The 117,052-nt window shown below is 45.9% G+C and overlaps 3 protein-coding genes and 1 pseudogene across 3 annotated transcripts; 2 read left to right on the top strand and 2 right to left on the bottom strand.

The window, feature by feature from the left end:
* Positions 1-12,319: 12,319 nt before the first annotated feature.
* LOC146194619 (chymotrypsinogen B-like) lies at positions 12,320-30,719 on the top strand. Its single transcript, XM_084596599.1, has 6 exons — positions 12,320-12,413; positions 14,845-15,034; positions 19,063-19,183; positions 22,945-23,083; positions 25,099-25,241; positions 30,382-30,719. The coding sequence occupies exons 1-6, from the start codon at positions 12,320-12,322 to the stop codon at positions 30,583-30,585; spliced, it is 891 nt and encodes a 296-aa protein (XP_084452725.1). The 3' UTR covers positions 30,586-30,719.
* A 1,039-nt stretch (positions 30,720-31,758) lies between these two features.
* LOC146194618 (chymotrypsinogen A-like) lies at positions 31,759-84,323 on the top strand. The gene is made up of 6 exons (XM_084597470.1): positions 31,759-31,895; positions 42,076-42,277; positions 50,153-50,279; positions 79,708-79,843; positions 80,704-80,843; positions 84,071-84,323. Exons 1-6 carry the CDS (start codon positions 31,835-31,837, stop codon positions 84,272-84,274), a joined length of 870 nt encoding a protein of 289 aa, XP_084453596.1. The 5' UTR covers positions 31,759-31,834; the 3' UTR covers positions 84,275-84,323.
* Positions 84,324-95,993: 11,670 nt separating this feature from the next.
* LOC146194617 (uncharacterized) lies at positions 95,994-97,214 on the bottom strand. Its single transcript, XM_084596087.1, has one exon. The coding sequence runs from the start codon at positions 97,212-97,214 to the stop codon at positions 95,994-95,996; it is 1,221 nt and encodes a 406-aa protein (XP_084452213.1).
* Positions 97,215-100,671: 3,457 nt separating this feature from the next.
* LOC146194616 (uncharacterized) lies at positions 100,672-101,387 on the bottom strand (annotated as a pseudogene).
* Positions 101,388-117,052: the final 15,665 nt, after the last annotated feature.

Raw genomic sequence — 117,052 nt, 5'->3', positions numbered from 1 at the left:
GCAGTTTCTAGATTTGCCATACACTACGCATGCGTAATACATTCACCGTTAAAGTTGTGCTTGCAGCGGCCCGCTCTAAGCACTCCGACCTTTCTTTATTTCTTTCTTTCTTTTTCTTTTTTTCTTGCTTTCTTTCGTTTTTATTTATTTATTTTATTGTTCCTTTATTAAAGCTATTTATTTCTATGTTAGTGAGTTCTGCAAAGTTATCCAGTTCTTTTTCTTCATTGTGAGTCGATGCTATTTCTGTACAAGAATTATATACCTGGGACACGGGGATGTTGTTTTTAGTGCTGCCGAGTAAGCTGCACCGTGGATAAGACAGTTTCTTCAAGACTCCGTCTGCTTACTGCGAATGCAACACTGCCCACCTGTTATGGTTCATTTTCCAGAGGCGTCCGTTCTTCACACAGTATTTTCCTCTGAGCTCGCCACGCTTCGAAAGATGCCGAGCCCACATCTCTCCGTACCGCTTCGTTTGTGGCTTTGCCGTGGACGCCTATCGCTAATCCTACAACACCTTTGATTTGTTTCTAATCACAACTGCACCTTTGTACATCGAACCTTACTCACAAGACCACGTTCTCGAAAGTAAACAATGGTACTAACATTCGTTTCCAAATATCTCTGTTTATTATGCCATTTGTACCTCACAAATTTACCTATGCTGCATTATATCGACAGCTCTCTACTTTTGTCCCAATAGACTGTTCGTGCTTTTCTGTGTATGTCTGTTCGTTGCTCATACCCCGATTTATTTATATTCGAAAATTCCTGGCACATCATGGTTTTTGTATTATAGTCCCCGTATCAGCTGAATTGCTGGAAATCTTCATATATCAAATAACTATGCCAAACCGAACGTTCTTAGAACGTTAGCTAAACCTCAAGGCTTGACCTTATTTTTTATCTGCACAAGAACTACCTAGAGTTTCCAACTTTTCCTGGCTGTCTGCTAACCGTACAACACCATCAGCATACGTTGAAGTAGGTAGCCGCAGTTCCTATGGCCTTAATAACAATTGTATGCAACATATTACAACCTAGATAACTTGTTGGTATCTTTCTATATTTATCATACAAAGCTATAACAGTAAGGTGATAGACAACCTTTGCTTAACCCTTTGCCCAATGCGAAATATATGGCATTTCTAATCCCTTCATATGTGATTGTAAGCTCGTTATCCCGCTATACTTTTCATATGATATCAATTATCTCCTCCCGATTGCTTCATCTTTGATAATGTTTCACAGTTGTTCCCTCTACACACTACGGTATGCGCAGCTTGTGCTAAAGGGCCAATCAAAACCTATTCACCGAGAGTTATAAAATGCAAGCGGGTAATAGGTATCCTATCAACCCTCTCTGCAACGAAAAAAATCTTTAAGGTAGCTTCATTGGCATCGAACGTATTAGCGATCGAAAATGATGCGCCTCCTGTCCCCCCTTAACTCAACCCATGCGGACGCGCAAGAAATAAAGAAGAAAACAAGTCGCGACGGCGCCTCACCATGCCCCGTCCCGCTCGCCTAACATGGGAGCGTTCAATGAGCGGGCGCGCCCAGCCGCCCCACTGACGTCAGTGGGGAGGCTTGCGCGCAGCAGTGCGTCGTCGAAATCGGCTGCAAGCGGTCTCCAGAGCAAATTTTTAAACTTCATTTGCACATTATCGACTCCATGTAATGCTTTCAAATCTGACTCGAATACTCACAAAGGCCCCGTTTGTGAACTGCTTGAATTTCACCCGAAATAGCATTTTAGGGCCTTTAAGTAAGGCTAAATACAGAGGTCTGTTCTGCAGCGTAACTTCTAGACAGTAGATAAGCCCAAATAGGTTATCATTAAACGCCAACCACATCCAAAGCCCGTTCTGAAGTTCTCCGAGTATATTATCACTTTATATACGTAACTGACCTTTTAACTTATTTGACTGCAATTCCAACCTGTATAAAATTGATGTTCTAGTATTCAGTCTGAATGGTTTTAAGAGCATCCCAGTACATTTCCTTCTATGCATCTAACTTACGCTTCTCTGTCGCCAGCTCTTCATTAAAGTATTTTCACATTTCGCTTGATTAGACCAAGTTCATCAGTTGGACGGGAATTATACTTCATTCCAAACGATGTGTATTTAAGAATATTTTCTTCCGTTTCTCATTCCTTGAGGATGGCCTATACTATGCTGCCTATTTAAGAATATTTTCTTCCGCTTCTCATTCATTCAGAATGGCCTATGCTAAGCTGCCTTTTCTTTTCCGTCCCCTTCTGCTATCTCAGTAGAGATGACCTTATCTTCGCTCCTAATAACACAGCTTTAACTGATGAAATGTAGCTTACAGCGTTGCTTCCCTTTAAATATTTTGCCTCTGCTTCTTAATCCGTTCCTGTTTTTTTTTTTTCAGTTTGTAGTGCGCAGCCATGCTATGTCGTTAAAGAGGTTTCTTGCCCCACTTGTAGTCGCATCGCCACTTTCAGAGATCTACGATCAGTTGTAAGCTTTATGTTACCCTAGGCGTGGACGTGTACCTTCAATTTCTTTTTATATAAATTCTCCTCTTTGGTCTGTTTCGTATGCAGATAACTGCGTTTTCAATGCCTCTCTGTGTTCCCTTCTAAGCAACCGTCCCTCTAAGCAACGCCCTTCCTAATCTCCTTATTCCATCACCTTCTTGGCTTCCTCTTTGCCTTTCAATCGATCAGCCACTGTGTTTCAATTTCGTGCAGGTAACAGCTTTAGATGATCATAAAGCAATTTTTCTATGTGGAGTTTCTCTATTTCTTACTCACAGCCTGTTCCTACTAGCGCTCTTTTTAGTATCCCTACTTCTCAAATGCTGCCTTTCTGCATTTATCTTTGATAAAAGCTCTAATCTGAAGACTAACAAGCCAAGGGGTATTTAAGACCCCTTAAGAGCGATAAGGCGAAAGTTTTTGCGGCTAGTTCTTCTCTAGCGTTTATTTGAAAGACATATTCCTTTTTAGTTTTTTTTTTGTTTTTGTTTTTGTGACGCACTACTGCGTAAAGCACTTAGCACACATCGCGCGCACACTAGCTGGCAGCACACTGCCTCTCACATCCTCCGCCAAGGCAGAGTGGCGCCCGCTACGTTGCCATGGAAATAGCAGGCTAGAGAAGAATTAGAATCTATTTATCACTAGCTCGGTGTTGTGTAGTCGTTTCACGCTCGGCTGTACGGGGGAATAGTGGTTAAAACCCCGCTAGAGTCGCCAGATTCTTAAGTGCTAGTTCGATGGACGTTTTATGTTCACATTTCCCTGTCACTCTTTCTGTTTACGTCACGTTCAAGCCAAGAAAGGCTTTCGTATTAAAGCTGAGAACTCGCTATTCTGAACACGCAAAAGGAGCAGTTAGTTGTTTACCTCCCAACATTTAGGCAACACGTTCCGATTAAACAGAAGCACTTTTAAACAGAAGCATGCAAACTGGCAACCATGGAAACACACACAATGCTTATAAACAATGATCAAAGTGCAGTTCGTCAGCAGCAATACGTCAAGTGCCGCTCACGTATAAATCCAAGTACCCCGTCTACACTTAAGGCTCAAATGCAGCGCATGAGTTGATAATCCTCATCTTAATCTTTTTTGCTCTGGCATCCTCATCAATGAAAATTTCGTTTTTCGTGCAGCCGCACAAGACGTCTTAAGAAATGGAGTGTGGAGATCCAAGGTGTCGTGGGAAGGGGCCATTTTATACTATCCATTGCCGTGGAAAGCTTCCATAGGAATCTTCAGATCAAGTACAGAATGGTATGCTGGCACTCCATCGTGCTTTTACAAAGCTTCCCAGAGCCCTTTAAGAGGCAGTGCTTCAATGAAGTCGTGCATTTTCTCCAATTTATTTTTCAGTGCACCTACTCCCCATTAGTGGCTCTTCATAAAGCTAGGGATCGTTGATTTGATCGTTTAAAACGCTGCACCAAACGTTTACTGCCCAGCTCTTTTGGTGGTCGTGCTCTCGATGCGTCGGTTCACATCTGCCCAGTTAAGCGCCCAGTCTTCAGCTTGTGCAAGCTAACCCAGGAATCTTTGTCCAATTGAATATGGGCGAATAAAGAAAATGTGCTTTCCTTCAAAGTCGGGTTTACATAGCTGTGTATCATGCAGTGCTTGAAAAGGACTTTCACATATACCTATTGCTTCTGGCGCCTCCCCGGGGTACTTGTGGAATACTCATTTCCGTACTTATTCGCTTTTAGTAACACAAGTACGCCTATTTAAATTCAGGTATCTTAAGCATAAATTTCACCCCGCAGAGCCACAGAACAGCAGATTTGTTGTCAACCATCAGGAACAATGTTCTCACTGGAAGGTGTTCCCGTGTCTTGGAAGCGTCGACCTACACCTTGAGACGCTCATTCTCATCCATGGATGCATTAATTTGAACCTCTTTATTCACATAATGCGCTTTAGACTTCCTTAGAATTCTTCGTATATGTCACACAACCAGAAGAAAGAAATTTGTTGAAAGGCATCGCAATGTCCTGACTGGAAGGCGGCATCCCGGCTGCTTGCAAGCCTAGAGATGAGCCGGGGCAGACAATTGTTCTTTATGCTTGCGTATATTTCAACGTCTTCGACCAGAACATACGCTTTAAACTTCGCCGATGACGCCATAGAATCGGTACAAGCAAATTTGCTGAGAACCTTCAAGAACAACGTCCCCACTGGAAGGCGGCCGCCCAGCTGCTTGCAAGCGTAAACCTATGCCGACAGCTTTTGGTTTCCTCTTTGAATGCATGCATTTCAATCTCTTCTTCCAGACCATACGCTTTAGACTCTCGTGTTGACTCCAGAGAACCAGTATAAGAAAATTCTACTCGACTACTGTTCCCAAGGATGCGGGATCGAATCCCGGTCTCGGCGGCCGCTTTTCGATGGAGGCGAAAAGTAAGGCGCCCGTGTGCTCTGCGATGTCAGCGCACCTTAGAGAACCCCAGGAAGTCGAAAATCCTGGAGTCCTCCACTCCGGCGTCTCTTATATCCTGATTCGCTTTGGGACGTTAAACCCCACCCCAAACCAAACCAAACCAGAAAAGTCTAAGGGCTCTTTGGACCACTAAAATTCTATGAGGCGAAAGCGACTGTGGCGAAGTGGTCCAAGGCCTTCCACTATCGGCACCTCTTTCTCTCTTTTTTACTGCCACCTTCCTCCTTTTCTTTACAGCTCGGTTAAGGTGGCCTCGGAGAATTGTGAGATACAGTTCTTTGCTCTCAAACAATTTGAAACGCCGGTAATGAAAGGCGCCGCATGGGCGCCTGGATCGAGCGCTTGGCGGGGTCAGCTTCGTACATAGGTGAATCTCCTGGTGACGTCATCACCGGTTCTGACGTCACGACCGGATGTGACGTCATTGTCACTTCCTTTATTTAGATATGGCCGCACGTGACGTCATAACGTCACATGCAGTCATGACGTCATGGACGATCACTTCATGTCATGGCGTCATAGTGAGTCATCTGTCATTACTCTTGACTATTTAGTAATGACTAATCAGAGCTAGTTAGTGACTAGTTAGTCATTAGTTAGTACTGGTCAGTAAATAGCTAGCCATTAGTCATTATAATTGACTCTTAAGTCAATTAGTTGAATAGGGAATTAATTTAAATCAGTAAGTTGGGTGAGTATTTGGTTATTAGGTCAATTAGTAGTTTAGTAAATATTTTAAATTGTTATGTAAATATTTCTCCTTTATTTAATTGGACAATTCGGTAAATTTTTTAACTGGTCATTTATTATACTGATAGCCTAATTAGTAAACTATTTATTTGCCTAACTACCATATAAATCATTACTACTCGATGAATTAACCCGTTAACTACCTTTCAATTAGTTACTGTTTACCGATTCCCATATATGATGCCCTCTCAAAGTGTGACACCCTCTGCCGACAGCCTCTGTCGATAGGAAGAAGTCAGGGAGCTGTCAGGCTGCCTGCTCGTCTCTGCGAAATCTGTTTGATTTTCCATTTAATACTCGATATATATATCCCAAATAGCCTATATTGCAAGATCCTGACATGTTATCAGCGGCGGGTGCGGCTCCACCGATGCCGCACCCTGGATCATCACCTGAGTGTTCTTCTGGCATCGCGTCAGACCTACCTCAGCAGACTGTGCCAGCTCTGCAATCATCACCCGTCATCCCAACCTGTGTATCATGCGGTCACCTGTCATCACCAGGTACTTCAGGACTCTCACCCTCTGATGCTCATCTACAACACGCATCTGGTCCTTCCACCGCAAGCTGGGATCGGCTGATGCCTACAGGTCAGGATGATTTTCCTGATAGCTCAGATACTCGTCTGCCATTACCTGTATAGATGCTGCGGCGAAGTCTGCTCAAGAGCCAGACAAATTTATTCAAGTGCCATCGAAGCGTCGCCGCAGCTCGAGGCGGTCGAATTTCAGTGTCGACGCAACTAATGCTTCTAAAGCGCCCAAGTGCAACCTCACAGTAATCATAAAACCAGTAGATACCGGATATCGTATTACTCGCTTTAATCCGCTGGCAATGAGGCAAGCATTTGAATCTCTGGGTCCAGATGCCGTCCTTCAAGTTCGCCCCAACGAGCGGCTTAATCTTCTGGCAGTTGACACCCGAACCGCGGTCGCTACTGAACGCCTTTTACAAATACGATCAATAGCAGGAATTGCAGTGCAAGCATACGAGCCCCGACCAAACAACTGTGGCGTAGGAGTAATCAAGGGTGTGCCCCTGGATCTTTCTCAAGAAGATATCTACTCGGCACTATTACAGAGAGTTCCAATAAAATCGGTGCGCCGTCTGGGAAATTCCGAAAATATCCGCATTGTATTTGTGACAGAATCTGCGCCAGAATACGTTATTCTTGGATATACAAGATACCGTGTGCATGAATACATCCAAAAACCACGACAATGTGGTAGATGTCAGCGCTTCGGCCATGTGACTACAGCTTGCCGACTAGCCTTGCGCTGCCCACGCTGTGGGGGAAATCATGACCGTACCACGTGCCCAAGTGACATCCCCATTTGTCCCAACTGCGGAAAGCAGCATGAGGCAACGTTTTCAAGCTGCACTGCCTACCAAAAGGAGAAACTAATCTATAAGTACAAGATATCCAACAATACCGACTACAAGTCAGCAAAAGCTGCTTTAATTGACCAAAATCAAATCAGGAGTAGTCATCACAGAAAAAAACCATTGACGGGAAAGAAATCACAGGGACAGTCACAGAAAGATGATGCTCGTCATCCGAGAATTGATGACGTGGTTGAATTTCCTCCTCTTCCACAACAATCAGAGGTTCAACAACCATCTGTACCAAGCCCACAAAAAATTACTGTACAGCAGCCTCATTCGAGGAGTGCATCCCGGAACCGCTCATGCGAAACCTCTATTCGCAGAAACTCTGACATTTCTAGTTCCCAACTGTGCTCACTTGTTGAGGCTGTTCGTGCTTTTCTTATACCACTCTCCTCGCCGGTGGCGAAAGCCATCCTTACAATTCTTGATTTCATATCTCCTCTCCTGGCACAATGGCGGTAACAGACAATCAGTCGTCTGCTCCACCCAGCGTGCAAGCCATCCGAAATAAGGCCACCATCTTTCAATGGAATGCCTGCAGCCTCCGCCCCCGTCTCTCTGACTTTCGACACTTCGTCTTTAAGCATCGTTTCCCTATAATTGCTATATCAGAATCTCGGCTTAATACTACAATCCGTCTCTCAGGCTACACAGTACTGCAATCAACAACTGGTACAGACCTCAGTAAAGTTCTTCTGGCTATCCGGAAAGACGTCAACTTCATCCAGCATCCCATACCAACTGATCCACATAATGAGTACGTTGCAGCCACTTTAAAGTGCATGAACATGCAGTTTACAGTAATTGCTGCCTACATACCACCTCGTGCTAATTTCAATATTGAACGCCTACAAGATATCATGCGAAGTACCCCTGTGCCACACATTATAACGGGAGATTTCAACGCACATCATCCTGCTTGGGGAGGCGTCAGATCGACATCCAGAGGCCGGCAGCTATTCGACTTCGCACTTTCCAACAATTTATTATTTCTCAACGACGGCCAAGCAACTTACTATCAAGGAGCACGGTCCAGTGCTCTTGACATCTCCATGATCTCTGCTGATCTGTCAGCTTCAACAACCTGGTCTGTGGACATCGAGACTCATGGCAGCGATCACCTACCTACATATATTGAGGTTTGTGGCTTTTCTCTCGCCTCTCAGCGGCATAAAGTTCGCTACACGAACTGGGAAGCTTTCGCTGATGCCGTAGAAAAGCAGGATCTGTCGAACTTAAGTTATGACTCCTTCATTGCTGCAGTAGCACAAGCTCAAACATTGCACACGAGAGTCCTCCACCTGCCAAAGGTGTACTCAGCTGTTGACGCCGAATATGAAAAACTTCGAGCAATACGTCGCAGAGCAGAAAGACGAGCGCGCAAGACACTTTCTAGAGACGATATCCGGACTTCTAGGCGAGCACAAAAACACGTTCAACGCCATTTGGACAAGCTAGAAAGAAGGAAATGGACATCTTTTTGTGCAAATTTAGATCCTAGAAAGCCACTATCTAAAGTGTGGAGTATTGTGCGAAGCTTAATAAGTCAGCCTTCACAACTACATCCTTTCGAGTGCGTGGCTCTAAATGCCAATACTACTTGTCTTCATGTAGCAGAGACTTTCTGTTCAAAGATGATTGCTCCATTAGCAGCTCCTTCACTGCAAAATGTGCTCCCCACCTTTGTCCCGTCGCCCAACACTTCTTTCCTAGACGAACTGTTCACTATGGAAGAACTTCAAGCTGCGCTAGCAGTTACCAACAAAAGATCTTGCCCAGGGCCTGACCATGTTAGCTACACTTCGCTGTCGCGTCTTGGAAGAAAAGCCAAAACTCAGCTGCTTACCATCTATAACAACTCTTGGATAGCTGGCAGCCTTGTAGAGAGCTGGAAGACTGCGCGCGTAATACCCGTTCTTAAACCTGGTAAGCCATCAATTGATCTAAACGCTTATCGTCCTATTGCACTGCTAAGCTGTGTTGAGATATAACAAGCGAGGTCTTGTTATATCTCCAGAAAAGTGCGCAGCAATTTCATTTTCACGACGTGATCTCTCCCGTTATGTACTGAAAGTTGCTGGCACTCCTATACCGTATGTCAACCATCAAAAATTTCTAGGTGTGACTTTTGATAGGTCCCTTTCATGGTCACCACACGTTCAACAACTTAAGACCAAACTCTCTTCATACGTATCTATATTCCGTATGCTCTCAACGACCAGAAGAGGCTGCTCTACCGATTCCTTATTACGGCTTTATGGAGCACTTTGTGAAGGTCTTCTGCGTTATAGCCTCCCTGTTCTTCAAGGCCTCTCGCAGTCAAGCATTAAACTACTTGAAGCCATGCAGGCCAAAGCTTTGAGAGTGTGCCTTGGTCTTCCAAAAAACACTTCCACAGTGGGCACTCTGGCGGAGAGCAGACGTCTATCTGTAACCGTGCTGATACCGCAGGAGCTGCTTCGCGCCCAGCTGCGCTTTGCACGTGAACCTACCCACCCGTTTTCAGAGCAAAGCATGACATCACTCTCCAATCTACTGCCTGCGCAATATCAACGTGCAGTACTGTCATCTTTCCCACCATGGAGGTTTGCTTCATGGCAAATTTCGACAACTATACCTGGCATCAAAAGAAAAGCCCACACCCCAGGACCCGCACTTAAATACTTCGCCCTTGAGCACATCTGTGCACGCTACAGTCATCATTGCCACATCTATACTGATGGCTCTGTCACAGCTATTTCTTCATCCATCGGCGTGTGGATACCATCAATGCACACCACAATCTCGGCAACACTCAGTCATCGCACTTCAGCTGTGGCTACTGAGTTAACAGCTCTGAGAGAAGCAATTATATATATTCTACAACAACGCCCTGCAGCATGGGTTATCTTCAGCGACTGTCGCGCTGCACTACAATTGCTTAAATCATCAAGAATTCAGGAAGAGCTCGTCATTGACATAAATAAGCTACACACAGAGGCCTATGACCTGAGTCACAGCATTGTGCTACAGTGGTTACCTGCTCACTGCGGCATCGCGGGCAACGACCTCGCAGACGCCGCTGCAAAAGAACTAAAAGATTCCACAAGGACAATTTCAATACCATTCTCACGAAGAGATGCAGCAAGACTTGTAGCAACTGAATCGTGGCGATTGCAACGCTCTCTGTGGTGTGACCCGAACCATCAATATCGACCTCTACACCGAATAGATCCCACTTGCGTCTTTCGAATTCCTCACAATTTGAACAGGTGGCATCGAAACTGTCTACACAGAATCCGCTTAAATGTGTCATACACAAACTACTTCCTACATAAAATAGGCATAGCGAGCAGGCCTCTGTGCTCTACATGTGATGTGTGTGAAAATTTTGAACATTTGGTAACCTCCTGTCAACGGTTTACTGCACATCGCAGGACACTGGGCAATAATTTAAGCTTACCTAAAGAAACAACCTTGCGCCTTGAACATGTCCTGGGTCCTTGGTGCGACGGATCGTCTGCTGCGAGGGCTACCAAGGCCTTACTAACTTTTCTGAAGGACACAGGGTTGATTAATACCCTTTAAAACTCATCTGTGTGTGATTATGTGCGTGTGAAAGTTAACTTTTCTTAAGGACACAGGGTTGATCAATACCCTTTAAAACTCATCTGTGTGTGCTTATGTGCGTGTGAAAGTGTGCGACACCGATTCTCTTTTTTTTCTCATTTATTTCCCCTTCCCCTCCCACAATCTGTCACCCTCATCCCTCAACCCTCATCAGGAGTAGCATGCTAGGCTTACCACCAGGCAGACATCTCCTGTTGCCATTAAAATATATCTCTCTCTCTCTCTCTGTCGATAGCTCCTGCTGGCAACGATGAGGCATTAAAAGCTTTCGCCTTATTATGTTCATAATCACTTCTTATTTTGACCTGCCCTCTTTGTCCACCCCCATTTTGTGAGCTTGCTACACATGCAGATAAATATTCATTGCTCGCCTGCTTCAAAATAACCGGGGTCTAGTAACTCAGACAGGAAAAGCAGAACCTAGACAGGAAAAGCAGAAAGGTAGGCTTGAAAATCAGTATGCAGAAGATTAAGGTAAGGTTCAATAGCTCTCGGATGTAACAGCTAGTTACAATAGGTAACGAAGCAACGGAAGTGGTAACCGCTCATCCGCACCATGAAAGGGAAATAACCAGGACAATAGGATTGAGATGGAGCGCATTTGACAAGTACTCGCAGATTATGTCGACCTGCTTACCCGTATGGCTCAAGAGGAATGTAAAAAACAGCTGCATCTAACCTGTACTCACCTATGGGGCTGAAACGTGGAAGATAACGAAAATGAATTTTATTTAAGTAGTGGAGAACGCACAGGACAGTTAACGAAAACTGGTAGACGCAACGTTAAGAGATAGGAAACGCGAAAGGTGGATCAGAGAAATAACGCGTTAATGACACTCTAGAGGAAATTAAGAAGAATAAAATGGCGTGGACAGGGCACGTAGTGCAAAAAAAAGATAACCGATAGTCGCATAGGGTAAAAAAATTGGATTCGAACGGAAGGAAAGCGTAGAAGAGGACTATAGATAGTTAGGTGGGCGGATGAGGTTAAGCACTACGCATGGGTCAAGTGGATGCAGCTAGCACAGAATCGGGTTAATTAGAGGAAAATGGAAAATATCTTCGCTCTGCGTTCGGTATAGTCCGGCTGATGATGGTGGTGATGGTTTCTTGGCAAAAAAAAATTACTTTCTCAGAACGCTGGTTATTGTAAACGTGCATAACAGTTTGTGAAAGGAGGCTACATTTAAATTTTTGTGGTGGAATATTGTCAATACGCAAGTATCACTGATGATTGGAGCGCTATCTGCAGAGGGTACTTTGAATTCATTGTCTGGGTTCAGGGATGTGCAGCTAAACTGTGGCTGGTTCTCGAAGGATCGTTCATAACGGAAGCAGCAAGTGCTGCAGGAAGGACTGCAGAATTGCTTTTGGTTTTATTTCGATTCCTTCCCCTCAATGCACTCACAGGGTTGCTATTCAGTGAGGACACACTAAGGTGGTGTGTACTTGGTGCGAGCTACGACATTCCACCGCCCTGAAGGATACCTACTTCCTTAGTTATATCTGCGACCTAACGTAGCTCCTTGAATCAGCAGGTGTCTTTAGCACTAAGGCTGTCGATCCGACTATTCCTCGGATTCGCAGAAGCGGTTGATCAGCCTCTGAGCAAGGACAACATGTATGAGGGCAGCCGCACCGTCAACCTGGCCCTCGTCAAGGGGCTTATTAGGGTGGCGGATACAACTCAGCGGGGCCTGCAGGCCGGACGTCGTGCATGCCTTACTATACTCAAATTCTCCTGTGAACATCAAAGAGCGTTGCCCGCACTGCGGAGAGATCTGCGAAATCTATCATAGGGTGTGGGTATCTGCCCAGAATTCCCATATTTCCCATACCCCTAACCGAGAGGCATGAAAGACTATTCTCAACTGCTTCACACTGAATGTCAAAAGGGCTCTATTAAAGAGGCCGCGAGAAAGGACCTCGTCGTGCTCTGTCGCGGACTGAGGATACCGACCATACAGGGAGTCTTCAGGCTCCCAAAATCTTTTTCTGAGCCTTAAAAAGTTTTCATCACCACCCTCTCTGACTGTATTAGCCGTTCAGATTCGTATTATTCGTTTGTAGCGTGTTTGAAGCCTCCAAGCACGTGCAGCAGCGATGCTTACGGTTCGTTATGGCAGTGTGTAGGACGTCATGGGATTGCATGTCGGCCGAATTGGCAACGGCTGTCAGCCTGGGCAGAACGTTCGGATGGGAAGCGAACTTACGAGAGTCCTTGTATATCGAGACTCCTAGGCCAGCAGGCACATTCGTGCAGCTTGGTTTAAGGGGCATCAGAAAATTAAAAACCGCATCAGACATGAACAGAGGGAGGCGACGATACAGTGTGGTTTTTCTGTGTTTTTGTTGTCTGTACTGTGTCTGCTGCTGTTTTTAATTTTCCAATGTCTCACCAGCTGGTCAGCCTATTTACGCTCCTAAAGTTGGTTAAAGGGGCTTCATGTTCATGCCAGTTGTCATTTTACGTAATGTGGTGGATTACAAATGTGTGACCCCGTAATTGAAGAACCAAAGTGCTATCATATCTACTTCACATTTGCCATGGGCGCGCGAAGTTTCCCAATTTCATTCCCTGCACCTTGGACATTGCAAAGACCAACGGCATTTGTATTGCACCGAATGAAAGGTTTCAGCCACTTGGCCTCGCTTATCAAGGGGCACATCTACATAAGAATGAGTGATACTCTTATACAAGCAGGTCAGTACCGGCGAAGGCCTCTCGGTGCAGTGCTCGTGTTCGATGTGCCGCGTATCGTAATCAATAAGGCTCAACTTTCAAATAATATTTGTTTTTAATCAAAATATATTAAATATGTCAACTGCTCTGGTGAAAAGGTATCCAAAGGACAAGGTGTCATTCAGAGTAACTACGAAGGAAAGCAAGCAATTATGCAGCGGTGTGACTGAGAGAGTTTTTACTGGCGACCATTTCATGGTGCAAACAAACTTCAGACAGGCTCCATTAGCCGCAATGGACTCAGGCCACATTCGCGACACTCTGGCAGAAATGCACCATGTTATGCTACGAAGAAGCAATGTGAAAATTTTGTAAATTTGAAACCCTCTATTTTATGAAAAAATGAGCGGCTGTCAAACTGGCAATTGACGTACGTCGGACACTTACACGATCGCAGAATTACAGCCCTGTTATAACGATATGTTCTTTAATTTTAAGTTCTTTCTGTAACTAAATTTGAGTTACCATGTCATTTTCTAAATTCTGCCTATTGTGAGAAGTAACCGTTAATTAACTAAAAAGCTTACTGTAACAATTCGTGGCGTCTCTCTCTCTTTAACTAAAAAGCTTACTGTAACAATTCGTGGCGTCTCTCTCTCTCGCGTTTCTCAAAAGCGATCGGATTTTTCAGGCATCCAATTTCTATAACTTCGACATCAAAAATTCAATATGTAGTAGGAATTGCTGGCTTTCAGAAAACGTATCTTCGCGACTCTAAAGAGTTCTTAAGTTGCGCTCACAACCGTAGACACTACTGCTCTTAAAGGGCTAATTGCCCTGTGAGAAACAAACTAATGATAAATGCAAAAGCGGAGGTGGCAGACACTTAAATCAGTTTGCTCGACCTTATACCAAGCCCGTAAAAAGTATTCTCGCCTGAAACAGTCAGACCCAAACATTTAACCAAAGCCCGATTTCTATTCGGCAAAACAAATATATTTGGCAAGTCCTTCTCAAAGACATCAGAACGCCCTGATTGGGAGCATGTGTTTGGAGTCATTATGAGACAAAAAAAGGAGATTGTGTATCATGAATTCAAGCTCCACCAAGTAAACCATGTACAATTGGTGTGCCACACACGAAGTGTGAAAATTATAGAGCCAGGCAGTAAGCAGAGCAGAAAATTGTGCGCGATGTTTGAACTTCCCTGTCGCGGCCCTCGATATAAGAGAGACATTGTTTCCGTGAAAGTGCTTCGTAATGGTCGTAATCCAAACGTTCCTTGGAGCTAAGGGTAAACGATGGAAGTGGCCATACGCGCTTGAAGCACCTCTATCTGTGCTGACGTAAGCTATATCATGTGGTAGTGCTGCAAGTTGCAGCCAGCCCAAGCGTTGTCCCCCATAGCGTCATGAGACAGTCCCGCTCTAATATCGTCATTTCATCCAACACCATTTGCAGACCAACTCTGCGGCATCACGTCAGTGCGGAAGAACGACTACTACCTATTTTCTGCATCCGAGGAGGTGGCGCCTGTCCGGTGGCCTTGGAACGCAGCCATGCACACCAGCTCAAGGTTCCGGCCGGTGCAGTACTGCGGCGGAGCTCTCATCACAAACCAGCACGTCATCACAGCAGCGCATTGCGTCGAGTAAGTGCCCATCTGTGTACTGGGCACGAGGCGTAAAATTGTAATGCCGAGGCAACACACGCTTTCCGAGAGCCATGAAAGAATGAAATAGAGTCTGTATGGACAATTACATATCTTGGCCACACAAATGTGTTTGCATCCATGTCAAGCAAAAATGTGGTAGGCTTTGTAAGAGTTGATATCTTAAAAGCACGTAGACACAAAATACATGAAGAGGTAGAGCTATAGCCTATGAATCGCGCCTAGACGTCTGACTGCCGCTATCCATGAAGCGGTATGCATGGTTATCACTGGGCATCTAGTGGGCATGAACTATGGCATGCGGTGCGTCGGAGATAGTTCTGTAGTAGAAAGGAAAACGCTCTGTTGTTACTCGATGAAACAATAGCCAGCACATATTCAGATATTCTGAGACGTACGTGCAAAAGCCTGGTACGTTTCAATGTGGATGACATTCGTTAACCCTGGTGATTGACAAATGAGGGTTCAACGGGATTACAGGAAAATCTCGAAGGACGACAGTACTCGAGGAAAGGTACCAAGTGCTAAACAGCAAAGTAGTGCTCCACAAGACGAATATAATCACAGCGACCATCTGTAGACGTAGTATACTTACGTAACAACCTGGATACGGCCCTCTTCTGCATACGATTTTTCGAGTTAGACTTACCTGAATTTTTGGTGCCCTCCAGCAACTTTAAACACAAAAGACTAAGTGCGTTTTTGCGCAAGATTGTGGCTTCCTTTACCAGTCGAAAAGTGAGATACCTAAGCGCTGTAAACCAAAAGCAACTATATAAGGACCTGCTTGATGTAATTATGCCAGTGCTTTTCTCTCAATCATTACACTGTGAAGGGGGAGGTGCGGATGTCTTAAAGAGTTACGAAGATGCCAGTACGATCGTCAAAAAGTTTTTTCTTCCTATTTCACAGTGGTACATTATCTGTTAAACCATAGTTGAGTGAAAAAGGTGTCTTTTTCCAGTGGTCGGTGGACTGCTTGATTTGCCATACGCCGGAAAACATAGACCATAATTTTCTTGACTGCTGGGATGCAGTCTTTTTGTGGGATATCCTGCAGAGAACTTACACACTATGTTACCCACTTAGCCAATTACACACTATGGTATACGGGTCCTACCGGTCCATAATAAGGGGGTGTGCCCTACGACCTATTCATGTTGCTTTGCATCAACAGCGTAGGGAAAACGAGAATGGCTGTGAGACACGCGGACGTGGTTGCTCACTCCACGAGGGAGTAATTCATTGAGTGTCAAAAACCTGATTGACATCTATAATGCCCAAAATGAGAAACCTAAGTAGATGCCAGTTTTGAGCGAGCTGGCTAGTCTAAAGTGTTTTTGGAACTTTGTGAACCCTGACTTTTGCTAGAGCTCTTTGTGGTATTATAATTTGACTTTGCCGCACTGTAATTTTCATTGTTAACAGGAAATAAAGAAAAAAAAAGCCATAGTATAGTGGTTAGCGAACTAGGCTGATGTGCGCTCAGATACGCAATATCATCGCTCGATTTCTGGCAAGGCCAGTGTTCCTTTTTCTTTCTTATTTAATTTACCTACAAATTTTATATATCAGAATCTTTTTTTACCTTGGATCCGCATTTTTCCAGAACAGCGGTCGCTAACCACATTCTACAACCCCCATAACCTGCAACTCCTACTACTCCCAAAACTCCCAAGTCCAATAACGCGACATAAATAGGTCCTATATAAAAAGTGTTTCAATACAGATTTTTATATTCTAGAACACTATAGCATTTTAACTGGAAGGGGGTTGCCAGAAAGAAGGAGTGTCGAATAATGCGCGACCACGTTGGGGGGGTACGAGTAGAAGAAAATGGTGAGCTGAACATTATGGCAAGAGTGGATAAATGCGCAACATCAGGACAATGGTGAACGCCTTCGGTTGTAGAAAGCGCATAGGCAGAAGAAAGGTGGAACTGTAAGGCGAAAAGTGGAAGGTGTGAGATCGACCGAGTGATGCGTAGCGTGCTGTGATGAAGTATGAGCGCTCAGAATGTAAACCTTCGGACTCTGCCTACCGTGAGGAGTCGGCGAATAGACTCCCCTCACTACTGTTACTAATTCACGGAATTGATAAGCCCGGCGTTGATACGGTACCTCAAAAATATCTACCAAATCCCAGATCACAGACCTCTTTGGTAACAATAAATAATTGGGCAGGGAATGTCAGCTGAACTTCTGTTTTGTGCGGACCATTAAGTGTGCATATACATGAATGTCTTTCAGAATTTTTTTTCTTCAAATGGCAAACCCAGAGTACCTGAAGACTGCGGTGCAATTTCGCGTTATCGAGTATCACAATCGTTTGTAAATTTTTAATGCGTCCGGTTTAGGACACAGGACATTAGAAGGCCACGAAAGTCAAAGACCTCCACGCATATCTTGTCGAGACATTTACCAGGCAAACATTTTGCCTATAGTAAGCTCAAGGATGATAGTTGCGGCAATTGTCTCCGTGGCTACGAAAAACTTAAAAGTTTCGAAACTAAATAATTGGCTTCTGCATTCAATAGGTTTCTTGCCACTTCCTATCCTAACTGGTGCCAGCAATTGGGCGTATAGCACTGTTAACAATGCTGCAGATGTGCACCAGTCATTTGTTCTGACTCAAAGGCCTGCCGTTGTGTTTCCTGGCCCAAAAAATAAAACCTTTCGCATTGCTCAGTGCCTTGTTGAGCGCGTTGGTTGAAGATCTCATTGCTCGCCGCCAGGTTTGGCCAGTGAACTCTGCAATTGAGGTTTACCCGTTACGCTGGCTAGCTCCTTACTACGCAATGCGCATGCTATTCAGTATATTACTGTGATGTTACAACTGAGCGAATGTATAAATTATGGTTATATCCTGGGTTGTGCTGGGGCGGATTGTAATTATGGTGCTTGGCACGTGCAACTATGCTACAGGCAGTTAAAATATATGTTTCATATAACAAGACGACCATGGTGATACACGCGAAATTGAAAAATTCCCCCAAGCTCACGCTTGCTGTAATTCTTGTTTTTTAGTTCGCTTGATCGACTGAGGCTCTTGACATTTCTTACAAGGCCGTATGCAGAGTATTTTTACTTCATTGCTATTCTCTTTTCTTATTTATGTAAACTGATAGCTTGCGTTATTTACACTATTTTCTACGTTTCAGTTTCATATTGGTCTTCAATGCCTGCGACTGATAAAAACAAGTTGAACAGTGGAGCGCCTTTCGTTCGCGTAAACGTTTTTGTCAGTTGCTTAAAACAACCCACTGAATTTTGTTGAAAGTAGAGAAATACGTAACTCGCCAGTAAACATGACTTTTACCAGCTGGTGCCAAACGTTTGTCGACCGTACACCAGTAAGAATTGTCGGACTCAAATTAGTTCAGTTAAATGTTTTTAAATATTCCATAATATTGATACCTTAAAGCTTGGCACTGCGCAATTTTGTTTCATGCTGCATGCTGATGTGTTGCTGAGAGCAAGCGAGCCCAAATGCACACGTAAAGATGGAAATGGAGTCTACTCAGAGTGCACTACCTATATCTCACCCGTTCGTATTTTCATTCTACTGTGCAAGTATGTCTACTTTAGGGTAGCATTGCTGCCTAAAAGTTTTTACACACAGGCTTTGTGACATATGCTGAGTGTACAGACCAAATGGATTTCTTTTGATCCGCATAGCGAAGCGATAAGTGCGTAACTGATGATCGAATGAACTTGATGTGATGTCAGATGGATTTATGTCGCAGTAGATAAGCACGCTTGTTCACATGTGGTTCGTTTGTTCTGCTGCGCCTAGCTTTCAAAGGGCATTTTAGTCAACCACAATTAAACGAAGTTGCCCGAAGACCTATTATGGGGGTTATATCTTGTTCTCCATTGTAAACCACTCATAAATACACCTGCAGGCATAAAATACTAAAAGAACTACTTAACATTTTACACGAACCACCACTGTGCAACCATAGCACAGAAATCTTGCCAGTTTTCAACTTCTTTCTTGGTTTGCAGTGAAGTGGACCTTGATGCGATGCGTGTTCACTTGGGATCGTGGCGGAGAAGCCTGCTGGATGACGGAGAAATCGCGGCACCAGTAAAGGAGATATGCGTCCACCGAAACTACTCTGGAACCGTAAGTTGTAAAAACCGCAATTCTAATCATTTACCTATTCGCCGGTTACCACACTTTGTAGTACAGTTACCAGTTTCAATCATAGATCTGTTACGACCCATTAAAAGGCAACCCCGTTGCGTTTTTCAGCATTCTCAGCTACTGATTGCATTACACTCCTCGGTGTGTCCTGACTGCGACGCAACAAACCGTTTTCCAATATTCCGAATAGAACTGTTTCTAAGAAGTAACAACAGGCAACCGAAACTGACACTGGCTTCATGGCCAGAAAAGGCTTTATATTTGATTAGTCGGTGACGTCCAATGCAGTATTGAAAAAATACGCCGGCGCGCTGGTTGGTGGAAATAAAAATTGGAAATTACGACGCGTTATATAAATTCTTTATATGGCTTAATGCGGACCTCAAAACTTCTTGTTCACGTAGGCAGCTGACAGCAAAGTGGGTATAATGTTTTGTGATGTCACAAATGCATTGTTGCCGGCCGAAATCGTCCGAACTGAGGCCACAAAAACTGCAGATTTTAAAATCGAGTTGCGCATGAATGAAATATCGCATAGCTTCCATATTTGGCATAACATGTCTGGAAGGATAAAAACACCTACCGTAAAAGGTTTACCAGAATCTATTATGGTTGCAAAACCTCCAGATTTGCCCTTTAAGGTACCGGGCATTCGCAAAAATCACCTTGTAGTTAAAAAGCGTAATTTGCCTATATAGGAACATATACTAAGGCAATAATACACCAAGCGCCGTCTGTCATATATGGATGCGTTCATCCTGAAATCGCGGGGTATTCTCTCGTGACTAAAGCATTCAAAAGGCCAATTGAGTTGATTATTAAATACGATTTTGTATCAACCTCACCGGCGTGCTCTGTTGTGTGGTAGTTAGGGGCTGTCATGACCCGGTAGTGCCTCGTCTTAGAGCTGCTTAGCATTGTACGACCACACGACATGGCCAGTTTTACCGAAGCTTCCAATCATGACTCTCCGTTCAGACAACAGCTGAAGAACCAGAATCTGCCTTCCACCGTGCACCTTTGCGCTCTGAGTAAATCATACTACCCCTAGATCACGCAGGCACGTTCATACGGCTTGGTTACGGGACGTTATATCTTCGTCGGGTGGCACTCAAATGCGCCTGTATGCATATAGTGTTGAGCAAACTTATCTGAGCCGCTTTAAAAAAAAATTATATTTCCGCAAAAGGACGATGAAACCATCGTTTTCGAGGAAACTACGCACAATACTTGCGTTGTTAACCCTTTTGTTGGGTAGCAAGTGAAGAGCACGGAAGAGGTTTCTGCGGCAAGCAGGAAAAGATGGTGGCCTTTTTTGATACTGGGTAGACGCGCAGGATATGTTTTACGGCGCTGGTAAAACGTCTGTGCGCGAAATAGCATCGATCCTATGGTGACCAAATGAGTGGTATTTGAATCGTAGTAGTGAACATCAGAAACACCAATGAAGCAATGTGCGATAGGAACCCACCTGTGGCCCGAAGTGCCGTAAGTGTAGCAGCGCAGTGTTGCATCTTGAAACCGAAAGACGGAGCTGACGTTGGAAGCGACTGTTTGGTGTCCCTGACTGGCTGCAAATACGAACGGTGTTTGTGCAGCCGCAAAGATGCAACAGCGAAACGGCACGAGGCCAGAGTACAAGAAGGGACTAGACACAGCGCTGGTGCAGAGAAGATTGCTGGTGGATCCACAATAGAAAAAGGCAACCGCCAGAAAGAAAGGGCGTTAGCGTGCAGGTGTTTTTTCTACGGCTTTGCTGGTCATGGTGAAGATAATTATGGAAACGTAGCAGCCGAGGACCCAGCTGACCGACACGTTCTTTCACAACAGCAGCCAGAACCGGACGCGGTAATAGGTGATTATAGAGCAGTGGCAGTGCACCCTATGCAGTCGGCGTTTTTTGACAGACCAAATAGCAGCAACAAAGTTCTGTTTCGCATTTGTACAGTTACCTTCAGGTGCACTGAGGTAACGGTTGTCGTATAGCACAACCTGATTTTGAGGCGTAGTGTTGTATTGCAACAAAACTGCACCGATGTCATGTCCACTGGCGTCAATGTGAAAAAATGCAGGTGCAGCTTGATCAAAATGGATTGGTGGTTTGGCTTGCAGGGAGATTCTTTCTCGCTGAGGGCGGATGCGTGGGCTCAGTGATCAGTCATATTCACATCAGAAACATAATGAAATGCAGACTGACTCACTAGTTGTCACGCAAGAAGGCAGTACATTGCCATGAACAAGAACGCCTGCGTTGCGGAAACAAAATGTGCGCGTTAGCCAGGTTGATTCAAAGGGTGCTTCCTTGTCCACTTCACTTAAAGTGCACCTAAAAAGTGTATATCAATACTTCTAATTAAATAATCTGTAAATAAGATATGAAATTCAAGCAAGGACCAAGCGCATATTTTTGTAAAATATCCTCTTTCCTTGACATAAGAGTTACTATATAGGCTTTGCCAGAAATGCGCGAAGGTACCGAATAAGCAACCAAATCGTGTCTCAAAGCCATAATTCGTATTTGAAGGAGCCGATCGGCCAGACTGGAAAGTAATCGAGAAAGAATTACTTTGGCTGTCCTAAGTCACCGTAGCTATAGTTCGCACACAGCTGGGCACGCCATACCCGCCACGACGGATGATGCAGTGCAGCCGAAGTACCCGTCGGGTTGGCTTCACCGTTTTTACGGCTGCTTAGCGGGGAAAAAAAACGCGGAACTCAAGTGGCATGACATAGGCATGACATTTCAGTGGTACCGCTATGCGGCTGCCACTTAAATACGATCCGATCTGAAGTGCGTCGCTGGCGAAACAGATGGTGCGTGAGAAGAATACTTATTATTCCACGTGATTTGAGCTCGGGTCGAACGCTGCCTTGTGGCCTCAGCGGTCTCATTGTGGAAGCGGCTCTCATGGTATACACTTTGACTCTTCCTTGGAATTCCGGGCGAACACAGGCCACACAGTGTCATACACTTAAAGGAAAAAAGCGTACCGATAAATTTGTGCAACACCTATGCGTTCTGAAATTTATTCTCTGAGTCTGCAAGTTGTATCAAAATGGCTTTTTTTAAAATACATTATTACTGGTCATTCTTGCAATATTTTCTTGTGACCTGTGCTACGGTGCTTGTAAATCAAGGTTAAGAAACGTCAAAGGCAAAGCATTTCTAACGCAAAAAAAAAAACAAAAAGTCTCAATCACGTTTTACGGTTGGGAAATCCACTTTTTCTCAAGTTTAAACGCTTTGGGCCTCCTGCCAGAGTACTGCGCTATAGCAAACAAAATATCGCAAACTCTCCAGCTCTCAAGTTAAAAGTGATCACGCCACCAGTGCCCTAAATGTGTGCACATCTATGCGTATGCACTGCCTGTCCACGTCTACCTCTCCCAATGCATTATGCGATCCACGTGACAGTCTCTGTGGGCGGTAGAAATCTGTGCAGGTGTGCAATTCCCTGAGTTTGCGCATGTTTGCTTTTTGGAAGTTACTCGTTTATTCCGGAGAACTGAGACGTTTTTTAGACACCATGATCGTCACACCTCAATTTTTTCTTTTCGCACAGTCAGGTACCTGGGTGCCGAGGCTCATGCATTTTGCACATTTCCACAGTAAGCTCAGCCCACATTCACAAGCTGTAGGCTAGCTCCTTTTTGCTGTGACGGGAGATATTGCACTTTCAGATCAAAAATCTCTTGGTAGCATTATAACAATGTTGTATGCTTCATGTTCATTAATGCAGGGCAATGATATTGCGATAGTAAAGATGGCCTATCCTACGAACTTCACGCGAACCATAAGACCTGTGTGCCTTCCTGAAAAAAAGGAGCAGTCCCCGAGAGACTCCGAAGCCTTCGCCACAGGCTGGACTGTAACGAACCGTAAGTACAATTGTATGGCTGTTAGTGGCCACGATGGCCTCACACTGCCGAAGGACGCAATACAATTATCTTCTCCTAAATTACACCAGCGTAAATTCTGAATTGATTTGTAAATATTGGCGGCTGCAACCTGAATCAGGTAACCATGTTCCTTGCTTTTGCAGATACCCTTTCTACATTACTTTAGACAAGTAAGCCAAACCTCCCTGCAACAGGGGGCATTTACGTGTAGGGCAATATTTCTATTATTTCATTACTGTGTGCATAGTTGTGAAATTTGCGGTGGGATCATTTCAGGATGAAAAGATAATTGATTAGAAAGTAGAAAGAAGCAAACTAGAGGGTTTTATTGCTACTGAACCAAATGTCGTGAAGTTGTTGTAGTGACTGTGGAAAGGGGGAAAAGAAAATTCAGTGGCCTGCTGAGTCTATCTGAACCGCTACCGCTGTCTCGTGCGGACCGAGTTGAATTGAGAGATGAGAATTAAAAGGAAGGAAGAAAAAGACGTGCATTGCAACTGCCGTAGCTCACTACCGATTAGCCGTCGAATGCAATGACGCAGATACAGATTCACTATTCGCAAAGAAGCCTCCGCTGCAAAGGCCGAAAGCCTCTTAGTTCCCAGCCCCGGAACACCGGAAACAAACACCCTAACCCCTATGTCGAGAGATAGCTCTGTGTACATAAGACACAAAGGTGGCTTCAATGGTTACTTTATCGATTTCTTTCACGCTGTAACGATTATGCCCAGAGCCATGTGATCACTTTAGTAAACTTCCGAGGTTACTCTATTTATTAATAAACTTGTGAATTTGTCTAGAGGGAAAATTCGCAGTATCTGTCACACTTCTGAAGGAACACCTGGACAGAGCTGCAAGGTAAGGGAAGACGGAGGGACCTGCCAGAGGGCTCCTGAAAATGGAGCTAACTCATTGTCCACATATAGCATATATGTTAGTCCTATTTAGTTGGAACCACTCTACGAAAGGCGTTCGCATAGAGATTCCCTAGATCTAACGCGGGTGCTGGTGATGTGATGTCAGTAGAGGTTAAATATCCGAGTGGCTCGAAATTATTCCGACCTCCTCTATGGCAGCTCTCTCTTTCTTATTTCATTCCCTCATTCACCTTTTATTAGTTGGCGCGGTTCATGTGTACACAAGGGAACGTGACAGATAGTGCTCTTTTCCATCACAGTACTCTAAAAACGGTGTTCGATGAAGGCTAGTTAGACTACCCTCTCCCCACCTCTTCTCTCCGGTCGCTGGCGCGCGCCATATGGGGTCACCCTCTCCTCTCTTCCTCTCCTTGGCAGCTGGCACGAGGCGCAGCTCACGTGCCTAAACATACCTCTATTTCTAGGTCGAATTGCACCATGAAATGACCATGACGAGTGTGACTAGTAAAGCTAATGCTATACAAAAAAACTTGTGCAGCAAGCTGCATCCGCACCCACAAAGTTTGCGTGCTATACATGACAGGACTGCATTCTCCTCAGAGGTATACCATGAAGCATTTGCACATTTATGTTGAGAAGGAAATTTCTAGGAATACAAAACCGAAACTCATGATTGGGCTGACCATATCTCGAATTATATGTTACGTCTCCGTCTTGTTTCGGTCCATCCTCTGCAACGCTATCTTGGGGCTAGATGGCGCAGTGCCCCACTGCGAAAAAGAAAGCACATCTCATTTTTTATTATATAATTAAATACGAATGCTTAAAGAGTTCTCCTAATTCACAAAATCATAAATACATCAATGATTATGCCGATGCAAATATATCTCTATCGCAGTAGCACTACTTAAAAAGAACATTGCCTCACGAGATCTTTAGAACGAGCTGGAAAAAATATACACTACATTATACATTGCCGTTCCTTTTCATTCGTTCATACACCATAAAATTTTAATGATCCTGGGGTCATATACTTAGAGATAATTGAGACCTTACTATTTCATAAGTATTCATTACTTCAACCTAACATGCTCTTTTATGCCGCTTTTTTTCCAGCAAAGCAAGCCGAGCGCTCCAAAAGAATTCTGCGGGAGCTCAAGATGAAGCTCATGAACGAGCACCGTTGCGCCAAATACTTCGATGTGAGCCTTCCGGAAGATGTTCTGTGCGCAGGGCACGACTACGGCTCTCTCTGCGAGGTACTAAATCGCACACTTCCTTTTACCTCTGCTCAGTGCTCAGTATCTACTCATGCACGATATTGAGCAACAACTACGTATGAATTGCGTAACGAGGGTGAGGTGTTCATTTTACTCACTGCTGCGATTTGGCTTTGAAGATTTTACATATGCTGGAAGTATCCAGGACTACCGGTTAGCCAGTGGCCATCCATACTCCACCGTACACCAGCATAGAGGCGATAGGAAACGTAGCATTAGTAGTACAATATTCCTCCAAATGCGTATGAACCAGCTCAATCATAGAACACGGCATATATAACTACCCAAAGTACACAGTCATAACCCGCCCGACATTTTTTGTTTGTCTAAAATGCGACATGCCTGTTCTCCGTTACTATACTGTAAATGCCGAGAACCCGAAGTTCCTTACCGGTACGAATAAACCAAGGTGTCTGATATAGAAGAGACCAGAGTTTCTTTGGTTTCACTCTTACCAAACAGACAAACCATACCAAACCATCCGTCGGTTGCTGTTGTCTTTGCTGGCTCGGCAATCTGAAGCGTCGTCTATGTAGGAACTGTATTCAGAATGAATCAACAGATCTTTGTTTCGTTGAACATAAAATGCGAGGCAAACCAAGGCAACAGGCTTTTATCTAGCGATTTGCCATCGGCGAAAAAAGCATTTATCAAGCTGCATGTATCCGCAGCGTTTGCATGCTCACGCGGACGAGGTGGGTCTATTATTATAAATAGAAACCTAAAGCAGCACGAGAACAAGTTTTCGTTTTTCGACAGGGTGCTTGTGCTGCGACAGTAATGAAACAGTCTTCCCCAACAAAACGTCTTTCTAAGGTAAAAGACTAAAAAAACTAAAGACAATATAAACATCGTCTTCACCGGCAAAATATACCGGCAGGCTAGTTGGTGAAGCATCGTCGGAACAACTTCGCCAACAATGATTATGAGCCTAAACAAGAAAAGACATAGTGTTGACTAGCAACTGACAGTTCGTTATTCTCCTTCTGAATGAGGAAGTAAAGTAACCGGCAGTTGCTAGTCAGAGCTATGTTCGTCGCCTTTCTTGTCTATTCGTCGCGAGATCGACCTAGAGGTTGCGCCACCGTCGCTCCGATAGTGTGGATCGGCAGCTGACGGCGCTAGCGGAAACGCGCGCTGCGTAGGTCTGCTTCCGAGTTTACGATGGGCTTGTTGGCGATGAAAACGTGCCTTATGCAAAGCATTAGCGATTTACTGTTTAGAGTTCCAACATTGCAGAAAAAAGTCCGTGGAGTTCGCCAATGCAGCAAAAAAAAAAAATGAAAGATGCGCGAACTTTAGCAAACCAAGGCACGCAACCACCCGTCTTTTAGATTTACTGGCATCGCTTTGTACATTTTTTTTTTTTTGCGAGATACGAAACTCACAGGCGTGATACTTGGGCCTGAAAATGACACCGCCTTTTCAACAGCGTGCCCGTGTCTTATACGAGTGAGACAGCAAATTTAATGTCAGGCCCACGGAGAAGCAAGGTTCGTGCTCTGACCTGCAGTATAGTTTAGAATGAATCGAGGCAGCCTAGTTCATATCGTTCTTGACGCGAGGGTTAAGCAGGTTAAATGTAGCCCTGACAGCGTACTGCCCGGCGGGTAGCCGTAGACTGAGTGGACATCAACTCTTGCTAGACAATCAGGCACAATTGTATTCCCCAAAAAATTAGATTACGCCGACACTGTACAGGAAACATGGCTGCACAGGAAAGCGGACTGCTTCCGTGTAGAGCGGTGAGAGGATGGAGTTTTCCGGGCTCACAAAAAGGCGAATGCTTCTTGCGGCAGATAATCATGATGTTGCACTGTGAAATGACTCTAAATGATTTCCTGAAACCGAGGGAAGTATAAGGAATTTCTAATGTGTGTGAGGTTTGTAAACGGTAAACCAGTAGAGTAATTTTTTTTTTCAATGGCAATGAATTTCACGATGTGACGGAACTTTTACACAATCGTCAAAATTTAGGACTAACAGCGATTAATTTTCAGTAACGTTAAGTACAAGCTACGAATCAGTAGCTGCGAAGACATCGTAAAAACTGCGCTTGGTCGCTGTCATGTTCTGGCAAAGAAATTTGAAGGCTGAAGATTTCTCTATCAGTGTAATTATTTTTGAGCAATGACTGGGGAGGGGGGGAGGGGTTCTGCCATTTACTTTCAAAATAGGCGGCGGATATAAAACTGCGCCTGAAAGAAATGAAGTTCATCTTATCGTGTGACTATAAATATGTATTTATTCTCAGACTAAACACCGATGGTTAAGCCCGTATGAAGCTATTTTACTCCCCTTGTCAGAAGCAACCAGTTTGCTCGAAATACAGCACAGTCGAAAACGGGTTCTAATGATTCTAATGGGCTACCAGTGTACATTATGTGTATTATGTAATATTTAGTGTAATAGGTACTACGAAGATTTGTTTCTCAAAAGTTGAAGCCTTTTTCTAAAGCGAAATGTGCTCATTACCACTGTTACGGATGCGCAAAGTCCTTCAACAGAAAAAAAAAAACGAAATGGAATGCATTTGTGGGTTTAAAGCGCCACGTGACATCGACTATATGACGGATGATGTAGGGGTGGGCCTCGGTGTCGTTTACCACGTGGGATTGCTTAATGTGCAGTAAAATCCCGCAGCCGATGAGGGGCGTTCGAAACGGCCTGGATCGAACCCCCCGTTCTCGAAATCAGCAGTTGAGCGCCCTACCACTGAGACACCGCGAAAAAGGTTTAACAGCAAAAAAAAAAATTAATAATAATAATAATAAACTCAGAGAACTCTATCATGGCTGTATAGAAACACAGAGTGACTTGTTCAAAGCGGATTTTGCTATGCAGCAGTGTGCGCTCGCATGTTTCAGTAATTGCGGTATTCCAAACAGAAACGAGTGTATACGACTTTTGAGCGTTTGCATTAAGTTGCATTGACGGCAGCAACCTTTTTTGCTTTGAGACGGCGCCTAACTACAGCACCGCTTGTCAAAGAATCTCAAGCGCCGAAGACTGCGACTGATGATATGTCCTTTCCAGCGTGACATACTCGATATGGACAAGTACATATATATTTTTTATAGAGCGTGGGGTAATAGCCTGCTCATATTTCTTTTGCAATAGGCAGATATATAAGCAAAAGTGCACAAGAACTGTCAAACAAACAAAAAGCACTCTTGTGCACGCCGCACGCACGCACGTAAGTCACTGCAGGCTGGCACGCGACGCAAACAAGCGTCCACACTAGGCAAGTTTCGCCGCTATTCCGCTAGGTGGCGACTCTGCTCGATCTCGAGGCCAATAGTGTGTTTGTGTTTGCGCTGCTCTTCACACGATGTCTTCACCGGCCGGCGCAACATAGGAGAATTATGCAAGTGTCAACAGTGTTCTTTCTCTAACCCTAGAGAATATGTGCCCGCAGGTGTCATTTGCTAAAGCAGGAATTTGATTGGCTGTACGACAACACCGGACCCCGAGCACCTACGTTTAGCTGTGCGTGGCATCGCTATGTGTGGGAAAAACAAATCCTGGTGGTTGAGCAGATGACGAGTGTTTGGAGCTTTAAGCCCCATCTCATGTACTAATACCCACATTCCATTGACTTCGGGCTCACCCTACAGCGGGAAATCGGCAGTCGCTTCTTCCTATCCTGCCCTTCATCTTTTACTTTCCTATCCTGTTTCTCATAACTGTCATTTCTCGTCCTCTTTTCTTAGAGTTTTCCTTCTTCCATGGAGCGAGTGTTAACCAAGAGGGGTATAACCACTCTGAGTTAATCTGTTTTCTAAGATTTTATGTGCATACCTTCCGGGAAACGATGGAGCTACCCAGTTCATACCTATAGCTTACGAACTAGGTTAATGTGCAAGATTTCTTCCAGCATGACGAGTTCGAATTTGTCGAAACTTCCATCTACCCCTTATTAGTAAGTAATCATCGTTTAAACGACCGGGTATAGAATCCTTTCATTTCTGACTGGCTGAGAATAAACAATGTGAATAAAACATTTGGGATTTTCTTATCGAAGGAATTCTGCTCATTGGAGCGAGACTACGAGTAGTAATATGCCCCGTAAGCATCAATGCAAAAAATAGAGACGCAAACATTGTTTTCTCATACAGGCTCACCCTGCGCAATCACAAACAGAATTTTGTGCGTTATAAACACCAAAGACGGAGGGCAGACGCCCACATAATCAAGTTTAACCTGTTTCCTTTGGGTGAATTTGTCTAACCTCGCTCTATGTCGCGCCTTCTACGATAGCGTACACTGCCCACAAAACTAGGTGTCATTCGAACGCCATTGCTGCTGCTGGAAACTGGACGCAGTCATTTCTTTTACAACCGTAGTTACGCATAGTTATTTCGCTATATAAAACTTCATCTTTGCTTAAAAAGTACAGCGGTAGCCTGCCGTGTGGTCAAAAATTAACCAAGCGGTATGGAGGGCGCTTCTAATATTGCACTCTTTTGGTCGTGCTATTTCAGTGGACTGGTCTCATTGCCACCATTGTTTTGTAAACGTGTGTCAATAAGAGCAGTCATCTGATTTTTGGACCCCCCGCTTAGATTGCGCGAGTGAACGCTTGTTATGTTCGCTATATTGCACATATAAAACATAACCTCGGGCCCGAAAGAACACCGGCAAAATCACGTCCATTAACGTCCTGCCTAAACTTCAAGGAGATAGCCTATGTCCGCATCATCATATTCCGCGCTACACATGCCGCAAGTCGGAGCCCTTTTCCGTGATGATACCGTTAGAATTCAATGCACATTAATATTAGAATCACCGTATAGGGGCACGTGGCCGTCTCTTCCCATGTGGTATGTTTCACTTCAATTAGTCTCACAAGAAACGCAATAACCTAAGCTGGCGTTCTACTAAAGCCAAAATGTGCGTTTGTTTTCTTTTGCCGAGCAGCCAAGAGCCTCTCCATACCGCTAAAGTAGAAGGTCACTAAAGACTAGGTCAAAAATTTTGTTTTCAAAGCGATTAAACCAAGAATGGAATAGTTAAACGTCGGCAGTCACCTTCCATATGGTTTTTCATTTGTTGCCTCCAGCATCCTTTCAACCCTGTTACGTGTACTCTTATAAACGCCACATCGTTTCTATTTCAGGGCGACAGCGGCGCACCAGCAATGCAGGACGTGGCTGGCCAGTGGTTTCTGGAGGGAATCCTTTCCGGCGGCCCCTTCACCTGCGGGGACACAGCGTTTCCGATGGTCTTCACACGAGTGGCAAGCTTCGTGCACACCTTCATACACCCTTACCTGCGTTCCAAAACATATAATCGCAAGGCGCAAGTGTGCACGATCACGTGATGAGGCAGCTGTGGTCGCCGAAATTTCCCGGCCTGGCCATATCTGCTTCACCATAACGTCACCAACTCAGGACAAAACTTTTAGTTACTCGGGCTCCCCACCATCATTTCTACGTCAATATAAATTCATATCTTTTGCACCAATATGCTGTAGACTTTGTTTTCTTTCGCCATGCAACATCATTAATTTCGATCGATGCGCCTTTACCTTGAGTTTCTATAAACAGCAAGCAGGAACATATTTCAAGGCACCTGAAGTAGGTAATCAGTACATATGGAATTATTCGGCAATAACAGTGGTAGGTCAATTAAGCATTTACTTAAGGCCAGAATATTGAAATATATGTACAGTAAACGCGGGCGGTAAGTCGGTGTTCTATTAGTAAAATGAATTTATGCATTACTCGGGTAGTTGATTTTACAAGATGTTTTACTAACGAGATACCTACAATATGCTTAAGCTCTTTACCTACGTCTTTCCCCTCGACCTTATACAACATGGCACTAAAAAGAGCAATGACGACAGACACAGCAGACAGAATAGAGCTCAAACTGTCTCCTCTATCTTTTGTCTTCGCTTTTCAGCTATTTGTCGGAATGTAAGAAACAACTGGCCCGATTCTCCGCTATTGTGGCCATTCCGTTCGTGTCAGGAATCTTTTAATGCGACATTTATGCCGCAAGTTTCACACTTAGGTTGCATTCATTAACGAAATTAAAACCTCAAAGTTATCACCCGTTCAGCGTGCCACTTTCCCCATAATGGGTTACGTGTCAAATCTAGGGGTCCAGTTTTTAAATAGGTTTCGTCGGCATGTCAGCAATATGGATTGATGAAAACGTTCCTGCTTTTGTCAGTAGGCTTATGTAGTCACAATCAACATTAAAGCCACGTGGATTTCTCAGTACGTGCTTTTTCTCACAGTAGCTGAGAATACCCGGAGAAATTAACAGCAGCTTTACCTGTTCGCGTGACCTCTTCTACATGTTTGAGCACCGATAACATTCCCCCTCAAAACCCAAAAGCTGAATACAGCACACTGCCACCGTATGGGAAGGGAACCACCCGGTGGAGCTGAGGCCGCACGTCATCTGCCTAGGTGCGGCAATGCGATGACGTGAACGCGCCCTGTGCTTCATCTTATCGCCAGATAGCAGAGGTCATACGTTGGCCATAAAACCATTTGTAGAGCTTCCCATTCCTTACTTCGGAAACTCTGTACTGTGCTCAGTGTCTCGCGATTGTCATCATGAAACGACTATGGCTACTGGTTTTTCTGCTGAAGACGGTTTCTCTAGCATTTGATGTCCGTAAGTGGTTCTACTATTTTCGTTGTCTTATTCTTTTTCTCCACTTGTGAACGTAGCGTGCTAGTCGCTTGGCAAAATTATCTGTACATCGCGTACCTCAAAATTTCTGCAACAAATCATTTCAGGGCTTCAGATTTTTTTCCATTTGCCATGAAGTCTGCAGCTCTTTATAAACTTACACTTTCAAAAAAAAAATGAAGATTGTGTGGGTTGCACCAAGATCAAAAATTTAGTTTCGCTTGTTACCAGTGACATAGCGCATGAACCATGTCAACGCTGAGAACAGTATGTATAGGCTCGCTCTGGCCGAGAAATAATTTCGTTTCTAAAAACGGCACAGGTAAAAAGAAAAACCATTAGACATGCGATATCGACTTAGGAACACATAAAGCATTGACACATGATGCCCGTGGTTGACACATAAAGAACCTGCTGGGCATAAGGGTATAACAATTCAAAAGGATACGTGTAATCGAGACATGAACATCTTGCGTCTGCAGTGGACTGCACAATATTGGTGGAGAACGCATATTTACGAGAATAAAACACTTGTCTCTAATATAAGGCTAGCAGAATAATATAATCAATCCTACCAAGAGAGGGCTACAGATTTGGATGCCTGAACGAGCCGATAGTCTCCAGGCTGCACTACATCAGCGCTTTTTCGATGGCCTCGCCAGTGAGAGGATTAGCGGACGAAAATATAAAGGCATAAGATGACCTCTCTAACAGTAAAGCGGAATTGTTTTTATATAAATATGGATGTAGAATATAAAGAAAATTAGCCGTTACTGCACGTACCACATCTGATTTAGAAAGGCGGAATGCGGAGAATACGGGCACCCATTACTTTAAGCTTTTAAAACTCGTGAATGTGATGGCTCAAAGTTGGCTTCAAACAAAAAAGGAGGAACGAAGTACACTTTTAGAAATAGTCTAAAATTACAAAGAGGTTAGCGACCTTCTGTATTCAAAGCGATGACACGAATAAACATATTCGCATTTGCCAATGACGTTTGAATATTTCGCTTCTTCCCTTTTTTTTTTCCTTGAAACCTCAGGAGATTACTTCAAGACACGAGATTTATGATACGTGGCTACAAAAAAGAAAACAAACGAAATATACTGTGATAATACCTTTCATAGGATGGGTACGCCGGAGATTAGGCTAATATATCCGATATCTGAGACGGGGAGAAGTTTTATATGTACCAGCCAATTACTTCTCCTAGTCCTTCCGTGTGGCTCAATCGACTTTTTCTACGCGCGTGTTGTAAGCAAGCCTTGGCGTTTTAGTTAGTTTCGTGAATGTCTCTGCTCCTCTCGCCATGGACTGCTTATCACTATGACAGGTTCGGTCCGTGTGACGCCGAACGTGCTTGGATGTAAATCAAACACCAGGCGTCTTTGTGGTTAGCCATATCAATGCACGATAAACCACGGAAGCTGGTCAACATCTTTGCAGCGCTTCACAACGACGTCTCTCGTAGCAGGTACTGCTTTGCGTTGCTAAACCGTGCAAGCATAACAAAACCAACCGTAACTGCAAATCTTAGAAGGGCAAAAAGAGTAATAATTGTACCATAAGACAAAATGAACGTTTTCCGCTCAATTTAGCGTGAATTTCAGCAAGTCAGGCATTTTTCTTCAGTGGTTAATTCCGGAATGACCAGTACAAAATGTAACGGTCGAGAACGTACAGCATGCCTCCATCAGACGCCTCCGTCAAGAACTTTCCCATCTGCGAAGATTGCTGCTTTCTAACCTGCTTGGCCTGTAAACCGTGGCGCATTGACGGGCACTCTAAGCTATCAAATGTTTGTATATACGGACAAGTTCAATTATAAAAATGTTTAAATGGAATAAAAATATGACAGATATAACCGAGAATAGTTATAATAAGGTTATGTCGAAGAACAAAGAAACCATGAGAAAATAGAAAATTTTAAGAGCATGTGACTTACACATTTCACTTACTAACACGCATAACGCCTAATCAGCTAGCTCTTTCACGACAATCTTCGCATTTCGCTGCAAGGCTTGGCTCAAGTGCGGCAAGAAGCCGAGTGAAAATGTTTAGCACAAATGAAGTCCCGCAGGGACTTTCTTTGTTCTATCATTCTTAGGGCGTCTTGGTGTCGTTTGATTGGCAGAGACGAGGCGAGGCTTTGTTTCTTATATTACATTACTTTTGGCGCTCAGTGAGCAAATTCAATTATTTCAGCCGAAAATATACAATCACAACGTTGTTATATGAATTTTATTTGAAACAGGAAAAAAACTAATGGTGCCAAGGCTGTTCATTGCTATATCCGAAGTATACAAAGCGGTAACAATATAAGTTAGTGTGGCGGTGTCAACAGATCTCGCGGGTGTAGCGGAGAACTTTCCACATATCATCACCCATTGTTTTCAATATCCTATTGTTTTCCACCACCCATATCACCACCAATTGGCCAAAAACGATTGCCTCTAGGGCCCACAAAATCGAGTTAGGCGTGATTTACGTTAGCAGCAGGAAACTGTTTTATGTCAGCTAGAAACCTCATTAGTCGCGGAAAAAAACAAAACAGGGCAAATGAGCAGGCTGTACACAGGCTCGAACCATAGGCTGATTGCCTACGCGTGTTTTATCTCCACGCTCGATTTTCGTTCGGTAACAAAGAGGCAACGCAAGAATCCACTCAAACATCACCGGTGTTTCGTTCTTTTTAGCTTATTTCTGGCTAGAAATAAATTTTTTTCTCCTGCCACTATATATGAAGTCTACTCGAAACTAACTAAACGCAGCGCAGTTAAATGCAGCAGTTATTTGCACATCTCTATTAACATATGTGCTGCCAAAGCTGCAAACTAAGAATCAATAGGCTGGAAAGAACTTATATGACACTGCGATGCAGAAATGCCAAATGTAACTATTTAGATTAAGAGAACTTCTTGTTGGGCTAGTTGGTAGCTGGTCTATTTTTAAATGTAAAGGCGCCAAAATCACACATACGCACACAAGAGAAAGGAGGTGCTCTGTCCTGTTTTTTTTTTTTTTTTTCTCGTGTGTGTACGCATGGTTTTGGTGCCTTTAAATTTAAAATAACCAATCTGAATTTAAGAACCTGACAAGCGGACATATATCTCGGATGCCGCAAAGAAATAAACAGAATGTTGGTTTTCGAGTTGCTGGATGCCAAGAACGATGAAGCCCAGAAAAAAAAATGAAAGAAAGTGGCATTAAATTCGGCGTTGTAGGCAAACTGCAGCAGTTGGTAGGCAGCTCCTTTGGTCCAGAACATTTCCCGCCACAGACCATACGGAAAATGAAAGCGAATATGAATGTACTTTTCAAGTTTTGTGAGGAAGAGCAATAAGGGCGCGAGAATCTAGACGACTGTTTCATCCATCGCCCTTTTACATCTGTGGTTACCCTCCTGATTCTAGTCATATTTGATGCAAAAGCGAACTTTAAATATAGGTATATCCGCTACTGGGTGACGAAATAAAGTGATTAATTTACATAATTGTTATTATATGTGAGCTGTCATTCAATATGTAACCATGCGCAACTTTATGGCAGCCCAGAAAAGTTTACAACTTTCGCACAAACACTTTAGACTCACATTATTCACAGTTATTCAGCACAATAAATATAAATTGTGTTTGGTGTTCTGCTTCAAGGAATCTTCCAAGATTAAGTAGCTTTGACAAAAAAAAAAAACAATAACTCTTTATCATTCATCCAAGCATCGTCACATGGCTATAAATATTTCCTTTGTATTGGTATGACTACGCCTGATTGGATAGAGACGGATAATAAATTCCTAAACGAAATTGACTCCCCCTTCACGGATTCCTACAAGCATGTGATTTTACATAAAAGATTAAGTCATGAAGGCTCGAAAACCTGAAATTGAACGGGATCCTCCCTGTATTAATACGAAAAAGGTTAGTTGTCATAGATAGGGAGGATATTAGTGCTGTGCGATTTGGCCTTTGTCTTAACGCATCGTCTTCACGCTGCTACATCATGGCGAATAATAGCGTGCATTAAGACCCGGCAGAAAATAGCATGCTCACAACACAGCGCACTCAGTATAAACTAATAGAAAAGAAGAAAATAGCCAGAAGGCAAATATTTCTCATGCAATATATGATGCGCAAAGATAAAGTATCTCAGGAGGCGTATGGTGAAGGATTCACAACAGGAAGCGCAATATTGCGAAGCTAATAACCTTAACGAAGCTACTATGGAACTATGATGGGCGCGAAATATTAACTAACAGTGTGAAATGATGCCCAGACAAATTATTTCCAGTAGCGCCAGCAAAAAGAAAGGAAATAAAACAATTTCAGTGTATTCCTCAATGCTTGCAATCCCAATTGCTCTATTATTTGAGCCAATACAGATACACTTTTCTGCTCACTTCCCATTTCCCCACAATATTATTAACAGTATTCGCTTTTGTCAGAAGAAAAAATCTACCATGTTAAGGCCGTAAATACATAACCACTCTTTCATTATGTCAATGAATGAACTTAACCATTCAACAAGGCGATGTAAGTACCATGTCCTAAATGAATTTTCGAACGCCGAAATAAAATATTTTGGTCTCTAAGCAGTAAACGTTGGCATTTGATACAGCAAGTTCATAAAAACAAGAGCTGAGCGATGAAAAGTAGCGCTTTTAAAATAAAAGCATAAACGAATAAAATGATATTATGTGTGACTAAGATACACGTTTTCTGCTTTGAATACGCAATGTTGTCAGAATATTTACCGTCTATGGTATTTATTTTTTACAACAGCTTTTCAAAAGGTCACGGTAAATAGTTAATGCCGAAAAAGAAAAAAAGAAACGACGTCAATAAAAGAAGAAAGAGGCCTGCGTACCTTCGTGGTAAATTACTCTCGTTTCACTAACACTACATTACAAGACAATTTTAAGGTTTGTCCATGGCTCATTTTTATTAGGGCAGCAGGAGTAATATGTGCCAGATTGTCGAAATATGATTTGCGGAAAAAGATTCCCGTGTACGACTTCCGCTCCTAGTAAACTACCCCAGATCGCACACAAATGCCGCATATTATGTGATGTATAGCTAGAGACCGACACTGCTTCTGCACCGCAGTCTGGCTTAAAGCGTCCATTACGGCTTTTGTCGTCTGCCTTTGCTGGAGAGCGAAGTCTCGGGTACAGTGGCATGCCTCTGAGCTGATGGCATTGTATGCAGCAGTAGAGGCCACGTTAGGGAACGAGGTCATCAATTAAAACAAGAAAACGAAACTAGGTTAATAAAGATAGACAATGAACTGTGCATCAGTCCTGTATGCAATAGCCACCGCCAAAAGCGTTGAAACTCTTAACAGTTGCAGCAAGGTGTAAGATAAGTAGGTCGAGCCGAACACGCGAAGTACATTGTTTGCTTTGTGCGACAGCGGCCAGGAATGATGCCGTAGAGACCTTCATGCGGATCTCTGTTTGTAGGTTTAGCCATAATCTGAAATTGGGGACCTTATCGGCAGGATAAAAAAGATGCATAAATCATCCCATTGTCATAAAAGCCAGTCGGTACCGCGCTGCACTCGTGTGTCGGCGCATGGCCAAGGCAAATGCGCAATATGGTTGCGGTAAACGTATTTTTCGTTTTCTTTTACAATATTCAGGTGCGCAATGACGTATTAAAAGTTCGGTGACAGGTGACGGGGCTAAAATACAAAAAAAAAAAAAAGAAAACGCCAGGCGGAAGTTAGTGCCTTGCCGCTTTCACATAGGGGCGGCCTGGGGAACAGTCGTCTCATGGCACCAAAAGACACTCAAGGATTTAATCGCGTAATGCCCGAAGCTATAGTGATCATCATCCCATCATCAGCGGCAGCAGCCGGATTATACCTACTGCTGGACAAAGGCCTCTCCCATGTTACTCCAATTAACCAGGTCCTGTGCTAGCTACGGTAAGCTACGGTGTCCCCACCTTATTATCTTACAGTATGCGCTTAGCTGATAGTGCTCTTATGACGTTTCGCTTTTGCTTGATTATAGGCCCATTTTAAGGTATTATATAAGGGGTAGGATTACACGCAGACACTGGCTACTAGGCTTGCGTATGAGAATCCGCTGTTGTCGAAAAAGTCTACGGTTAGGCGGAGACAGCAATGACGTGAGAAAGGCCCTTCTACTCGTCCGGGAAAGTGTAGAAAAATGAGTCGGTAAACATACTGGTTCTTCCAAGCGATCGAGAAAATTTAAAGAACAAGCAGTGCTGTGGTTTATACTTGACCTTGTGCATGATATTTTGTGTCTAGGTGAAATATAATGGATAACAAGATATTAAAAACACACACTGCTCATCCTGCAGTAAAGCGGCAAGTGTTTTTTTTTTTAAGGACAAAGGAAAGAAGAAAGAAAACTATAGGGACGAACACAGCGCTGTGTTCGTCCCTCAAGTCTTCCTTCTTCTTCTTTCCTTTGGCCGCTTGCCTTTGCGCTGAAAACTGTGTCCTTAAATCTAGAATACCAACTAGCCCAACAACTAACTCTACTGATGTTTCTTTTTTTCTTGCGCTAAAATAGGGCACTTTTTTTTTCTTTTAGACTTTTTAAACCGTTCGTAAACTACGGCTATCTGCGACTGTCCAAGATGCTCACCTGAGGAGTATGTTTGTTAGCTAGCATGGCGATCTATTAGGCTAACACTAACGAACTGTAATGAATTTAGCTGAAGTGAAGCTCAAATAGATACCTGAATATAGTCCGAAAGTACGGGGTTTTTTTTTCTTCTTACTACGATACTTTGTTGGGCGAGTTGGTAAACATCCATTGCCAATAAAAACAGCGTGAACAGGAAGACGCAGCACAAGATATAAGGAAGCTACAGGACAAGCGCTGACTCAAAACTCGGCCTCAGCTTTTACTCCAAGGCCCAGACAAAAACAAATGTGACGAACACGAAGCTTTTGCGTGAAACGCCCCTGGGTTCATCTGCTATACAAAAAGTAACTCAAAAAAGAAATCTCTTTGCTTGAAAGAAAAAGAGAAGCCTTGCTGACTCACTTAATGTCCCTTGAAATAAAACCTGCTTCGACCAGCGGATGAACCCAGGGATGTTTCACACAGGTCTTGAGATTGAGCTAGTCGGAACATCTTCTCACAAATGCTGCGCTGATTAGTTTTAAACTAACGAAGGAACTGGACAAACGCTGAGGTTAAGCGCAACTGACCTTAACGAGCAAAGGAACTGGACAAACGCTGAGGTTAAGCGTTAAGGTTAAGGTCAGTTGCGCTTAACCTCAGCGTTTGTCCAGTTCCTTTGTTCGTGTAAAACTAATCAGCGCAGCATTTGTGAGAAGATGTTTCACGCTAAAGCTTTGTTTTCATCCTTTTTTTTTTGTCTGGGCCTTGGAGTAAACGCTGAGGCATAGTTGTGAGTCAGCACTTGTCCTGTAGCTTCCTTATATCTTGTCTTGTGTCTTCCTGCTCGCGCTGATTTTATTACAATGGATGTTTTTCCGTCCTGCTTATTCTACCTCTGTGTAATGGCTATTCATTAGCCTGACGCGCCGCAGTGTCATCTGTACATGTACCGCCATCTGGTAGCCGCCGTGTAAAATGGTGGAGGTTTAGCTGTGACCTCTGCGATTAACTCCGATGAAACGGCACGCTTGAAAGCGGAGGTCATAGGTTTAACTTGTGGCACCATATGGGACCAATGGCAGAGGTTTAATCATACGTTAACCTCGTTATAACGAAGTTAAGACCTGTCGTAGTTAAGACTCTCAGCTACTGAAGCGCTTTACCCGGTCTTGAACCTGACCGGTTCTAATCAGCTCCAATATTTTCTTTCTTTTTTTATTGTGAAAGCGCTGCAAAAAGTCATGTTAACCATAAACGCCATCATTCTCTCTGCTAAAAATCGAATTTTAAGTTGTTATGGGAGTCGTGCACTGGTACGGTGAGGCCAAAGATTTTGAACAGTTAGCTTCACCACCAGACCAGTTCGCGAACTTTCCAGTGGCTACTATCTGCCCGCGCTGATTACCGGCTGCTGTGGATGCTTCGCGGTATAGTGGTGCGGAACGAACAGAGCGGGTTATTTGGCGGTTTCGCCGAATTAAAAAGGTTGAGGATCATTTAAAATATGTTGCATCTTGCGCGCGAACAACCTTTGCACTGGGAATTATGTGTGCGACGTGCTAGACTTCATGTGTAGCAGGAGCCGCCGACATGAATTCCTGCGCCACGCACACGGAAGGTAATGCAAGACTCGTGCGTGTGGTCTTTAGCAAATGCCGTCAGTTCTGTTGCGTTTTTGCACCCTCTCACCTAGCAGGTGCAGTTTGCATCCGTCATTATTCGCGGGTTTTGCGGACAACTACACGTAACAAAACCGTATTACCTATGCGGTGGATGAAAGATTCGAAAGACAATAAAACATATCAACTCTACGTCGTGCACGACATGGTTCCATCGGGGCAGCACATTTCCCTGAAATGTCTGTTGACCCCGGTGCACTGTAAGCTATTTTGTGCACTTCATTGTCTTGTTTGGGCTCGCACAATTTGCGACCGTGCGCCAAGAAATTATTTTTAAATGCGCCTCAACATTATCTGGTCTGAAATCCACAAAAAAATGCACAGGCTAAGGGCCTTGCTAAGCCCTGCCTGCATTTTTTACGGGCTCTATGCCATCACAGGTATCAAACACGACAGGATCGTTTCGACCCAGCGAGCGAAAAATGAAAACAACCGCAGAGCAGCCACGCCAAAGAAGCGTGCCTCTGCCTCAAGGCACATATCCAGATAAAGCCTATGCTCTAGCCGCCCCGCGGAAGACGTTTTTTTTAAGCGTCCTTCCATTAACCGTCGATGCCGAGGTGAACTCGGCGATCGTCATTATCGATAGTTTAACATTTGTTTACCTCCCTAAACTCAAAGTGTCTTATTGTTAGGATGCCAAATTACAGCAAAAAACATAAAACCACGAGAAGAAATGCTCGCGCGTGGACGAAGATCTGAGCTCAAAGCAACGTCCTAAAAATGCGCTTTCTACAGACGGAAAAGCGTGTCGCTTTCGCTTTATTTAGCGGCACACCCGTGGTGCATGTGTTTGTCACGTGCGCGGGCGGCTCAGAGGACGTCGAAGCCAAACAAAACATTAGAAGGGTCCAACGCTGCTGAACCGAATGTGGAGCAAAGCTTTGTCTGCGGGCAGCCTAGCGTTGCATCGAACATAACGAGCGTTTCGTTGAACGCATCAAATGTCACCGGTATTCTAGGCAGAACCCACTTTTATGTCGGGAGCATGCGATTAGGCAGACGCTTTCCTTCTCCATTCGGACAGCTCTCTGCGACGCTTCGTGCATCAGCTGAAGTGCCTGCTTCTCTCTTCCTCCTCTTCTTACCGAGCGCAGCCGCGGAACACCTGTGGAACGGCGCATGGTTACGGCGCATGCGCAGTAGCGGCTCCTGCCCGCACGCCGAACTTGGCTTTACATGGCATAATAAAGATTTTGCTTCAAAAAAGAGTTCCTTCTAACGCGCTTTCTACCCAGGAGCGTGCATTTCGCCTCGTCTCTGAAATAAGCTTAATTCCGGTTGATTTTCTCGGCTTACCCATCAGCATTCTATAGCATTGCTGCAACCGTACGCCCAACACTAATCTGCACAACCTTTATCAAATCCCGTTTCCGATTAACCCAATTGAAAAAATGCTGGCTAACGGGATGCGCGTAGCTCGGGACGCTTTAAGAGCGCTGGAAACCTGGGCCGTGCTTAACAAGTGGCGCCACTTCTAGCGATCCAAGTTGGAGCGCAGGAGGCTTATACTGGACTGAGTTTGATTACCCGCGTGACGCCATACGGTTGTGACCTCACGACACAGCTTAGCCAATCAGAGCGACCACGTAAAGAAGATCGAAGATTCTTGGTCGCTGGTGGTGAGTGTATGAGTGCATGTTTTCCAGTAATACTTGGCACTTTCTCTGGAGCACCCCGTTTCATAGAGAAACCAAGCTGTTCATACAAATGAAAGTTAGCAAGGGAAGTCTTTGTAAACTTGTGCCTAAGCTGCACATAAAAAGCACTTTGAAGAACTACTTGACCCACAGCTCCTGCCAACGCAGCTAGGTGGTCGGAATCAATTGCTGCGCTGCTCGTCTTCAACAGAACTTTGTGTTCACCTAACCCACGCAGGTACAGATGGCACGAACTGCGGCAAGACACCCATTGCACCTGATTTGGACGAGGATGACCGCATTTTTGGCGGGAAAGAGGCCGTTCCGGGAAGCTGGCCATGGCACGCTGGTGTCTTCACTAACGAAGTGTTCTCTAAGCACATATGCTCCGGTGCACTTATATCGGACCGCCATGTGGTGACGGCGGCGCATTGCCTACAGTAAGTAAAACACAGACGCTTACGTGCATGGACAATGAGTTGAGCATATGTATACTCTGGTCGTTATTGAAACTCATGGTCAAACGCAAAACTTGCTTAGGGACTTCTAACTATTGCATCACGTTTTGCTTTTATTAAGCAGCGCCATCGGACAGTCACTCTTACTATAGGGTTTAGTTTGTGGTAAACGGGGAAACGAGGGCGCTTTCTGTGCGTGCTCACAAAGGGTTTAGAAATATCAGTAATCTTGTGAATGAATCTGCAGTGAAAGTTAGGAAAAAGCGATTGGAAGATTCGTTGCCGATAAAAACAATCATGTGGCATAAAGGTAGAAATGTAGAAATAAAATTAGGTAACTGAAATAAACAAATATAGTCGACCAATCTATAAAAATATTACTATTGCCACCTGATGGTTTGAGGTAGCGCTTGAAAGACGAAGAAGTTGTAGACTCTCGCGCGCTTCGGGTAGCTATACTACGTTTCATACATCAGGTACAACGCACCGAAAGCTACGCAAGTAGTCCGCAAGAAAAAAAAAAAGGAGGCGCATCACTGCGCGCTCGTTTTGTGGCCGAGTGGTTCCTGCGGAAACGGGCTCTATTCCAAGCATACACGTTTGCAATAACATGCTTCGCATGCCTAGACATCTTCGTAGTGCGGATTTTGTATAAAGAATGCGCACCGAAGAACCATTTTCTCACAAAGAGATGCGCAGCGAGGAGGGCACAGCCGGCGCCATCTAGTAGCACAGGCGGCAAGGTTGTGGGGCAGCGAAAAAACGCCACGAACGAAAACGACATAACAAAACATACAAATTCACCGAATCCGATCCTTTCTCCCTAAAAAATGTGCTCTTTATGAAGTTGATGGCAAATGTAAGATGTATTAAGCTTGCAAACAAAATAACTATTATTTCCTCTCGTCAAGAGCAGGCACTATTTTTCATCGCGGATGCGGAGAGCTCAAACAAGAGCTATAACTTTGGCAGTGTTGCACTTGATGTATGAAACGCAGTATAGGACTGTGGACTCTTGAGCCTGTGTCTCTGTGTTACCGTTTCCCGTGAACCCCTGTCTTGACTGTGCGTCGCTGCCCCTATTGTCGATTCCCATGAATCCCTGTCTTCGTGACAATATATATAAGAAAAAAGCCGTACATGGTAAAAACTTCCACCACCCTGTTTTCAAATGGGACACTCTTCAATCCATTCATCCGTCCATTCATCCATCCGTCCGTCCATTTATCCATCCATCCATCGGCCCCATTGGCATGAAGCAACAAAGAGAGAATTGTGTCTGAGAGAAATGTAGCCTATTACTTTGTAAACGGCGGTCAGTGTCATACTGGCCAATTATATACTATTTTAATTCAAATTCAAATCCCCATTTACGTTTTCCGGATGTTAGGGGCGCAGACAAAAAGTTCGCATTGGAGCGTGATCTCGTGCCTGCGCCTCTGTACAAGGGTTCAAGTATTGGTACATAGTTTATTCATTGGCAACAACTTAACAAAATCATTTCACTCGAGGAGATAATGAACGAGACACTGTTTACCAAAAAAGAAATATAAAGATAATAGCCAAGGTAAATGTTTTTCAAAATATACTCCGACACTTTTTACAACATTGACAATTTCTAAATGCGCTTATTCAATTTTAAGTAAAAGGTTAGTATCGCACACTAATGTATTTCTTGGTATGAAAAGAACGGCTTTTCTTTTGTTTATGCTCATAGTTCACGAATTTCTCATCGACGAGGTTTTTAAAGATCTGTTTGCTTCTTCGGACAACTCGACTGTGCTGCTAGAGGTAAAGAATAGGCTCGTGTCGTCAATATACATTACGAAAGTTAGTCGCGGGTCTATGAGAACGATGTCATTTAAGTAAATGATAAAAGTAGCCGTCTCAGTACACTTGCGTGTAGAACTCCAGCTGAAACTGATTTTATGTCAATACACAGGCAAGAGATTCACAGAAAGGCAATACGAAGCATGCAACTAAAGAGGCTTTCAATAAACACAGAGGCTTTGCATCACTGAGCAAAGCATGAGAGTGTCAAACAAACACCAATTTATTCACCGGACACTGTAGCAGCCCGACATCTGGAGATTCACGATGTGGCCGCCATGTAGACGCGAGCACTGCTCCCTCGCAGATCAGTGCATTTGCCTAGTCGCGGGTTTATCAGGGGAGCCGAGCAATAGTACTTGCTAACTCGCAGTAACACTGGCTTTAGCCCCTGCTGGCTGGCATAAGCTGCGTGACCCCAATAAATAGGGCACGCCTCGTCTGTCTGTTACCAAGTGTCAAGGCCAGCGCGCACATACAGGCAACTTTCGCTCTTTAACCGTCCTCTCTTCCTGCCGCCGAGCCACGCGTCGTCATTGGTTAAGTCTTGTAGAAACTTCTTGAGACGACCCGCATTTTCCGACCAGGTGAGTCACCGTCGCCGTCAAATGAGGACGAGGCGGGGTTGACGCCGAAGCGCGCAAAGCTATGGTCTCTCGCGGGGAGAAACGTTTCTGCAATGGTGCTAGATGTTCTACGCAGACGCCTGTGGGCTTTTTTCGCGCCGCGCTGACATAATAAAAACGTGCGCCGAGTTCTTGACAATACCCCTCCCTTAAAAAATATTGTATCACAATATTCTCAAACACACGAATATCGCGCGCACATATATACGCTCACAAACTTCACGAAGCAAATGAACACATAACGCACATACAACATGTTTAGCTTGAGCATCCCGAACTCTAATAACAATTTCAACCACACAACACGGTGACATGCCGCCCATAAACATGACACTTGAACGCCAGATCCATTTAAAGTATGCCACTAACCGGCAACACCATGACGCATTCTCATGACGAGAGTCGCACAAACTCAACTAAGAAATGTAGCAAGTACAAGTCACTGCACTCTGACTCACTACACGCGCAAATGCGCAGCGTACACTACATAGTATACCACGTTTTTACAATTCACCATTGGTAGGTTCCAGTCCAAAACGTAATTCACACCTCCGTTGGTTGGCGTTTCCCACGTGTTTACTCCGTGAGTGCATGAAACACTTCTGACGGTTATGAATTCTGTCTTAGTTCTAGACTCTATCATCCGGGGTTCATCCTTGTTCCTATTCGCGCTACTGCACAACCCTTTAGGCACGACTGGGAGTCACTCCAAACCATATAACCAATATGCGCCAAGAGATGCGCCTACAACCAGCAGCGCCGATGGATAAAACGCACCTGAGTCAACGCACACACTCACAAAAAGAACCAGAGCAGTGGTACGCTTTCCTAGTAATGGTATTCCTTTGTTCGAAGGCCAAATATTCCCAACGGTGCGCCCACGAGCAGCAGAAAACTTTGTGCGCCAAATTCTTCCTAGGCAATCCTGACTCCTTTTCGGGTGCCATCTCTTTCCTGTGCGCTTCCTCCTACGGTGCTTGCGTTTCATTATAACATTTTCGTAGATTTTCCTTCGGCTTCTCAGGGCTTTGCCTTCCTCACATTCCCCTTTTCTTTTCAGCTCACTGCAACGTGCAGAAGTAAAATATTGATTTGGGTCCTCGGGATATTTTGTCACCTTGATGTTGCCCAAGACCAGATCATAGATAGAGCGTTCCCTGCAGACGGCTGTCAGTGTTCCACTGTAATAAGGCATCTGCACATCAAATCTCGCCTCTGGTAGCAGCTGAACTGAACCGTCAATGAACCTCACAGGGCTTTTCTCACCGGTCAGATCGCAATTTTAAGCCAAGCTTCGTTTCAGTATAAGAGCACTGCTACATGTGTACCGATGCACGGAAGCTGGTATCCTCGCTTCCTATTCGAAACCGGCATCCGACTAATCACATATCCAAGCTGCGCATGTACTACGGCGTTTACCACACAGACTTCCTTGCACTTCAGATAGGCGTCCTTATCGGCGTCCTTTTCCTCAAGGCTGTGCACCACACGGACATCATTGCCGTTCATGAGCTCAACAAAGCCATCAGCATCCTCTTCTACTAGGCACCATTCCGACAAAGACGGAACTTACACGCATGCCGCCTGGGGAGTTTCCTTTTCGGCGTTGACACACGACTGCACTTTGCGGTCCTTTCGTCCGCACTTCCAGCACACAGATGGATTGTTAGCTGTGAGTTTGCTGCGGTTAGGTGCATAGCGGCCTACTTGACTGCAGAGGCAGCACTTTGGGGTTGACTTTAAGCAGATTTGTGCCTGCCTGAATTCGGACATTTGAGGGTTTTCATAAATTACATTCTTGCTCAAATAACCACCTCCCTGGCTTCCAAATACTGGTCTGCAATATTCACCATTTCGTCCAAGATGTTAGCTTTCCTTTCTTTTAAATAAATCGAGAGACCAGGGTGACAGCTGCTCAGGAATCGTTCTTTAGTCAGTATCTCGTGAAATGTGCTGTACTCGAGTTCTATTTTTGACATTTACGTCCAGCGGTTAAAGTAGAGACAGGCGCGCCACATACTGTGTTGCGGTTGCACCAACGATGGGCTTTCAAGTCCTGAACCCCTCACGGAACCCGTCAATAGTAAATTGAAATCTTTTAAGGGAGCTTTCATCTTGCATCCTCAGGAGAAAACCTTCCAAACACGCTTAGTGCTTCGCTACTGAGGCGTGTGCTCAAGCTGGTAGCATATTCATTGTTTGTGCAATTTGTGCTTATGGTGATCCGTTCGAAGCGCATGAGGAACGCATCGAGATTTCTCTTCCCTCATTTTATTTCGGAAGCAAATTTCTTGCGTCTATTCCCATGCCGCTATATCATTCACCGGGGCTATGCACTTCACCTGAACTATTGCTGTTCCCTGAACGTTGGAGCTCAAGTTTCAGAACAAGCAATCGCGTTGCCAATCTGTCTTTTTCTTCCTCGCCTTCCTTTCCAGCCCTCTCGCGCTCTTCTTTAACCTTTTTTTCTTTCTGGCTAACCCATTTTTGTACTTTGGCTCCAGACAACCAATGATGGGTACCAGCCTCAATCAGCTTTTTGATCCCAAACGTCTGAAATTTGAGGTGTAGCCTTAAACCTGCTTAGCGAACCTCGCCTAATCACTTCCGCACGGCACCTCCTCTAACTCGCTCTGCTGCTACTTTGTTTACGACCTTTTCATAGACCCTTGCAATTCGTTCTCCGTTCCCTGAGCTGGCGTGCACCAACCGTCCTGGCACGGATGCCATAATAATTGTCACCCATTATAATCAAATGTTATTACGATGCGCCACTAATGGTGCGCACACTCCCAGACATCCTTAGAGTGAATGGGGCAGCTTCTCAGGTCTCAATGGAGATGCCCTCAACTCTCGTGGCAAGCTCAATCGGAATTCTGCGATCTGTAGTGCCAGAAAGGAAGGGGCCGTTTGGTGTCCAGCTTTCGCCAGTTCGAGTCAGAGTAAGGGTCGGAGTCAGAATTAACGAACAAAACACTTTATACACAGCAAAAGTCGATAAAGAGGAATTCACACTAACGCCTAAAATGCACAGACAAGAGGTTCACAGAAAGGCAATACAAATCATGCTGCTAAAGAGGCTTTCAATAAATACAGAAGCTTTATTACACTGAACAATACACGAGCGTCGAACAAACAAACACCAATTCGTTCACCGGACACTGTCGCAGACCGACATCTTGAGAGTCACCATGTGGCCGCCATGTGGACGAGTGCCGCTTCGTCGCAGATCAGTGGGCTTGCCTTGCAGCGGGTTTATTCTGAAAGCTGAGCATTAGTGCTTGCTAACTCGCAGTAACACAGGCTTTAGCACTGGCTGGCTGACGTTAACGGAGCTACCTCAGTAAACTGGGCTTGCGGCGTCTCCGATATAACGCGCCAAGGCCGGAGCGCAGATACACGCAACTTTCGCTCTTTGACCATCCTATCTGCCTCCCGCCGAGCAGCGCGTCGTCATTGGTTAGCGCTGTAGAAAGTTCTCGAGACGACCCCCATCTTCTGGCCGGGTGAGTCACCGCCCAGTCGGAAAAAACTACAGAAAATATCCTGATGTTACGACAGAATTTCTGAGCGGTTTTTGGCGGGAAACCTGTTGTGACAACAGAAAAATCTGTAGTAACATCAGAAATTTCTATAGTTACAACAGGAATGTGCTACAGAACTACAGACAAAAATATACTACAGAAAAACTACAGAACTACAGAAAAGTCTGATGGTTACGACAGAACTACAGGATATTGTGTCGCATTTTTGACGCAGTTCTGTAGTTTTTTTCGTCTGGGCGTTGCCTCTGTGTGAGGAGGAGGCAGGGTTGACGCCGATGCGCGCAAGGCTACGGTCTCTCCTCGCGCGGAGGAGACATTTCTCTAATTTGTAGCAATGTTCTGCAATGCTTTGTGCAGACGCCGCGCGGGATTCCTTGTCATAGGCACTTAATTAAGACCGGTTACGAATAAAAATGCGAATACGCTACACTCCAGCGGATCTAATGTTTTCGAGTGTTGTTTTCAACATGCATTACAGTTTCTCCTGGTTGCATTGTACACATTGCGCGAGTTTCCACATTCGGTGCAGTCTTCGATGATTCAGACGTCATTTTGGAGCCGTAATCACCGAATCATTGGTCGAGGAAGTAAAGCAGGAGGTGCTATGTGGTTGGATCGAATTATTGTGGCGAGGTAGCCTACACCTTCACCAGCATATATATGCTATATGGAACCAGAAACCGTATTACTCCGCTCGGAACTCTGCGATCAATCGAGTGTCGTTTATGACACTAAAGCGGGGAACCCTTCTACCACGTGGAGGTCCACGACTGAATGGTTTCAGACAGTCGTCTGGAGCGGCGGTGATATAGGTCGATGATAATTTTTGATGCATCATGGATGTTCAGCATGCTGTGTGCATCATTCGTCCGCTTCATGGCGTCCCCTTATATATCTGATGCCGCTGATATTTTATAACTATATCGCGTACGGACGCTGCTCTTCTCGCAATGGAGTACAGAAAGAAACTGTTGAAAACCCTCTTCGATAGCTCAGATGTTGAAGTATCTTTCATCATGTTCGAATGTATTACGATCGAATACAGCTGTCGACGTTCTAATGTTTCCTTATACTTTGAGCAAAATAACTTATGCCATATGATATATACTTTCCTCTTTATACGCCCCGCGAACATCCCCCCACCCCCGTCCTCCATTCTCCAAAAGCATTAACATTCTGCTTCGCATTATTTTCTTTCGGTCAGCTATATTCCTCAACAGCTGTCTTTTGGAATGCAGCCAATGCTACAAAGCCGAAGGAAGCTTTTCTCTCTCCCTCTCTCCCTATGCAGCCGAATATAGTTAAGCGTTGCTGTTCAGAAGTTCACCTCAAACACACACACACACACACACACACACACACACACACACACACACACACACACACACACACACACACACACACACAAGCACACGTATTTGATACTCGTTATTTTGGAGATACATATGCTGCGCAGCTACGAATTCGCGCTTATAAAATTTCCCGGCAACAACAACACGTCAGATTATAGAAAATCTTCGTGTTATATACAGTGATGTCGCTGTCATGTTTCATTGAGCTGCATAAAATTAGCGTCAGTTGTTTCTTCCAGTCTTGAAACAAGTAGCCTGCAGCTTTACCGGGCCCAGACCTCTCTTCGCATATGCACAGAAATGAAAAAGTGCCTGGCAGCTTAGCTGTGGGCTAAATATTGAAGTAACGCAGTTCGATTCTCCTTCATCGCCAATAACGTTGTCCTTAGTTGCAGCTTATGTGGCACACGCGCATATAAATGAGCACGAAATTAGTTCACTTCAGTCTCAGTCAAATATGTGTCACCTTCAAAAAGAGAGACATTCTTTTTTTTTTTTTTTCAGGAGAAAGACAGCCAAAATGTTGCTGGTTCTCCTTGGTGCTTTTGAGCGGACGAACGTAGAAGCCGAAGCAATGTTTGTGCGAGTAGCCGAAGTCTGTTTTCAAAAGAGCTACAAACCTCCGCACACGGTAAGAAATCCACTTTTATAAAGCTGTGGCTAGCTGAAGGCAGTATACTCTCTTCACTACAAATACACTGATGCACCTCTCAGGGGCGCCTGAGGAGGTGTAATTAACACTTCTTTGCAAACGATAACATTTAACAGATCCGCGCGGAGAGAAATTCAAACAAGCTCTCTTCCCCATCCTTTTTTCCCGCACAATTCAAAGCGCGGTAAAATCTAAAGTTACTGACACCATTTTGAGACTTAAGTACGTGTACAGACTTCAAGTGATACCAGTTACTGGGATATAGGAGGAAACAAGCCTGTGTTAAAGATTGTAGCGGCAGCGTTCTTTGAGCGCAAAGAGCAAAAAGAACAACAGATAGCCAAAGGCCATTGGTGTTCGTAGAAGCAACCGATGAGAATTTGGCCTATTAATTGCTTGACCACCTTACACTTTAACTCACTTCACGTTCCTTTCCTGTGCAGTTCTCACACTCGGAAACGGTTTCAAAAACGACCATGCATAGTCGGCAATAATTATATGGTAAAAGCACGCATCAATTATTCTTTCCTATAGAGCTCGTGATGGTTTCCCTAGCAAAGCAATGCATGTAATAATGTATGGGAAATTTTCGTACGCGCAATTCGGAACCTTCCTACTACGGTCATTACGGTGTACATACAAAAATATTACACGAGGCTAAAAGTCTTGGGCCCCGATATGGGGCCCAATCAGGTGGGCAGACAGAATCTAAGGCTAATATATAACCCTCCCTCCCCTTCATGGAGCATCACACCATCTGTGTGGGCTTCCAACGTGTTCTTCTTCAATAAAAATGTAGACACTGCGAACGAAGTAAGTTAGGCACTAATCTTTATCCACACTGTCGATTATTGTTAAAAGTTTAATCAGCGGTCCGGCTCTATTTTCAGAAATAAGTGACCTTAAGTAAGGCTATGTGCAGTGACGTAATTCTGATGGCCCTTTACAACGTTATGCGTGCACAAGGTGTATTTTCAGCTTTTACAGAATGCTGTTTCAGAACAGTGAATGACGCTTGAATGCTGTATGTGCAAGTGATTCGTACAGTGATGCAGCTACGCTGGGAAACGAACAGCTAACTTACGTCTAGTAACCCGCTTCTTAATTTTTTGGTTCATAACAGGGGCTTTTATTGCGAACTGATCTCCTTTAACGTCGAAGGCAAGCCCTGTTCTTGAACATTTCTATTCGTTGATGTAGTTAGAAATAGGCACCGCCAAAACGGGCCTTTCTGGGTTGCCTGAGGGGCCGTTTTCGTACTGCACATTGAAAGGATTGCGTCATTGCGAGTGGTACATGCCGTCGCTGAAATTCGGTTTCTTCTTCTACAACGTAAAATTCACGAACTGCATTAATTGTTGCTGCATTATATACCCGAGCATGGCAATTTTGCAAATTTTCATTACAGCAAACCATTCTCAGAGAGACCACGAAACATACGTTCGATGCACAATGTCTATACAGAAAAATTTAAAACAACCTGAGTTCTCCGTCAAAGTTGATGGCCTTCGGCTGCCCTGTATAGCTCTGGGCCATAAAACCCAAAATAAATAGCTAACTGTGGTCAGGCACAGACTAAAAATAGCAGTTGGTAACAATGAGCTGTGCCCATATTACTGTTCTAGCCAGTTGTAACAGAAAACAAATTTAATTATTTTGGCTTGTTTATATTAAACAAACGAAATTCACCACACTTATTCACCTTGTATTTTCCGCTAGCGGTTATCTTTCCCGGACTGAAAACTTGTGGCGACGAACTGTGTGTGGCATCAGAGCCGATTTGAGTTCCATTGCAGTGTCGCTAATTTCACTTAATACCACGCTTCTTTTCCTCTTCATCACGCACACAACGTCCGTGTTGTTACACAATTAAACCACACAAAGAAGACGACCTCTATTTTTTTTTAACTTTAAGCTATATATAGTTAAAACAGCACTCACCTGCTGTTTTAACTGTTGCGTCGAGCACCCTTGGTGGTGGTGGTGGTAGTGGTTATTTATTGTATATACAAAAGGAAAGAAGAGATGTTTGCCAGCCCGGTATCTGCTATCTGATATCTGAAGCACCTGAACTGGGGCGGCGGAAATAAAGGGATAGCGAGGACGAGGTAGAGGAAATCAAAGAGGTGAGCGATAGGGAGAAAGGAAAGAGTAGGTAAAAATAAAATATATATACACTATGGTACAGTATACAGTAGTTTACTTGAGGCCCACCCGCAAATGTCTTAGATCACTGAGCACTCGGTACATCGGGCGGGCCTCCGCAATAGCTCTGCGTCCAGGCAACTGTTCACTACGCACGCACTTGCACGATGTACAAAACACTGACGGCCGTCGTGGGCGATCGGCCGTTATTGTCCGATATAGCACACGCGGAGCGTACAGCCACAGCGCGCACTATCTGGCGAGGTGAAATAGGCGGGTCATCAAGCCCGCCTGTTCGATATATTCACATCGAAGAAGTATTTAAAGTCTCGATTATCAAATAAATCTGAACTAAACAGAGAAGACACAGCCGGCCCTAAACGAAAAACACGCCCATGTGGCTTCAGCGCTGTTCTTGGGTAAGCTACCAACAAGCACGCTCTTCTATCCTTAACAAATACATTAGTGATATCAAACTACGTTAAATACAGAACTACAAAAGAGTTACCAAATCGTAACTGTCTGTGATGCTTTCACTCTACCGAATACGGCACGAAAACAGCCAAAGCTCTGCTAACACAAAAAAGCGCGTACAAAAATATATGGGGAACATTTAATGTTCGCCTGTGAGGATATGACGCGGTAGCCTAGGCAACCACCCGACATATAAAGCCCCGCTTAAACCTTGCCGTACTAACGGACCAGCGTGACCTAGCAGTAGCGTTCCTGGGTTAGTACCGACGAGCACTGGTAGGCTAATTCTCATTTTACATTCCCACCTAAAATTGAGAACTCAGAGTTGGTAGCTTCTGCCAACTTTGCGATATCACGTGATCTCGTTAAATCCCACAAACAATCGAAGAAGTCGTCATCATCATCAGCCAAACTATACTCACTGCATGGCGAAGGCCTCTCGCATACTCCTCCAATTAATCTGGTTCTGCGCAAGCTGCATCCGCTTGCCCCTACGAACTTCTTACCCGCATCCGCCCACATAACTTTCCGGCAACCCATGCTACGCTTTCCTTCCTTTCGAATCCAATTGTTACCCTAAGCGACCATCGGTTATCCTCTCTACGCGCTACATGCCCGTCCCATACCATTTTTTCTTCTTCATTTCCACTAGAATATCATTATTTCAAGTTATTTCTTTGACCAGCTCTGCACATTGCCCATCTGTTAACATTACAACAAAACATTTTAGTTCTATAGCCCTCTGCGTTGTCCTCAACTGAAGTAGAACCCTTTTCGTTAGCATCCAGTATTCAGCCCCATAGCTGACTAAAACTGTTGTATACTTTCTTTTTGAGCGATACAGATGAGCTGCCAGTCATAATCTTAGAATACTTGACTGATTACACTCTATTCCAATCTTATCATCATCCTCATCAGCCTGACTATACCCACTACAGGGCGAAGGCCTCTCCATATTTCTTCAATTAACCCGGTTCTGTGCTAGCTGCATCCACTCGACCCCTGCGAACTTCTTAACCTCATCCGCCCACCTAACTTTCTGCCGCCCCCTGCTACGCTTTCCTTCCCTTAGAATCCAGTTTGTTACCCAAAGCGACCATCGGTTATCCTCTCTTCGCACTCCATGTCCTGCCCATGCCTATTACTTCTTAATTTCCACTAGAATGTAAGTAACGTGAGTTATTTCTCTGACCCACTCTGCACGCTTCCTATCTCTTAATGTTACCCCTACCATTTTTCGTTCCATAGCGCTCTGCGTTGACCTCACCTTAAGTAGAACCCTCTTGGTTAGCCTCCATGTTTCAGCCCCATAGGTGAGTACAGGTAAAATGCAACTGTTGTATACTTTCCTCTTGAGTGATACCGGTAAGCTGCTAGTCATAATCTGCGAGTGCTTGCTAAATGCGCTCCATCCCAATCTTATTCTTCTTGTTATTTCCTTTTCAACGTCCGGATCTCCGGTTACTATTTGTCCTAAGTAGACATATTCGCCTACTACTTCCAGTGCTTCGCTACCTAACGTAAACTGCTGTTCCTTCCCGAGGCTGTTGAACATAACCTTAGTCTTGTGCATATTGATTTTCAAGCATATCTTTCTACTTTTCCTGTCTAGGCCATCAATCATTATTTGCAGTTCATCCCCCGATCTACTTAGCAAGGTAATGTCATCAGCAAATCGCAGATTACTGAGGTATTTTCCATCTCCCCTTATCCCTAACTGCTCCCATTCCAAGTCTCTGAATACTTCCTCTAAGCAAGCTGTGAATAGTACTGAGGAGATCGTGTCTCCTTACCTAACACCGTTCTTTATGGGAATTTTCTTACTTTCCTTATGCAGAACTATGGTTGCTGTATACCCTCTATATATAACTTCCAGCACTTTCGCGTACGGCTCGTCTACCCCCTGATTTCGCAATACCTGCTTCACCGCCGAGTTTTCTACTGTGTCAAATGCTTTTTCGTAATCAATGAATGCTATGTATAAGAACTGGTTATATTCCGAGCGTTTTTCTATCACCTGGTTGATCGTATGGATATGATCGATAGTAGAGTACCGTTTCCGAAACCCTGCTTAATCATTTGATTTATTGTAGTCTAAGGTTGTCCTGATTGTATCAACGATTACATTAGTAAATACCTTATACGTAACAGACAGTAAGCTGATTGGTCTGTAATTTTTAAGTTCCTTAGCGTCCCCTTTCGTATGAATGACGACAATCTTTGCTTTCTTCCATGGTTCCGGTACCGTCGATCACACCAGGCACTGCGTGGCAAGTTTTTTTCTAGCATGATAGCTCCTCCGTCCTTCAACAAATCTATAGTTATCCTCTCCAGCTGCTTTTCCCCTTTTCATAGTTTCTATTGTTTTCTTAACATTGTCCTTCGTGACTGGTAGAACGTTTGACTGTTTTTCCCTACCGCCAATCTCCTTACGGTCCTGACTACTTTGGCTACTGTAAAGATCAGTATAGAACTCCTCAACTACTTTCAATATCCTTTCTATATTCGTGATGACGTTGCCCGCCTTGTCGCTTAGCGCATACATCTGATTTTTGCCCATGCCCAATTTCTTCTTCACCGCTTTAAGGGCTCCCCCCTTCTTTACAGCATACTCAATTTTCTTCATGTTATACTTCCTTATGTCGGCCACTTTGAGCTTATTGATTAGCTTTGCTAACCCTGCCAATTCTATCTGGTCTGTTGTTATTGGAAGCTTTCATACTCTGGCGTTTCTTAATCAACCTTTAGCCGACAGCTTACCGGTATCCTCCCTAACAATCTGGCCGCCTACTTCTACAGCACACTCAGTAATGATATCTCTGAAATTATTGTTTATTTCTTCTAGGGTAATGCCGCCATCTTCAGTTAGAGCTAATATCTATTCTGTAGCGAGATCCTGAACAATCCTTCCCTTCCCCTCACCGCTAATTTGTTGACGGATTTCTTTCTTACTAATCTGCTGCGTTCCTTCTTCAGATTAAGACTAATTCTAGGCCTCACCATTCTGTGGTCACTGCATCGCACTTTCTCGATTACCTCTACATCTTGCGTAAGCGCAGGGGTTGAACACAGTATGAAGTCAATTTCATTTTAGTCTCCCCGTTAGGACTTTTCCATGTCCATTTCCGGTTCTTCCGTTTGCTGAAGAAGGTATTCATGATTCTTAAGTTATTGCGCTCTGCAAACTCAACTAGTAACTCCCCCCTGCTATTCCTAGAACCAATGCCAGTCACCTACTGCCTCGTCTCCTGCCTGCTTTTTCCCTACCTTGTCATTGAAGTCGCCCATTAGTCGAGTACACTGCGTTGTTACTTTTCGCATTGGCGATTCTACATCTTCGTAGAAGCTTTCAACTGCCTGGTCATCATAACTACATGTAGGAGCATAGACCTGTACAACCTTCAGTTTATAGCGCTTATTAGGCCTAATTGCGATGCCAGCCACCCTCTCACTAGTACTATATAATTATTCTATATTGCCCGTTATTTACTTATTGACAAGAAACCTACTCCTAGTTCTCGTTTCTGTGGTAAATCTCGATAACACAGTACTTGTCCATCCTTCAGTACAGTATACGCCTCGTTCGGCGTCCTAGCCTCAATAAGCCCTATGACATCCCATTTTATACCCTCTAGCAGCCCTGCTAACCTAGCTGCACTAGCTAGGGTTCTAGCGGGTAACGTTGCCAGGGTCAGTTTCCAATGGCGTCCTGTCCAGCGGAGCCAGGAATGCTTAGCACCCCGTTGCTGCGTCACATGTCTGACCGCCGCTATGGTCAGTTGTTCCGCAGCCGCTGGTGGCCTCCGGGCCGGGGTTTGAGAAGACTACTCATGGGAGATTACAGCCATATGACGTTTTGACTTCGGCAGACGACGAAGAAGACGTGTCGCTGAGCACCGTGGCTACATCGTGTCCAGTAAGATTTCGAACTACGTCTGCAGTCCGCGCCCACACAGCGGCAATCAAACTCTTGAAGAAGAGCATAAAGGCCAAACAACCCGTGCGTGGCAAGAAGAGCATCAAGGACACAGCCCTCCGGGTAGACGCTGCAGAATGCCGACGCGGCCATGCTGCTAGGCCTACTGGGACTCGGCGGAGCCGCAGCTCTGATAATATGGCAAGAATGGGGACGCCAATGGACCCTCCGGTAGTCGCTGTGACTTCTGCAAGCACAACGGCAGGCTGCGGTAACGAGCCTTTACCTGGAGCTAGCACTTGGCCACAGAGCAACGTAGACATTACTTCGAATACGAGGACAACGCTCGGGCCGCTACCCGAGCTAAACGATACACATCAGGCTATGGATGTGCAACAGGAAGTCGTCACTAACGCTTCTCAACGGACACCCCGGCTGGTCAAGCTACCTGGGCCACCAGTCAACACACCACCGGCAAAGAAGGTAAGGGCCGCCCCTGATAAGCTAGCATCCGCTTATCCAACACCAGCCTTGCAGAAATCCTTCAGAGTGCATATCAGACCTACAGTGCAGTTTGATATCACTAAGATACCCACCAGAACAATGCAGAGAGTAATAGACGCAGCGCTTGGTACCACAGGTTACCAGGGGTTTGTAAGCCACAGGGCATCTAATACTGTCACAGTACATTTAGCCACCATTGAGGATGCACGCAAAATGACCACAGTAACACAGATTCCAATCACGACAGAGGAGTATCTTCCTGTCCAGACGTATTTTGCGTCAGGTCCAAATACTCAGCGATGTGTCCTCTATGACCTAGACCTACAAGATTCCCCGGAGACGGTGGCCAGAGACCTAATATCAGGAACACATACTGTGTTAGCCGCACGTCGTATGGGGAACAGAGGCACTTTTCTCATCACATTACAGGGACCAGATACTCTTCCGGACAGATTCTACTACAATGGCCGCATAGTGCGACCCAAAACGTACAAACCTAGACCGGTTCACTGTTACAGGTGCTACAGAGAAGGTCATATGCAGAAATTTTGTCCATATGGACAAAATTTCTGCAATACATAACCCGCAACCCCGAATACATAACTGAATCTGGAGAAGCGAAATTCAAATGCGGCCTATGCAAATCTGATGATCACGATATCACTTCATCTCAGTGTCCGACAAAAAAGCGAAAGCTCGAGTTAGCAAGGGCTGGACGACATAAACAATATGCACCGTTAATGGTTAAAAACAGATTTCTTCTTCTTCTTCTAGCGGGTCATCAAACAGCCGAAGAGCTGTTTGATGACCCGCTAGAAGAAGAAGAGCCTGTTGAGGTGGTTGCACAGAACAGTGCATCTTTTGCTTCTACGCTAAAACATGGACGACGCACAAAACGGAGCACAGTGGCATTCACTACTGATGATTTTCCGGACCTTAAAGACTGCACAAGCCAGCAGGATGCAATAGAAAAAGAAATTGCGATGCTTTCAGCACAAATTGCACAGCTGCGACAAAAGAAAGCACATATAGCGCAACGACGAAAGGAGAGCTCAGAAAAACAGAAAGAAACGCTTGCAGGCAGTACGACAGCAAGGTTAGTGGATGCTCCGAATTGTAAACCTGCCGATAACATACCTATTTGGAAGGCGGTACTGGACACGCTTACGCAACTGACACACCTCATTCAGAGCAGCTTACATCATGGATAGAAGTAGCCGAAACAAGTGGCAACAGATTACACAATGGAACTGCAGAGGGCTCTGTAATAAAGTTGGGGAAATAAATACAAAATTATTGTACGGTAAGCTACAATCATGGGCGTTCTGGATACAGGAGCACAATAGGTTATATTCAATAACAGGATATATAGGGTACCATTGTCCTTCTATCCCTGATAAACGAGCAAGAGCAGAGGCCGAAACACCAGGAAAAGCTGCCGTTTACATTAGGGCCAACATTCCCCAAACGCCACTTGACTTGAGCAAGTGGTGCAACACTCAGCAGGAAGTAGTTGCTGTACTCACGCGTCCGAACAAAACGCCCCTTATATTAGTGTCCATGTACGCTAGGCCAAGAAACACAGTGCTTAATCTTGGATGGGTTAAGCATATTCGCCATTCATACCCTGGAATTGCGATACTAATCGGTGGAGATTTTAACGCTCCGCACACCGTATGGGGATATGATTATGATTCTAAAAGGGGTGATCAAGTTCATACTGCCTTCACAGAAATGGAATTTACACTGCTAAATCATCCAGGAGTCGCAACACTACCTGCAACACAAACACGCTCACCAGACTTGACGTGGTGGAAGGGCCCTGGTGCACCACTATGGCAGGCGGAATTAGATGCGTGGGGTAGTGATCATGTCCCCATTGGTATTGGTCTTAATTTGGGACATATGAAGAAAATTCGAAAGAAAGCGTCTGTTACACATTGGGATGGTGTACAGCAGGATACTCGAACGCATTCAGTTAGCCCGAATACTCTCGTTACTACCCTTCAAAAGGTACTCAAGGATCACACCATTACAACTACAGTGAACGAAGATCAGCCAACTCCCGACCTGCACGTACTAAAACTTTGGGCACGCCGAAAGCGGGCCGAGATACAGGCTGGTCGCCATCCTGAAGACGTGCAAAGAAGAATTGAGGTAAACAGAGTGACGGCACAGGCACGCCGATATGAAAAACAGCTGGCTCATAGGAGATGGGATGAGTGGTGCAGTCGTTTGGGCTCAGGAACGAATAACAAGGCCCTCTGGAGGACTTTCCATGGCATGGAAAAGAGGCGGCAGGTTAAAGATCATGCAGAAAGTATTAGACTCGCATTACAGCTTACACCAGAAGAGTTTGCAGATCAGGCTGCTGCCCTTTTCTTCCCGAACCACGCACATTATCCGGCGCCTTCACCGACAGTGGTGGCGGTTGATAAAACAGGAATAACATTACCATTTACAAAATTGGAGTTATTGGCTGCTATAGAAGAAGCGAATGGTAAAACTGCGCCTGGACATGACGATATTCCTTATGAAGTATTCAAGAATTTAGAAGGAGCCGCAGTTGACGGCTTGTTGGATGTGGTAAATGAGGTATGGCAAGGAGGAGACATTCCACTCGGCTGGAAACACTCGGTGGTGGTAACAATACCAAAGGCTGGGAAACCTCCCACAAGTCTAGAATCTTTGCGGCCTATCTCGCTAACACCCACAATTTGCAAAATCTATGAAAAGATGATAGCCACCCGCCTGTCATGGTGGTTGGAAAGTAATAAAAAATACCATGCTCGACAAATTGGGTTCCGAACAAACCTTGGGACAGAAAATGGACTGGCTGTGCTCGCTGAAGAGGTCATACACGTGTCGCCTTATAGCCACCTAGTGCGCACTGTAGTGGCTACCGACATGGCGAAGGCATACGACAACGTGTTACATGCCAAGATTCTTAGCAACATGGAATGTATGGGCATTCCCTTGCAGGTCATAAAAACAGTACATAATCTGCTTAAGGACAGGACGTTTTCTATCCGGATAAACGGAAAACAAATTGGCAATTACACCTCGAACAGAGGCGTGCCACAAGGGTCAGTGTTAGCACCTTTATTATTTAATATCGCACTGATCCCATTGGCGTGGAAATTAGCTAAAATACCAGAAGTGGGGTTCATGATATACGCAGATGATGTCACGATTTGGTCTGTTCATAAACAAATTGACAGACAGATTCGGCATCTGCAAGAGGCTTTAAATACCATAGATGAGTACGTGCAAAGTGCAGGCCTGGAATTATCACCTCAAAAGTCCAGTTACATTCATGTTGCCAACAAGAATGGAAGAAAACAATTGGCAACGCAAAGAGTCTCCCTAAAGATTGGAAATCAGGCACTGGAAGAGGTGGACGAGTTGAGAGTTCTTGGCCTAGAAATTCACAAATCCGGCAAAGGAACACAATGGCTTCATAAAGTGAAAAAAGTAGCTGCGACTTCCTTAAACTTGATAAAACGCATTTCGTCTAGGGGAGGAGGAGCTCGAGCGGACATGGCAAAACGTCTTGTACAATCAGTGTTACAGCCGAGGATACTATACCAGGCCCAATTCCAAAGACTCACGAGGCGGCAATGGGCAAAATTGGAAACAATAAATAGAAACGCAATGCGCACTATCACGGCCTTACCAAAACTTACCCCTATCCCTATTCTCCAAGAGTTTGCACAGATAAATACGTTGACAGAATTAATTGAGCAACGAGAGGCAACAAGGGATATGAAGCGAAAGTACGTTACGCCCATAGCATCCTTGTACAACGAAGTGGCAGTTCGAACACCACCAATGGCTGACCCCCCTCCTTGGGAATTCACTACTATCACGACAAACAAGACCACTCGGCTTCGTCGCAAAGAAAAGCTGGCATCTCGACCTCTGGTTGATGCACTTCCAGGTACCTTAATTGCATATACGGACGCATCAATTATAGAAAATGGCGGTAGAACAGCAGCTACTAGTCCAACACACAGCGAACTAAAGGTACATAAAGAATATCTTTTAGAATACCCGGACCCGCTTGTGATGGAACTCTATGCAATCCGCGATGCTATGGAGGCCATAAATAAAATAGATTCGATAACAGAAGCCCACATCTATACAGACTCCTTAGCCGCCATAAAACAACTAAAGAAAGTGACGAAGACGCTATTTGTTACCCAGGAAATCCACGCACTCAATAAAAAAACAAAGATAAGCATCCAGATACATTGGACACAAGACAATGCTGAGAACGCTGAGCAGAGAAAAGTTGACCACCTCACACACGAAGTTCCACACACTAATGCGCCCCCCACCAGGCTCCCTTTCGATGCCCGCTCCGCTGTTTCCATTTTAGCATCCTCTTTAAGGAAAAGTACACGTGCCCTCATTCCCCCGTGTACATTCCCACTCCCTCGTAACTTAACGAGATTGGAGGAGGTTTCCCTTAGAAGGATAAGAGCTGGGGCGGCCCTTACCCCGTCGGTAAAATGCCGATGGGAATCGCAAGCTGAAATCGGACCAACAACATGCCCAAAGTGTTCCACACCAGCTGCAGAAGTGGATGTTCGTCACCTGCTATGGACTTGTGCAGGGACAAGGGAATCAAGGACAAAGATTCTGCGCGAAGTGGGTCTAACCACAACAAGGGAAGATGACTTTTCTAAATGGCTCACCGACAACGCTAAGAGCGGGAGCCTGCTCCGGTTCCTCACGGAAAACCATTTACATGAGTTTATTTAATATGTCTTATGGCAAGTTTGCGTACAAAAAAAAAAAAAAAAAAAAGATTACAGCCAATTATTGCACCAGGGTGGCCGACTCCTGGTGAGGGTGTTCGTTGCCGGAGGTGTTCACCGGAATCAGATTGCACCCCAAACCTGCTTATGCAATTTCATCAACACGCGGATTTTTTTTTAATCTGGTGGAGAATTGCGCTGCACCGGGATTCGAGCCCCGGTCCTCTTGCATGCGAGGCGGATGTTCTACAGCTACGTCACCGCTCTGCAACATTCCAAACTTATATTCCTAGTTATTTCACTTTCATGGTCTGGTTCTGCGGTTGCTACCTCTCCTTAGCAGACATATTCGCCTACTCCTTCCAGTGCTTCGCTATCTATTGTGAACTGCTGTTCCTTCCTGAGGCTGTTGAACATTACATTAATGTTCTGTATTATGTGATCCTTCTGTGGATGTTCGTTAATTTGTACATGCCATGATCTTCCTCTTCCATTTGTACATACCATCATCATCGTCCCGCTGCGCCGGCTTCGGCGCGCGCCTGGGTTTTGTCATCGGATTGGAACGCTAGACAAGGCATCGCTGGCCTTGCCGTCTCGACCTTGCCGTCTCAACCTAGCCTTCTTTCACAAGTGGTGGATGTCTAATTTGATCCCCTTGCTGCCTTGGGCCCTGCCTCTCGCTGGAACTACGTTCCGGTCGCCGTTTGGCAACTGCCACCATAATCATGTCCACCGAGAGCAATCCCGACCCGGCCCAACCCTCTACCTCGGCTGCACCGACGCCTCCAACTCTGCCCACACGTCAACGCGACCCGCCGCTGTTTGCTGGTCGTCGCGACGAAGACGTCGATGACTGTCTCGACACATATGAACGCTGCAGTGCCTATAACCGGTGGGACGATGCTTTAAAATTCCTCAACGTTTCGTTCTATCTCATTGAGGTCGCCAGAAACTGGTTCATTAATCGCGAACCCCGCACTACTAACTGGACCACTTTCAAGCAGCAGTTCCGGCAATACTTCGCCGACCCAGCAGTTAGGACTGAGATTGCGAGAAACAAGCTCGATTCCCGCCTTCAAGTCCCCGATGAATCATAAGCGTCTTACATAGAGGCTGTTCTTGCACTTTGTCGGCGCATTAGTTCCACCATGACCGAACCTCAACCTGTGCACCACGTCTTAAAAGGGATCAATTCTATGGCTTATCACACCTTAGTTGCCCAGAATCCCTCAAGCGTTGATTCAATTATTACGACCTGTCAACGCCTCGACCAGCTGCAGTCCTCTCGATTACAGCCTGGCTTCGCGACTGGTCCGACCTCTGCTGACCTTGATCTGCGGGCAATGATTCCAGCAGTCATCCACGAGGAGCTCCAAGCCCTCAATCCTTTCTGTCTACATGGGTGCGATCATTCTTCCGCACCTTCTAATGACGCCGTTCTCCGCAACATGAGTAAAGAAGAGTTAGCAACCATCAGGCACCCTATGACATCCGAACCTACTGCAATCCGCCCAGCGCCGATCTACGCGCACGTCGCTGCATCCCGCCCCCTTCTTTGGTTCCCCCGCCCCTACTGGCACCAACCTACAATCACGTCAATGCAATGGCGATGGCTCAACCTACACCACCCTATTACGCACCTTGGCGTCCCTCTCGACCAGTCTGCTATTATAGTGGTATTAGAGCACATATATCCCGCTTCTGTCGTCGCCGCCTTCAGAACGAGCGCCGTGGTTACAACACCTTTGAAACTGACATGCCTTCAACGTCATATTATCAACGCCGGTTTATTCCAAGCCCACCTCGACGATCCTCCCCACCTCCAGTATCTTCCTCTGAGCCTCGTGGAAACCATGTATCCCGACGCTGGTCCACATCCCCATACCGCCGCTCAATTTCCCCTCTCTGCCCCACAACCGCTCTCCCTGTCCGCCATCCGGAAAACTAAGTGTTGCAGTTTCCGGAGGTCAAACTGCACTCTGCGAACTTATTAAAAGTCCTCCTGATCGCCCGTATAACGTGATTGCTGTTATTGCTGAAGGTTTACCGGTCGAAGCTTTGATTGATACAGGGGCTGTAATTTCTGTCATTCATTCTGATTTGTGCTACCGTTTGCGAAAAGTGACAACACCATATGATGGGCCTGAACTCCGTGGAGCCAATGACGTCCCTTTGCGCCCTTCAGCGAAGTGCACCGTACGAGTTGTTATCGACGGCATCCGCCATCTTGTGCAGGTTGCTGTGCTCACACCTTGTGCGCATCTGATGATTTTTGGATGGGATTTTTTGTCAACCGCTTCAGCGTTAATTTCTTGTGGTGACCGTGTTATCCATATGACAGACAGCGATTTTTCATCTGACTTTTCTGAACGACATCATCCCCTCGTTGCCGCCGCTGATACTGTTTTGCCTCCTCAGTGCGAAAAACTGCTTACTGTTGTTTCTGACTACATCACTGACGGGGACGTACTCATAGCACCATCATATAGTCATCTTGCACGCGGCATCGCCTTCCCGTCAAATATTGTCCGGTTCCACAACGGCTCAGCGACAGTAGTGGCCACTAACACTTCACGTGAATCCCTCGTGCTCCCAAAAGGAACTTCTCTGCATTGCATGGTGGATGTTCAACCTTTTTTCCTGATGGTTCTCACCGAGCCTCCGCCTCAGCAACGTGTTTCGTCAGACGTCTCTCTTTCTGTTCTCGCAAAGACTATTAATCCTAAACTCACGCCGAACCAACGCCAAGACCTGCTGACATTGCTTCAACACCAGAAAGTCATTTTTGATGCGACTTCCACACCACTGGGACGGACTAGTGTTGCGCACCATCGCATCACTACTGAAGGTAACTGTATCGTTCGCCGACGGCCTTATCGGGTTTCCCTCTCTGAACGAAAAGTAATTGAAAAAAATGTAAGTGACATGCTCCATCGCAATATAATTCGTCCCTCAACAAGCCCGTGGTCCTCCCAGTAGTGCTAGGTAAAAACAAGGACGGCTCGATACGCTTTTGTGTTGATTATCGCGCAATCAACAAAATTACCCGCAAAGATGTATATCCGATGCCTCGAATTGATGACGCCCTTGACTCTCTCCAAGGCTCCGAATATTTCTCGACCTTGGACCTCCACTCAGGTTATTGGCAAATACCTACGCACGAGGACGACAAAGAAAAAAACTGCTTTCGCAACACCCGATGGCCTTTACGAGTTTAATGTTATGCCTTTCGGAATTTGTAATGCACCAGTGACATTTGAAAGAATGATCGATACTGTGCTTCGGGCCCTAAAATAGAGAACCTGTTTGTGTTACTTGGACGACATTGTTATCTTTTCGGCAACCTTTAAGGACCATCTCACGCGCCTGCATGAAGTCCTCACCTGTCTCGCTTCGGCAGGCCTTCAGCTCAACACCAAGAAGTGCCACTTTTCACAGAAAGAAATTAGAATATTGGGACATCTGATCAGCCATGACGGTATTCGTCCAGATCCTGAAAAAATCATCGCGGTCTTGAACTTTCCTCGTCCACAACGGACTACAGATTTCCGCAGTTTCCTCGGCCTCGCGTCTTATTTCCGGCGTTTTATAAGGCAGTTTGGAACTATTGCTGCACCACTTTATGAGCGACTTAAAGCACGCAGCCCTTTCGTGTGGACTGAAGAGTGCGAAACTGCTTCTAATGACCTAAAACACGCCCTCACATCAGATCCTGTTCTTGGCCACTTCAGTGACAGCGCTCCAACTATCCTGCACACCGATGCCAGTGGTCACGGTCTTGGCGCTTTACTTCTGCAGCGTGATGCAACATCGCGTGAGAAAGTGATTGCCTTCGCCAGTCGGACGCTGACTACAGCTGAGAAAAACTACACCATTACCGAGCAGGAGTGCCTTGCCGTCGTCTGGGCTGTCCGCAATTTTCGCCCTTACCTATGCGGTCGGCACTTCACAGTTGTGATCGACCACCATGCTCTTTGCTGGTTGTCTAAAATCAAAAATTTGACAGGCGGACTTGGCCGCTGGATTCTACGCCTGCAAGAATATCATTTCGACGTCACTTATAAATCTGGTCGCCAACACCAAGACGCCGACACTCTCTCTCTCTCTGTCCCCTTTCGGAATCAACTTGCTGTTTTTCTTCCCAATGCATTTCCACCTCTGACCAGAGCCGACCATCTCTTTGCCCGACGTATATCACAACCGTTTGTTTTGACGACTCTGAGAACAAGCACGCTCTCCATTCACAGCAATTAGCCGATGCCTACTGCCGTCCTATCATCGACCGCCTTATCGGCGCTTCGGACCCGCCCAATGCTAGGCTTCGCCGACAGCTTCGCGATTTCAACCTCGAAGATGGCATCCTGCTCCGCTACGTGTACTGCCCTGATGAAACTCGCTGGATCCCAGTCGTGCCGTGTGTGCTTCGCCCACGTATACTGGCGGCTCTCTACGATGACGCTACTGCAGGTCACCTTGGTTTTGACTAAACCTACGACCACGTGAGAAAACGATTCTTTTGGCCTGGCTTATCTTCCACCGTTGCCAAATACGTCGCATCCTGCCACCTGTGCCAACGTCGCAAACGGCTGACTTCTTCACCCGCTGGCCTTCTACAACCTCTTCCTTGTCCCGCCACGCCATTCGACGTAGTCGGCATCGACTTATATTGTCCCCTACCTCTCTCCGATGGGGGTAACCACTGGATTATAACAGCTGTCGACCACCTCACACGCTACGCTGAGACAGCATCCGTATCGACTGGTGCCGCTGTCGAAGTAGCAAATCTCTTTTTGCGATCAATTGTATTGCGTCATGGCGCTCCTCGAGTGCTCCTAAGTGACCGCGGTACAGCCTTCTTATCGAACGTCGTTGCCGAAGTTCTTCACGCGTCATGCACCTCCTCAACCTCAAGCTACCATCCCCAGACTAACGGTCTGACTGAGCGATTTCATCGCACATTGTCGGACATAATATCGATGTACATCACACCAGATCATCGAAATTGGGACACTATTTTACCATTCGTCACATTCGCCTATTTTACAGCAGTACAGCGAACTACCGGTTACTCTCCATTTTTCCTTGTTTATGGCCGTCCTTCCACTACAATTCTCGACGCTTCCTTCTTCTCTACGCCCTACTACTCCACATCAGTACCTACCCATTTTGTATCTCGTGTGGCCAGATGCCGTCATCTTGCCCGCCTCGACACGGCAGCATGCCAGGAAGACCGCAAGACTCGCTATGATTCTACACATCGAGTGGTCTCTTTTTGTCCTGGTGACGAAGTACTGCTTTATACACCATTGCGCACCCCTGGCCTTAGTGACAAATTCCACCAGCGCTACGTAGGTCCCTATGAGGTCATAAGCCAAACTTCCCCAGTGAACTACGAAGTGACGCCTGTTGTTCCCCTAGCTGATCGACGCCACCGTGGAGCTGAAATTATTCACGTGTCTCGCTTGAAGCCGTTTGTGCGCCGCGATGAATCGGTTAGGAGCGGCCAGGGTGGCCGCTTCCGACCCCTTGGGCAGATTGTGTGAGCCTTCCGTGGATGTTCTTTAATTTGTACATGCCATGATCTTCCTATTTCATTTGTGCATACCATCATCATCGTCCCGCGGCGCCGGCTCCGGCACGCGCCTGGGTTTTGTCATCGGATTAAAACGCTAGACAAGGCATCGCTGGCCTTGCCGTCACGACCTTGCCGTCTCAACCTAGCCTTCTTTCACAATATTGATATTCCGAGCAACCTTTCTGCTATTCCTGTCTAGGTCATCAATCATTATTTGCAGTTCATCCCCTCAGTTAGTTTAAGCACTGCAATGTCATCAGCGAATCGCTGATTATGAGGTATTCTCGATTAAATTCAATTCAATTTTATTATATCCGTTCAGTACAGTCAGATCCAAGAGTCAGTGACTGTATCGAGACTTCCGATAAGTGACAGATAAAGAATAATATACAAGACAGCAATAATTCACAGTAATATAAATTGAACGTAGACAATAAATAGGTCGATAATAAAAATTACATTATTTTGCAGCAAAAAACAAACTGAGCAAGCAAGTTAAACACCAAATCAAACAGTAATAAAATATTTGCATAGAAAGGCATGACAGCACAGACTTTGAACATGTTAAACCACATAAAAATAGATACCACGCAAAGCTGATAACAGTCATTATTCAGTATCAGTTTTCGGTTGTAAAAAACCGTTTAACCTCGGATGCAAATCTGTTTTTGTTAAGGGATTTGACGATGGATGGTAACGCGTTCCAGACCATGATAGCAGAAAAATGAATGATTTGTTTCCCATAATTTGTTTAAATCTAGGAAGTAATGAATTTTTGTTTCTTGCGAATCACGTTTTGTTATCATTTATTAGTGAAATTTGTGGCATAAGTGATACTGGAAGTTTGTCGTTTAGTAACTTATAGAAGAATGTGCATAGGTTGTATTTAACGAGTTCAGCGACTGCCAGGATTCCATGACTATGAAGTAAATGCTTAGCTCTAGAGTCATTGAAGGTGTAAGTAATTATTCTAAGTGCCCGATTTTGAATCGTTTTTAGAGAAATTAAATGCGCGTTATAAGTGTTTCCCCAGGCTACAATGGCGTAGGTGATGTGGGAATGTATGAATGCATAATACAAAGACATCAGTGTAGAATGTGAAAAGAAGGCTCGTGCTCTGATGCTAGTTTAGTTTTGACGTGGGCAATATGCAGATGAAATTTTAAATGTGAATCTAACTTCACGCCCAAGTAGATGCAGTAATCGTTTGGTGTAATTATATGCTGGCCAATTCGAATACACGGTGGGGAGGCAATAGTTATCTGGCTTGAGGTGAATAAAAGGAAAGAAGTATTTGAAGGATTAATCTGAAGCATATTAAGTTCACACCAGTTTGAAATATGAGCCATGCCCTTGTTAAGATTGCTAACTACAGTCGATACGAATTTGTCTGAAGTGAAGATTGTGGTATCATCACCATATAAGACGCATTTTGAAGAAGTCAGCCGTTTCAAGTCTATGAATACTTCATCTAAGCAAGCTTTGAATAGTACAGTGGAGATCCTGTTTTGAAGAGAAGAAGACGTGTCGCTGAGCACCGTGGCTACATCGTGTCCAGTAAGATTTCGAAGTACTTCTGTAGTCCGTGCCCACACAGCAGCCATCAACCTCTTCAAGAAGAGCATAAAGGCAAGGCCAAACAACCCGTGCGTGGCAAGAAGATCGCTAAGGACGCAGCCCTCCGGGTAGGAGCTGCAGAATGCCGACGCGGCCTTGCTGCTATGCCTACTGCGGCTCCGTGGAGCCTCAGCTCTGATAAGATGGCAAGCACGGGGACGCCAATGGACCTTCCGGTAGTCGCTGTGACTTCTGCAAGCACTACGGCAGGCTGCGGTAACGAGCCTTCACCTGGAGCTAGCACTTGGCCACAGAGCAACGTAGACATTACTTCGAATAACAGGACAACGCTCGGGCCGCTACCCGAGCTAAACGGTACACATCAGGCTATGAATGTGCAACAGGACGTCGTCACTAACACTTCTCAACGGACACCCCGGCTGGTCAAACTACCTGGGCCGCCAGTCAACGCACCACCGGCAAAGAATGTAAGGGCCGCCCCTGATAAGCTAGCTTCTGCTTATCCAACACCAGCCTTGCAGCAATCCTTCAGAGTGCATATCAGACCAACAGTTCAGTTTGATATCACGAAGATACCCACCAGAACAATGCAGAGAGTAATAGACGCAGCGCTTGGTACCACAGGTTACCAGGGGTTTGTAAGCCACAGGGCATCTAATACTGTCACAGTACATTTAGCCACCCTTGAGGATGCACGCAAAATGACCACCGTAACGCAGTTTCCAATCACGACAGAGGACTATCTTCCTGTCCTGACGTATTTTGCGTCTGGTCCTAACACTCAGCGATGTGTCATCTATGACCTAGACTACAAGATTCCCCGGAGACGGTGGCCAGAGACCTCATATCAGGAACACATACTGTGTTAGCCGCACGTCGTTTGGGGAACAGAGGCACTTTTCTGACCACATTACAGGGACCAGATACTCTACCAGACAGATTTTACTACAACGGCCGCATAATGCGACCCAAAACGCACAAACCTAGACCGGTGCACTGTTACAGGTGCTACAGAAAAGGCCATCTGCAGACATTTTGTCCATATGGAGTTAACCCCGAATACATAACTGAATCTGGAGAAGCGAAATTCAAATGCGTCCTATGCAAATCTGATGAACACGATATCACTTCCTCTCAGTGTCCGACAAAAAAGCGAAAGCTCGAGTTAACAAGGGCTGGACGACATAAACAATGTGCACCGCTATTGGTTAAAAACAAATTTGCAGCTCTGGCCGAAGAGCTGTTTGATGACCCGCCTGAAGAAGAAGAGCCTGTTGAGGTGGTTGCACAGAACAGTGCATCCTTTGCGTCTACGCTAAAGAATGGACGACGCACAAAACAGAGCACAGTGGCATTCACTGCTGATAATTTTCCGGACCTTAAAGACTGCACAAGCCAGCAGGACGCAATTCAAAAAGAAATTGCGATGCTTTCAGCCCAAACTTCCACAGCTGCGACAAAAGAAAGCACGTATAGCCCAACGCCGAAAGGAGAGCTCAGAAAAACAAAGAAACGCTTGCAGGCAGTACGACAGCAAGGTTAGTGGATGCTCCGAATTGTAAACCTGCCAATAACACACCTATTTGGAAGGGGGTACTGGACACACTTACGCAACTGACACACCTCATTCAAAGCAGCTTGCATCATGGATAGAAGTAGCCGAAACAAGTGGCAACAGATTGCACAATAAAACTGCAGAGGGCTCTCTAATAAAGTTGGGGAAACAAAGACAAAATTATTGTACGGCAAACTGCATTCATGGGCGTTCTCGATACAGGAGCACAATAGGTTATATTCAATAACAGGATATATAGAGTACCAGTGTCCTTCTATCCCTGACAAACGAGCGCGAGCAGGGGCCGAAACACCAGGAAAAGCTGCCATCTATATTAGGGCCAATATTCCCCAAACGCCACTTGACTTGAGCAAGTGGTGCAACACTCAGCAGGAAGTAGTTGCTGTACTCACGCGTCCAAACAAAACGCCCCTTATATTTGTGTCAGTGTACGCTCGGCCAAGAAACACAGTACTTAATCTTGCATGGGTTAAGCATATTCGCCATTCATACCCTGGAATTGCGATACTAATCGGTGGCGGTTTTAACGCACCATATGGGGATATGATTATGACTCTAAAAGGGGTGATCAAGTTCATACTGCCGTCACAGAAATGGAATTTACATTGCTAAATCATCCAGGAGTCGCAACACAAACACGCTCACCAGACGTGACGTGGTGGAAGGGCTCTGGTGCACCACAATGGCAGGCGGAATTAGATGCGTGGCAGGGTACTCGAACACTTTCAGTTAGCCCGAATACTCTTGTTACCACCCTTCAAACGGTACTCAAGGATCACACAATTACAACTACAGTGAACGAAGATCAACCAACTCCCGACCTGCACCTACTAAGACTTTGGGCACGCCGAAAACGGGCCGAGATACAGGCTGGTCGCCATCCTGAAGATGTGCAAAGAAACATTGAGGTGAGCAGAGTGACGGCACAGGCACGCCGATATGAAAAACAGCTGGCTAATAGGAGATGGGATGAGTGGTGCAGTCGTTTGGGCTCAAGGAACGACTAACAAGGCCCTCTGGAGAACTTTCCATGGAATGCAACAGAGGCGGACGGTTGAAGATCATGCAGAAAGTATCAGACTCGCAATACAGCTTACACCAGTTGAGTTTTCAGATCAAGCTGCTGCCCTGTTCTTCGCGAACCGCGCACATTATCCAGCGCCTTCACCGACAGTGGATGCGGTTGATAAAACAGAAATAACATTACCATTAACCAAATTGGAGTTATTGGCTACTAAAGAAGAAGCGAATGGTAAAACTGCGCCTGGACATGACGATATTCCGTATGAAGTCTTCAAGAATTTAGAAGGAGCCGCAGTTGACAGCTTGTTCGATGTGGTAAATCAGGTATAGCAAGGAGGAGATATTCCACTCGGCTGGAAACACTCGGTGGTGGTAACAATACCAAAGACTGGGAAACCTCCCACAAGCCTAGAATCTTTGCGGCATATCTCGTTCGCTAACACCAACAATTTGCAAGATTTATGAAAAGATGATAGCCACCCGCCTGTCATGGTGGTTGAAAAGTAATAAAAATATAATGCTCGACAAATTGGGTTCCGAACAAACCTTGGCACAGAAAATGGACTGTCTATGCTCGCTGAAGAGGTCATACGCGTGTCGCCTTATAGCCACCTAGTGCGCACTGTAGTGGCTACCGACGTGGCGAAGGCATACAAACAAGTGTTACATGCCAAGATTCTTAGCAACATGGAATATATAGGCATTCCCTTGCAGGCCATAAAAGCAGTATATCATCTGCTTAAGGACAGGACGTTTTCTATCCGGATAAACGGAAAACAAATTGGCAATTACACCTCGAACAGAGGCGTGCCACAAGAGTCAGTGTTAGCACCTTTACTATTTAATATCGCACTTATCCCATTGGCGTGGAAATTAGCTAAAATACCAGAATTGCGATTCATGATGTACGCAGATTATGTCACGATTTGGTCTGTTCATAACCCACTTCAGAGACAGAATCGGTATCTGCAAGAGGCTTTAAATACCATAGATGAGTACGTCCAAGATGCAGGTCTGGAATTGTCGCCTGAAAAGTCCAGTTACATTCATGTTGCCAACAAGAATGGAAGAAAACAATTGGCAACGCGAAGAGTCACTTTAAAGATTGGAAATCAGGCATTGGAATAGGTGGACGAGTTGAGAGTTCTTGGCCTAGAAATTCACAAATCCGGCAAAGGGACACAATGGCTTCATAAGGTGAAAATGTAGCTGCGACTTCCCTAAACTTGATAAAATTCATTTCGTCTAGAGGAGGAGCTCGAGCGGTCATGGCAAGACGTCTTGTACAATCGGTGTTACAGCCGAGGATACTATACCAGGCCCAATTTCAAAAACTCATGAGGCGGCAGTGGGCGAAATTGGAAACAATAAATAGAAACGCAATGCGCACTATCACGACCTTACCAGAACTTACCCCTGTCCCTATTCTCCAAGAGTTTGCACAGATAAATAAGTTGACAGAATAATTCGAACAAAGAGAGGAAACAAGGGATATGAAGCGAAAGTACGTTACGCCCAAGGCATCATTGTACAGCGAAGTGGCAGTTCAAACACCACCAATGGCTGACCCCCCTCCATGGGAATTCACGACTATTACGACAAACAAGACCACCGGCTTCGCCGCGAAGAAAAACTGACATCTCGACCTCTGGTTGATGCACTTCCAGGTAACTGCATTGCATATACGGACGCATCAATTATAGAAAATGGCGGTAGAAGAGCAGCTACTAGTCCAACACACAGCGAACTAAAGGTACATAAAGAATATATTTCAGAATACCCGGACCCGCTTGTGATGGAACTCTGTGCAATCCGCGATGCTATGGAGGCCATAAATAAAATAGATTCCATAACAGAAGGCCACATCTATACAAACTCCTTAGCCGCCATAAAACAACTGAAGAAAGTGTCGAAGACGCTATGGGTTACCAAGAAAATCTACGCACTCAATAAAAAAACAAAGATAAGCATCCAGATACATTGGACACAACAGAACACTGAGAACGGTGAGCAGAGAAAAGTTGACCACCTCACACACGAAGTTCCAAACACTAATGCGCCCCCCACCAGTCTCCCTTTTGATGCCCGCTCAGCTGTTCCCACCTTAGCACCTCTTTAAGGAAAAGTACACGTGCCCTCATTCCCCCGTGTACATTCCCACTCCCTCGTAACCTAACGAGATTGGAGGAGGTTTCCCTTAGAAGGATAAGAGCTGGGGCGGCCCTTACCCCGTCGGTAACATGCCGATGGGAATCTCAAGCAGTCATCGGACCAACCACATGCCCGACGTGTTCCACACCAGCTGCAGAAGTGGATGTTCTCCACCTGCTATAAACTTGTGCAGGGACAAGGGCATCATCATCATCATCAGCCTGATTATACCCACTGCAGGGCGAAGGCCTCTCCCATATTTCTCCACTTAACCCGGTTCTGTGCTAGCTGCATCCACTTGACCCCTGCGAGCTTCTTAATCTCATCCGCCCACCTAACTTTCTGCCGCCCCCTGCTACGCTTTCCTTCCCTTGGAATCCAGTTTGTTACCCTCAGCGACCATCGGTTATCCTCTCTTCGCACTACATGTCCTGCCCATGTCCATTTCTTCTCCTTAATTTCTACTAGAATGTCGGTAACTTGAGTTATTTCTCTGACCCACTCTGCACGCTTTCTATCTCTTAATGTTACTCCTACCATTTTTCGTTCCATAGCCCTCTGCGTTGTCCTCAACTTAAGTAGAACTCTCTTGGTTAGCCTCCAAGTTTCAGCCCCATAGGTGAGTACAGGCAAGATGCAACTGTTGTATACTTCCCTCTTGAGCGATACCGGTAAGCTGCTAGTCATAATCTGCGAGTGCTTGCCAAATGCGCTCCATCCCAATCGTATTCTTCTTGTTATTTCCTTTTCGTGGTCCGGATCTGCGGTTACTACCTGTCCTAAGTAGACATACTCGCCTACTACTTCCAGTATTTCGCTACCTAATGTAAACTGCTGTTACTTCCGAGGCTGTTGAACATTACCTTAGTCTTCTGCATAATGATTTTCAAGCCTACCTTTCTACTTTTCCTGTCTAGGGCATCAATCATTATTTGCAGTTCATCCGCCGAGTTGCTTAGCAAGGCAATGTCATCAGCAAATCGCAGATTACTGAGGTATTCTCCATCTACCCTTATCCTTAACTGCTCCCACTCCAAGTCTCTGAATACTTCCTCTAAACAAGCTGTGAATAGTACTGGGGAGATTGCGTCTCCTTGCCTAACACCTTTCTTTATGGGAATTTTGTTACTTTCTTTGTGCAGAAAGTAACAAAATTGTGTTGCTGTGCAGCCGCTATATATATCTTCCAGCACTTTCACGTATGGCTCGTCTACCCCCTGATTTCGCAATGCCTGCATCACCACCGAGGGTTCATCTGAGTCAAATACTTTTTCGTAATCAATGAATGCTATGTATAAGGGCTGGTTATATTCCGAGCATTTTTCTATCACCTGATTGATGGTATGGATATGATCTATAGTAGAGTACCGTTTCCGAAACCCTGCTTGATCCTTTGTTTGTTTGCAGTCTAAGGTTGTCCTGACTCTATTAGCGATTACCTTAGTAAATACCTTATACGTAACAGACAGTAAGCTGATTGGTCTGTAATTTTTAAGGTCCTTAGAGTCCCCTTTCTTGTGAATGAGGATAATGTTTGCATTCTTCCATGGTTCCGGTACCGTCGATGACACCAGGCACTGCGTATACAGGGTGGCCAGGTTTTCTAGCACGATATCCCCCCCCCCCCCCCCGTCCTGCAGCAAATCTGTAGTTATCTGATCCTCTCCAGCTGATTTCCCCCTTTTCATAGTTTCTAGTGCTTTCTTGACCTCGTCCTTCGTCACTGGTGGAACGTCTGACTGTTTTTCCCTACCGCCAATCTCATTACGGTCCTGACTACTTTGGCCACTGTAGGGATCTGTATAGAACTCTTCGGCTACTTTGACTATCTTTTCCATATTAGTGATGACGTTGCCCGCCTTGTGCCTTATCGCATAATCTGGTTTTTGCCTATGCCCAATTTCTTCTTTACCGCTTTAAGGCTTCCCCCGTTCTTTACAGCATTCTCAATTTTCTCCATGTTATACTTCCTAATATCGGCCACCTTGCGCATATTGATTAGCTTTGATATCTCGGCCAATTCGATCTGGTCTGTTGGATTGGAAGCTTTCATACTCTGGCGTTTCTTAATCAAATCTTTCGTCTCCTTAGACAGCTTGCCGGTACCCTCTCTAACTATCCTACCGCCTACTTCTACGGCGCACTCAGTAATGACATCTCTGAAATTATTGTTCCTTGCCTCTAGGGTAATGTCGCCATCCTCAGTTAGAGCTGAAAACCTATTCTGTAGCGAGATCCTGAACTCTTCTGCCCTCCCCCTCACCGCTAATTCGTTGATGGGTTTCTTTCTTACTAATTTGTTGCGTTCCTTCTTCAGATTTAGGCTAATTCGGAACCTCACCATCCTGTGGTCACTGCATCGCACTTTCCCGATTACCTCTACATCTTGCATAATGGCGGGGGTTGAACACATTATGAAGTCGATTTCATTTTTAGTCTCTCCGTTAGGACTTTTCCATATCCATTTCCGGTTCTTCCGTTTGCTGAATAAGGTATTCATGATTCGTAAGTTATTGCGCTCTGCAAACTCAACTAGTAACTCCCCCCTGCTATACCTAGAACCAATGCCATAGTCACCTACTGCCTTGTCTCCTGCCTGTTTTTTCCTTACCTTGGCATTGAAATCGCCCATTAGAACAGTATACTGCATCTTTACTTTTCGCATTGCCGATTCTACATCTTCATAGAAGCTTTCAACTGCCTGGTCATCATAACTACATGTAGGTGCATAGGCCTGTACAACCTTCAGTTTATACCGCTTATTAAGCCTAATTACGATGCCTGCAACCCTCTCATTAATACTATAGAATTCATCTATATTACCCGCTATATACTTATTGACAAGGAAACCTACACCTAGTTGTCGCCTCTCTGGTAAACCTCGATAACACAGTACATGCCCATCTTTCAGTACAGTATATGCCTCATTCGGCCTCCTAACCTCACTAAGCCCTATGACATCCCATTACATGCCATCTAGTTCCTCTAACAGCACTGCTAAGCTAGCTTCACTAGCTATAGTTCTAGCATTAAACGTTGCCAGGGTCAGTTTCCAATGGCGGCCTGTCCAGCGGAGCCAGGCTTTCTTAGCACCCCCTGCTGCGTCACAGGTCTGACCGCCACAGTGGTCAGTTGTTCCACAGCCGCTGCTGACTGAGGGCCGGGGTTTTATGCAGCTTATCATAGGAGGTTGCGGCCAATTGCTGCACCAGGGTGGCCAACTCCTGTTCTGGTGAGGGAGTGCGTTGCCGGAGGTGTTCACCGGCATCAGGTCGCACCCCAAACCTGTTTACGCAATTCCATCAACACGCGGATTTTTTTTTTCTTTCATCCGATGGAGAATTGCGCGGCACCAGGATTTGAACCCCGGTCCTCTTGCATGCGAGGCGGACGTTCTACCGCTACGCCACCGCTGCACCTCAAGGGCATCAAGGACACATATTCTGCGCGAAGTGGGACTAACCACAACAAGGGAAGAGGACTTTTCTAAATGGCTCACCGACAACGCCAAGAACGGGAGCCTGCTCCGGTTCCTCACGGAAAACCATCTGCATGATTTTCTATAATATGCCTTATAGCAAGCTTGCGTACAAAAAAAAAAAAAAAGGTTGTGTTTCCTTGCCTAACACCTTTTTTTATGGAGACTTTTTTCCTTTCTTTATGCAGACGTATGGTTGCTGTGCAGCCGCTATAGATCTCTTCCAGTACACGGCTCGTCTACACCCCGATTTCGCAATGCATCTATGCCTGTCGAGGTTTCTACAGATTCAAATGTTTTTTTTTTTTCATAATCAATGGATACTATGTATATAGACTCGCTATATTCCAAGCATTTTTCGGTTACCTAGTTGATGGTATGGATATGATTGGTAGTAGAGTACTCTTTCCGAAAACCTGCTTGATGCTTTGCTTGACTGAAGTCTAAGATTGCCCTGATTCTATTAGCGAGTACCCTATTAAACACCTTATATATAGCAGACAGTAATCTGTCTGGTCAGTAAGTTTTCAAGTTCTTAGCGTCCCCTTTTTAATGAATTAAGATACCTTTAGCGTTCTTCTATGTTTACGCTGCCGTCGAAGACACCAGGCACCGCGTGTACAGGGTGGCCAGTTTTTTAGCATGATATACCCCCCCCCCCCCTTTCCTTACCAGTGTTTCAACAAAACTGTAATTACCTTGAAGAGATCGCCAGGCAGGGGCGACCGCGGCCACATTTATTTGAGGAGAAGCTGAAGAGGTGACGACGGCAGCGTCCGGCCGAGGCGAAGGTCGCGAGCGTTCTTAAGCTCTCGTGCCGGCGCTGCTTCCTTCTCTTCGGCACGTGCCGGACGCATGTCACGCGAGTCGCTACAAGCTGATCCTTCCTAGCTGCTTTCCCCCTTTTCATAGCTTCTAAACCTTTCTTAACCTCGTCCTTCGTCACTGGTGGAACGCCTGACTACTTTCTCTACCGCCTGTCTCATTACTGTCCTGACTATTTTAGCTACTGTAGAGATCAGTATGAACTCCTCAACCACTTTGACTATCGTGTCCATATTTGTGATTACATTGCCCGCCTTATCTTACAGCCAACACATCAGACTTTTGCTCAATTTTCTCTTCACCTCTTTAAGGCTGTACCCGTTCTTTAGAGCATGCTCAGAAGTGGTGCTTGGTCGTGACAGCTGTCTGTTATTGCCTACCAGTGCCATGCCCGCAATTTGTTGCACGAAACGCCAATGCCGACAACGACGACTTGGTATTTTCTTGGAACTGAGCCTAATTCTGACGCTACAACGTTAATTAAAACGACGCTGGCGCATTCTACTCAGCAAATGACATAAAAACTTCCAACGCTCGAATGCTCTGTTGCCATTTGGAAGCCGTAGGCCTAGTCTAGTAAGATGAACATAGAAAATGTCAAAAACAAAAGGAAATGAAACCAATAGCCAACTGGCACCAAGTAAGGCCTAGGTGATTTTTCGTACGTTACATAATATGAAATAAGATTAATAATGGCCGTTAAGATAATTGACTACCAAGGAAAAGAAAAAAACACAACTGTATGAGCAGCTGGCGGCATCGCTGAGTGTAAAACCGGACGTGAAATAATTGGAGTTTTGGGCTTCCCTGCCACCGGCGTAATGTGGTTATTTTTGCTTCTACTTTCTATTCAATCATTTCGGTCATTACCATAATTCTTTACCTTGATAGACAACAAAAAGTTTACCTATGCGTTTCTTGGCGTCAATGGCTTGTGGACGGCTTTTTGCGCCTTTAACGATGTACTCGCGGTTTTTAAATTTCATCGCTGTTTATCTCAACTAAAAGCAGTGAAATTCGTCATGTTGTTAATGCTGAAGTACATCCCTAAACACGCTGCAAAAACTACTCGAATTCGAAAGCGAGGTTGGGGAAGTCATCACGGTAAGTTAGAGCTACTCTTATATTACTACGAAAAATCGAAACTCGTTGAAGTAGTTGCTCGCCAAACTACGGGTTCCTATTATTAGAAAGTAGTTCAGGCATTTCCAAGCCATGTCATGTTACTAATACTCATTTGTCCATTACATAGTCGCCTAATGAAATGCCATGTCTGCAAAACTGGTCACATGTGAAACCGTGGACCTGCTTGAAGAGCAAGGATTCGCGTTAGAAGCTTTCGTAAATGCCGCAGTTTCTTGTCAAGTTTGGGCTATCGCATTTTACTGTCTTTCAGAATGATATCGCTGTCCTAACCCTGAAGGAGGCGGTAAATTTCACACGAAGAATTGCTCCAGTGTGCCTGCCAAAGGCCATGCACGAGCTTCCTGAAAACACTGATGTCTACGTGACTGGCTGGGGACGTTTCAAAGGTGACTGCTGCATCCAGATTTGGGAGCTTTTTGCAATCAATCGCTTCGTTTCTGAGCACTAACTATAATCTGTAGAGGGGTATTTTATTTTAGTTCGTGAATTAAAAAACGAAAAATACGTATGCAAGGTGGTATTTAGAGCAAGGTACACATGAGCAAGTGATACAGATTAACGATTGGAAGATTTAATAAATGTAATTACTAACCAGTAATTTTCAACATCAACCAAAGTGGAAGGCCATGAACATGAAATATTATCTCCTTTTTAAATTTTTTTTTTATCAGCAGTGCTTTTTGGAATATCGAATGTGTTATATACCATCTGAAATTTCATTACACTGGTTTTTCAACATTTCACATTAAGAAAGGTCGTTGACTACCCCTATGTGACACGGGTCCATGTTTGCTTATCTCCCGCCACACATGCAGAAGCCTCTCCTCAAAGCCAATTCAGTTTCCACAACGTACAAAGATACTTGAGATTCACGTTTGGTGTTTGCCATCTTAAAACCTCGCGCAAGGGTTCTCGTAGCATTTTATACTTTTCCGCTGACCTTCTATCCGACATTTTTGAAATTTAGCGAATGATATTATGCATTGTTTCAAAAAATATAGCAAATTAGCCCCAGTCTCTAGATCTTTGATTTGTAAGATGCATTCTTGAGAGAGAAAAATACTGAAAATCACGTAAAAAAAAAAAGCGATGTTCCCATACTAAATGTTGCCATATGAGCCTCCATTCGTACATACACTGACATGGCCCCTGTTCATGGACATTCTAACCCGTTGCCTGAAAAAGTATCTATTTTTACTCAAAATTATTTAATGCGTTTATCTATCCTCTATTTTTTTCAATAAAGTGGACAGCGAAGAACTTTCTCCACGCCTGAAGCAGCTGCGTACCAGAACAATGTCCAACAAGACTTGCAACGAGGACTACGAGTCTGGCGTTCCCGACAGCGTCCTCTGCACTGGCCACGACTTCGGATCTTCATGCAAGGTGAGCCAGTAAAGACGCGTCACTGGCATCATTGAATGTGAATGGCTTTCACGAGCTATCAGGCTGTGAAATGAGTATAGGACATAGTTTCAACTATAGCTACAGTCTACTAGTAGCCTGATTCGTGCTTTTGCGCAATGCTGTTAGCGAAGGACATACTCGCAAAACGGTAGCAATGAAATGTCTCACGGCACAGCAAACAAACACCACCAGCGCCCGCCCGAATTTCAATTCAGCCCAAAAGTACGCACTGCGGCTATCTTGATGCCACAGGTATGCAAGAAAAGATTAAAAATGACACTAAGAGAAACCGAAGCCTGAAATACACAAATTGAATTTCAGAGAATAGCGCAAACATGGTATGGTAAAAACGCTGTCACCATAATTCTTATTTTCCTCCAGTGCGCCGAAAAAACGCCACACTGTTGAAGTCACAGATTTATTCAAAAATGTAGAGCGTGACGTCAAGAAATAAATATTTCATGCGAGTTAGAAAATTTTATTTCTTACAGTACCACTACTAGAGCACCTGTAGCAAAGTAACCGACGGATACAGTTTTAAATTGTCCAAACCTTGTGCCTGGGTTAGTCGAGAGTTTAGATTACTCCATGTCGTCTCTATATGAAAAAAAAAAACGTATTAGTTTACAGCTTCAGCTATATAGAGCAATGACATAGTAGGGTCGTGTAGAAAAGCCTCGTAATATAATAAAAACTTGCAAAATATTTGTTAGTAACAAGGGGCACGGAGTGTGAAACCTGCCGCCAGGAACGGCGTCAGGTAGCTATTGCCTTTATAATGTAATAAAAATTGCGAATAAGGTTGCACGCATTTACTTACGTTATCACTCCACTAAATAAAGAAAGAAACGAGTGGACTGGCCAAACATTAAACATGTGAATGTGAAACTGCACATTCAATGTAATATAAAGAAATTCGCTCTTTTTAGTCTGAACAGACCATCCAGAGCAGCAGACCAAGCCGTAAATCAGAAACAGGAGACAGTCCACTTCGCAGTTATAGAAATTAGGAAGGCTTGGCTTCCTATAATCTTCGTTAAGGGAAGTATGCGGCCAAACATCCAACCTTTGCTTTGTGATAGTAGCGAAGTTAGTGGAGTGGTAAGACATATTGCCGCCAAGGAAAATAAATATCAACGCCCGAGTTGATGCCCGAGTTGATTCCTGAGCTAAATACAGAATAGCGTGGCCGCGTCAAAAGATTAACCGCGTCAGCTGAAGATCGATATGGAAGACCGCCAAAACCTTCTTCTTTAACTGCGATCTCTTAGTTGATGGTTTACCTTGCTAGAAGCGGGCTACTTAAGCTACCACTGGGAGCATGCTCGCTTCGGTGTATGGCAGCGCCCTCTCTGGACGTGGAGAGAGGTCGCTCGTAGGTAAAAGATTAAAAACATTTCGTTCGGGTCCTGCCTTGTGCGCTGGGCAGATGCGTTGCTAGAGCAGACTTATGTGGGCTCAGAAATTAATGACATTCCTAGGAGATGACACGGCTGGTACAGGGTGCTGGTCCTGCCAGGAAGAAAAGTTCTAAGGCTACACAAACAATTGAGGAGGCATTTGCTAAATGAATGGAACCGTATGAGCGTCCATGGTTCATTCAGGTACTTTGTCCGAGAAAATATTGCGAAATGAGAATAAAGCGGAATGCATATAGATTATTTGACGATGGTCCTCAGTCTATTGTCGACGCACTCTGCGTTCTATGGTTGCCAATAATATCTGTGATGTATTCCTGTAGGATTCAGTTGCTCGATGTTAGAAAATCATCGGAGTCTTTATGCGCCTCAGCCTGTCGCCTTATCTCTATTATAAATATTTCGCAGCAACGTAGTTCATTTATTCACGTGAAATGACCATAAGGGCACTGTACCTCTACATGATTTGTGTAGAAGGCCTTAAGCTGGAAATCACACTTGTTTCTAAACGGTGCCTGTGAGGAAACAGGAAGATAATTTGCGTGGAAGATTGTCTGGGAAAGAAAGTGCGACATTTTTATTTCTTTTTGCTTTTGTTTTTTGCTACTGCGCAAGCACTGGGGCTTCGACGCCGACGACATTTAGCATGTGCATGTTCGTGTGCCTACCCGGTCCTCGGCATGAGCATGCCCCTGGAAGGTGGTATTGACATACCCGGCCATTGACTGGTCGCCAAATTGTGCTACATTATTAGACCACATGTCATGGCCGAATTGGCAAAAACTGCTAACGTGGGCGCTCCCTTGAGGTGAGACTCGATCCCACAGAGCCCTTGCAACTCAAGTCAGAGATGCTGTTCCTAGCAGATTGGTTCACGTTGGTTCACATTGCATAAAGCAGGACTTTATATATGTTTACTTCCTACCAACGAGAACGCACACATCACATATGTCAACAGAGGTGGGTCAGTTCGAATGAATCAAAACCATGAAATGTAATGAACAATTCAAGAGCAACATTAATGGTGTTACCGCACTCTACTTCATCAGCGGCCCCAATGTAGCCTGACTGGAGATTTTAAAAATATTTTAAAGTAAAACATTTACTACTCAGCACTTAAAGCTTAAATGCTAAATTTGATAATAGGTTTTGTTTGGTTTGTGGGGTTTAACGTCCCAAAACAACTCAGGCTATGAGATACGCCGTAGTGAAGGACTCCGGAAATTTCGACCACCTGGGGTTCTTTAACGTGCACTGACATCGCACAGCACACGGACGCCTTGCTTTTCGCCTCCATCGAAAAGCGGCCACCGGGGCCGGGATTCGATCCCGCGTCCTTGGGAACAGTATTCGAGCGCCGTAACCACTGCTCCACCCCGGTAGGGATATTTGATAATACATACCATTAATAAATGTATGTGTTCGCCGCGGTGGTACAGTCGTTACTGCGCTCTTCGTCTGTGCCCAAAAATGCGGGATTGAATCCTGGCCGCTTTCAATTGAGGCGGAAAGCAAAGCACCTGTGTGCTATGAGTTATGAGTTCACGTTAAAGAACCCCAGGTGGTCGGAATTTCCGGAGACATTCACTATGCCGTCTTTCATAGCGTGAGTCGCTTTGGGACGTTAAGCCCCATAGGCCGCAACCAAGCCATAACCAGTAAATGTATGAAGTTTCACGCCGAATGCTTAGCGAAGCAGGTGTTCCTTGTACTATTCCGCCTACTGCGCACAACTATCCAATAAGTACTTGACTGTTCTGTACTTTCGCCCATTATGCATATGCGCAGGGCGACAGCGGTGGTCCGCTGGTGTGGAATTCTGGCGACGTCTGGTTCTTGGAAGGAGTGGTGTCGGGCGGGCCCGTACAGTGCGCCAATCCAGATGACCCGTTGCTCTTCACTAAAGTATCGCACCAGATCGACACTTTCATCCTGCCCTACCTCGAGGCAAAAAACGAAGCTCAGAAGTACAGTGTCTGCAAGATTGTCTGACAGAAGAAAGCGCTTACGTTCACTAATAAAGCACTATCAGTTTGCTTTCCGTGGCTGCTCTAGTCGTCAAGGGACCCATTTGGAACTTTTCGTACAAAATTTACAGAGTGATGGACATGTACGTGTTAGTGGGAGATTTTATAGACAGTGTTCGAAACGCATTGTTTGACGATTACGATATGATGGTTTATTTTGATGTCAAATCACTCTTCACCAGCGCTCCAACTGATTTCGCAGCTAAGGTTGCACGGATGCTTTAAAACTGCATTCCATTCTTTCAGACAGGTCAGCAATCGACGTGCCAGATATGAAACAACTCTTGCATTTCCGCCTGAACAACAACTGTTTTACTTTCCACGTGGTGTTTGATAAACAGGTTCATGGCACAGTCATGAGTGCTTCGATGTCTGTATCTGCTGCCAACCTGCCAAGAGAACGACTGAAAAGCCGCGCACTAGTTCTGTTCAGCCAACAAGCAATGTTTTTGTGCGTTTTAACAATAGCTGTTCTTCCATCGTCAGGCAGGGCGTGCTATCTAGTTTTACAGAGCATCTGGAGAGCATAAAAGCAGTCACCCAGTTCACAGACGAAAAGAAAACAATGGACCGTTTCGTTTATCACATACCTTATAGCGAAACAACCAATTTGCGCTCCCATCAGCGTGTAATGAGGAACACTCGTACCGTACGCTATCTTCATTTTATCGCGAAAGCCTTTAATGCCTCATCGTTGTCGACAGAAGATTATCTGTAGAGGTGTCCAGCTTTCGAGAGTGATAGTTAAAAATAAACTAATAAACCTTGTGTTCATCGGGAACCGAACCTCCATTACTTGGATCCCCAGCCCAGCGCATTATCAACTGTGCCACGCCCCGGATCGTGAAACGCTCTTCATAATTCCCCTTGTCTACCGTAAAGATGGTAGCGTGATTCTTCGAGTGAGATACTGCGCCTTTCTTTTCCTGTAAACGAAATATAGAACGCCGGTGAACTTTGAGGCGTTCAGTGAAATGCTAGTTATGTTCGGCAAGGGGCGCGCGAAGTACCGTCATAACAGGTCGCGACGTCATCAGGCGATTCATGCAAAAGCAAATATAAATTGTCGAGAAGCCTGGGGAGCCCTGCTGCGGAGCGAGGTCCCTGCTCTACAGCAATAAGCCATCCGCACGGAGGAAGAAGCCGCGAAGACCCAAGACCTCTTTGCCAGCTTCTGATCGTGGAGGTCCCGGCTCCCGTCCCTCAGGCCTGTGTGCCATGGGTTCGGACTAGGGGTCCTCCTTATGTCGTGGAAGAATAAAGTTGTTATCAGATCACATCACATGCATATACGAAGGTCACCCCGCAGGGCTTCCGATCCAGGCATATTTCATTTACTGCTTCCTCGAACTCCGCACCACACAGCAGCAAGCCCAGAAGCAAGCCCTGATGTCTAGGCGGCGTTAGCACAGAAGGCGTCAGAGGCCTTTAAAATTGTTTTACTGGTAAAAATGGCGCAGGCAGACACACTTACTACGCAGTCGAGGAAAGGAGGAAGGTGGGAGTGAAAGGCGAAAGGGAGATAGTGGTTCCTAGTGGAGGGTTACGATCCACTGCGCAATAATAGTTTTCGCCTCATCCCGCTTTAGTGGTCCAAAGTGCCGGCTAGAATTTTTTTAAATTTCGCTTCTTCCAGCCTGTCATAACACATCAGTGATTGCCTTTCCTTCTCATCGCGTATACCGCATTTGTTCAGAGCCACAGGACTTGCAAACCGACCGCAAGAGCTCGCAATTACCTCACAGAAAGTGTCTACCCCCTACCTTTCATCAACGCCGCGTAACTTCGCCTGTAGCTCCAGCAGAATCTTCGCCTCATCTGAAACTTGGATCCTCAATCAATCGAACAACCAATAACACTTAATCGCTCTGACAACGCCTTTCCTAGCACGTAGACACATTGCCTAGGTCATAATATATTGCCGAAACATCCATTGTTCTTTTCCGTTTCTCATGGTGATGAAGGATGTTTTGCGCGAGCCTGAAACTAGTACTTTCCTTTTCTTAGTTAGTCTTTTGCACTTCTCTATTTTGGGCCAGACAATTTTCCGTCAAACCCTCCACTTCAACAAAAGAATGCCGTCGTAAAAAAGTTGCTGTCGACTAATGGACCCAAACGCATGCAATTTCACCGTCTTATATACATTGCTCATAAGCGTCTTCAATCACAACGCTAGTTCCCGATCCCGTAAAGCAAATTTTCCGTCTGCACTCAACCTAAGCGCGCCTCTGTAAGAGGAACAACGATGAAAACAGCCACACTTATAACAATTAGTCGATGTCGGCACTGCGGTGAAACTTGTTCCATAGCCCAGATGTATTCATCTCCTGCATTTCATATGTTGGGGTCGCCAACTATAACCTAATAGTGGCGCCCTCTAAGCTAAAGCGCCGCCAGGGGGAGAGGGGGAGATTGAATAAATGAGTTTGTGTTTGGTTCTGGAGCTGCGTGGATGCTTGGCTCTCTCTCTCGGCCTCCCGGCATGACAGCACGAGAACACCCACGCAACAGCATACAAGCCGCGAAGTTGAAGACGCTTTGCCGTCTGGTTTCCACTCACTTGTCCGCCTAGTTTAAACATTTCTGAGCTGCACGGAAGTGCAAAAAAATGGAGGACACTTAAGCTTCGGCTTTAAGAGTAAAACGCGATATTTTTGTCGGACCCCGTTTGAATCGCTTTGTGGTGCTCATCAGCCTCTCAATGACGTACTTTCGTGACGCACCACTCCTTTTTCTTGTATTTTTCCTCTGTAGGGTGGTAGGGTGGCGGGGTGGCGCAGAGGATTGTTGCGACGCTTTGCATGAGAGCGTTGCCATGCTCCAGCTTGACCTAGAGAAAGCCTTCGACAAGGTGCCGCATGATGTATTGTTATCAATTTTAGAGCATGCAAATGTGGGCTCCGTTATTTGCAAAGGAGTCGCAATGGCGTACAGAGGGTGCACGACGCACCTGGTAGTAAATAAGAAGGTGGGTGAGTACATCCATGTGCAACGCTCTGTACGTCAAGGCATGCCCCCTGTCGCCATTGCTTTTCTGCTTGTATATGGAACCATTTTGTCTGAGCATTATCGATAGCAGCAGTATCCGAGGTTCTCGTTTGCATGCAGCAGAGGTCCGCATATTCGCGTATGCCGATGACATTGCCGTCTTCTGTACCGACTACGAAAGCATTCGCAGTGTTGTCAAATTGGTGAAGGACTTTTGGTTGTGAGTGATAGTGCTGTGAACTGGAATGAGTGCCTGTGTTTCTGGCATGGACAGTGGCACATAACCCCTGCGAATTTCGTGAACATGCCTTGGGTAACAACCCCACTGAAGTATTTAGGAGTGCGACTGGAAAACTACCGAGACAGTGAGTCATATTGGAATCAGCAGGTTTTAGAAGTACATGAGAAGGCCGACAGACTAAAAGGATTCGGTTAGTCTATGTTTGCACGTGCTACGATTTATAATTTATTTCTTGTTACCAAGATATGGTACGTGCTACAAGTACTGCATTGTTCTCGTGTGAATGTGCAGGTATTTCACAGTGCGTTCGCCGTGTTTGTGTGAGGAAGTACTTGGGAGCGCACCCACCGAACTAGCTCGTTTCATCGCGTCCGCTCTGGAGGAGTTGGTTTGGCGCATTTGTATTTGCGCCGAGTGGTTAACCGTTTTATGTTCCTTTGTGATACAAAGGACCATTTTTACGAACCGTGTGTCAGGTTAGATTGAACAGAGTGCTACGAAATTTTGTTGTAAGTTCGGCAAGCATGCAAGGGAGGATTTTAGGCATTTTTACAGAAGTGTACATGTCATGTCGTGTATTGCAAGCCCGTTTTTCGTTTGAATATTTATCAACTGCGACGCGAAAACTTTACAAGGACTTGTGCGATGTCTTTCTCTCTATACCATTGTACAGATCGTTGTACTGTGCAGGTCCATGAAAGTCACTCCTTAAACGAATAAAAAATATGGGGGAACAAAAACTTTCTTTTTCAAGCTCCATAGCAATACACTAGAAGTTGAGACTTGTTTAGAAATGAAAGTTTTTTTATACCTTGGGGAAATCACTGTTTCATATTCCGCAAACCGGAAGCTATCGAAAACGTTTTCTTAGACTGTTGGGAAGCTTTTTTTCTTCTGGGACATTCTACAACGAACACAAAGGACCTACCCGTGGATGCATTCGAATTCGATTTTTACCAATTCAAGATGATGATGGGCTACCAATGGACATGATCATGCTATTGGGCCTGCGCAGTATCTGGCGATTCAGAATGGCTTTCAGGCATGCGGGCGTTGATACGAGGTAAATACGGCAGTATTTTCGCGAAGCCGTTGCGAGTGTTATTGAAGTTCTCAAGATACAAGACGAAGTGCCTGAGTGGCTACCGAGAATGGATGTGTTGCTGCAAATGACTGATTTGTAATGGATCACGCAGCCCAAATCGCGTGCTTTTAACCCATGTTGAGTATTTGTCGCGTAATATTCTATCTCTGTGAGTGTATGTGGAGTAATGTTATTTATGTGTAAAATTTGATAATAAATTAGGCAATAAAGAAAAAATAGGCGGGGTGGCGCAGTGGTTACGTCGCTCAACTACTGTTCCCAAGGACGTGGGATCGAACCTCGGCCTCGGCGGCAGCTTTTCGATGGAGGCGAAAAGCAAGGCGTCCCTGTGCTGTGCGATGTCAGTGCATGTTAAAGAACCCCAGGTGGTCGAAATTTCCGTAGTACTCCACTTCTGCGTCTCTCACAGCATGAGTTGCTTTGGGACGTTAAACCCCGCAAACCAACCTACCAACCTTTTCTTGTATTTTGAGCATTGTGAAATTTCGCTCCTGCGTTGATTTTAACCATCAATCACATAACCTCCGTTTGGTTATTTCTTACCACTTTAAGTCGGTTTTTTTCTCAGCTATCCTTGAATTTGAATGCTTTGACAACGATGGATGGATGGATGTATAAGGAATTGAATCTGACGGCGGCTCGCGCCATCCATTCCCGCAGCGCTGCGCCATCGAAGGAGTTTTTTCCGTGAGCGACGCATCGCAGTTAGGCAAAGCTGAAAACATTCTTTGTTGCTCACTTAACTATTAGTTCCTTAATTAGTTTCTAATGACGCAATCAACATTATCTGATATTCATAAGGTAATGAATGCATTAGGTCCACTCTTTTATTCGAAGTGAAGCAATGTGGTTCTGTGGCAAAGTTGAGCGGTAAATCGTTTTTGGTACTCCTTTGTAACGTCAATGAAATAACCCCCTTTTTGAAGGTGCAAAATAACGTGATCTATTTTTCAGATTCTTTGCAGATGAGGCAGGCATTTTTTTTTTTTCCTGAAAACTATTTACGAAGCTTCAGCGTACAGTTTTTTGTTGTTTTTTTGTTCCCGCTGGGACATGCATCTTCTAAACCCTCTTCAAGACATTACTGTCGGGGCCTCCAAAATATAAGGCCCTGTACGCGGGCACCGTCAACAATTTCACATCAGTCTCTGTATAATGTTTCTAATCAGAGATTTGCCTAGAGATAACGAAGATGGTGGTCCTAATGATTTAGTTATGCTCCTTGGCCTCCATTGCATATGACGCTGCCGAATATCCAGGCATCACTATGCTGTGGATGCGCGGCCTGCACGCATGTATACTTGCGTGAAAATATTCGGAAGTTTATTGAATTATTTAAATCTAAAACATATAACCTCGACAGCCCACCCTTGGTTGCGTTTGGAGAATTTTGTTGGGACAAAGCCATACTCGTAGGAATTGGCAGATTTTATTTTTTTCTGCAGTGCATTTTGATGTCTGACAAAACTTGGAAATAAAGGCAAAGATGTGCCGCAGAGTGGTTGCGAACTCGCCCTCGCACTGAGAAGTACCCGTGTTCGACTGCGTGAGTTTCCGCAAGACGTTTATTGTTTCCTTACTTCTTTCGATCTTCGTGTAACAACCACACCATATAACCAAGACTTTAAATAAGGAATATGCAGGGGTCGCGTTGCATACGAAAAGCGGCCGCCCGTGTGCTGTGCGATGTTAATGCACGCTAAAGGAACCAAGTGGTCAAAATATCCGGAGTATTCTACTGTGGTGTCTATTTATCCGTATGTCACTTTGGGTAGTTAAATCTCACAAACCAAACCTTTTTGGCATTCCTCTAGTTAACGTTAATAGCTTAACTGGAGACAAAAGTAAAATTGGCTTCATACTATGTTCCGACCCTGGCATTATGCAGGACGTAGAATTAATCGGAAAGGTGCAATGCAGTGACCACAGGATGGTAAAGTCCCGAATTAGTCTGGATTTGAAGAGGGAAAGAAATAAGTTAGTAAAGGGGAAGTCCGTTCATAAATTAGCAGTGAAAAGGAGGGTAGAAGATTTGAAGATTCGCTACAGAACCGACATTGTGTTTTACCCCAGGAAGACAACCATAGTGCAGACTCAATAAGTGATGACTTCAGAGGTATAATTACTGAATTGGTAGGAGCGTTAGAGAGGATAACGATAAATTATCTAAGCAGACAAACGTTTGATTCAGAGAAGCCAAAGCACGAAAGCCTCGAACCCAACAGACAGGATAGGACTGGCAGAGCTATCAAAGATTATCAATAGCTACAAAATTTCCAACAAAAGGAAGTGTAACACGGAGAAAATAAAGCATGCCCCAAATAACTGCGGTAGTCGTAAAGCGGTAAAAATAAAATTAGGCATATGGAAAAATCACATGTTTCACTCGTGCATGTTCAGTGCGCGCATACCGATTGAACCTTCGCGCAAGACCTCGAAAGCGAGGATGGCTCAGTGCATCTCCTCGGGAACAACCTTGGAATACGTGCACATTTGCGAAACATGCGGCTACACTAAAAGAATAGCTGCACACTGATGAAGGGTAGCAAATCAGGCTAATTGGTCTAGATAGTTCACTACGATACTCTAATGCAGCGCACCCAACCCAAAATACCGAAGGAAGGCAGTACAACCGCTGATACTGGTAACTGAATAACTGCTTCTTCTTGCCCTTCCTGAGTCAGCAATTACAAGCTTTTATTTTTTTCTTTTCTTTAGACCCATACACAAGAGATCAAAAACTATTAGAATTGGGGTTATTCAATCCCTCTGTCAAGAGCGCAATAGAAACAGAGCTAACACAGTTCTGTCATTTGAATAACAAGGTTTTCGAAGATTTCTCTGGCCATCCTCTATATCTTCGCAGAAAGCGTGTCTGCAGGGGGTTTCCATTGACAGTGCACATTCCTAGTGTAGCTGCAAAAAGAAATGAAGGATTTAGTGTCCGCATGGAAGACATAGCAAGAACATAACAATTGTTCTCAGGAATGAAACTCACGTCGTGCCAATCGAGGACCCTATGGGGGGACTACAGCACATACAAGTTTGTCCTTCGCCTTTGTTTTGGCTACGCTTTAATAATGGGGTTTGTCTCCCGTGCTGCCGCCGTGAAGGAGGAAAAAGAGTACTAGACAGAGGGAACGCATGCTTTTGCTCCTCGGTGGCACAAAGCCATACAACCTGACAGAAATTTCATTCACAATTATTGTAGCGCCTGCAGAGAGGCTGTTGCAATATTGACAGCTTAATACATTTTGAACAAAAACAGTGCTCGAAAAGGAAACGGGAGGCATTACTGCTTAAACAGCCCTTTTACGTATCAGCGCTGGGTGCAGTTACAGGTCGGTATGACGCCGCCTGTCTGTGTGGCATTTGTGCACCTGGGAAGGCGCGGTACTGGTTTGTTATGACTTTCTTTTTCTTCTCTACAATATTTAGAAGTCGAGTCCAAACTTCAGAAATACAATTTGCGCTAGAAACAAAAGGTGAGAACCAAATGTTATGCATTTCATTAATTAGCGAACTGATTAAAACATCGTGCCTCTTACACGCTGCCCGCAGTAGTTCCCAACGTAACCCAGGGCATGTACTCAAACTCCCCTCCTACCCCCTTTACCTTATCCTTTCCTGAGAGGCATCGAAGAATACCCCCCTCAACTACTCCTTGCTGGCGTCTCAGCGGGCTCTGGTGAATCGTGCGCGAAACGGGACCTGGTCATGCGGAATCCCGGAATAGGGACGCCGACCATGTAGCGAGGCCATGCGGTAACTCCCAAACTTATTTTCACGAATAACCGTTTCATCACCACCACCACCACCACTACCACCCAAGTTTCAATAAAATAGGCTAACTATTTGTAATATTGAACACTACAGAAAACCCCCTGGAATGCCAACAAAAACACTAGAGAGTAGGCACTTACTGTTAGGTTATCGTAAAAAATGTAATCACTTTAATAACACACAGGTGAGCTCATTTACCTATCCCTTCTTCAGAACGGATCATAAACAGGCCTTAAGAATATCACATTTTGATAAAATGGCTTACTGAAGCCACTTTCTGTCGCTGCCGCTGTTCCTTTCCTCATAACCCTGCTGTGAGATCTAGCAAGTGAACTGTTAAACAGGTTTCATTATTCTTTTATTCGCCCCACCTTCGCTAGTCCAGACACTTCAGTAAAGGCATGGACAACTAAATCACATTGGTCGACTTGACATGCACAGCAGCCGTATCTGCCAGAGGACTGGACAAAGGTCGGTTTCATCGCGCTACCACATAACTACTAACAAAACTGGCCCCTATGCTAGCACTGTGTGCCCACCCACTTTCTTCAACCTCGAATCCTTGTCATAGTCAGTAAAGGTTTCCTCTTTCCCTTCTTCTTTAGTTTGCGCTGCAACAGGCAACAAGTTTCGAAGAGCTGATTGCTGACGACGCATGTGCTAACTGCTAGTTTGACACACTACGTGAAATGTTAGGAAGTCAGTCTACAGGGGTTACAGCTTGGACATGGTCGCGCGATCTTTCGTCATAATTATGCTTCCAACTGCTTTAAAAAGTGCACAAAGTAAAACCCTGTAAAAAGTGTTTAATGAAAAATACAGAAAATATATGACAGCTACCTGGTAAATATTTTTCTGTCCGACTAAGTTTTCTTTTTTTTATTTTCACTTAATTCCGTTTTTTTGTTCTGTTTACAAAGAAAGAAAAATTCCGGCGAATCGACAGAAATTCTTGCTTACGCTCCATGCGCTGTATATGTTTTTAATTTTATGTCATTTTAGATCTTTTTATTTTGTTGCCGCTAGGAGAAAATATCTATTATATATATTTCTCTCCTTTCGTTCTGTTATTTCGGATTTTTTTCTGCCTGCAAAAAAACTAATTACGTACAGCTCCAGTTTTTCTCATAAACCAGCATTTTGAAGGCGAAACCCTTACTAGCCCAATACGCGACAATATGTCGGCATTGACAACACTGTGATACGCACAAAATTCTCCTTTAACACCCGTTGTCTGGCTTCCGAATGGCCAATGAAACAGCGGCAAGCATAGCTGATAGAATTGAAGCAAGCGGCTTCTCCTGTCTTCTCTTCTGGGCCACTATATGCTCGTAAGTGCAACAAACGTATCTCAATGTGGCGCCACTATTATGACTAATAAATTGAAAATTGTGCGCAACGATTCTGCGCACATGCAGCGCCTTCGTAGTAGCCACCTCATTTCGTTTCTGACTTAGCAGGCATCAGTTATTTAAGTAGGAATCATTTTGCGCTAAAACTTGAAAAGATGAACCTCCAATTGTTTACGCTCAAACCAATGTTTTGGATGGAAAACTAAGAATTCCTGTATTTGTTGTTAGCATATTTCGGCACATAGCGTAAAACAAATATTGTCTGTATGGGACATTTTCTTCCAAAATGTCTGTCATTTCCCTCACATTTCTCACAGTGAATTGTAATAAACAATATTTTCTTCATAATATATTATAACCAGTTTATATTGACCGTTTACACAGAACTGATGCACCTTTAACGGAGATACTGGTCTGCGCTCCCCAATTTCTTCATTTGCAATGTGCATAGCGTCCTGCTTCAACATACAAACCTTAATAACAACAGCTTTAGCCAAAACAAATTTCCTAAATCTACAAACAAAATACTTACGACCGATCTACATACAATACCTAGCATTGGCACTTTTCAGTACTTCCAAATGCACGGCTTCTTTAGTTCAATGCACGAGTATTCCTACAGGAGGCGCGCGGTGAAAGAAATAAGAAGACAAAGAAAGCCGTCCTTTCGATTCACGCTTTGTGCTTCTGCTTTGCAAGAGTTTTGCTCCAAAATATATCAAGGACAACAAGACGCTCTGATGCAGCCACCGCAGACATGCCCGGATGTGCTCTCACCATCGCAGCTCCAGAAATCATTGGAGCAAAGCACAACGGGCATCTACCACACAGCCATCGAAAGCCACACAGCGTCGTTTCCTTCTCCCTCAGTGCTGTCGCCGACAGAATCCGCCAACTGTGTGCCCGCAAACCTCTTGGTGACTCGACTTCCACAGGTGATGTCGCCACCAGAAGCCAACGGGGCTGCGCCCGCAGAGATCGTGGTGCCGTTTGTTCCCGAAAGTGTACCGATGGCCCAGGGAGGCGCAGCAGCATTCGCAGCATATAATCTACCGGTAATGGAACAAGCTGACGGGATTTTGCCTTTGCGACCGCAGCCAGAACCAGCAAGAGTCTCTGCAGCCGCCGCACCTGTGTGGCAACCTATTGTCTCAATATTTCCGGTAAGCTCACGCGTTCAAAATTTGTGTTTATCTACGCTCCGTGGGCAGCATCCACATAAGAAATATGACGTAAAGGAATGTGGCATGACTGTAGGTAAAGGCGTAGCTGCCACATTCTCGAGGCTTTTAGCTCAGCGCTTGTAGTTACGGGAGGGACCAGAACCACGAGCTCAAAGAGACGTCAGCTGTGTTCACAGCGCATGAAGCTTTGCCGCAAATTTTCACCGGCTATCGGCGGCAATGCTCGTTAACCCGGCTGTAATACTTTGTCGTGTTTCTGCTATATACGGCAAATAGATCCCCTTCGGTGAAGTAGCCAGCAGAGTCGACTCCGCTCAGTGTTGCGAACAGTATCTAATAACTTAGAGGAAGTAATGTACCAGGTGTTTTATAATGTACAATTTAACAAAGCTTCAGTTAAAATATCACCCCGCCATGGTGGCGCAGTGGTTAAAAGGCCATACTACTGAGCTCTAGTACCCGAGTCCGAACCCGACCGCAGATGACGTGTTTAGGTGGAGACGAAACGGAAGCGTCCGTGTGCTGTGAGTTGTTAGTGCACGTTAAAGATTTCTATGTGGTCGAACTTACTCCGTAGCCCTCCACTGTGGCTCTTATTTTTCTCTTTCCACTCTCACTTCCGCCTTCCTTCCCTGTTTACTGAGAAAAGTGTGGCAGATACTGCGCCTATCCTTTCCTGTAAATCAATTTAATTTAAGCTAACAATGGGCCTTAATATGCCTTTGTTAAATAAAGGCACTGTAATATAGATTTATTTTTGCCCTGCGGCGACATAGGGCATTGGGCGTATGCATGTAAGCGGCCAACCGCTTTAGTAGTTCACTTATTAGATGAACACAATAATTTCTTACTTAAATAATTATTTTAGGGGATGCTTTGCTTTAGCACACTTGGAGATCACGCTCCAAACAGTCAAAAAAAAAAATACCGACGATTACGTTACTTCCTAATGCGACATTTGAGCGCAGCAAATGAGCTGTTTCACCTTTTCGATAGATTGAGGCAAAGGTATTCCTTTAACAAAGACTCCACTAACATTTCTTGACAGTCATGAAGGAAGCTTTGTGGTCGGAGGAATAGGCTGATATATGTTCGACTTGGTACACCAATGCTTGATTCTCAAAGACGAGATCTATACAAGTGCCTCGCGAGGTTGTCACAGCCGTGGGACGCGTTACGAGCGAGAGGAACGGGATGTTCTCCCGCATAAGTGTGAAGATATTCCTGTTTGTCTTTATGTCAACATTAAAGTCCCCCACTACTAACATCGGTGTGGATCGATGGACGGTTAATGCGAGTTGCAGGAAGTGCACGACGTCTTTCGTGAGTGCCGTAGGGGCGAAGTAGGCAGCTACTACCAGCAAGCCGTTGGGCAACTTTGCGGCGCACAGTTCGCCAACTTCATGTGACGCGCCAAACATTTCGACTGGTATTGCAGAGAGACCTGTGCGCAAGTAGATAGCGACTCCCGCCGCTCTGTAGTGGTCTCTGCGAGCACCACAGCAGTATAGGAAATCTATGATTTCGAGAGGCTCTTCGGGATCCATCCAGGTTTCAGCAAAGCAAAGTACAGAAGAATGGCGCAGAATGTGATCGTGGTGTACGTCCTTGGCATGTGCGGCAATGGAACGTACGTTTAGAGCGGAGATCAATAAGTAGTGCGGCTGTTCAGTCATGGCGAGGCACTTGGCGGTGATGGTGTCAAGTTTGTGGGACTGCAACCGACGAAATTCATCGACTAGCTTTCTGTCCGGATTGGCTTTTCCGTGGTAGAATGTGAAGTCGTTGTCAACATTGGTCAGGTAGAGTCCGTTGATGTCTGTAGCGCGACTCAGTGCCACGTATACCAACTTATGTGGATGATTATTGGCGTAGGAGTACACGACGTCATCATATGTGCCACCCTGGGATTTATGAATAGTAATGGCGCTCGCCTGCACAACGGGAAGCTGGCATCTTCTTACCGATACCTTCGTCTTCTTGTCGATAACGCAGGTGACGGTACGCCTTTCAATCGGTATCCAGTTGGGTTGAATGTTTCTGTTGAGCTTGCGTAACTGGTGGGATTTTGCGGCCGCTACGGTTCCGATCGCAAGTTTGGAGCCAAGCTCCCTGAACTGCAACCATATGCGTAGCGGTTTCCCATGGGTGTCGTTTTCGATGCATTTCAGTGTTCCCACCGATCCATTAACAAGGCCATCGGAAACATACACGTTGACGGTGATCATGTAAGGCTTCCCAACGCACAGCATTATATTTGCTGGCAAATTTCCTATTTCGGCCTTGGGTAACGTTTCGACCTTACGCATGGCCTCTGTTTGCTCTTGCATAGACCTACACCCAACGATTGTATCCTGTGCCGTGCATGGTACAGCATTATCCTGTGCTACTATGGCCTTTGTTGTGTTGTAGTAATCAGATTCCTTGTTGGAGTAGAACAAGCGTATGCCACCGGGGCAAGAAGCTTCTGCTTCCTGCTGTGGAACGAACCGACTCTCGATAGGTGCGATTTCCTCGGGGTCTAATTCGACACCATCTCCAATTTTGGAAAGCAACGTGGAGAACCTGAGATTGTTTTGTCGTACCACTTTAATGAGTGCGAAGTAGGCGAGATGGTGCCACGCGATTTCTGTGTTAAACACGTCGTCTGTTTTGACTCGCTTGAACACCTCAGCTGCACGAACGGGGGGAAGCTGACGCAGGTCCCCACAGAGAATGACGTCCAACCCTCCGAAGGGCTGCAGATATTTGCAGGTGATGGAGCGGAGCCGCGAGTCGATTCTGTGAAGTATATCAGCAGACATCATGCTATCTTCGTCGATAATCACGCATCTGACATTCCTGAAAGCATAGCGGAAGGTGTTCAACTCGTTGTCCCTGAGTCCGCTGTCTGTCTTGAGGCTAAGCTTGAACGCTGCGTGCACAGTTACTCCGCCTAGTGCCACCGCCGCCTTTCCTGTTGTAGCGCAAGCCACATATGCGTTTAGATTGTATGGGCCAGCAGGGTTACAGTACCTGTTGTAGAGGTCCATGATCAGGCGCAGTACAAATGTTTTGCCGCATCCAGCCACTCCCGTGAAGAATATTTACAGTGGTGGAGAGTCCGGAGTTGTCAGTCGGTGTAGGACTTCTCGGACGATCTCGTACTGCTCATCATTTGTCTTCCGCATGGTTTCCAGGTACTGATCTCTGCTCATGACGTCTTGGCGCGTGCACACGGCGGGGCATTGTTTAAACGGGGCATTGTACTCGACTGCACCAATGTCTAGGAGATCAGAGTCGTCGTTCTCCATGGCTGCCGGGTGCACGATCACGTCGGAAATCTCAGAAGCCGTCTCCCGTTCCTCGTTATTGGGTCGTATCAGGAAATTACAAACAGCACGGAGGTCTTCAATATTTACATCAGTCTGGTAGCGTGATCTGTGCTCCCGATTGACGTCGGTGTTTTCCTCGTATAGCCACTCGAAACAAATTTGGTCTAAGATGTCCACCTCCTTACGAAACGGAAAAAAGAGTAGGACATGTTCTCTCTTGAAGTTAACTGGATCGTCGATGGAGTAACCGCGGTAGCGAAGTATCACTCGGTGAACTCTCTTCTTGCAGGTGTAGATGTAGTCTGTAGCGAACTCTGCCAGAATGACGGCTTCCAATTCAGGCGCGCGGTCTTCGTAGCGCTCGATCATAGTCCTTTTCCAAACGTCCGTGCTAGATTCGTCCAATCGTTCCTCCTCCATTTGAGCGTTAGACTTCCGGATGCGCGTCCTTTCCTCAGGCCAGGCAGTGTTTACAAAGACAATTTTGCGACTGGCCTGCGACATGTCCTGCTTGAGCAAACACCAGGCGGCCTCCTGTGCTGAGAGCTCGATCACATTGAGCATCTTCACGCCCAAGTGTCTCAGTGCCTGCGTGTAATCCATGTCCCCCTTATCCTTGACAATTTCTTGCACCGCACGGTTCAGATTGGACATACCTCGATTGGCTTTATTTACATACTCTACAACGTAGGCAGCACACGCGTACGTGTCGAGCACGATCTAAAGATCCATGTTTGAATCTAGAACGGACGCCACCCATGGGTTAAAGTAATTAACCCGCTTTTGCTGCACGGTACGGGGTAGCATGACGGTGGGACGAGGTGTACCCGCTCGGAGAACCGAAATGTACTGCTCCCTGTCCGTGATGCCGTGATGTTCCCAGAACGGCTGTAGTGAATCATAATTGGTCGTTTCCAAAGCCTGGTGCATGGCTTGGTACTTGATTTGGAGCATCTCGATGTGTTTCTTCTGCGCCTCACTCTCCACACTCGGGAAAGGCACTACGACCATGGGTTCATCAATGGGCATGAAAGAGACGTTAAAGCGGCACTTGGTGCTGTTGCGCTTGTAGCAGGTGTGGGTGTGTTGGTGCACCTGCGTGCGCTCCCGCTTCAGGTACGTGGTGTCCAGCGAAAGCAGAGTAGTGGCCATTTCCAGAGTTCGGGGCATGTGCATGGAGAGTTCCTCATCGGGGGTATTATCAAGCCAGAGAAGAATGTGCGCATGTGCCGACCCGCGATGCTGAAATTCGATGCGTTTAAAGTAGTCGACCACTACGTATGGTCTGAAGGGGGATATCCGGGTATTCTGGAGTATGTTTAGAATGATGCGCACCAGGCGGTCAAAGTAGATAGCACAGACTACGGGATCGTCATTTACTAGCTGGGCACGATAAATGCTGTTCATTTCCTCTACGGCAACTGCAGTCTCATCAGGTTGTAGACGAAGTCGCTTAAGCAACACTAACAGCTCGGGCCAGTGCAATTCCGAGGCAGACAGTGTGAGGAACGCCGTAGGCTTACCCAGTTGGCGGATCATGGCAAAGAGGTCTTTCTTGCCCCTGGCCCAGTACTGCGCGGTATTGGGTATGCCATGCATAAAAGCAATGTCATGTTCTACCGCTTCCTGAACGAAGTCCTTGTCGAGTAGCTGTTGTTTCGTTAGGGTTTCCACCGCTCTGACGTTGCGGAAGGCCACAGACATGTCGCTGGCTACTCGGTGCCTAAACACTTTCATGGCCATGTACAGTACGCGTTGTGGGGTGGCACCTCGACGATCAAACCTGCGGATCTCGCTCATGGTGTGCGTGAAGACGGTTGGTTTGGCACTGGCGTCTACTCGGCGTGGTTCACCGAGGTAAATCTGTGGGAATGAGAGCTCCTCCGCATGTTCGTCGTAAAGGATGCTCAGGGGCTTCTTTCCCTCACCGGGAGCAATGACGAGAAACTTGTCTACATCCCATATCAAGGTGTGCTGAGCCAACGTCATGGCTGTGGCCGCCTGGATGGGATCGTTGAGGTCCGCGCATTCCGGGAGCGACTCAATTTCGTCCTGCTTGTCCACTTCAGGGATATCACCCAAACGGGCAAAGTCGCACTTGATGTTGTAGTGCTTGTATAGTGTGCTATCGCAAAGCACCTTGAGCCACGGCAGCAAATCACATTTTCTCACTGCCCCCGCCAAGTACGTCGTCTTCGCGAGAATACGCCGCTTCAGGTGCACATTGAGAGCGCGGTCTTGTTCGATGGCACGGGGCAACGATGTAACCAGCTCGTCCACGTCAACGCAAACGTTCACAACTGGACCCTTAATGCAATATTGGCCTCCGCCGTGCATCAGTCGTCGCACTTGCATGAATGGGATTCGCGGAGATACGAGTCTTACACTCACCGCATTAAGTTGTGGAAGGTGCGCTGGCCTCGAGCGATATTTGTAACCGTTTGTTGTCAAAAAATGAGGAATGTCACCTTTCCGCACAGATTGCATGCATGAAGAACACAGTCTGAATTGACACAAGTCCGAGTTGGGAAACGCACACCGGAGATTCTCACGGCACGTATCCGGAAGCGGTTTCACGTCATTTTGGAACCAGAGCCGATCACACACTGAACACACACTTCCAAACGGATTGTCTCTAAACTGTCGCCGGAAAGCATTTGCTGCACCCTGACTGTTTGCGAGCCTTTGTTTGCGTTTGGCCTCGGCCTCGGCCGCGCGAACGGTAGAGTCTTCTCGGCGACGGCGATTAGCTCAGCCTCGCTTATTGCTGGTTGCTCTCGACGGCGGCGGTGAGCCTCCGCTTCGGCGGTGCGAACGGCAGGGTCTTCTCGGCGGCGGCGATGAGCTTCTGCTTCAGCCTCGCTTACTGCTGGTTGCTTTCGACGGCGGCGATGCGCCTCCGCTTCGGCGGCGCGAACGGCAGGGTCTTCTCGGCGGCGGCGCTTAGCCTCTGCTTCGGCGACAGTAAGCTTCTGCTTCGGCGGCATGCACCTCTGGATTCTGGCGGCGACGGCGCTGGGCCTCTGCTCTGGCAGCTCGTTTAGCAGCAGCAGCAGCAGCAACAGCAGCAGCAGCAGCAGACGGAGGACTTTCACCGGTCGTCTCGCTCATGGCTCAGAAAGAACTGGCAGATAATTTCGCAGTGGCGAACGGCAGCGGCAATTTCGGCTCGGGCGGTGCACATATACAGATCCGCCGCCACCGATCCGGCTCTCTGAGCGCCACCGCACAGGGGCTGCATTGGAGGAGGAGCGAAGAAAGGAATTAAGTTTGAGCCGGCGCTTTAACTGATTTATTTATTTATTTATAGGAAGGGAAAGGCGCGGTAACTGTCTCACTTGATTTCTGTGGACACAGCAACCGCGCCGTAAGGGAAGGGAGGAAGATGGGAGTGAAAGTGGAAAGAGAGAAAGAGGAGCCGTAGTGGAGGGCTACGGAGTAATTTCGACCACCTGGGGATCTTTAACGTGCGCTGACATCGCACAGCACACGACGCCTCTACGTTTCGCCTCCATCGAAACGCAGCCGCCGAGGTCGGGTTCGAACCCGGGAACTCCGGCACAGTAGTCGGGCGTCTTACCACTGCACCACCCCGGCGGGAGAGCCGGCGCTTTGACAACCGGAGACTCGCAGGAAGAGGGGGGAGGGGGTTGGCGTGTACACCCAGCGGCAAACGATGGGGGCAGAAGCGCGCGCAGCAAGCAGACAACGCGATAAAGGGAGGAGGGAAGATATAGCAGCGACCACCGTGGCAGCGACTGACTGATGCTGCTGACGCCGATAGTGAGTCAACCCCAGCTGCGGAGTTGGTTTCAGGGACACCGCCGCCGATGCCGACGCAAACAATATGATACGCTCGCTTCCGCAGCGCCAAAAACCAGGTCTAGCCATGGGAAGGTGGTCACGTAGTCGTCGACGTGCCGGGGCCTACGTGAAATAACCGGCGCGTCGGCAGCTGAAGAGCACCCTATCCGCCACACAGGAACAGGGGGGGGGGGGACCCTCCCCTCCTCTTTCTGCATGGCGGCGACGGTGTTCTATGCAGTCACGTTATCTTGACTCTAGCGGCGTCAGCGGCATCCAGCGGTATCAGTCGGTCGCTGCTAGCGCTGGGGGGATGAAAGGGGCGCGGAGCTCGTTACGAGGCCGACGCCGACGCGAAACCTAGGAACGGACGCCAAAGAGCTGCGCTCTAAAAATATTCGTTAACGAATTTTTTTTGCGCTTTGTGCCGCGGGAAAGAGCCACATTGGCAGAGAGCTTCACGCAGCAACGGAAGTGCCTCTGAACCAGAACATGTCAGGGTGCCAGAATAATCCGGAATCGCTTTGAGCGCCTTCCCAACACGGCAGCTACATCATCCTGCGATGATCTGGCTCCTCTGCAACAGCCTTCCCAGTCCACTACCATGACTCGGATCGTCAGGCGAGAACTCGAAGCCTTAGCTCCTGCACCACTCCCATTTCCACTGCCCGACACCGTAGCCATGATACAGGCTGTTGTCCGCCAGGAACTTGCTAACGTCGGTCTTTCCTCCAACACCGTACCACCCTCGTCACCATCGCATCCTGTTCCTGTAGTGGCGGCTGCAACCACTAGCCAAGCTCCCCCACGTCGCTACGTTAGTCGCAATCCTGCAGAGTGGCGCACCTCAGACGACAGGCCAATTTGTTTTATTTGCTGTCGAGACGGCCACACTTCCCGATATTGCCGCACTCGTACCTTCTCCACCCCTCATCCTTATTACAACGCTGACCGTCGGTACTACTACAGACCTCGACGATTCCCTGCCCAACCTGAATAACTCCGCCCCGCATATGATGGACCTGGAAACTTCCCTTCTCACCCAGATGAACCTCACACCGAAGCCGTCTCAAGGGTCCGTCACTCCAGCCGATCTCCATCTCCGCGGTCTCGTCGATCCCGTTCACCGGTGCCTCCTCGCAACTCCTCCTCATCATACACCGGCACCTACTCGGGAAACTAGCGAGTGCAGCGCCCGGGAGTGACCATGCATTACCGACCCGGACTGTCAACCCGGAACTGACCCTCGCACCCAGACGTAACCTCATTGACATTTTTGTGGACGGAGTCTCAGTTTCTGCTCTTATTGACATTGGCGCCCACATTTCCGTCCTCAGTGCCTCACTCCGTCAACGCCTCAACAAAGTCCTCACACCCGCTCCCTCATCTACCGTTCGTGATGCTGATGGCAACACAGCTACTGTGGTTGGTATGTGTACTGCGAGAATTACCATTGCCGACCGCCATATCCCTGTACTATTTACAGTGCTCGCCAGTTGCCCTCACGACGTATATTAGGACTCGACTTTTTAACTGCACATTCCGCGCTCATTGACTGTTCGTCTTGACTGCTTCATCTGGACCTGCCACTCTTTCCTGACAAACAGGCCACTGATACTTCAACGCTCCGTCTCCGCTCCTCTACATTTACTCGTCTGCCACCAGAAGCTGCAGTGTATGTGCTCATGTCGCCTTTCCCCTCCGTTCCTGATGGCGACTACATTGTTTGCCCCATAACCGACGTGACACTGGAGCGTAGGATCGCTCTCCCTCATAACATCGTGCACATAGAAAATAACAACGCTTATATTCCAGTCTCGAACTTCGGCCTTTTTGTACACGTTCTTCCTGAGGGCATTACTCTCGCCGAACTGATCCCATTCTCTGACGTCACAGTTGCCGCTCTTTTACCTGACCCTACTGCTAAAGTGTCGACACGACCTGCATGGTCCCCACCTCCGGAGGCCCGCATATCAGAAATGGTTGCACCTAACTTGCGCCCTGACCGAGCTACAGCACTTACGAGTCTTCTCACTTAGTACAGCGATATTTTCGATTTTGGTGACCGCCCCTTAGGACAAACGTCCCTCATTACACATCGTATTGATACCGGAGACGCCCGGCCAATTCACAAAAGACCTTATCGAGTCGCCATTTCTGAATGACGCGTCATACAACGTGAAGTGGACGAGATGTTAGAAAAAACATTATAGAGCCTTCGAGCAGTCCCTGGGCGTCGCCTGTTGTACTTGTTAAAAAGAAGGACAATACTTGGAGATTCTGCGTTGACTACCGACACCTCAACAAAATTACAAAGAAAGACGTTTACCCGCTCCCCAGAATAAATGATGCCCTCGACTGCTTGCACGGCGCCAGCTATTTCTCTTCCATTGATCTTCGTTCCGGGTATTGGCAGATCGCAGTCGACGAACGAGACCGAGAGAAGACCGCCTTCGTCACTCCCGATGGCCTGTATCAATTCAAGGTGATGCCTTTCGGCTTCTGTAATGCGCCCGCAACATTCGAGCGCATGATGGATTCTCTCCTGCGCGGCTTGAAATGGACGACGTGCTTGTGCTATCTCGATGACGTCATTGTATTTTCTTCTACATTCGAGAGCCATCTCCATCGCCTTGATACCATTCTTGGCGTCTTCCGAAGAGCTGGCCTTCAGCTGAACTCGAAGAAATGTAGCTTCGGCCGACGTGAACTCAAGGTGCTCGGTCACGTGGTCTACGCCCGTGGCGTTCAACCCGATCCAGACAAAATACGTGCTGTAAGTGCATTTCCTACACCCCGTTGTACCAGTGACGTGCGTAGTTTTCTTGGGCTTTGCTCCTATTTTCGGCGGTTTGTACTCAACTTTGCGGAGACGGCTCGTCCACTCACCAATCTTTTGAAGAACGACGCTCCATTTTGTTGGCACCAAGAACAATCCCACGCCTTTTCTGCGCTCATTGCAGCCCTCACCAACCCGCCCGTCCTGGCGCACTTCAATCCTTCGGCACCAACAGAGGTACGCACCGACGCCAGTGGTCACGGTATTGGTGCCATACTCGCCCAACAGCAGATGGGTCGCACTCGCGTCATTGCTTATGCCAGTCGTCTCCTTTCAGCGGCTGAGCGGAATTATTCGATTACAGAACGTGAGTGTTTAGCCCTCCTGTGGGCCATTACAAAATTTCGCCCTTATTTGTTTGGCCGCCCGTTCTCCGTCATCACCGACCACCACGCCTTATGTTGGCTTTCTACGCTGAAGGACCCTACTGGTCGCCTGGGCCGTTGGGCCCTCCGACTTCAGGAATACAATTTTTCTGTCGTCCACAAATCTGGCCGTCTGCACGCTGACGCCGATTGCCGGTCCCGCAACCCGGTAGATCCGCCACCTGCGAGCGAATGCGACGATGACACATATGTGTTGTCCGTCTCTGACCTTTCAAGCATTCGCCATGAGCAGCGCTTAGATCCTAAGCTTTGCAGCATTATTAATCTCCTCAGCAGTGATCACCTTGATGCTACCCTTGCTACGTTTGTGCTTCACAACGGCACCTTATACCGACGGCATATGCGACCAGATGGCGCTGAGCTTCTGCTCGTAGTCCCCGAACACCTGCGTACCACCGTTCTTCAACAGCTGCATGACGCACCTACAGCGGGTCATCTTGGCGTGTCTCGTACGTACGATAGCGTCCGCCGCGTTTCTTTTGGCCAGGCCTCTATCGCTCTGTTCGTCGTTACGTGGCTTCTTGTGACCGGTGTCAGTGACGGAAGAAGCCCTCGGTTATGCCTGCTGGATCCCTGCAGCCGATCGACATCCCAGTAGACCCGTTTTCCCGAGTTGGCCTTGACCTCCTCGGGCCTTTCCCACTTTCTGCGTCGGGAAATAAATGGATTGCGGTGGCTACAGATTATACTACGCGCTACGCTGTCACCCGAGCGATACCCACCAGCTGTGCAACTGACGTAGCTGCGTTTCTTCTCCATGATGTCATCCTGCTCCATGGTGCTCCACGCCAGCTGCTCACTGACCGTGGCCGTTGCTTTCTGGCTCGAGTAGTTGACGAAATTCTTCGGTACTGCTCCATTAAGCACTATTTTACCACCGCTTACCATCCACAAACGAACGGCCTCACCGAACGCCTCAATCGCACGCTCACGGACATGCTGTCAGTGTATGTCTCGGATGATCACCGTGACTGGGATATCACATTGCCGTTTGTAACGTTCGCGTACAATTCCTCTCGTCACGACACAATGGGCTACTCACCGTTTTATCTTCTATACGGCCGCGACCCTCCCCTTCCGTTTGACAGCGTACTGCCTCCCACCGCTAACGCCAGTTGCTACGTTCGTGGCGCCATCTCCCGAGCTGACGCCACCCGTGTTATTGCTCGCCGCCGACTGGCCTGCTCCCAAAATTCTCAAAAAAGACGCCATGATTCTCGCCACCGGGATGTCCACTACTCTCCGGGCTCTCTCGTCTTGCTCTGGACTCCCGCTCGTAAAGTTGGGCTGTGTGAGAAGCTCTTTCCACGCTACGCAGGACCCTGAGAAGCTCTTTCCACGCTACGCAGGACCCTACCGTGTTTTACGGCCAGTCACTCCTGTGACATACGAGGTCGCCCCAGTACATCCGCCGCGACACTCCTCTATGCCACGCACCGAGATTGTTCATGTCGCCAGAATGAAGCCGTACTACCCCTGCAGTAGTTTGTCCTAGTACGCACCGGGACTGTGCTTTTCGTGGCGGGGTAATGTTACGTATATGCCACCGAAGAGGACGACGATAGAAAATAGAGTGAGAGACGACGAAGCAGAAGAAATCGTTGGGCTTGCCTAAACACCTGCTGTATTCTGCTCTGCTGTGCTGTGAACACTTGCTCATCACCTGCTGGGGTTTCCTGTGCTAGCCTTCTGCCCCGTATCAATATGGACAACAGCCCCCTCCCAGCTTCAGGGAAATGAGGGAGCTCATAAGCTTGCCCGCGGTCTCACCTTCCGGGTAGGCTTTGATCCTCAGTACACTCTTAGCAAGAACAGGCTAGTCAGCTACAAAAAATTACAGTGCACTATCTGCTAAACAGGTTAGAATATCCGCCGGCAGATAGGACAATAAATAAGATCCAAGTAAGCATTTGAGGCGCTTACAAACAAGGACTTTTCCGAACCCAGCTAAACTACGTCAGTGGTACCCGGAGCAATTCTCAGATTGGTGCAAACTATGTCAGGATAAGGCGGATCTGGTACATATGATATGGACGTGTCTAGAAGTAAAAATATAAATGCACAAACAAAAACGAAATCACTTTGGGAGACTCTACTGTTGAGCTCGTAGCCCGAGCCTCAGCTAGGTGTAATCCGACAGGTTGAACACGCCACCCGGGTCCAAGGGCTCCAGGCCGTCGTGTAGGCGGATAGGTTGGCGCCTGTCCTATATCTGTTGGAGATTAAAGTTTACCACCACCACCACCAGTTCGCTCCGCCTTGCGCTTCGAGTCTCATGAATGACGTCATATGAGGTCTCGATAGGTAGTCTGTGGTACAGATACCTGTTTCGCTTCACTCCGTTATTTCGCGAATTTCCGCGTGAGAATAAAGTACTCGCTAGCATTCCCTTCAAGACCCGAACTCGAAGTGAGTGACAGCGGGGAAGTTTGAGGCAGTGGCAGAAAAAAAGCTCACTTTAATAATGCTTGTGGTGTGTAATAGCACCGACCTCGCCAAAGCGGTGCGTAGCGAATGGAAGTTGTCAACAGAACAAACAAAGGATGTGGTTGTTGCATATCAAAACGAATAGAAAAGAACAAGCGTCAGTCAGCGCAGTTCTACGCTTCCAAGCGCCCGGGACGCCACTTTCTCTGGAGACATTTTCCGTGAGAATTTTCAAGAACTTTTGCGGTGCTGGCTCTCTGGCGTCAACGCGGAAGTCCAAAGCGTAGGTTCTGGACGAAGCAGTTGAAATATATGCAACCGTAGAGAAGAATGAGCGTCTGTCGCAGCACTTCTGCGCTTCCAAACACCCGCAGTTCCGCTTACCACGGGGGACATTATTCGTGATGGTTTTCAGCAAATATACCTATAGTTCAGCAGCATCAACGGTTAAATCTAAATCGTGCGTTTTGGGCGGAGAGAGTGAAATGCCTACAACCAGGGAGGAAACCATGCGTATGCTTCCAAGCACACGGGCAGCCGTCTTCCAGTGGGGACAGTGTTCATGAAGAAAATCAACAAATTTCCTTTTACTGGTCCTATGGCGAAAATGACGAAGTCTAATGCATACGTTCTGGTCTAAGAGGTTCAAATATATGCAACAATAAAGGAGAACAAGCGTATGTCGTCGCAATTCTACGCATCCGAGCAACCGGGATGCCGCATTCGAGGGGGGATATTGTTCGTGAGGATTTTCAACATATAGTGGAAGAAGGCCAGATTGAGACGGTAAGGAGACAAGGCAAAGTTGCCGTGTCTGGCGTTTATTCGGATGGCGAACCGAGGCGCGCGCCACAGGCGGCGCCGCGGGATTATGACGATGGTATGTATACGTGAAAAAGAAGATCCATGGAAGGCTCACAATATTTGCTCCTATGGTTCTGTGGCGTCAACGAGGAAGTTTGAAACATATGTTCCGACGAAGATCTGAAATCAATGCGTCCATGGAGGAGAACAAGCGTCAGTTCGACGCTTCCAAGCACACGGGTTTCCGCCATCCAGTGGAGGCATTGTTCATGAAGATTTCCCCAAATTTTCATCTACTAGTTCTGCGGCGTCAACAAGGAGGTCTAAAGCGCATGCTTTGGGGAAAGAGATTTAAATCCATGCATTCTTGAAAGAAACCAAAATATAACGGCACAGGTGTCGGCAGCAGCCGGGCTGCCTCCTTCCAGTGGAGATGTTGTTCCTGGGGGGTTTCAACAAATTTGCTTGTACTGGTTCTATGGGGTCATCGGCGAAGTCTAAAGTGTATGTTCTGGTTGAAGAGATTGAAATATACGCAAACATAAAGAACAAGTGTCTGCCATCGCAGCTCTAGACTTGCAGGCCGCCGGGTTGCCATCTTCAAGTCAGGACATCGTGAGGCTTTTCAACAAATTTTCTTCTACAGGTTCTTTGACGTCCACGAGGAAGTCTAAAACGTATGTTCTGGACGCCGAGGTTCAATTTTCTCCAGTGAGAACATTGCCCCTGATGGTTGTGAACGAATCTGCTGTTCTGTGGCTTCAGCGGAGTGTAATTTATGCTCGAGACGCCTGGGTTCAAATAGGCGCACTTGTGTTAGTAGGCGTTATTAAGTGCAGAAACGAGAATTCGACAAGTCTCCCAGTGAGACAGTACAATATGGAGAGTCCTATTCAAGCGCTACATGATACACCTCTATATACAACAGCCTTTGAGCACAATTCCTGTTTTGCCCAGATTCAATTGGACAGAGATCCAATATTTATAATGTTAGTGGTATGGAGCGATGAGGCATAATTATCTCGCTCTTCCTGGGTAAACCTGCACAAAGCTTAAGACTGGGTTCTTTGATGGGCAGATGTGAACAGACCGGCTTCGAGAGCACGACCACCATCTTTGATCCCTATCTTTAAGAAGAGTTACTAATGGAGGGTACGTACTCCGAAAAACAAAATTGAAGGAAATTTTCATTGAAACACTGCATTTCAAGGTGTTCTGGAAAACGTTTGTACCAGCAGAATATAGCGCCAGCCAAGCATTGTGTCCGTAATATGAAGATTCGCATTGGAAGCTTTCCACGTCAATGGATAGTACGCAGCATCCCCTTCCCACGTCCCCCAAGGTCTCCACCCTTCATTCCCTAAGACTTCTTATGCGGGTGCGTAAAAAACGATGTTCTAATTGGTGAAAATGCCAGAGCAGAAAAGGTTAAGCCGAGGATTATCTACTCAAACGCTGCATTTGAGCCTACAGTGCAGAAAAGATAACTGGCTTTATGCGTGAGCGGTACATGACGTATTGCTGGTGACAAACAGCATTTTCATCATGTCTTGTAAGCATTATGTGTGTGAGCTTCTAGTACCAGTTCCTAGTTCGTATGCGTCCATAAATTGTAATTTTCGCACCAATGCCACACTGCAATAAAACGCTTCCGTTTATTCGGAAGATGCTGCCTAAAGTAAACAATTAATTATTTATCTTGCATGCTCAGAATTGCGAGTTCTCTGTTATAATGTGAAAACCTTTCTTGGCTCGCGCGCACCGTATACAGAAAGTGTGATAAAGAATTGCGATGAGAAAACATCCTTCACACTGGCACTTAAATATCCGTTGATTCTCCCGGCAGTTGAATCACTATTTTCCTGTCAAGCGAAGCGCGAAAACCACTATTCCACGCCATGCTAGTGAGAAATTGATCGTAATTTTTCTTTAGCCTACCATTTCCATGGCAATGTAGCGGGTGCCACTCTGCATTTGCGGAGGATATGAGAGGCAGTGTGCTGCCGGCTCTTCAGTCAATCTTTCTCTGGACGAGCCAGCTAGCGGATGCGCGATGTATGCTAAGCGAAATACGCCATAATTCTTCTAAAAAAATCATGTCTTTCAAATAAATCTAGAGAATAGCAAGCCCCAAAGCCTTCCGAATGCCTCCTAGAATGTTTAATTTGTTCTCGAAGATGCAAGAAGCGAGAAGGCTGCTTCCAATCAACCATGACAAGGACGTTAGCTTCTAGAATGTTATTCACTGGGTACGATTTCTTAATAGGCAAATTTACTGTAGCAAGGCATTAACACAACACATTAACAAGGCATTTTAGTTGTGAAATCCATCAGACCGAAAATTTTACATGAGCTGTCAAAATGTTAGTCTAGAGCCGCTGAAGGCTTACACAGACTTGTATCCAGTCGGTTAACTTCGAGTGAAAGTTTTATTGTTGAGCGTTTCGATATTTATTTCCCTTATGAAATACGTTCCTTTCAGAAAAAAATGCTCTAATTCCCCGGACACCGCTGTTTACAACAGCTGTTCTCATAGAGGTGCTTCACGTTGCCGGTTTTTCGGATCCAGGCGGGCCTCCACCCAGTTAGCGACTAAAATGCTTTGCTGATACATAAGCAGCTGTTCGTGTCGCGAAATCAGTATATAAAATGGTATGAGCCTTTCTTGTTTTGTGCCGCTTCTACAAGCAACAATGGCCCCACAATCACACTGACGTCGAATTGCAAGCGCAATGAGAGCACGTATTGTTTTCTCCCCCTTCATGGATCACTGCCTTGTCGTGGCGGAGGGGCTTGCGAAACTCGATGAAGTCGTGAGCTCTGCTGTGTAGGGCCACCCAAGATAGACAGGTCACGGCAGAGAGTTCTGACAAAATGTGATTCACTGGAGAAGGTAATGGCAACCCACTCCAGTATTTCCTGCCAAGAAAACCCTATGGCCAGTCACAATACCATTATCGATATGGCGCCGGAAGATGAGCCCCCCAGGTTGGAAGGCGTCCCACATGTTACTGGGGATGAACAAAGGGCGATTCCTAGTAGCTCCAGGACGAATGAAGCGGCTGGGCTAAAGCCAAAAGGACGCTCAGTTGTGGATGTGTCGGGAAGCGACCGGAAAGTCCGATGTTGCAAGCAGATATATCACATAGCAACATGGAATGTAAGATCTATGACGCAAGGTAAACTGGATATCGTCAAGCGAGAAATGGACAGATTGAGCATTGATATCTTGGGTATCAGCGTATTCCTGATACCGTGGACCGGAATGGGAGAATTTAACTCCGGCGACCATTATGTCTTTTATTGTGGGCACGAATCCAAGAGAAGGAATGGGGTCGCTCTCATAGTAAACAGAAGAATGGGCAAAGCAGTGCTAGGGTACAACCCCAAAAACGACCGAATGATTTCACTTCGGATCCAAGGTCACCCTTTTAACATAACAGTTATCCAAGTCTATGCACCGACCACTGCTGCTGAAGAAGGTGACGTTGAGAGATTTTATGCGGACCTACAATGCCTTTTAGACCGCACCCCATCATCAGACGTCGTTTTTCTCATAGGAGACTGGAAAGCTAAGGTCGGGAGTGAAGAAATATCCGGAATTACAGGCAAGTTCGGTCTTGGTGAGCCAAATGAAGCTGGGCAGAGGCTAGTAGAGTTCTGTCAAGAAAACAACCTGACCATAGCGAATACTCATTTTCAACAGCACAAGAGGCGCCTGTACACATGGATTTCACCGGACGGTCTGTACAGGAATCAGATCGATTATATTATTTGCCGGCAGAGATGGAGAAGCGCTATACAAGCAGTAAAAACAAGGCCTGGGGCCGATTGTGGCACCGATCATCAGCTTCTTGTTGCCAAAATTAAGCTTCGATTGAGGAAAACGCAGAAAACTAGAAGGCCTCTCAGGTATGATCTGGATCAGATTCCATTAGAATATGCTGTGGAAGTGAGGAATCGATTTCAAGAATTAGATCTAGAAGACAAAGAGCCCGAAGAGATGTGGACTGATGTTCGTGATATAATACAAGAAGTTGCTACTAAGGTAGTTCCAAAGCAAAAGAAATGCAAAAAAGCAAACTGGTTATCTGAAGAGGCTTTACAAATAGCTCAGGAAAGGAGGATGGCAAAAGGTATGGGGGAAAGAGAAAGATACAAGGTTCTCAATGCGGATTTTCAGAAAATAGCAAGGAGAGATAAGAATGCCTTCCTGAACATACAGTGTCAAGCAGTTGAGGACAACAGCCAATTAAGGAACACAAGAGCTCTGTATAAGACAATCAAAGATATCAAAGGAAGCTTCTGTGCTAAGCTGGGCGTGATAAAGGACAAACAAGGCAAGGACCTCACTGAAGCCTCAGAGATAAAGAAGAGGTGGCAGGAATACACAGAAGAACTGTACAAGAAGGACCCGGATGTGCAAACGCAACATAGGACGGTTGTGATTACTGATCTCGAGCCGGGCATCCTGAAGAGTGAAGTTGAATGGGCCTTAGCCAGCCTTGCTAAGAACAAAGCTAGCGGAATTGATGGTATTCCAGCTGAGTTGCTTCAAAACCTCAACCACGATGCTGTTAACACACTGCATACATTATGTCAAAAGATTTGGACAACCCTGCAGTGGCCACAGGATTGGAGGAGGTCAGTTTACATCCCCATTCCAAAGAAAGGCAGTGCCAACGATTGTTCCAACTACCGCACGATCGCGCTTATTTCGCATGCTAGCAAGGTGATGTTAAAAATCCTGCAAGGTAGGCTGCAGCAGTATGTGGATCGGGAGCTTCCGGACGTGCAAGCTGGGTTTCGCAAGGGCAGAGGAACTAGAGACCAAATTGCCAACCTTCGCTGGATCATGGAAAAAGCAAGAGAGTTCCAGAAACCCATTTACTTCTGCTTTATTGATTATGCGAAAGCGTTTGACTGCGTAGATCACAGCAGATTGTGGCAAGCTCTCCAAGAGATGGGAGTTCCAATTCACCTCATCTGTCTCCTCAGGAACCTTTATGAAGGGCAAGAGGCCACAGTCAGAACTGGGCATGGTCTTACTGATTGGTTTCCGATTGAGAAAGGGGTGAGGCAAGGCTGCATACTGTCGCCCTGCCTATTTAACCTATATGCAGAGTGCATCATGAGAAAGGCCGGTCTGGACGAGTCTTCAGCTGGAGTGAAGATTGCTGGAAAACGTATCAACAACCTTAGATATGCGGATGATACCACTCTAATGGCAGAAAGTGAAGTGGAACTCAAGAGACTTCTGATGCGCGTACAAGAAGAGAGTGAGAAGTTTGGGCTTAAACTGAACATTAAAAAGACGAAGATCATGGCGTCTTGCCCTATCAAGTCCTGGAGCATCAATGGACAAGAAGTGGAAGCTGTGACAGATTTTCTGTTCTTGGGCGCCAAGATTACCTCGGAAGGAGACTGCAGCCATGAAATTAGGAGACGCCTGCTTCTGGGAAAGAGAGCAATGGTTAGCCTTGACCGCTTAGTAAAGAGCAGAGACATTAGTCTGCCAACCAAGATCCGTATAACCCGTGCTATGGTCTTTCCAGTTGTGATGTATGGATGCGAGAGTTGGACTGTGAAAAAGGCTGACCGCCGAAGAATTGACGCGTTTGAATTGTGGTGCTGGCGAAGACTCTTAAGAGTTCCTTGGACTGCCAGAAGATCAAATCAGTCGATATTGTCGACCATAAACCCTGACTGCTCATTGGAGGGTCAAATTCTAAAGTTAAAGCTCAGCTACTTTGGTCATCTGATGAGAAGAGAGGAGTCGCTGGAGAAAGATTTGATGTTGGGAAAGGCTGAGGGTCGCCGGAGAAGGGGTAGGCAGCGAACGCGATGGTTAGATGGCATTCTCGAGGCATTGCAGATGAAGCTGTGTGATGTTAAGAAGATAGTGAGAGACCGGAAAGCGTGGCGTGACATGGTCCATAGGGTCACGAAGAGTCGGACACGACTGAACGCCTGAACTGAACTGATTGTTTTCTCACGCGGAAATCCGCATGCCCCGATACCATTGGCCTCCCGTCTGGGCCTCAGCGCAGACACAAAACGCAGAGCTAATAAAACTACGGCACAGGTGCCTCACGGCCGCCGTGTTGCGGTCTGAAGCTACCTGCCGGAGTGGCATTTTCCCATTTCGTAATAACCTTTCTTTTTTCTATTGCCTCGCCTGTTCGGAGGACGACCTCCAAGAGTGCTAATACAGCACAAACCTTAAAGATTCTGGAACTAAATTTAACTATAAAAACAAAATAGCTCGAAGAGTGGAAGCGATTATGAAGATGAGGATGCGAAATCCATAGTTGCGCCGTCAACTGAGATGCTAAGAAATTGCTCAGCAGCTGCATGAAGCAAGCGCGCCGTCGCATTACCGAAACTACAAAAAACGGCTTTTGCGGTTTCCTGTGCGCCACCAAACTTTATTGGCGCTTGTAAAGCAAGCTTATATGCCTGTATATATTTTCATATGCCTTCTCAAACATCGTCACCCATTATGATCCTCTTTGTTCTCACCTTCCACAGCAGGCCATATTTTAATCATTCTTGCTAACTTCTCTGCTTTTCCTTTTAATGAATCTATCTTTCTTTTCACATCCGAATCAACAACGCAAAGCGAGATTATTCGTATTCGATGTGTCCTTGAAACTAGATTTGTGATATTTGTAGCATTTCTGGGTTTTGCTGCTATCCTCGCTCCCATCACCACCCCAATATTTTCGCGTCACCTTTGTATAATAATTGTGTGTATTCTTGCGCAGTAAACTGCTCAGCACGTTTCGCAGTTACGGCTATTCAATTGCGTAACATGCAAGAGTTTGTAAGCTTTTTCAGCGAAAATGCACAGTGCACCAGCTGTATTTGGCAGCACTAGCTTTTTTCTAGACATCAACCGTCACCTTTGATCGCTTTGATCGCTCTGTAGTACTACTGGAGGCGAACGGTCGCATGCGGGACGCCAAGGGTGCTACTGTCCACTCCGCCTTTCCTATTAACGGTGTGACAAACGGTTTGGGACACCTCGACACCTCTCTCTACTTTGTCGCTGTCTTTTACAAAACTTAGACCGCATGACATTTTGCCATTATCATAGATGCTCGCTTACTGCATGAATAGTGACTTATTTGCAACCAAAATGAGCAGTTCGTTTTCCCCGCCAGATCAAGACGAAATTACCTGTTCTTTCTAGTGGAAGTAAAATATTGGTCAAAACATAAAAACTTTCACTCTATATTTGCAGACTGTATTCAGACGGGCACTTCCTATGGGATCAGAAAGGGCCCATGGTAAGCCGCATGTGGTGACTGCCAGTGCCGCCCGCTCCCCTACGTCGACAGCATCCGGGTCGAAGGCGACCGGGTCGACAGCTTCGACGGACAAGTGTAGCACGTTGTGCATATCTGGCCGCCATCACGGCGCAATGACGCATCTGGAGCTCTGCTTCACCTTCACCGTGCTCCTTTTTGCCGGCATCCTCGTGCTCATCATCTTCTTCAGCGCGGGTGTGTGGCCTTTCAAGGAAGAGACCACCGCTACACCCCGCATGGAGACGCTGCCGGAGTTGCGCGGGTATTCAGAGCCACTCGTTTCTCTCGATGTTTCCACTAACGTCAGCCCCACCGACAGCACCAGCTCCGAAAACGTCGTGAGCGACGTTGATGTTATCAAAGTGTTCGCCAACCAGTCGGTGAAAATGTAACAATCTTCTAAAATACTCAATGTTTTCAATGCACTGAAAAATAGTCAGCGTTTTGCGCCCGTCAACTCATTCGAAGAGCGTTTCGCTCATATATGCATGGCACGTTCACGACCCACAGCTGGTCGAAATTTCCGAAGCCGTCGACTACGGTGCCTCTCATAGCCTGACTTTATTTGGGGCGATAAACTGTATAGAATTAACTAAGCATCTGAAACATCAAACTGTGCAGACATCCCATTTCGACTGTGTGCGCGCCTCCCATGACGTTTCCTCTATCCAGCACGCCGCAACACTACGCCGCAAATAACAACCACGTGAGGGATGTTAACAGCAATAACCGCCAGTCAAGGGCGAGAGCACACGACAGCAAAGTGAAAACAATACCACGCGTAGACTTTGTATTGTTTTGTTTATTTGCTGTTTCGTTTGTGGCTGGGCTCGAAGGTTTGCCAAACGCTTAGCAGTAAATAATTTATTTGGTCTATTGAAGCAAATTGTGGGTCTTTGGTAATGACCAACCTAGATATTTCACCTTGTAAAGCTTTAAAACATGGATAATAAAATACCCAAAGCCCATTTAAACGAAGACTGCAGTGTTGCCATGAGTTCCACACCACCTATGATGAACTTTTAGGCCATTAAGAAAATTTATCCACGATTCCTTCTACCTGTGAGATCAGAAATGGCATTCACTCAAATTGTATGTGGTTTCGCATGTGTAACTATCATCAACAGTCGGACCATAGGGATCCTAACGTGAGCCAGAGCACTCCGAGAACAAGCGATCAGCGCCCTCTTCGCCGAGAATTTC

This window comes from Amblyomma maculatum, chromosome 3, assembly GCF_055883805.1.
Source record: "Amblyomma maculatum isolate TAMU_Amacu chromosome 3, ASM5588380v1, whole genome shotgun sequence".
Lineage (NCBI taxonomy): Eukaryota > Metazoa > Arthropoda > Arachnida > Ixodida > Ixodidae > Amblyomma > Amblyomma maculatum.
Note: the sequence above shows the minus strand (reverse complement) of the source record. Positions and strands in the feature narration are given on the sequence as shown.

Excerpts from the sequence above, each read along its gene's own strand:
- LOC146194619 (XM_084596599.1), top strand. The coding sequence starts at position 12,320 with ATGTATGAGGGCAGCCGCACCGTCAACCTGGCCCTCGTCAAGGGGCTT. Across the intron at positions 19,184-22,944 it reads ACCGAAACTACTCTGGAACC|GGCAATGATATTGCGATAGT; the intron begins GTAAGTTGTAAA and ends TCATTAATGCAG. Across the intron at positions 25,242-30,381 it reads ACTACGGCTCTCTCTGCGAG|GGCGACAGCGGCGCACCAGC; the intron begins GTACTAAATCGC and ends TTTCTATTTCAG.
- LOC146194618 (XM_084597470.1), top strand. The coding sequence starts at position 31,835 with ATGAAACGACTATGGCTACTGGTTTTTCTGCTGAAGACGGTTTCTCTA. Across the intron at positions 42,278-50,152 it reads ACGGCGGCGCATTGCCTACA|GAGAAAGACAGCCAAAATGT; the intron begins GTAAGTAAAACA and ends TTTTTTTTTCAG. Across the intron at positions 50,280-79,707 it reads GCTACAAACCTCCGCACACG|AATGATATCGCTGTCCTAAC; the intron begins GTAAGAAATCCA and ends ACTGTCTTTCAG.
- LOC146194617 (XM_084596087.1), bottom strand. The coding sequence starts at position 97,214 with ATGCTGTGCGTTGGGAAGCCTTACATGATCACCGTCAACGTGTATGTT.